Here is a 144,179-nt window from a genome sequence, read left to right as displayed (position 1 = left end):
GGAAGGCCTAGATGTCTTTGAACCAATGGAAGAAAGAATGGAACAACTTGCAAAACTAGATGAAGTAAGACTAGAAGCACAAAAGCAAAATATCAAGGAACAACAAAAGGCAAAATATATGTTTGTTAAAAGAGCCAAGGATAGGAAGTTCCAGGAGGGTGAATTAGCTCTCATGTGGAATGTCAGGGCTTGAGACAAAGGGAAACATGGCAAATTTGAGGCGTTGTGAATCAGTCCTTTTGTCATCACTGGAAGAAATGGAGCAGATCCATATTGTTTACAAAGTATGGATGGGGAAGATATGGAACTGCCAACACATGGATAGTTCTCAAAGAGGTTTTTCTCTTAATCATTTTTTGTGTGCACTAGTTTAGGTTCCATTCCCGTGTATTATATCATTCCTTTTAAATTTTAGTCCCTATCCCAGAGAAAATTGGATTCTTGCTATGCCCACAAGGGGCATACATCCCCAGACAGAGCCACTATTGGAACCCTAAATTTTTGACAAAATTTAGTGTTTCCCAAAATGTAAATTCTTCAAATAGTCACTTTGTGCACATGTCATCACCGAGTTTTTGTATTTGATTAACCAGGGAGAAAATCTCTTTACTGATGATTTCTTTGCTAACGCCAAACTTTTCCAATCTCTGGATACTAGTTTGAAAAGAATGTTTTATTTAGTCACCAGATGAGGTTATTATTGTTACAAGTTCATTAATGAAAGACATAACCAACAAGGAAGTCAAAATGACTTATAGTACTTTGTTGAATCAAACCAATGGATATCTAAAAAATAAGCAACTATTGATAAAATCCCTAAAATTGCATCAAATGTAAAGACATGATTGCATACAGAGGTGAATGTTACATGTGGAATAAATGTGGCTCCCATAAGGGTAAAGACCAGCATATAGTTTCAAAAGAAGCTAATATATGTTATAAGGAGCATTGACATGTGAAGAGAAATAATTAGCATCAAAAGGGATGAGAATTACTTCTAAACAAGATTTTCTATAACATTTCTCCCAGACCTCCCACAAGTCACAACAACAAGAAAAACTATATCGGCAAGAGACTATGATATCTTTGGAGCATGAATGGTGTCTGGCCGAAAATCAAAGTCACGACAAAAACCATGTCATTAGCGGGATAGAGAAGATATCAAGGTGAAACATATTTTGTCGGCAAAACAGGTGGTTGGTCTTGTCGAAGTAATAATTTTGGTACGATGGTAAGAATATACCAAAAGTCAAGGGCCTCTTACCGAAATCCAGTGTCCCACTAAAGAACAACTCATCAGAAGGAGATTTTTTGAGGTCACACCGAAATGATCATTTTCAGTGTGACGATATAGATCTAAGGAAGGAGTGATTAATCTTGACAATAAGCGATGTCACACTAAAACTAAGATATCGTCAAGAGGAAACTTTCAGTATCCCCGAGGCATAAACATTTATGTCATGCTAGATAAGTGTTGTGTCCACATGAATTCAAACTAGGATAATAAATGGTCATTCTATAAAATGGCACAAACTACTTAGTGCAAAATTTAAAGAGCAATATAGTGAAGAATTAATTATGGAAAGCAACTGTTGAAATTGTTGGAGTGAGGATAACAATATTTAGAGGTCAGTAAGAGGCAGTGATTCTGAATTGATCATCAAAGTCCAAGTAAGTGCCATATCCCATTAAATTTTATACAAGTATGGTTTTTTTTCTCAGATTGGAAGGTTCATCTAAAAAACCTAGGGCAAAGAAACGGAAAGAAAAGGATACAGAGGTGGAAATATCACAAGAATCTAAACCAAAAAAACAAAAGAAGGAGTGTTGACATTTAAACCAAGACTTGATTGATCAATTCCCTAAATTTGGCCCAAGATCTAGAAGAGATGCTCAGTTGAAACTCGATGAAGAAAATCTAGGGGATAGATATGAGTGTTTGGGAGATATATGGACTCCACAACAAGGCTATAAGTTATTTTCGTATCATTTCAAGAGGAGAAATAGACTAGAGCCAATTTATAACCCATGGATGTATAATCTAGGAAAATTGGTGGTTCCTAATGTTTTTATCAGTGTGGATTTGATCCTAGTAGTGGTAAAGAACTACAATCCTCAAACAAAAACTATATGTGATGCCTCTGGACAACCCTTGTTACCAGTTCAAGAGATTATGTATCTATAATTTTCAACCTAGACCTCACTTATGATACTTTGATAGATCTTGTTCATATAAACAATGAATACAACAAACTCGAGGATATGTATAGAAGATGGAAACTGCCAATTCATAGGTCGAGGAAAGAAGATAACTTACAAATATTTGATGAAAACCCCCCATTTGACATAGACCAATTTGAGGAGTATTTCAAAAATACGTATTATGCAATATCTCAGGTCTTGGGTATGGAGGCTACGCCCCTCATGGAGATTTCACTAATGGTGCTTGTCATAGACATTCAAACACTTGATTCTCTCCCTTTCAACTTTGTGTCTCAGGTTGTGGATGGGATTAATCACAGTTTGGGAGTCACCAAGAATAACTCCAATGAAATCTACTTAAAACACTACTCTCTGCTCATGCATATGTTGTTACACGTTGATCAAATAATAGGCCTTTGGATTGAAGATTTAAGAGTTCAAGAGTATGATAGGAATGGATTGAGGAATCCCATACAAATGTGGACACTAATCTAGGATTAATAATATCCATGGGCTTCGTACTCATACTTTAAAGAGTTCTTCGTCTAACCCCTACTCAAGCTTTTGGGATATCCCTGCCACAAAACACTCTCTTTAGAAATCAAGAAGTTTCTCTAACTGAAGGATTATGATGAAAGGCAGATTGTCAACCATAACTAGGGTGACTGGTATGCTTTCAAGAATTATACTAAGGTTAGGGTTCATGGATTTGAAGGTGCCCCCCTCTTACTTCCTAGGACAATGCCAAATAGAATTGCCTATCTAGAAATTGTAAGATAATTGGCTACCTCAAATACTATACATTTGGGATCACATGCAAAGAAATATTTCATGACAAGAAATTTGTGCTTTGGAGAATTTATCGTGCATTCTACCAAAGGGTATGCTCTTATTTAATCAAAACTTGCTCATTATGGTTTTCCCCAGGAAGAGCCAAGAAGTAACTTTGACCCTGAGGAGTACATCAGCCAAGCAAGACAATCACAGAAGTGACAATCTATTGAGAATATTTCATTTGAACAAGATGACCTCACTAGGAATATAGACGAAACATCAACCCAAGATAAATTGGAGGCATATAACACGATTATTAGAGCGTTGGAATGGAGAAAAAATCATAATGTGACTAGTTCTTTTTCTTTTTCAGACATTCAAAATCCTATTGAGAGAGTAAGCAAAATAATTGCTCATATAGATGAGTTCATTGAAGGCGCACCATCCAATCTTTTCAAGAAGGGTTTCAAAATACCCCCAAGGAGGCAGTATTAGAGATGTGATACCCATTGCCCAGTTATCACCACAATCAACAATTGATTTGCATAGAGAAGAAGAAGAAATAATAGATATCGATCATACCTCTTAGAACAGGATGATTATAGAGGATCGACCTCTAGAGGGAGAGTGTGATGACATAAGGGAAGTCGTAGGGAAACAGTTTATTGCAGATAATGAATTTATTCATAACCTTGAGTTTAAAACATTCTTGTATAAATATAAAGGAAAATTGATAAGGAATAATGTGGATGAGATTACTGCAGATGATGAAGATAATTTATTGCATAAACTCCAAGAGGATGTGGATAGACAAATGAGAAACATGACCCCTATAAAAGGGAGACATCTTTTATAGAAAGCAGGGATTATGATCATCCCACGATGGGATATGAGTTCTTCAATTGTTTTTCATAGTTTTGCAAAAAATCAAAATGCAAAAAAGAAATTTTTGCCTCAAGATGTGGATAAAATTTACTCCAAGTCGGGATTTGATCCTAATCAAAAGGTCTTGTTGCAGTGGGCCTTGTATCCAAGAGATAAAATTCCCATCCTCATTGATATTGATAAATTTTTTGGTAGTATCCTGGTACAAAGAGTTGGAGAAGAAGATTTTGTGGACACTGCAAATTTGAATGTTAACGTGGATCAGTTCAACGAGGCACAAACAAAGCACTTGGTTAGAGAAAGGGATACTTATAGGGCTAAGTATGCACATTCTGAGGGTCTTAGATTACAACTTGAAGAAAAGTTGAAATCAATCACTGGTACTTTCATCAAGCTTGACCATTGGGCTACCAAACTGTTCAATTTTATTTCTTTCATCTAATGAAGTAGAGTCACAAGCGGTGGTAAGTTGAAATTAAATCATTTGAATATGCATATTATTTTCTTTATGAGAACAATTCCTAAGATCTTTAGAGGGATATATCACCTCTTGTGATGAACCCTTTTTGTCATCACAAAATTTGAATGCCGAAAATTGAGGCCTCATACATGGCCTTGCTTATTTAATTTCCCTCTCTTCTATTATACTCCAAATCTTCATCCCATCTTCATCAAATGTTGGGTGAACATCATCAAAAATAAAAATTGATGTGTCTAGAAAATTATTTAAAAATATTTTTTCGATATTCTCAGGAATACTTTATATTTTTTGCTTCCCAAAACATGCTTCATCAATATCAAAAGTAAAAGATTGGTTCAAAAAAAAACTTTGGGATGCAATACCTTTTGTACTTCAGTGATATGGTTGTCTTGATCCATAACCCCACATAAAAAGTCACCATAGGACTCCTTCAGGCACCAATTTTGAATGAGGACAGCACTTAGCATTTTTTAAAGTACCTCTTCCTCACGGGAAATAAATGGTTGATTGTGTTGCCCTGACTACATGTATGCCACAAAAGTTCTTGATTCTTTGGTTTTAGTTAGGTTCGGGATTTTTTTGTTTTTGGTCGACATTTGGGGTTGTCGAAGACTCATTAGGTTTAGCTCTCATTAGAGTGAAATCTTTCCCACCAAGAATAGAAAAATTATAAGTCCTAATTTTCTTTACCTGGTTCTTCCTTGAGTGACTTCAAGCTTCCTACTGCAACTAGAAACCAATCAAGATCTTTGAGTATATAATACTTGCCATGCAACCTTCTAAGAAATAATGCAGGCTTGTAATCTTTAAATGAATGCAACTTTCCCCTTTTAGCTTCAGAAATACAACCTTTAAGAGCATCCAAGAAAGAATGAAGTGCTTGGTCAACTTCGACTGATATTTCTCTAATCATTGGCACTGGTCAAATTTTATGTTGAAACATTTTCTGAGATCTTTAATTAAACAGAGTTGCCGACATTCATTCTTAGGGAGGCACAATTAAATATCAATGACAAGAAGACATTGGTCTGTTCTTTCCTCAATGGAGTCGCCAAAAATCTATTGGTTAATGGATTTTTCTCTCTAGAAAAACTCAAAGATGGCTCGTAAATGCCCAAGACGAGAGACAAATAGAAACTAACAGTTGGATAAATTGCTATTGAATTTGGAAATTTTCCATTGAATTTTATAGGTATGGCTCCCTCTTATGATGTAATTTGACTCTTTTTATGGTGTGCTTTTTACCAGAAAGCGAGAAAAGCAGAGCTTTTAACCAAAAATGTTTAAGGGTAAAGAAGGCATTTTGAGAGAATGTAGTCAAATAAAATACAAAGATCCTACCCTAAAATATTAAGATTTTTAAAAATAAGGCATTACTACCTCATTCATTCAAAGCTTAATATTCACAATAATGAATACATGCAAATTTGAATTTTCATCCAACAAGTAAAAGAAAGACAACCCAAGTGTGTAGTATTTCAATGTAGTTAGAATAGCATAATTCACCAACCATAACTCAAATTTGATGATCTATGAAATGCATTCAAATTTAAGTTTTATAAAATATCTATTCATAAACTGTAAAAGAAAAAAAACTCTCTTTCCCTTCACTCCTATTTGACATATATATAGATCACAATTGGTAGTCGTCTTTTTAAAATAACAGTCTTTGAAAGTGCGACCATTTCAAGAAAATAACCAAGCAATTATTCAAAAAAAAAAATGGATTATGAGAGCCTAACTCTATATCACCTAGCAACATTGTTAATTAACAAGGGGACTAGTGTTTCTTTCGGCTATGATCGCAAGTTGGAGCTGGGCATCATGCATTTCAGCATTTTCTTCTTCTTCTTCCAACACTAAGTTGATTCTCATATATTCTACAAATTACTTTTACATTTTTTTGGCCAAAGTCGTCAATCTAGACAGAATATCCTCTTGCGGGTCTTTAACTATGTTGGCATTTGATGAACCGGTATGTTGTCATTGATGTCAATAAGTTCAGGTCAACCGATATGAAGATTGGAGAAATTTGTTATTGGAAGCAGTTGAAGAACCGGTATGAAGAGATGTAGTGAACCGGTGTCGGGGTTTCACTAAGTGTGACTACCGGTTGGTAGTCTCAGCTCTAGGGTTTCCGGTTTGGCAATCTAGCTTGTGTGATGCAACCGATGGTATTCTGTGATGAGTTGGCTAAGAGATGAAGATGAGATCAAGATACCACATCAGCTTTGTGCATGTGAAGGATTTCTTTGAAGATCTTTCATATGAAGATCGACTGTATTAAATGTCTACCTCGAGAATGAACATTCTTCTTAGCGGTATGAGAAGAAAGCGTGATGGGTTACTGATTTCTATGTGCGGTGAAGAATGGACGATGCAGAATGACTTGTGATTTGTTTGAGATTGTTTCATTCTATGAGAAGTGTTTGAATGGTCAGGATTGGACTGCTTGTAATTGTAAACCTAAGATGCTTAGGGTTTAGGGTTTATGCTACCGACCTAATTGTTGTCTATAAGGTCGATGATGTTTGTTATTGTAATGTGTTGGCAAATGTTGTGTGTGTATCCGAGTGATGAGATACTTGCCAAACTAGTGAGTGGAAAACTGCAGAGTGTGATTGTAGAGTAGAGGAACTGAAAAGGATCTACCTTAGCATATAGTGTTGTTATCAGATTAGAGTTTTAACTGTTGTCTTCTAACCATTTCAATAGAACGAAAATCCCTTTATCGGGTAGCTTTAACAGGCTTACTACAAATCCTCTAACTAGGTGAATCAAGTTCATTGAGTTATTTAAATCCTCTAGCAAGGTAAACTTTAACAGGGTTTCAACCTCTAACAAGGTATATAGCCATCCCTTAACCGGGTGATCTTTAACAGGATCGGTTCCTAGCAGAACCTTATTGTAAAGTCTTTAACCGGGCTAGGCTCCTAACAGAGTGAGCTTCAAAAGAGTTCAAAACAAGCTTGTGGGTATTCATCCCCACCATGGTTTTTCCCATTTGGGTTTCCACGTGAAAAATTTGTGTGTCATGAGTTGTGCATTTTTCATGTGATGGTTAAGTATTCTTTGTTTAAGTGATTATGCATGCAGAGCTAATGGTTATGGTATTGTTGATATACCACATGCATATGTTTATGGGTGAAGTAGTTATCAAGTGTTGAATGTATATGAAGTATTAAGCTTTACTGCTTTTGACTGTCTGAAGTCTTACTGTGTTTAACCGGTATTGCCATGGTTAAGTTCAGTAATGAAGACAACCGGTTAGTGTTGTTTTAACTTGATAAGTTGTGAAGAAGTTTTTGTATGTACTGGTTCACTCCACCCCCCAGTACCAGTTAGGGTATCTGTTGTTCATCATTATTCATCAAACTAATAATGGGTCGGGTTGAATTACAAGGGTGATGACTTCTCCTGTGAGAACCATTTTGGTCGACATCAACTTGGGTCAATAACTATTTATGCACCTTTTTTGCTATAGGCTTTTGATGTACACTAGATTAATTCGCTTTAGTCTTAGGATTTCTAGTTGCAACGATTTCCCTTTGTAAAAGAAGATTGTGAACTTCAGCTTGTCTCTCCTCTTGCTCCAAAATGGAAGTTATCCTCCTATACTTAACAGTTAGTTTTCTCTCTCCATGCAACTATGTTCAACTAAGCACCTATGTCGTCTTGATCCTTTGAAGCACCATACTATTTTAAAACAAGGAAATCACCCATATTGAGCTTGACCAAAGAAATCCTGAAATGTAAATAATTAAGATTCTTGAGTTCCTACTCCTCCAATAGACATGCTTGTTTGTCAATTTTTGCTTCTCTAGATAATCTCTGAAGAAAAAGTGAATTTGAAATATTGTCACCTTTCATTTATGGACAGGACTGTCAACTCATTAAATTTCGGCACCGAGAAATAATATCATCCTTCTTAAAAAATCGCATCAATAACTTTGCATGATTTAGCTACCTAATCTTTCACTAAGGAGATATACTTCCCAAATCTTCGAATAGATTGCATCAAAAATTCATGCAATCAAGCCAATGCAAAGGCTCTCAAGCTTTCCACAAAGTTGAAAGAGTTGCCAACTTGGGAGATGTTAACTTGAGTGGAGAGACACACTAAATGTGGTCGACCAATTTCAAGGCAACCAATGTAAAGAAGTGAGCTTCGGTAGGTGATCAACTAGTCGGAGATTCCTAAAACTTTAGAGCCAATGCCATTGCTCAGAAATACCCCAACCACCCGACTTTATGGATCTTGATAGTATGATCTTGACACTATTTGCGATTAACAATATTGTTGTTGGATATTGCTAGGATATGTTGTTGTCATTGATATCAACATATTCCTATGTATTGCTCTAGTGATTGCAAATTGGGAAGATCTTATGATCCGGTTTGCAATGTCGTTTTGTTGAAAACTGTTTTACAGAGTTTGATATTTCCTCCGGTATATTCCAGTGTGATCAGATCTTCTGCTGAGATTTTGGGATATTGTTTGGGATAGTCTTGTGGATCTTCATTTAAATGGATCATGATTTGGGGCTTTGCAAGTTATCTTTCTTTGTGACAGTTGTTGATTGGTTGTGATCTTGAGCTTTCAGGCGTTGACAGATGAAGATTTGATAAGTGGTGTTGGTGTAGTTGTTACTAATGATTATAACATGCTTGTTGGTGTTTCCTAGTTGTGTCCTATTTGTTTTGGTGATCTGCATTGATCATTGTGCATTTTTTTATGGTTTCTATGTACCGATGATGATTTTTGTGTTATGTTGTTTTTCCTGATGTTGTAGCATGTTGCAGTTGATCTTGGCATAATTTTCGATGGAGTTGAGCATTTGTGAATTTGATTTAGCTCCATGTTATGTCATATAAATAATTGTATTGGTCTGGTGGTCAATCTTTGTATTGTGTGATGTAATTTTGTAATTGAGATTTGAGGGTTTAGTCAACCTTGTTATCAAGGTTGATGAATTGTATATATAAGTGATATGTTCATGTAATTTAAGTGTCGATGTTGTGTCTACATTATCAGAGAGTGGTTTATGTGTGAACAACTGATTTATCCTTTGGTGTTGTGATTGTGGGGAGATTGGTGTTGCAGAGCATACAATTGTGCTTAACCAGAACTGTGATCAGGCATTTGAAGATTCTAGTCTTTTAATTCATTTCTTCTGGATTGTAGTCTGAATCTTGTTGTGAGTCAGTGAGACTTACCTGAGGGTTGTAGCCTTCTGGGCCATTATATTTAAGCAATGAGCTCTAGGTAGTGTGTCTGAATGCCTATGCATTCCCCATTGTAATATTTTCACATACTACTGTAGAGTATCATCTTACTGTGGGTAGGTTCCCACTATGATTTTTCTCTTAATCGGGTTTTCCACATCAAAATCTTGGTGTTTCATTGTGCTTTCAATTTGCTTATCTGTCTTATTATTGTAGATTATCATATCTATGTTTTGTGGTCAAATTTGTTGATCCGATGCAGACTGATTCACCCCCCTCTCAATCTTCCTTCTTTATTGCTACTAACAATTGGTATCAGAGCTAGATCCTCCGGTAGAAGCTTAAGCGCTTGAGGAAATCCGGGATGGTAGCTCAAAGTGTTATCTTTAAAAAGGACAGTCCGAGATTCGATGGAAGTAACTATGCTATATGGAAGAACCGGATAGTGCACTTGAAATGTCTTGGAGAAGATTACTGGAAGATTATAAAGAATGCATATATTGTTCCTTTGAATGGACCGACTACTCCTAATGAGATCAAGGAAGTTGAACATATTATTAGAGCGAAGGAAGCATTGCTTAGTGCCCTGATTGATTCTGAGATGAAAAATGTAATGGGACTTCAAATCGCACTTGAGATTTGGGAGAAGCTTGAGATCATGTATGAAGGTGATAAACAAGTGAAGGTTGCTAAGCTGTAGATTTTAAAAGGAAAATATGAGATGTTGAAGATGGGAGATGATGAGAACATACACTCTTTCATGACTAAGGTATTAGATGTGTCGGTGGAAACATTAAGGAAGATGAAATTGTTGTTAAAGTGCTAAGATCTTTGCCTCCTACCTATAAACATAAGGTTGTTTCTATTGATGAGATCTGAAGTGTGACTACGGTGACAAGAGATATGTTGGTTGGAAATATTGTTGCATTTGAGCTGAACAAATTTAGAGAATCTCATGGAAAGTCTGAGACAAAATTTAAAGCTGTAAAGCGGAAAAATCGAACCCTAGTTGTTCTCTCCTCCCCAATCTCCAAGGAGAGAGAAGGGAGAGTCACTAAGGTTGATGGTTTTCACTTAGGAGAGACTTTACATTCAAAAGAGGGGTTGAAACCCACAAGATCCAATCCCACACAATGCAAGATTGGATTCTAAATGATTTTCAAGGGTTAAGACATCAAAGATACCCTCTTTTGTAAAGAAATGTAGATAGAAAGATTGAAATAGGAATGCATGTAAAGTAGGAAAGATTCACTTATAAACAGAGATAGGGATATGGGATGAAGCTGCGGACCTGGAATTAGCAGTAAAATGTTGAGACGGTGTTGTTCTGCAAATTTGAGCAAAAGTTGATGGGACGATGGCGCCCGACGTGCACACAGTCCTCCAAAAAATCCGCGAAACGAAGGGGGATCTGTTCGTCTCTACACAAGGATTCCAGATCTTCAATTACAGCCGCGTACCTGCAACCTACACACAGAAAAGAGAGGACGATTGGGGGGTTAGGGATGAGGAGTTTGCCTTTAGGTCAAACCCCGGTTTTGGAATTAACCAAGAAATCAGAACGCTGTAAATGTAAATGTTTGTAATGTAAACAAGTACTGATACCTTGTTGTAAGAATGTTTGTATTCTTACATGCGAAGGTGTAATGTATGTTGTATGTAATGTGTTGTAAGTGATCTCATCTTCAATGGTTGAATCCTTGTCTTGAATGCAACACTTAGCCTTGAATGGAGACTTAGAATGCTCAATTGCTTGAAGGAATGCTTGAATGCTTGAATGTTTGAATATCACTTTCGCGCCTTGCTCACATATGTCCTCCTCTTTCTCTCCCTTTCTAGGAGAGGAAAAGTAGTTTATATACTTGTCAATTAGGGCTGATAGACTGATTTTCCCGACCTTAGGCCGACCAGGAAACATTATTTTTCAATTTGCAAACTTAAAGACCCGAAGCCCCATAAGAGACTGGGCCCAAAATAGGGCCAGGGACCAGGGCGCTAGGCACCATGGTCCCACCTCCAGGGACAGCGGGGTGCAAGGAGAATCAGGCCAGGGTGCTGAAAAATGCAGTTTTTGATGTCATGAACAAGTTTCGGGGTCTCCATTCAGGTTCCGTGTTGCATCGCCATCGTGAAGACCCAAATGCGGTCAAAATTGCAAGTGTCGCAATTTTAGGACGCTACATTTAGCCCCCACTTTAACGGGAGTATAAGCGTACACTCATACTTCCGGTAAAGTACAAGGAAACAACATTGAAAAACTTTCACCACGTCAAGGAGGCAAGATACACCAAGACCCCAGTGGACTAGGGATCTTACGACTTCGATTGACAAAGTAAAAGGGAAGATCACGAGGGAGAACCATGACTGTCAGTAGTAAGGTTCCCTCACTATGAGTCATGCAAGAAAGATATCAAAAATTTTCAAGGCAAAGCTAAATTTGTCAAGAAATTTTCAAGTATCTTGAAAAGATATAGACGGGATGTATGGCCCCCTACGTTAAAGCGATCGCACACGCCTTACCGAGTGTGATTGCTTTAAGGTAGTGATACATATAAGAACTAAGAAAGGAAAGGAGCACGTTATCACAAGGATTTAGCCCCCAAGTGTGAAATAAGCCCAAGGATAATAGACACAAAACACAAAGCACAAGGTGACTTCGCTTTCCTCGGGGTCAGTATGTTGTATGATAATTCATGTATATCATATGTATGTATGCATAATTGTTCTTCATTCCCCAATCAAGGAAGGTCACCTAGAAGAAGGGAACACATGTGTCTTTTGAGTCAACATGAGAGAGACCAAAAGAGATCTCAATGCTTTGCATCATCTTCAAGTAGACAACACTAAGGACAACAAATAGAAGAATGAGAATAACACATAGAAGAAGTAACAAAAGAGATCAAGAGAGGAGGAGAGAATCTGCTATGCTAATGAGCTAGTCTAGCACGTCATCTACCCCCCGATCTTGCTGATCAATATTTCGGGAAGGTAGGAAACACGCTAGAGGAGGAACATCCAACACAACAGATGGAGCTATCACAAGATCAAAACAAGGGCTATGTTCATGTTCCGAGCCACGTTGTTCTTGTCTAGGAGCTAGGATAAGTGCTTTAGAAAATTCGTTAGATAAATGGTTATCAACATCAACATATTCATATTCACTATCAGAATGAACAGGAGTAACATTTTCATCATGAATAACATTTTCATCTATATCATCATCAAGATTTATAAAAATAGGATCTTTAACTCGCACAGGATCAAGACCATCATGCATCTTATGTTTAGGAGATTTCGGCTCAATCGTCGGCTGAGGAGAAAATGGAATAATACTAGCTGAAGGTGTTTTTGGGGATTGCAAAGTTTGAGAAGCAGCTGCCTGAGCTCTAAGACGACGCTTTCGTCGGCGTTCACATGCAGAACGATTTTGTCTAGTCTTAGTAGGAAGTTGAGAAGATTGAGGAGGAGGAATGTTCTCATCCTTTTCACTTGGGTGTTTAGGTTGTGGTCTCTTAGGTTGAATAATAGGAGAAGAGGAAGGTCTCTTCTCTCCATAAGAGGAAGGAGGAGGAACTGCTCCATACAAAGGAGGAATATTTGGTTTAGGAAGGAGACCAAGTCCATCATGACGAGGAGGTATAGGTCTACTTTTAGAAAGTTTATTAGATATAGGCATAATCACATTCATAGGGATGGGTTGGGAATCTTCTTAAGGAAAGACATTAGTTTTATCTTTCAAGGGAAGAACTTCCTTCTCAAGAACGATAGGAATGTCAAGTTTGGGTGTTCTAGGTTCACTTAGAGATAGGATCATATCTTTTTTCCACCTTTGATAAGATTTGAAAAGATGATCACTTCGCGAAGGAAGAGATTGGAATTGTTTAGGCCAAAAGTAATCAATAGGAACGCTAGAAGTTCTTTCAGCTGGTTTAAAGAGGCTATGATTGATAGTAACAACTTCACCATTATGGGGAAATTTCAAACACTTGTGAATAGGAGAAGCAATAGCTTTCATTGAAGATAGCCAAGGATAGCCTAGCTTCACACGAAATTGTTCGGATGATGGAATAATAGCAAAGTCCACATCAAGGGATTTGTTATGGACCTCAATAGGTAATGTAATAAAACCAATTGCAGGAGAAGAAAATGCATCAAATAATTTAACAACCACATTTGTTTCTTCATAGATCACTTGATTCAATTGCAAAGTAAAAAGAAATTCTTCAGTAATGACATTAATCATACAAGAAGGATCAATAAGCACTCCACGGCAAGGTGTATTCTTGACTTTTGCAACTATATATAAAGGACCATCAAGTGCCCTGATAGTTTCACTGGAATCAAATGTGATGGAAGGTTCTTTAGGTATTTTCTGCTGCTCCAAAAAGTTAATCACATTAGGAGTCATAGACACAAGATCATCAGGTGAGATAGAGGAATCAGTAGTATCAATCGCATTAGAGGTATGAGAAGGTAATGGATCAATGAAAATCTTAATATTTTGGTTAGGAGGAGCTACAGATGTGTTGCCTTTATCATTCACACCAGAAACAAAGATAGTATTATTATCAATCAAATCTTGAATTTTACCTTTTAAAGCAAAACATTTTTCAGTATCATGCCCAGGATGACGATGAAATTGACAAAAAGATTTGTTATCAAAATAGGGTGAATTAATCTTTGCAAGATCTATTTGCCTTATAGGAGGAAGAGTAAGCACATTTTGTTCCAATAACTTATTCATAATACTATGCAATGATTCATTCAAAGGAGTAAACTTTCTTTCTTTCTTGAAAAATTTAGAAATAGTAGGCACACCTGATGCTGCATTCACATTGTTGTTGATGATGTTTTCATTGAATTTAATTGACTCTCTATTCGGTTTAAACTTCCCAAATGGTTGTTGACTACTATCACCCTTATCATTCGGAGCCATAGGATTTGCTTGTTCCATTTGACTCACGGTCAGTTGATAATTGTGAAGAGTTGCGCACAACTGTTGGAAAGAAGTAAACTTAGAAAACAGGAGTTTTTCTCTAATATCTTTTTGTAAATTAGAAATAAATATTCTTTGAATATCATTGTCAAGTACTGGAAAAGAAATCTGAGCATACAAATGCTTATATCTACCAATGAAATCAGTCACTTTTTCTTTAACACCTTGTTTACAATGCATTAAATCAATCAAAGTAACTTTAGGACTTATATTGTTTTGAAATTGTTGAATAAAAGCATTTGCAAGTTGTTCGAAAGAAGTAATAGAATAGGAAGGCAACGAGTAATACCATTGTAGGGCTTTATCTCTTAATGTTCTAGTAAACAGTTTTGCAAGCAACCTTTGGTCATAAGCAAAATCGGTACATATTGTTTGAAATGTCTTAACATGTGTTAGAGGATCACCCTTACCATTATAAAGCTCCAAATGCGGAATTTCAACATGTTTAGGGGGAATAGCTCGAACAATGTCAAGAGAAAGTGGGCTCGCAACATCAAATGTTGGCACACTAAACTTAGATTGATTCATAGAGGCAATTTGTTGCTGTAAAGAAGAGACAGCTTGTGCAAGATTGTTAATGGTCGCTTCAGTCGAAGAGTTCATATTAGACGTGTTAGATTGTGATGGAGGTGTTATGTTATTGAAAGAAGGTAGAGAGTAAGGTGGTGGGACACTATGATAGTTAGTCATAGGAGATGATTGGAAAGGAGTAACACTACAAGGAGGAATGGAATGATTAAACGAATTGCCCCCTTGCGTCATGTTCATTTGTGGTGATATAATAGGAACACTCATTGAAGGAATGAATGAAGAAGTTGGATTGATTGAAGAAAGAGGGTTGATTGAAGAAGAGGGATTGCCCCCATGACTAGTGATCATAGGAGGAATGTCTTGTGTTGAAGTAGTCATTATGTTTGATGTAAAAGTAGGTATACTAGCAATAGGAGTTGTCAAAGGAATAGAATGATTAACTTGAGTAGGAGGTTGTGTATAACCTAAGGTTTTGGCACAACTTTTCATAGGCATCACATTCGAATCCACAATGTGTACAATACCACGCAAAATATTGATTCCATTCTTATCACTTTGAACCATACGTTTTAGACTCTCAATTAAGGGAAGAGCTTGACTATCAGGGTATTCTTGAGACATTCATTGTCGAAAATCATCAAATTGGTTATCCAATTTCCAAAGTTGTTCTACAAAAACCTCATGGAGAGCTTCTTCATCATTAAGAGGATTAGAGGAATTACCCATGTCCTCGTTAAAAAGGCCATTCAAATTAGGTTCCATCTCCTCGGTAATTACACCTTGGAAAGACTTAATTATAAGGCTTCGTCTAACAGGAATAGTGTAAGTAGGGCTTATTGTTGTAAAACTCATGCACTGAAGAAAGAGAGAAGATTTTGAATTTTAGAGGTAGCAAATTTCAATAAAATCAGCCAATCTCCTAGATTTAAGCTGTTAAATGCAATCAGGACAATCTCCCAAAATTTCAGAAAAAATGTCCGGGACCGTGGCGAACGGAGTGCACACGGTCCTCGCAACTTTTTTCGAAATTTTCAGGGATGAAAGTTATGATGATTTTAAAGCTAATCTGAAAAAATTGAGTGATTTTACGATATGTAGATAAGCCAAATTAAAGTTGCAATCTCAAAATTGAACCCTACCAAGATTGTTGAAAAATGTAAATTTTGAATTTTGAAAAAGAGAGGGAAACTGAAATTTTGAATTTTATGATTTTAGAAGGAATACTGAAAGCAATGCAGGTTTTGAAATTTAAAAGTTGACTCGATTTCATGCAAAATTCAAATTTGAAAGTGGAAATCAAAGTTGTTACAATTAAACACTTAATTTCAAAAGTCACAAACTGCAAAAATTTGAATAGAACACTGAAATTTCGAATGAATGCTAACACACTTTTCAGATTTAGGACTGTAAGAAACACAATTTTGATATGAATTTTAATTTCAACAATTTTTGAATGATTAGAAGCCTCAATCCAAGCAATCGCTAGACCAACTTTGACTTTAATTTTGAAAGTGTTAAAATTGATAAAATCAGCAAAAATTCTGGATTTTAGCAGAAAAATACAGTAAGATCTAGCTCCCAAAATTTTGGAAAAAATATCGGGGACGATGGCGCTCGGGGTGCACACGGTCCTCGCAACTTTTTTCCAAATTTTCAGGGATGAAAGATATTGTGATTTTATTGCGGAATCCAAAGTTACAACCTATTTGGAGGTGTTTTGATCAGTCAAATTATCAGTCAAAGGTTGAATCAAGAAGGTTTTAAAAATTAGGGTTTTGACACTTAACCACTTAATTTTTAGAATTAAAGCACAAATATGAATTGACAATTTGCAATAGAAGGATAGATCTGAAACAGGCATTAACAATTAAACATTTCACAAGCTTAATTACTAAAAAGAAAATTTTAGGGTTTTTATGCAATTAACCTCTAAAATTTGCAAAAGATAAAACATGGAAATGTAATTAAGGAAACAAATTTTCAGATCTAACCGTGAATAATCAGAATGAAGATGTTCACGTCGGGTTCACCAAAATGTAAAGCGAAAAAATTGAACCCTAGTTGTTCTCTCCTCCCCAATCTCCAAGTAGAGAGAAGGGAGAGTCACTAGGGTTGATGGTTTTCACTTAGGAGAGACTTTACATTCAAAAGAGGGGTTGAAACCCACAAGATCCAATCCCACACAATGCAAGATTGGATTCTAAATGAGTTTCAAGGGTTAAGACATCAAGGATACCCTCTTTTATAAAGAAATGTAGATAGAAAGATTGAACTGGGAATGCATGTAAAGTAGGAAAGATTCACTTATAAACAGAGATAGGGATATGGGATGAAGCTGCGGACCTGGAATTAGCAGTAAAATGTCGAGACGGTGCTGTTCTGCAAATTTGAGCGAAAGTTGATGGGACGATGGCACCCGGTGTGCACACGGTCCTCCAAAAAATTCACGAAACGAAGGGGGATCTCTTCGTCTCTGCACAAGGATTCCAGATCTTCAATTACAGTCGCGTACCTACAACCTACACACAGAAAAGAGAGGACGATTGGGGGGTTAGGGATGAGGGGTTTGCCTTTAAGTCAAACCCCAGTTTTGGAATTAACCAAGAAATGAGAATGTTGTAAATGTAAATGTTTGTAATGTAAACAAGTACTGATACCTTGTTGTAAGAATGTTTGTATTCTTACATGCGAAGGTGTAATGTATGTTGTATGTAATGTGTTGTAAGTGATCTCCTCTTCAATGGTTGAATCCTTGTCTTGAATGCAACACTTAGCCTTGAATGGAGACTTGGAATGCTCAATTGCTTGAAGGAATGCTTGAATGCTTGAATGCTTGAATATCGCTTTCGCGCCTTGCTCACATATGTCCTCCTCTTTCTCTCCCTTTCTAGGAGAGGAAAAGTAGTTTATATACTTGTCAATTAGGGTTGATAGACTGATTTTCCCGACCTTAGGCCGACCAGGAAACATTATTTTCCAATTTGCAAACTTAAAGACCCGAAGCCCCATAAGAGACCGGGCCCAAGTCACGAAGGATGCTAGAGCATTGCGGCTTGAGGAAGGCAAGTTGGCAAGTGACTAAACTGATCTTGCAAGAATTTTTGATCTTCGTACCCGTTTGCTAAAGGAAAAAACTGAGCCATTAATGGCGTATGACAGAGAAAAGCAGAAAAGCATGGTGCAGACCTCCAGATTTAGAAAACGCACATTGGAATGTGAAGCTTTGGTGGTGACGATCGATGTCATGAAGATCATATCCCTGAAAAAGCAGATCGAATCAATCAAATTTGGATCCAGTTGGTGAAGGCAAAACCTAACACGACATTGTTTGAATGAGGTTCTTGGCAGGAATCTTAGATTATAAATATGTGAGCTCGAGACATAGATCCATGATGCTTGATGTGAAGAAGGAGAGTGAAGAGAGCTTGAGCAAAGAGAAGGATCATCTTCCATAGAATTTATTCTAAGAAAGTTGCAAAGTGAGATAGCAAGCAAACCGGCGAGAGGGTTTAACCGGCAGAGATAGAGTACCAGTAAACTATTGCAGGTCTAACAGTTGAGCTAACAAGTTAGGTGTGATTGGTCAAGAAGGCATCCAAGTGTGACTTAGTGTAGTACGAGCCTGAGAGAGAAGAAGATAAATTTCTCAACTGGCAGAAATCTATTTGATTAAGTGTTGTAGAACTCATTTGCAACCAGAAGCTATAATTGTATTAAAATTGTATTTCATTATACTTCACCAAGTTGGAGCTTTGTGTAGGGATTGGTGCTCCTTGGGTTGGTGCCCTAAATCAGTAGGGGTTGGTTCTCCTTGGGTGGGTGCTCTAAATCTTTGCAATTCAGTGTTTCACTTGTGAGGCTGAATTGGAGCAGTAGTCTCTAGCAGCATTTCTCATCGAGGTTTTTCCCATATTGGGTTTTCCTCGTACATCTGATGTTATGGGTTGCATTTGTGTGTTTGTCTCTTTTGGTATCCACATTTTTTCTTGCAGGTTTGACTGTTTAATGCTTAGGATAATAACCGGCATTCTAAGGTTGTAGTAAAAAGGAAAAGAATTTAGGAACCACTAATTCACCCCCCTCTCAGTGGTATATTGTGTTCAACAATTGGTATCAGAGCCTAGGTTCCCAATTGATTAAAGATTAGGTAGATTCTGGACTTAGAACATAATGGCAAGAAATGAGTTTGCCTCCTCAAAATCCCCTGTGTTTGATGGATCTAACTATGCCTTCTGGAGCAGAAGAATGGAGACCTATATTTCCTCCCTTGGTTTTGATATGTGGATATTTGTCAAGAATGGGTATATTGTCCCTAGTGTTCCTTCCACTGATCTAGATGGCAAGAAGGAGTATGAGAACAATGCAAAGGCTAAACATGCTATCTTGAGTGGGTTGTCTGATAATGAGTTTGTTAAGGTCATGCACTATGCATCCGCTAAGGAGACGGGATAAAATGAAAAGGTTATTTGAAGGAGATGCTAAGGGGCCAACTTGAAGGCATCAAGATGAAGGATGAGGAAAAGATTTCAGACTACCTTCACAGATTTGATGAAACTGTGAATACCATCAAAGGACTTGGAGAAGAAATTGCAGATGAGATTCTTGTCAAAAAGGTACTTATATCTCTCACACCTAAGTATGATACTAAGGTTTATGTTATAGAAGAAGCCAAGGATTTGAAGATCTTCACAATGGATGAGATATTTGGCTCACTAACATCCTATGAAATGAGAACAACCGGTGACACATCCTCAAGGAAAGAGGCAACATTCAACTCCATCAAGAAGAGAAAAGAAGTGGTTGCTTATAAAGGATCGAGTGAAGACTCTAATGCAGAGGTAGCAAACTTTGTCAGGAAACTCAAAAGAGGATCCGGCAAGTATAAAGGAAATTTACCACTCAAATGTTTCAACTATGGTAAAGTTGGACACTTTGCTGCAAAATGTCCTTATAATGAAATCGGTGGAGATGAGTCAAGAAGCTTTAGTAGATCTACTGGTAAAGACAAGGAAAAAAATGTCTACCGGCAAGGAAGAAGAGGCTATCGGAAGCAAAACAACCTATATACTATTGAGGATGATGTCACAGATGAAGAAAGTGCATCAGAAGATGACTACCATGAGAATGATAGAGAAGATAATCTCTTTATGGCACTTGATGAACCGGTTGGTAAAGATGAGGAAGAAGAAGACATTGAGGCTGAAGTGGATCTAGAAGGTAAGCTTATAAGTGCTATTGATGAGCTGAGTAAAACAAGAAGAGAACTCAAGAAGTTCAAGCTTGTTGCAGTAGATGAACAAGGTCTCTTGAAGCAATCCCTAGATGAGTCCAATCAAGTTATATCTAGCTTGAAACTACAGTTGGAAGAAGCCAAGAGGATATGTGAAGTTATATCCTCTGATCTAATGAAGAAGTAAAAGGAGCATCAAGATCTGGAAGAAGAAATAGTGAAGCTCAGAAAGAAGCTTGAAGAAAGTAAGGAAGAAATAAAAGTGAGAAGCAAATATGAAGGCAGCACCGAAGCCTTAGATAGGATGTTGAGCAAACAGAAACAATCCAAAGATACCGGTGGCTTAGGATTTGAAGAAGGTCAAAGTTCAAACAACAAAGACACATCCGGTAGGGAGATACAGTTCACTTCTTCAAACGAAGATGAAGAGAAGAAGACATTCACGGTAAGCAAGGATACTGGTAAGAAGACATATGCAGACGTTGTTAGAAACCGCCAGACAAACTGGTATACACAATCAATGAACCGGAGGCCACACTTAATGTACCAACATGCATATCTAAGAATAAATGCAATATTTGACAATGAAGGGTTCACCAAAGTCAGCAGAAGACCCCCGATGAGGCACTCATTTGCAAGACCAAGGCAACCTAACCGGTATGTTTCAAACTTTCATGGTTATTGTTACTGGTGTAACAAATATGGGCATAGAATAGTTGACTGTAGATTAACCAATAAGCCCACAATAAGTTATGAAATTAGTAATCCATTTAATGCATTCTAAGATATGAATGTTATATGTTATCAGTGCAATGGATTTGGTCATAAAAGTTTTGAATGTAAAAAGAATAAACTGGTGTCCTACAATAATTTCAAAGAATCATCTTTAAATGAAAATGTGAAATGCTATAACTGTCAAGAGTTTGGACATATAGAAAGGTTTTGTAAAACCAGGAAGATCGAGCAAAAAAAGACAGATACTGATCAAGAACCGGTAGTTGAACCGGAGCACAAAATAGTGGCTAACAAGAAAAAGGAAACCAAATCGGTATGGGTTGAGAAAGAAAAAAACAAGGTAGAATCAAGTCTGATGGTGCAGACTGCCTTACATGTTGAAAGGAAAAATCTATGGGTTGTAGACAGTGGTTGTTCCAACCACATGACCGGTGATAACAAGAAATTTATCAAGCTTGAAGACTGGAACGATGGTTCAGTAAGATTCAAACATAACTCATCCATCAAAATAAAGGGAAAAGGTACTCTAAATATTGATAGAAAATTGAAGGCACGTGATGTATATTATGTGGAAAGCCATTATAAATTCACCTTCGACTCAACTAGTTGCCAGATAAAGAAAGAGAGTATCGGTCAGGTTGTGGCAGAAGGAAAGAGAACATATGGCAATGTTTACAATCTAAATGTATGCTATGAGTCCCAATGCATGATAGTACAAGTTGATGAAATTTGGTTGTGGCACCGAAGATTAGGCCACATAAACTTTGATAACTTAGTTGCAGTAAGCAAAAAGGGGTGTGTAAGAAATATTCCACCCATCATCAAACCGGTAAGCACATTTTGTGATGAATGTGTGAAAGGGAAGTAGACTAAGGTGAGCTTCAACACCAAAGAACACAACACCTCAAGACCACTTGGAATTGTAAATACAGATCTGTGTGGTCCAACTAGGACAAGAGCTCTTAACGGTGAAAGATATTTTATGCTCTTCATTGATGACTACTCAAGAATGACATGGGTTACTTTCTTGCAAGATAAATCACAAACATTTGACAGATTCAAGATCTTTAGGAAGATGGTGGAAAAGGAAAGTGGGTGCAAGCCGAAATGTCTAAGATCAGACCGAGGTGGAGAGTTCACATCAAATGAATTTGAAGATTACTGTGAAAGACATGGAATTAAAAGGCAATACTCAGCCCCTAGGATTCCACAACAAAATGGTGTGGTAGAAAGGAAGAACAGAACAGTCAAGGAGATGGCAAGAACCATGTTAAATGAGGCTAGTCTTCCAAACACATATTGGAAGGAGGTTGTTCATACCACTGCATATGCTTTGAACCGGGTTCAACTAAGAACAAAGAGCAGAATGACACCTTATGATTTGTGATATGACCGGAAACCATCAGTCAAATACTTCAAGGCATTTGGAAGTAAGTGTTTTATCAAGAGAGATATGGATGGTCTAGGTAGTTTTGATTCCAGGAGTGATGAAGGAATCTTCCTTGGTTACTTATCTAATAGCAAGGCCTATAAATGCTACAACAAGAAACTAAGAAGAGTCATTGAGAGTGTGCATGTAAAAGTTGATAAGGATATACACAAAGGAAGTCAATCACAGGTAAACCAGTATGATGATTCTGGTGATGAAGGTGAGGAAGCTCAGTCAGACAATGAACCGGAAGAAGCATCTAAAAAGGCTCCTAATCAGTATGTGCAGATGAACCACTCGGAAGAGAAGATTCTAGGAACTAAAAGTGATGGTGTGCAGACTAGGAGAAGACTTGCCCGGAATGATGAACAAGTCAACTTCTGCCTCATGACTGAAGTAGAACCTAAAACTTTCAATGAGGCCAACAAAAGACAGGAATGGATGGATACTATGGAAGAAGAACTGTAACAAGTTGAGAAAAACAGAACTTTGGAACTAGTCCCTAGCCCGGAAGACAAGAACATCATTGGCACTAAATGGGTCTACCGGAATAAGATGAATGAAGAAGGTAAAATTGTTAGGCATAAATCTAGACTTGTGTGCAAAGGCTACTCTCAAGTAGAGAGAATTGATTTTGAAGAAACATTTGTACTGGTAGCTAGATTAGAAGCAATTAGAATGTTTCTAGCCTTTTCTGCCTACAAGGGTTATAAATTATATCAAATGGATGTAAAATTTGTCTTCTTAAATGGAAATTTGGAAGAAGTGTACATGGAGAAACCGGAAAGGTTTCTGCTACATGATGATGAAACCTTTGTGTGTCGGTTGAAGAAAGTCTTGTATGGTTTAAAGCAAGCTCCTAGAGTATAGTATTCAAGACTAGATCAGTGCCTGAAGGAGAAAGGATTCAAAAAGGGGAGTGATGACATCAATTTATACATAAACAAAGATGGAAACCACATGATCATTGTGGTTGTGTATGTAGATGACATTATTTTTGGAGGCAATAAGGACACCCTTTGCAAAGAATTTACTGAGCAGATGCAGTCAGAATTTAAGATGTCAATGCTTGGAGAATTGAAATACTTCCTTGGTTTGCAGATATCACAGCAAGATAAGGGAATCTTTATCTCACAAACCAAGTATGTAAAGGATATGTTGAAGAAATTTCAAATGGAAGACTGCAAACCGGTAAGTACCCTCATGGTGACCGGAAGCAAATTAAGAAAGAATGATGAATCACCGGTGATGGATCAGACATTGTATAGATCCATGATAGGTAGCCTATTGTATCTGACTGCTTCTAGACTGGATACAGTACAAGTAGTGTGCATGTTGGACAGATTTCAAGTTGCACCTAAGCAGTCACGTATGAATGTTGTAAGTAGAATTTTTTAGGTACCTACAAGGAACACTTAGTTATGAATTGTGGTACCTTAAACAAGGGGAATTCATCTTGGAAGCATACACTGATGCTAACTAGGCAGGTTGCATTGATGACCGGAAGAGCACAAGTGGTGGTGAATTCTTCCTAGGTGACCGGTGGGTCTCATGGCATAGCAAGAAGCAAGATTTTGTCTCCTTATCAACTGTTGAAACAGAATACATTGTTGCTACTACATGTTGCTCTCAGGTACTTTGGATGAAGAAAACCCTCAAAGACATACAGGTGGACATCAGTGATCCTATTCTTATCTGGTGTGATAATTCAAGTGTCATCAACATATCAAAGAATCTGGTGATGCATTCCAAGACAAAGCATATAGCCATCAAGTATCATTTCCTCAGAGAGAAGGTTGAAGGACAGGAAGTAAAGATGGACTATGTCCCTTCCAGAGAACAAGTAGCAGACATTTTCACCAAACCATTGTCGATAAGCACTTTTGAGTACTTAAGACACAAGTTGGGAGCTGTGTCACCTGCCTTATGCACTTGAGATAGGAAGGATTTATATGGTTCGGGGGGAGTTCATAGCAGCATCTCTAACTCTTGAACCACATCTCCGTACCGGATGTAATCACTGGTATCAGCCTAAGGGGGAGCTAGGTACGGATCAAAGGGGGAGTGTACAGTACCCTTTTGTCATTGTGTCAAAGGGGGGAAAATCTACTGGTATGAAGTGTCTTGCAGTAAGTTGACATCAATGCCAAAGGGGGAGATTGTTGGCATTATTGGCATTAAGTTATCATTGATGTCAACTGGTTTGGCAAGGTCACCAGTAAGTAAGAAGTGGTGACCGGTATAAGAAGAGAAAGATATATGATACCAATCCCCATGTGAGTAAGTAGACAGAAGGAAGGCTATCGGTACACATGAATTTTGTCATCTACCGGTAAAGCAAGCTTACCAGTAAGGCGTAAACCGGGATGAAGGTTGGTTGTTTGTTGGTGATGAAGAGGCGGAATGTTAAAAGAATCACAACACAACCCGGTGAGCGGAATAGAAAGGATGGCATGAAGACATACCAGGAAGACAAGATGAATTGTTAGGAGGATGTGTTGTCGGTAAAGAGGATGTTTGTTGGTTATACCGGTAAGGTGAACTGTGTTGGTAGTCAACCTTGGTCAACAAAGAATGTCAAACCGACATAGCAATCCAAGCAGAGGTGGATGTCGACAAACATAACAGCTGGATGTCAGGTGGTGATATTGCACAGGTCGATGAAGTGTGCATCGATGTAACAAGTCAGCAAGCAGGTCGACTTTTATGAATAACCCGCAAGTCACGGAGGATGCCAGAGGATTGCGGCTCGAGGAAGGCAAGTTGACAAGCAACTGAACTGATCCTGCAAGAAGATTTGATCTTCATATCCATTTGCTGAAGGAAACAGCTGAGCCATTAATGGTGTATGATAGAGAAAAGCATAAAAGCATGGTGCAGACCTCCAGATTTAGAAAACGCACATTGGAATGTGAAGCTTTGGTGGTGCTAATCGATGTCATGAAGATCATATCCCTAGAAAAGTAGATCGAATCAAATCATATTTGGATCGAGTTGGTGAAGGCAAAACCTAACACGACATTGTTTGAATGAGGTTCTTGGCGAGAATATTAGATTATAAATATGTGAGCTTGAGACAGAGATCCATGATACTTGATGTGAAGAAAGAGAGTGAAGAGACCTTCAGAAAAGAGAAGGGTCATCTTCCTTATAATTTATTCTAAGAAAGTTGCAGAGTGAGTTAGCAGGCAAACCGGCAAGAGGGTTTAACCAACAGAGACAGAGTACCAGTAAATTGTTGTAGGTCTAACAGTTGAGCTAACAAGTGAGGTGTGATTGGTCAAGAAGGCATCCAAGTGTAACTAAGTGTAGTGTGAAGTTGAGAGAGAAGAAGAGAAAGCTATTAACCGACAGAAATCTATTTGATTAAGTGTTGTAGAACTCATTTGCAACCAGAAGCTATAACTGTATAAAAATTGTATTTCATTATACTTCACCAAGTTGGAGCTTGGTGCAAGGGTTGGTGCTCCTTGGGTTGGTGCCCTAAATCTTTGTAATTCAGTGTTTCACTTGTGAGGCTGGATTGGAGCAGTAGTCTCTAGCAGCATTTCTCACCGAGGTTTTTCCCATATTGGGTTTTCCTCGTACATCTGGTGTTGTGAGTTGCATTTGTGTGTTTGTCTCTTTTGGTATCCACATTTGTCCTACCGGTTTGACTGTTTAATGCTTAGGATAATAACCGGCATTCTAAGGTTGTAGTAAAAAGGAAAAGAATTTAAGAACCACTGATTCACCCCCCTCTCAGTGGTACATTGTGTTCAGCAAGATTGCATCTAGAACTAAGACTGAAGGTAACATTTTTCATTTGAATGTTGGTGAGAAAAGTTGTTTGATTGCTCAAATTGATGAAAGCTAGTTGTGGCATAGGAGAATGTGTCATGTAAATTTTGATTCAATGATCAAGATATTTTTTGCACAAGTTGTTAGAGATCTGCCTAAGATTGTTAAGTCTACTAATATGGTATGTAAGGAATGTCAGTTGGGTAAGAAAACAAGGATTTCTTTCAAGAGAAAACGGTATACATCAGATGGACTACTAGATCTTTTGCATACTGACCTATGTGGACCTACAAATGTTAGAAGTGTGTAGGCTAATAGATATTTTTATGCTGCTAATTGATGATTATTCCTGGATGATGTGGGTTGTCTTTTTTAAGGAGAAATCATAAGCATTGAAAAAATTCAAGATATTCAAAGCAAAGGTTGAGATTGAGTCTGGATTGAAGGTGAAATGTCTGAGATCTGATAGAGGTGGAGAATTATGTTTTGGTGAGTTCAATTCATTTTGTGAGAAGCATGGGATTAAAAGACAATTATCTACTCCTAAAACCCCTCAACATAATGGAGTTGTTGAAAGGAAGAACAGAACTGTCTTGGATGTTGCAAGGACTATGTTGATTGAAGGGAATGTTCTGAAGATCTACTAGAGAGAAGCCATTAGCACTGTTGTTTACCCATTGAACAGAGTTCATATCAAAGGTGATACCGGTAAGACCCCTTATGAGCTTTGGTTTGGTCATGTTCCTACTGTGAGATATTTCAGAGTATTTGGTAGAAATGTTATATTAAGAAAGATGGAGATATAGGAAAGTTTGATACTAGAAGTGATGAAGGAATTTTCTTGGGATATTCTACAAAGAGCAAAGCCTGTCGGTGCTACAATAAGAGACTGAGAAATATAGTGGAAAGTGCAAATGTGAAGGTGGATTAGAACCTTGGGAAAGAGATCAGAGCATGTGGACATGATGATGGACAGCATATTGTTTTAGCTCCTATTCAAACTTAAGTGCCTAAGCAAAATGATCCGGTAGAGACAGTTAACCTGGATGTTGTTGTTGTTGATGAAGTGTAGGAACCTGATAATCAAAACAATCAAAAGACTCTGAGGTATGTAAGACTGAATCATTCTGGAAATCAGATTATTGGTGATAAGAATAAAGGTGTGATGACTAGAAGAAGGTTAGTTGTTAAAGAAGTATGTTTGATTTCCAAAGTTGAACCTAAAGATGTTGTTAAAGCTTGTTAAGATGAAAGTTGGATGAGAGCAATGGAAGAAGAATTAGATCAGATTGAAAAGAATAATACTTGGGAACTTGTGCCTAGACCTAAGAATAAGAATGTTATTGGTACTAAATGGGTATTTAGAAACAAATTGAATGAAGTCGGTGAAATTGTCAAAAATAAAGCTAGATTGGTTTGCAAAGGATATTCTCATAAAGAAGGAATAGATTATGAGTGGACTTTTGCTCTGATGGCCAAACTTGAAGCTGTTAGACTGTTGCTTACATATGTTGCTTACAAAGATTTCAAGGTATATCAGATGGATGTCAAATCTGTCTTTTTGAATGGTGAGCTAGAAGAAGAAGTCTACATTGAGCAACCTGATGGATTTTTATTGTCAGATGATGGGGACATGGTATGTAAATTGAAGAAAACCCTTTATGGATTGAAGCAAGCCCCTAGAGCCTGGTATATTGGATTAGATAAGTATTTGTTGAAATTGGGATTTACTAAAGGTACTACTGACAGTAATCTGTACTTTAAGATAGAAAATGATAACATCCTGATTGTTGAAGTTTTTGTTGATGATATTATCTTTCGAGGTGATGATGACTTGAGCATGAAGTTTGTTGGTGATATACAGAAAGAATTTGAGATGTCTGTGATTGGTGAGATGAAATGTTTCTTAGGTTTACAGATTTCACATACTGAAAAAAGTATATTTATATCTCAAACTAAGTATGTGAAGGAATTGCTAAAGAAGTTTGGGTTAGATGACTCCAAATTGGTTGGGACTCCTATGGTGACTAGTTGTAAATTGTCTAAAAATGATGAATCTTTGAAAGCTAATCAGAGTTTGTGTAGATCTATGGTTGGAGTGTTATATCTTACTCGGACTAGGTCGGATATTATGCATGTGTGCATGGCTGTCAGATATCAAGTTGATCTGAAAGAGTCATGTCACTGTTGTGAAGAGGATATTCAAATACCTAAAGGGAACCATGGATTATGGTCTGTGATATCCGAGGAATGATGATTTCATGCTATGTGCCTACACTGATGCAAATTGAGTTGGTGATGTTAATGACCGGAAGAGCACTACCGGTGGAGCATTCTTTTCGGGAAAGAAATTGGTTTCATGGGCTAGTAAAAAACAAAATTCAATGTCCTTATCTACAGCTGAAGTTGAGTACATTGGTGTTGCTAGTAACTGCACTCAGATAGTTTGGATGAAGCAAATGTTGAAGGATATCAAAGTTATTTATGATGAGCCTATTGTTATATACTATGATAATTCCAATGATATTAACATGTCAAAGAATCCAGTGCAACATTCAAAGACTAAGCATGTGTCAATCAAATATCATTACTTGAGAGAGCAAGTCAGTGAAGAGAAGGTGAAGTTAAAGTATGTATCTACAAAGGAACAAATAGTTGATATTTTCATTAAGCCTTTGCCTGCAAATACATTTGTCGATTTGAGAGACAAGTTAGGGGTATCCACTCCTCCTGATGAGAATTAGATGCATTGAGTTGCATCAATCTGGTGGACTTCACAGTCTTATCCTTTTATCCGGATTGGTGAGTTGGTGTTGCTCCTCTGGTGGAGTAGTTTGTGTTTAATGGGGAGAGATTCTTGAGATTCATGTTTGGGGAGTGAGAGTTTGGTTTTCTGTTTTGAGATCTTTGGCATTGTTGTCAAAAGGGGAGAGAGATCATATGAAAAACTGCTTTATATGTCCTAATCTTACGGTGAGTTTGCAAGAGATATCTTCTTGCTTTGCATTGATTGTTTTTTACATTCATATGTTGTCATCAATGTCAGAGAGGGAGATTGTTGGATATTGTTGGTCATTGCTACTACTGGAATATGTTGTCATTAATGTCAACATATTCCTGTGTATTGCTCCGGTGATTGCAGATTGGGAAAATCTTATGATTCGGTTTGCAATGTTGTTTTGCTGATCACTGTTTTGTAGAGCTCGATATTTCCTCCAGTATGTTCCGGTGTGATCAGATCTTGCAATGTTGTTGATCACTGTTTTGCAGAGCTCGATATTTCCTCCAATATATTCTGGTGTGATCAGATCTTGTGCTGAGATTTTGGAATATTGTTTGGGATGGTCTTGTGTATCTTTATTTCAAATGGATCATGATTTTGTGCTCTGCAAGTTATCTTTCTTCATGACAGTTGTTGATTGCTTGTGTTCTTGAGCTTTCAAACGTTGACAGATGAAGATTTGATAAGTGGTGTTGGTGTAGTTGTTACTGATGATTCTAACTTGCTTGTTGGTGTTTCTTAGTCGTGTCCTATTTGTTTTAGTGATCTGCATTGATCGTTGTACAAGTTTTTGATGGTTTCTATGAATCGGTGATGATTTTTGTGTTATACGGTTTTTCTTGATGTTGTAGCGTGTTACGGTTGATCTTGGCGTAATTTCCAGTGGAGTTGAGCATTTGGAAATTTGATTTAGGTCCATGTTATGTCATGTAAATCATTGTATTGGTCTGGTGGCCGATCTTTGTATCGTGTGATGTAATTTTGTAATTGAGGGTTGAGGGTTTAGCGGACCTTGTTATCAAGGTTGATGAATTGTATATATAGGTGATATATTCATGTAATTTAGGTGTCGATGTTGTGTCTACATTATTAGAGAGTGGTTTATGTGCAAACAAGTGATTTATCCTTCGGTGTTGTGATTGTGGAGAGATTGGTGTTGCGGAGCAGACTATTGTGCTTAACCGGAACTATGATCAGGCATTTAAAGATGCTATTTTTTTTGTTCATTTCTTCTTGATTGTAGTCTGAATCTTGTTGTAAGTCGGTGAGACTTACCTGAGGGTTGTAGCTTTCCGAGCCATTATATTTGAGCAGTGTGCTTGAATGCCTGTGCATTCCCCATTGTAATATTTTCACATACTACTGCAGAGTATCATTTTACTGTGGGTAGGTTCCCACCGTGGTTTTTCTCTTAACCGGGTTTTTCACGTCAAAATCTTGGTGTTGTGTGTTGTGCTTTCAATTTACTTATCTATCTTATTACTGCAATTTATCATATCTATGTTTTGTGGTCAAATTTGCTTGATTTAGGTCCATGTTATGTCATGTAAATCATTGTATTGTTCCGGTGGTCGATCTTTGTATCGTGTGATGTAATTTTGTAATTGAGGGTTGAGAGTTTAGTGGACTTGTTATCAAGGTTGATGAATTGTATATATAGGTGATATATTCATGTAATTTAGATGTCGATGTTGTGTCTACAACATTAGAGAGTGGTTTATGTGCGAACAAGTGATTTATCTTTCGGTGTTGTGATTGTGGAGAGTTTGGTGTTGCAGAGCAAACTATTGTGCTTAACTAGAACTATGATCAGGCATTTGAAGATGTTATTCTTTTAGTTCATTTCTTCCGGATTGTAATCTGAATCTTGTTGTAAGTCAGTGAGACTTACCTGAGGGTTGTAGCCTTCCAAGCCATTATATTTGAGCAATGAGGTTGTAAGTCAGTGAGACTTACCTGAGGGTTGTAGCCTTCCGAGCCATTATATTTGACCAGTGAGCTCTAGGCAGTGTGCCTGAATGCCTGTGCATTCCCCATTGTAATATTTTCACATACTACTATATTCACATACTACTACGTGGGTAGGTTCCCACCGTGGTTTTTCTCTTAACCGGGTTTTTCACGTCAAAATCTTGTGTTGTGAGTTGTGCTTTCAATATACTTATCTGTCTTGCAATTTATCATATCTATGTTTTGTGGTCAAATTTATCATATCTATAAAACATTGGAATGAGCAACCTCGAGAGAAGTTTCAATGCTTCAATCACCCTTGTAGCATCATTCAAGTGCATGCATTGAGAAAATGGATTTTTGTCAATTGCTGCTGATCAAATATGAATCAATAATTTAACTCAAAAACTACACTCATAAAACATCATAATCATAACACCAAAATTATCTTATTTTTTAATGAACAAATCATGGTTAAATTATTTGTCACTTTAATTTTGTCACTGTAATTGTTGCTTCAACAAGATCTACCACATAACTTTCTCAAACCGTTACCACACTGATAAATTTTCATGCCTACGTGATTAAATTAAAATAAAACATTGGAACGAGTAACCTCAAGAGGAGTTTCAATGCTTCACCCTTGTAGCATCACTCAAGTGACTCTTAATGCTTATATGAGAAAATGGATTTTTGTCAACTGCTCCTCATCAAATATAAACCAATAAATTCAACTCAAAAACTACACATAAAACATCATAATCATAAAACCAAAATTATCATTATGTTTTAATGCACAAAATCATGGCTAAATTATTTAGTGTCACTATAATTGTTGCTTCAACAAGTTCCACCACAAAGCTTTCTCAAACCGCATATAAAATTGGTGATGTTACTAGAATTTTAATATTTGCTCCCTCCAGAATGAGCTTTGCAAACACCATCAAATTCTCGTTCAATTATAGTCTCCGCTGATTTTCACGCTTCTACCCCTACCCCACAGAAATTGGCTAACTTTTTTCCACAAAATCCATTATTTCATCTTCACCTGATTTATTCGAATTTTGAAAATGAACTGCATCGCAAACGATTTGTACATGATACGAGTGAAATTTAATAAATAGCACGCTGAATTTTCCGAACTATATATCGAAACCAAGTGAATTTCCAACTACCTACTTTATGTTATGTGAATTTCCAGCAACCTATCTTACTTTTTGTGGGGGAAAACAGAACCTGAAACAAACCATTCAAAGGCACTATTATTTTCATTTTAATCATCATAAACACCGTCCAAAATTAGTCTGATTCGTCGACAATTAACTGAAACTTATTATTAAGTTTAGAGCCTGTGTTGTCTGTATTTTTTATTACAGAGGTCACAATTTTAGGTGCGTGTTGCCCCTATATTTTGAAAATGTGTTGTCTTGAAACCGCTTTTTAAACTTCTTTGGCGGATATAGGAAGAAAATCTCAGTTTTAATGGAGAGTGCTCCCCATTACTGGGAATGGGTGATTGGCAGCAATGTATTTATCTCATGAGAACGTTTACTTTGTATAATTAACTGGGCACACACCATCGAGTGAGATCTGTTCAAATTATATCCTTAACTAATTTCCACACTTCTACCACAAATAAGATGGCATATTAAATAAACTACGCTTACAATTTTAGTATTTATATAGCAGTTCTAGAAATATTGTAACCACATATTATGAAGTTTCATACAACAAAATCCATTATAGCTGTCATTCATCTTCATTGGATCGCTAGCTATTCGTTGGTCCTTTCCTTAATGGAGAGATTTCAATCCGTGTTTGAGAGAAAAATATGTAATTTCACCAGATGGCAAGAGGAGGCAAAATTATTGTATGCCACTAGCAGAGGGTAGCATATGCAACCCACAAAGGGCGCAGGATGGAAAAAGACCTTTTGATAATAGAATCGACCAGGAAAATCGACGAACCAGAGAAATTCTACTATGGTGTTCACAACAGCAGCTAATGATTAAAATCAATTTAATACAAAGATAAATTTTAATCATCTTATTTCGGACTAGCTAGGAATAGATGAATAGTTATGAGATGGTGAAGATGAAATAGTAGATAGTAAGTAGAATTTTTTGGCTTAAGAGATGGATTTTGTGGCAAAAGAGATGGTCGGTGGGATCCATTGTCAAAGAGTGTCCGGAGTACAGAAGATATCTCACAGGAGAACAGAGGGAAGAAAATTCAATCACACAGCACAGACATCTTCTAAACCCCTCCTGCACAATTCCTATCACAAACGCAGTGCAAAAAACACCAGGCACATCTCCTCTCCTGCAGGTATTTATCAAAACAGGAGCCTTGGTTATCTTTTCCACCTGGGCTTCTCCCTACCCTCCACCATGTTTAGATTTGATGGCTTCTTCAAATCTTACTTATCTACTGAGAAGCACAGCATCATCCGGATGCAACACAGGTGCTCAAACCAAGATCAGACATCCTGGATGAACATCAATCTGAATTGTGCTACAACACAAACAGATGACAAATTGCAACTTTTGGTAAACCCTAAGCATAGGGCAGTCCAACAAAACCTTCAAATTATCACCAAGCAGTCTTCTCGGAGAGGAAAAATTAGAAGAATGGCTTGTCCTTAGTAGATATTTGGAGCTTTCTTTCCATATTATATCGGTTCAGGCGTATCCTTTTTCCACAATTCAATGCATTTTATTTACGTGTAAACCATTTCCAGACCTGTGCATTGCTTCTCGCTTAACAGAAACCCTAAATCTGCAGACTAAAAATTTGGCAAAATTTTACAAGTCTGATCTACGCAGTTGATTTTTATATTCCTGCAGAAGAGATTGCTTCGTAAAAATTATGAACAAAATTGTTTGAATGGTTGTATCCATACAATCTTCACCATCCATTATCTACTCCAGATGTAACTGACCCAAAGCTCAACCTACAATGGGAATACCTATCATCATCTAGGTTATAATATCACTATATAAATGGGTGTCAAGATTAATCTTCAACATATGGGGTAGCAAGCTAAGTGGGAATGCCTAACATCATTAAATTGTGGAGAAATTCCGATTTTATGAACACCCAAGTCAGAGTAGATCTGAACAGGCAAACTCCCAAGATGTCCCAAAGATTCACCTATGAGCATCACCTAGATGTGGTTAGTGCTAAGTGGACCATTTGTACTCATTAGAGATGGGTTTGTATCAACCAACCACTACTCAAAAAATATATCAGTGTATCAGTCAAAACTAGCAGTTGAATGCCTAGATGTGGTATGTATCAACCAACCTGTAAAACTTAGAATGTGCTCAGGTCAGAAAAAGCAGCTTCTCAAATTATTCACATACTTCATATCAAAGGCATCATAAACAGCTCGTGTTTCTATAGTAAACACAACTCAAACACCTTCGAAAGAGTACATGTTATCCTAAAGTATTATATGCCACGGTCAAAAAGCCTGCGTTCAGATCTTACATGCTGTCAGGGACTTCAAATGGATTTATGTTTCTTCCACAGGCATCACCAATAAAATACCTTTAAAAAGAGAACATATAATCCAAAGAAAAAGTTGCAATTAACAAGGGTAAAATACAATATCCTCAAAACAATATTCTCTAAACCTGACAGGATACAACCTAATAGCTAAACAACAACAATTTAGCATCCTCAAGCATTTTTTCCTGAATCTGGTGGAACACAATCTGGCAGCTAAACAAGAGCAAAATATAATCCTCAAGCAATTTTCTAAATATGGAAGAACACAATCTTGCAACTTATCAAGAACAACATAACATCCTTCCGCAATTCTCTCTCTATTAACCATAAAAAAGGAAAAATTAAATTTATACTCTTCAGTACAAAGAAAATTTAATGGGAAACAGTGATCATCAACACGAGATTAAAATTCATAACTCTTTCACCCCTCTAAAACAAATTTGGGATACATGTTCATAAACTATTCAAAATAAGAACCTAAGTCAGCCTTTGTGCTGCCTCCTTGGCCAAAAGTTTTTCCCTGGCCTTCGATTTCGCTTGAGACTTGGAGCCCATAACGCCACCTCCCCATTGTCGTCGGTATTCATCAAACTTATCATTGAAGTTGGCCTGCAAATAAGAATAAATCCAATTGTATACCACTCAGTTACCATTTTTTCCAGCTGCCAGCATTTATTGATAAACAATATGCATCAAAAAAAGCATGCCCTGCTAATTGTATGCACACCTTTATCGCCTCAACAATCCTGCTAAACTCCATCTTGTCTTCATTCTTCACAGATGTCAAGCATAGAGCAGTGGCATTTTTCTTGTGCACAATCTACAAAGAATGAGGAAATTTTGCAAGCTCAGGAAATTAATCTTCTCAGATAAAAACACAAATGAAAAGCCAAACTTTGACCGATATATTTTTCAAAGAGACTGTTAAAGATACATACAGTTCCAAGCCGTGCTTTCCCCTTGACAATGCAGTAAGGAATGTTCATTTTCCTACAAAGTGCAGGGAGCCACACTACAAGCTCTATGGGATCAACATCGTGTGCAATTACAACCAATTGAGCTTTACTCTGAAAGCAGCAAAATTCTTGTTTTCATGACCAAGGGCATTGAAATTGATTGATTTAATTAATAATAGCCACACCACTTCATTGCCAAAACTTAAAATTGATCTTGTACACTTATAAACTAAACTCCAAAATGCTTATAGCATGGTGATGGAACCATGCAATACCTGTTCAATAAGGTACGTTACATGGTTGATACCATATTTCACAACAATGGGCTTCTTGACTTCAATGGGTTTTCCTTCTGCCTCTGACTGTGCCTTCTTCAAAAGTCTTTCCTTTTTTGCAGCTTTGTCTTCTGGCCTGTATTTCAGAAGCATCTTAAATAGGTTTGATGCTGCATTTCCAAACACAGGAATGTAATATCAGTACTACAGAAGTATACAATGCAAACTACAGAGAACAAATATAAATATACAACCCCTAATCAAATATTAAATGCGTTCTTTTAAGAAAGTACTGACAAATACAGTACTATTGCACTATACAGAGCAAGCATAGCCTGGAAATTTTTGTTATGCAACGAGGATTAGGTTACGTTAAATTCCCTTTAGACTCAACTTTGAATACATTTCGTTTAGAAGCTGAATTTTAAGCATAATCAGGGTTTTCCTTTAAATTTATACTCACTAATTCTTGACTTTCCAAGAAAGGTTTCAGAATGGGATTCAACGAGTGCATATGTAGGAAGAAATATTGGGTATAAATTTTTTTAAAACACCCGATTGTAGTTTAAAATTCAGATTTTATAACAATCAAGGTTTTCTTTTAAAATATAATCAGTATTTCTCATCAGTTCCAGGACTAGATTTCAGAGTTAGAATACAGCACTGAGAACACAGCTAACAACTGACATTTGATATTTCAATGTTGATTGCCAAATCATATAAGTTAACGACAATTGAAGTATTAACATGATTTATATGAAAATAATAGTAAAACTATAACGTTTGAGTGTTGTATTAACATGGTTTGAGAATGGGTTTCAAAGACTGCAGATGTGGAAAGAAATATTGAGTGTAAATTAAAAGAAAAGCCCTAATTGTTGTTTAAAATTCAGAATCTACAACAAACGATCTTTTTCTTTTAAAGTATACTGAGTGGTTCTAAATGGTTCCAGGACAGGATTTCAGAGTTAAATACAGCACTGAGAACACAGCTAACAATTGGCATTTGGTATTTCGATGTTGATTGTCAAACCGTAAATGTTAACGACCATTGATGAATTAATATGGCTTATACGAAAATCATAGTAGTGTTATAATGTTTGAATGTTGTATAGCATTCCACTAGCTACCCGCTCCAAAATAAATACATCGTAAATAACAGAATAAAAAGCGTAAAGAAAAAGAAATTTTTGCTCTCTTTACGGGAGCTGTCATACAGAAATTGCATAAAAAATTCGAAACGAAATTGTAAACAACAAAGCGTTTATTTAACAAACGGTAAATCGCAATAAAAACATGGTTGCCCGTGTCCAATAAACAGGAGGCTTAAAATCTGCTTTAACAATCCTAACTAATAAAAATCATGTGCCTAATCCGACTGAAGCGTAGTCTGAGATTTGGGACAAAGAAATCAAACACGATTTGGTGACAGGCGAGTTACATTTTGCATGACCCATGACAGAAAAAAACGTAAGTGAATAGAAAATGTACCCAGATTCTTGTCGAGGGTTTTGGTGAACTGGTTTAGTGCAGGGGGGACCTTGAGGCGCTGCTTCAGAATGCGTCTTTGGCGTTGGATGCGTATAATCTTAGGCCATTTGACGAAGCGATGCAGATCCTTCTTGGGCGGCAAAGCTCCACCAATCCCAAACTGCTTCGGCCGCTTCTCAAACAAAGGATTGACCACCTTGGCCACCTTCTTCTTCGCCGGCGCCGCGGGCTTCACCCCTCTCTTTGGAGCCTGCAATCATCCCCAATAACTCTTCAACCGCAAACTTAAACACATATAATCAGCAAAAATAATCAGATATTTTCATCTCCATACCATTATTCGTTGCAGTGTTGCTCCTCCACTCCTCCTCGTCGTCCGCCTCCCTGGGCAAAATTGATATCAAGGAATATCATTGAATCTCATCTTTGTTTTGTATTGATAAACCCTAATTCAACAAACCCCTAACCCTCCTTGAGTAACTACGAGGTAACTCTGTCAACTCTAGGTTAGAGATCTCCCTTCTCCATCGGAGATTTAAAAATTTCATCGCCATGTTTTCTTACTTTATTTTTTTGGTCTATTTTGTTTTGATTGGTGTTTTAAAAAGTAATAATAATTAATTTACATGTACCTAGCATAATTTTATATGCAATTGGTTTATGAAATTTGTATCTTGAATTTTTTAATTTTAAAAAGTAATAATAATTAATTTACATGTAGCATAATTTTATATGCAATTGGTTTATGAAATTTGTATCTTGAATTTTTTAATTAACAATTTTTAGATTTTTGTTTTTATTTATAGATTACATTTGTAGGTGTATATTTGACACAATTTATTTTAAAAATTATAAATGTAATTCTTGAATTTTTATTTAAATTTTAAAATTTTATTTTATATGTAATTTATGAATTTTTTATTTAAATTTTAAAATTTTATTTTTTGATTAATTTTACTAATAGTTATGAATTAAATTTGTAACACATTACATTATTTTGTTTGTTTGGTTATTGTATTTAAGGACATTCATTCACCAATTTAAAAATAATCTAATAATCAAGAATATTGGAGTTTGAGAAGAATATCTAGATCTAACAAATTAAAGTGGAATTTATTCAATAGTTATTTACTCATACCTTAAGGAAATAAGGAACACTGAGAGGGGGGGTGAGTCAGTGTTCTGCAATTCTTATTTTTTTTAACTTGTTCTTTCCAGCACTTAACAAATTTAATCAAGAGAAGGATGCAAGAGCAACAACCACAAAATGATAACATCATAATTTTGTACGTGGAAACCCTATTAGGGAAAAACCACGATGGGGATGAACCCACAAAATAAGTATATTATGTTAGAAGTATTACAATGGGGAATGCACTTGCATTCAGGCACACAGCTAGTCGGCTCATGAAGACTTAGAACATTATTCAAACATGTATGAACAATTGGCAGAATTTGAGCTCCAATGCTTATTGGGACCAAAAATAATTGTTCACACGTTGTCACAAATGTTGGCCAAACCTCCTAGGGTGAACTCACAAAGCTGGTTCCCAGTTTTTGGTACAACCTGATTTTTGCTGAAATCATTTTTTTTTTAAATATAATAATTTAAGCTTTAAGAGGTCCCATTTGAAGTAATTAATTGAAGAGAGTTAGATCAAAGTCTCTTAGATCAAATTTTCTTGGATAGAACCTCTCTACTTCTAAATCATACTAGTAATGGAGTCTCATTTGCATCTATCAAATGCTGATAAAAAAACAATTTTACATTAGCTTTTGAGGGATCAAACGAATTCATTTATAATTTTCGTTCTCTTAAGGATTTAGTCCTTATTATAATCTTTCCAAATAGTATAATTTTTAATATATTTAATTTCATTAATATATTTTTATTTTATTTTTTATGAATGTGGGTTTTTCACCGAACATGAACTTCTTTGTTCAATGCATTGGGAAAAATAGTAAACTAATTCAAAATAAATCTGAAAAATATATATGCACTAGGTATTGATGTCTTCTTTCTAATAAAAAAAATAAAACTGAATTTTGATATATATAGAACAAGTTATGTGTTCAAACGTACACCTATATCTAAATTATAATTAGTTGGACTTCAAAACTTAATAAAATAAAAAATATTCAACATATCACTATCAAACCCACTGCATGTCCTGGGTATTGATGTTACAAACCAAAATTTAACAGAGATAAGTTTTTATCATATATAGAAAAAAAAGTTATAGGTTTCGGGATGCATATCACTCTTAAAAAATGTTGTTTGCTGTTAAAAACTACTTTTGAGGGAGATGGAAAAATTAATAAAATTTTATTCAAAAAATTTGAAAAAACTAAATTTAGAATCTACAAAAAAGATGTTACAAATCACTAGTTTACATCATCTTCAAATTCTTAATGGTTTAAAAGTTATAGGTGTTGGAAAGTGAAGGTATTTTACAAAGTGTTCATCTAAGTGTCAAAGTTGGTCAAAAAGTGGGAACCAATATTGTGAGTTCACCCCCTAGAGCACAAAACTAAACACCGAAACCGCTCCATCAAATCCACACAAAGATCAACTACACAAGTCGTCTTGTTCTTAACTGGCAGACTAGAACCCGGTACTCAAAAGCTTGTATCTTGCAAATGAATCACCATCGGAGGCCACTATTCTGGAATAAGGTGTTCCAGACATCCATCTACCTTCCCTTAGATCTGCAGCACGAGATGTATAACAAAAAATAAATCCGGACCAAAATACCATATATAGTCAAATGCCCTGTTCCGGCTAACCCAGTACTTAGACAATTTTATAATCTGACTTCTGGTATGAGCAAATCAACAATACAAAAAGGTGAAATGACTTTGTTTGCCATCAATGACAACACCTAACCAGTTGTGCAGTGTCTCTTGCTAGCAATCTCCCCCTTTAGCATTGATCGTAACACTTGGTGAAAAATGCCTAAGTGTTAGGATCAACTCCCAGACCTTATGTACAAACACATGAAAGTTTCAAAACTCCCCCTGAGATAGATATTTCATTTTTCACTACTCTACACTCCCCCTTTAACATCAATGGCAAAGGTGGGGATCTGCATACCAAAATTCATACAAAAATCTTATAAATAGGCCATATATGTACAAACAGACTTTCCTATCTTACATGAACTTAAATACATCTGCAAAAATGTTCTTTAATAGTGCCAGATCACTGTCCCAACCTTTCTTTAGGCCCTTTGAAACTGAGATTTGTCCACAAAAGGGAAATGTCTACACTTTTGTCATCTGAAGATCTGTGGGATCATTGGTGACCATGGCATCTTGAGCTTCTATTAAGGCACTGAACATTATTTTTAATTGGGACCAATTAGACCCCGAAGCTCACACTAGCAACAATTGTGTCTTTTTCTTGCCCCAAACTCTTTATTTTGTCAAGCAAAGCCACAACCTAACTTTCTTGACTGTCTATAGATACAGTCAAGGGATCAAATGATTGAGTAACACATGCCAACTACTTCTCATTCTCCTTTATCTGCTTTCCAATATCTTCAACCAATTGAGAATAAGATAAACAAAATTTATATACTACACCACCTTCAAATTAGCATTCTAAATACTTTTCACCCAACTATCTAGTAACCTCCTATCATTCTCAATCATTTTCTTTAATTTGTAGAATCTTTTATAATCAAACTCATTATGGACCCTAACTTCTACTTGTAATACCCTAAAATTGGTAATCTAAACCATGGGCCCCTAATCTTGACTACATCACCAAGGTCCTAACCAAAGGCAATTAAATCAGTCTTGAGCACCTAATTAATTAATTCCTCAATCATCAATGTCACATAGCAAATAAATCATTTCATATTAATTAAATATTTATTTAATTAATTAATCATTCCAAGTAAATCACTTTAATCAATTATCCTATTTATTTAATTAAATATCCTATCATATTTAATTAATAAATCAATTTGTCATTTAGTCATCAAAAAAAAGAAAAATTACAAAAGGAATTAATTTATAAAAAAAAAAGGAAATAAATTGAGAAAAGAAATCAACTTGAGATATTTCTTTTCCTAAAATTGAGAGTGATGCACGCTAAAAAGGACACAAGACACACAGATTCAAACATTAGTATCGTTAGTGACAATCAAAAATAAAAGACAAACGAACGTATAATCCTAAACATGCATATCAAGAGAGACATAAAACAGATAATAAAAAGCATACAAAAACGAAGGAAGGAAATAAAACCCCCCAAGATGCTCTCCAACATGGTCATAGTTGCTCCTCCCTTGTTCCTCTCCTCTCCAAGTTCCACATGAGTGTAGCCCTCGGCTTTTTGCACTATCTATGGATGTCTTATGGAGATTCAAGATTATGAAAATGAAAACAACTACTTATGCAAGTGTAAACAAGCTAATATGATAAAAGCGCCTTAGTTATTCTATGTTAATTTTAGCCAAAATAACAAAACGAATGCTTCTAAAATGCTATCTCAAAATGACTCTAAATCTGATGCATAAAGATTTGTGGATCTTTTTGAAGAAGGAATGAGCTCTATTTATAGGAAAAACAGGGCAATGGATGGTTGAGATTGAGTAATCTCAACAAGGGCCAGGATTGATGGGTTTGTGATCCATGTGAGGGCTTTAACCCAATCCCAGGATGACAAATGTCAAAATGAGATGGCTTGAGAGGAGAGGGAAGAAGCATTAAATGATTGAAATGACATGAAGGTTACCTTGGGAGGTAAGGTTTAGGATTGAGTTAGTGAATAAAGCCTTTATCCAATGAATAATGTCTTTATCCAATGGACAAACTTTTCTGCAAGAGTTAGTGGGGATAACCATGGTCAGAGCAATGAATGCTTGAAGAGACCCATGAGTTAAATGGGGGTTGAGTTAGAGGGAAAGCCTCTAACCATGTGGGCAAGTTGAATTGACCATTAATGGTTATGTAAGAGCCATAAATGGTTATGTAAGAACCATTAATGGTTTGGAAGACTTTAGGGGTTAACTTGATGGAGAATAAAAGCCTTTAATGCTTTTCAAAGACTTTGGAGGCTTTGAGAAGTGACTTCAAGTTGCTTAGGAATGTGACACTAATTAGGGGATGGGATTAGGCTAATTATAAATGGTTTAGAAGAATCTATAATGGGTTTAGGATGCAAGTGGGTTTGGTGGGTGAGAGAAAATAGTATTTTAATTAAAATAAAATTACTTTATTTCAACTAAATAGGGCAACTTGCATTTGTAGGAGAATGCAAGTTGGGGGGAGTTTAGATATTTAAATAAATATTTATTTATTTATTTAAATGAGGAAAGGGGTTAAATTAAACAAACATGCTTTATTCATTTAATTAATTGTTAGAGTATGGTTTAATGAATTAATTTAAATAAATTGAATAATTTATTTAGTTAATAGGAAAAGAGGTTGAGGATGAATTAATTTAATTAACTGTTGACTGATGGTTAAATAATCAAATACATACTAAATATTCATTCAATTAAGTGGACAAATTTATGTGTCTACATTTGCCCCTCTTTGAGATGGTGTGGTTTATCGTGTCATTTCAAAGAAAGAAAGAAAGGTATGAGAAATATGCCCCATAAATGTTAATTTAGTGGGTGGTATGCCCCCTCAAGAGGGGGGCCGAATTTTTTTGAAAAATCGGGCGATCTCTTGAAAAAGAGAAAAAAAGTTGGGGGGAGGTAGAATAGAAGAAATTAGAAATAATGGCGAAAGAATGGGAGAAAAAGAAGTGAACATGGAGAAAGGGGAAGCCAATGAGTACCCTTAGGTCATGCAAGAGATACAGTGCAAATGTAGTGTTTGTGCTCTTGATTGATACTGTACAATTGATCAAAATTTGGTTGGACAATCTGGTGCAATCGGTTGAATTGCCCCAATTGAGTCAAAGCATGACAGTTGATGTCAGTTGTTCGCTTGGACAGGATAAAGTCTGAGTAAGTGAATCAAAGTGACATGTTGTGACTTAGACAATTGATGTAATTGCCCGATGAAGTCAAGGTATCTAAAGCAAAATACTCGTTGAGACTTAGACAATTGATGTAATTGTCTGTTGGGATTGTGTTTGATTGGTTGATCAATTGATAGTGTTTGCATTGTAGGTTGGTGATGATGAATCATAGCAGCCCCGTTGAGACTAGGTCATTGTGATAAATGCATGTTGTAGTTTAGGCTTTCCATAATCGATTACCTGTTGAGACCCGAAGATACTCGATAAAAAAGTATCTATTGATAGTCTGGGTGTGCATGAGTCGATGTTCCTGTGTAGACAGAGTAACTTGCTTGGCTTATAGGATGACCTAGGATGGGAAGTGCAACCCCTCCTGTTAGAGATGGACGGTGATGAACATGGCTTGATTGGGTTGATGGGAACCGATGAAAGGATTATAATGATGACCTAGATGGCGAGGGTGAGGGGGGATTCAATGTTAGATAGAAGGTACAGAGGACCTAGGATGGGAAATGATGCATGGCATGCATTTATGATGATGACCTAGAGAGGGAGGTTGAGGGGGGGATTCAATGTTAGATAGAAGGTAAGGAGGACCTAGGACTCATTCATGTGGAAGAAGATCGAAAAAAAGAGAGTATCCATTGTCATTACTATGTATGAATGATATGCAGCAATATGGATGTATGGATGGATGGAATGCAATGGAATGCAATATATACAGATGAGATGAAATGGTGATCCATAGATTATTCATAGTGCATTATTTTCATCATCGAGCATGGTAGTATCGTTCTTGGTCGAGGTAGAAGGAACCAAGTTTGAGCATTTTACCTATAAGCAAGCATCACAGACAAGGAAAGTTCCCCTTCATTCTGGTTCATGTGCAAATGGTCGAGGTATACGTTGTAGTCAGTAAGCCATAGCGATCCATGATTGTATTTTTGCATACGATCACGTAGCTTAGTGAACTTCCCACCGAGACACCATTAGTACATGCCCCAGAACTTCATTGGAACAATCCGTAGACAACAAGCAAAAAAAGATATTAGGAACACCATCCCGACTACTCTAATCACTTGTGGATATCCTGTAGTAGCGTAGGAACCTAATATAAATAAACAAATAACAAATTGACCAAGTACTTATCAGCTAAAACAGATTTTTCTTGTCAAAAAAAATGTTATCATGTCTTTGTTTGTGAGGAAGGATGCATCCTTGTGAAGATGGTTGTGTGCAGATGTTTTGATTGGGTGGTTGATTTGATAAGTGATCATCATTTGATTAGCTCAAAATGTTTGTTTGGTGTCTGTTGCGATGTGTATGTACAAAGAATTATATATATATATATATATATTGCAATGTTTTTTTATTGATTTTTGATGTTTTTGTGAATGTTTTTGGTATATTTTTGAGTTTTTAATGAGGAACTCAATGAATCACAAGTAATGTAGAATCCACTTCCATCAATAGGTTAAGAGCATTGCCCCCAGTTAGATGTCACTATGAAAGCAGGATGCAGGACACATGAAGTACTAACCCTAATTGCAGATCAATAACAAGCCATGGTTTGAATGATGGATGAATGGATGTGATCGCAACAAGTCTGAAAGACAATGGAGCCATAGCCTTTACGAATGGCGCTTGTTTACTAGGTTTTCACCATCGTACTTACCCAAGGCTACCAAAGTGGTTTTTACCATTTGGATGCATGATTTTTCTTTACTATTTTCTTGAATTTTTTGGTATTTTTATTTTTTTTAGGACTGTTTTCTGAATGTTTTTGGTATTTTTTGATAATGGAGGAGCTTGATTCTTTGAACAGCTTATGTATGAAACCATTTGAGGTGCATACTATTGATCGGATCTGCCAGTGGTTCTCCTTCTCAAGTTGCCAACTGATATGCCCCAGACCCGAAGACAGTAGTGATGACATATGGACCCAACCAATTGGATTCAAACTTGCCTTGGTGTTCTCTATTTGGTTTGTTGCGAGGATTCTCCCCGAGAACAAGATCACCTACCTCAAATGTGCGAGGTTTGACTCGATGATTGTAGCTTCTGCTCATGTGCTGTTGATAGGCTTTTAGATGGTTGTATGCAGCTTGTCACCTTTCATCAAGTAGTTCCAAGTCTTGAAGACGTGAGACTCGGTATGCTTCATCATCTATTAGATTGTGCAAGGAGATCCGTAGAGATGGTATTTCAACCTCAATAGGCAGGATGGCTTCTACTCCATAAACCAGTGAGTATGGGGTTGCGCCTGTAGGGGTTTGAATGCTAGTTCAATACGCCCATAGTGTTGGATTTAATCAAATGTGCCAATCACGACCAGCTTCATTGACTGTCTTTTTGAGGATCCTCAATATATTCTTGTTTGATGCTTTGGCTTGACCATTGCCTTGTGGGTAATATGGAGTGGAAAAACGGTGTTGGATATTCAAAACTTCTCACAGAGCTCACAGACATCCTGATTTTTGATAGGAAGCCCGTTATCTGTGATGATGGACATGGGTACACCATACCGGCAGATGATGTAATTAAGGATGAATGAGGCGATCTGCTTGCCGGTGACTTGGGTAAGTGGAACAGCTTCGATCCACTTTGTGAAGTATTATGTGGTGGTAATGATAAATTTATGGTCGTTGGATGAAGATGGATGGATTTTACCCACAAGGTCAAGTCCCCATTGACAAAAGGGCCATGGTGTTGTGATTGGTTGTAATTCTTGTGCTGGTGCATGTATTAGATCTTCATGAACTTGGCACTTCTTGCACTTTTTGACAAAGTAGTAGGAGTATTTTTCCATGGAGGGCCAATAGTATCCAGCACGCATGATTTTCTTTGCTGGTGAAGGATCACTTGAGTGAGCCCCACAAATTCCTTCATGTACCTCTTCCAAGGCTTTTGTTATCTCATCTTGTTCCAAACATAGAAGGAGAGTACCATCAAGACTTCATCTGTATAGGGTTTCGACAATGATGGTGTATCGAACGGTTTAGCGGATAAAGGTTTTTCATTGGTTATTTGATTGGTTAGGGGAAAGTGTGTGATCACGTAGGTAAGTGAAAAAATCACCATACCATGGGGAGTCAGAACCGGTAAGGCGACATATCATTTCAGTTTCAGGGATATCATACGCGGGAATCCAAAGTTGTTCTACCTAGAACTCATAGCGTGTCGAGTTTTGTGGAAGATCTAGGAGAGATACAATTGTAGCCATTGCGTCGGCAACTTGATTATGATCTCTTGGTACTTGCTCAAATGTGATAGTTGTAAATGAGTCTTTGAAACTATCCACCATCCTTTTATACGACACGAGCTTATCATCCTTAGTTTGGTATTCATCAGTGAATTGTCGAATGACTAGCTGGGAATCTCCATATACCTGTAGCTCTTTCAGATTCCATTGTATAGCCAATTTGAGTCCTATGATCAAGGCCTCATATTCGGCTATATTATTTGTGCATGGGAAAGTGAGCCCGTAGGACTTCAGGATGCTGTCACCTTGAGGTGTGATAAAAAGAATACCTACCCCTGAGCCATGTCTGGTGTATGACCAATCAAAATATAGCTTCTAGGGTTGTGTAGTTGTGATCATGAAGATCTCTTCATCCGAAAAGTTGGAGATAAGAGGATGGTCACCTTGGAGTGGTGCATCGACCAACTGATCTACAATAACCTGCCCTTTGATAGCCTTGCGGTCCACATACTCTATATCAAATTCACTCAAGATCATAACCCATTTGGCCAAGCAGCCTATTAATGATGCCTTGTTGAGTAGGTACTTGAGTGGATCTATTTTGGCAATGAGTTGTACCTTGTGCGTTAACATGTAGTACCTCAATTTGGTGGCTGCCAAGATAACTGCTAGGCAAGCTTGCTCAATAGGTGTGTAATTGAGTTCATAGCCTACCAGTATTCGAGAGATGTAGTAGACCGCACATTCTTTTCCTTCCGCATTATGTTGTGCCAACAGTACTCCTAATGTTGTATTTGTAGCAGAAATGTATAGCAATAGAGGTCTACTTGGATTTGGGGGAATCAACAACGGTGTATGCATTAGGTAATCTTTAAGCATTTGGAATGCTTGTTGGCATTTTATATCCCATTGAAAGTAGATATTCTTGTGTAACATATGGGTGAAGGGATGGCATTTATCAACCAATTGTGCAATGAATCTCCGAATTGATTGTAGCCACCCTTGTAATGTCCTCAACTGACTGATATTCTTTGTAGGTGGCATGTCCATGATTACCTTAACTTTTGCAGGATCTACCTCAATGCCTTTACTTGAGACAATGTATCCTAAGAGCTTCCTTGAAATTACTCCAAAGACACATTTCTTTGGATTGAGACAGACAAGATATTGTTCTAATCTATCAAAAATTTTACCCAGTATTGCAAGATGACCATCTCTTGTTATTGATTTAGCTAGTAAATCATCAACATAATCTTCCATTATAGTGTGCATCATATCATGAAAGAAGGTAGTCATGGCTCTTTGATATGTTGCCCCTACATTCTTCACACCAAATGGCATCACATTCCAACGGTATGTTCCCCTTGGACATGTGAAAGCAGTTTTTTGTTGATCCTCTGGAGTAATCTTAATCTGGTTGTACCCTGAAAAGACATCCATTAGAGAAAGCATTGCATGATCCATTGTTAAATCGATAATCATGTCAATGTTTGGTAAGGGGAAGTCATCTTTAGGGCATGCCTTGTTCAAATCTCTGAAGTTTGTACAGATACAGATGCCCCCATTAGGTTTACCAACATGTACAATATTGGAGATCCACTCTACATAATCAATTGGTCTAATGAAACCAACATCCAAGAGCTTTTTAAGTTCAACTTTGACAAGAACGACAATCTGTGGGTGCATCTTTCTGAGCTTTTGTTTGGTAGGTTTAGCTCCTACTATAGTTAGGTGATGCATGACCAAATCTGGATCTAAGCCAGGCATGTCTGCATAAGACCATGTGAAGTTGATTTGATGCTTGTGGAAAAATTCCAAAATTTTTGGTTGTTCCTCTAAAGTTAATAGAGATGCCAAATGTATTTGGTGAGGAGTCTCAGGGGTCCCCACATTGAATTCTTTTGTTTCCTCTGTTAGTGATGCAGAGCATCATGAAAACATCAATCAAATAACCATTATCAAATCTTCTTCATATATATAAATCCATAATTATTGTAGATCCATGTATCATGCATCAAACCTGAATCATTTAAACCCTTCATCTATTCATTTCTTGCAAATGAAAACCAAGAATTTGTCCAAACTATGAAATTTACTCTATTCTGGTCATGAAATTATAGTCATGAATAGTATAATAATCACCCAAACAATCTCTCTAGTCAGATTCTATAAATGCTAGTTATAAAAATTTCCTCCAAATTATAGAAATATCCAATGGTGAAATCGAAAGTTATGATGATTGTTCCAAAACTTGTCGTCGTGAATCAGGGTTTTGGGTAATTCCAAACAGTTTTCATCAAAACATTCATAACTTTCTCAAAACTGAATGAAATAAACTCAAACCAAAAGCAATGGAAACATTATTCAATATAATACACTATAATTATGGAAATACACTTTTTTCCAGGTTGTACATGGCCGTATCAGGCCTGGAAACAAGAGGAAAAACTTCCAAGATCACAAAACAAGAGGTTGAAAACAATGAAAACATGATACCAAAATGTTTCCAATGCTTTCCAATTCCTTCTCCAATTTTTACATCCTCTTATGAATGACCATTATAGAGGTTTTATAGCCTTTTAATCTTCACATGGAAGTTACAACTACCCAACTTCCTCTTATGACCATACAACTTCCCATTTTGGTCTTTTTACAACTTTTGAAAAGTTGCATTTTACAACTTTTACAACTTTTGACTCAAATGACTTTAAACCTTCAAAATAACCTTCAAAACATATTGGGATGGAATAATAATGTATTTTTGTCACCATTTTATCCCTCCAAGGATATTTTATACAAATTTTACCAAATGACTAGTTCAAGACCTTATTAGGACAACTTGGACAACTCATTAAAATGGGCTCTTTTAGCCTTACATATTGATTCATATTGACTCAAAATGACATTACAAATGAAAATGTAATTGAATATACTTGTGAATTGATCTTTATCCTCTTATAGACTCCTTTTGTGCTTTTGTGTTAGGTGCTCCTGCACCAATTAGGATGGTTGATCTCTCCTGATTCGTACTAAAGGGGAGGATGTCAAACCTTTCATCCTTAGGCACCTCAGAGAGGTTTTTAGCTTTGGATACGCTCTTTGTTTTTACTTTTTTGTTATCAAATAGTGCCACAGTGTGGTTTTCACTAGAAGATCCATGTTTTATTGTAATATTTTTGCAACTGAAAGGTTTGGCATCTACCTCAAAGTATGTTGCGTTGTTGAGTTCAATGGCGAACCCAACTTTATGATCGCCACTTGGTATGTTATCTCATAATTTTAAAAAGTCTATGAGTGCCTCATCATTTTGGAAATGGTCAAGGCATGGGGGATTTGGCTGGTTTCATTCAATGAGTTTAGGATGGATGATAGGCATTACCTCATTGATTAAGTTGAGTTTGTAGGAGGCATCAGTGAGGGTTAATATAGAGGAGTGAAGTTCATCGATGGTACTCTCCTTGTCAGATTCTGGTGTAGGATTTGATGTAGGGCCTATGGAAGTTGCTTCTTACTCAAGAACCCAAAAAGTTTTAATCCATGCCTCTCCATAAACTGGGATATCCTTATGAGGTGGTGGAGGGGATGTGTCTTCCTCATCTGAAGTATTTAGATTCACTGAATCCCATTCCCACTCATGCGAGTTTGTCTCTGAATCACTCTCTAACATCCGATTATTGTACCAGGTTGGGATGTCTTAGTGCATTAGTTATTGGCTTTTGCACTTTTGGAGGAGGGATTGATGGTGTTGTTGATGGGGTTATCAGTCTTGTTGATGTTGTTGATGGTACTGATGTTGCTGATGAGGTTATTGGTCTTGTTGATGTTGTTGGTGCCTTTGATAGGGTTGTTGGTGATTTTGGTGTTGCTGGTGTTATTGATAGGGTTTTTGGTGCTGCAGATATAGTCAAGGATTACATCCTTGGAGTAACTGGCTGATACACAGGTTTGTTGGGTTTTCCTTTGAATCAAAGCTTAGGAAGAGATTCCTTTTGAAAACCTACTCCAGTTTTATCTTTTGGTTTTAACTCAGGTTGTAAGGTCTCATGTTGTCCTTGTTTGCAATGTCCCAAAGCACTATGACCATCATATCCCATTCTTTGCATTATGGTGAAGCCTTTTCCATATTTGTCAGTGGGGAGCTTAGCCTTCAAGCTTTCTTTATTCATAAGGTCTGTGTAGATCCATTATGTCAGGTCTTCATCCATGGTTTCCTCTTCTTTACTTCTACCAGGGGTGAATGGTGCCAAAGTGCACGTTCTCTTGGCTAGTGGTGTTTAAAGTAAACCTTGGGGTTTTCCATGAGTTCTAGGGGATGTGAGTAATTGCCCAACACAAAAGAGTTGGCTAAGATTATATTCCCCAGGACCTTCCTTAGCCATTTTCATTTTCAACTTCTCTTGCTTTGGTATAGGGTTGTTAAGATGGAAAGATAGGTTGGATTAACATATGTTGAGGAAGGGATATCTTCTTTGTTGTTAGGTACAGTAATCTCTGGTTGATGGTTAATGTTATTACACTGTGCAAATGGATTAGCATCATCAAGGATTGTAATTTCTATACCGTTATGTGGAAACTTGATACATTGGTGATAGGTGGATGGAATGACTTGCATGGCATGTATCCAAGGTCTTCCTAACAAGAGATTATATGGCAAAGGAAGGTCTAGAACTTGGCAAACTATATGCTTCACCACTGGCCCAACCCTGATAAGTAATACAATAGCTCCTCTAGAAGAACGTTCTACATCATCATACGCGTTGATGGTTATCTTTTTGTTGACATCCACTAATTCTACTGCATAACCCAATGTTGTGACTAACTGCAAGGTGCATATATTCAAGTCGGCTCCATTGTCAATCGAGACTCGCTTGATTCTATGTTGGTTTACAAATCCTTCAATATGGAGGGAGGCATTAGTGGTTGTTGGAAGGAAGTGTTGTCACTTTCAATAAAAGTGAGACATGGTGATGACTTTAGATTACCAACCATGGCTTGAAATTGATCTGTGTTGAGGTTGGCGGGGACTGACGCTTCTTGGAGAGATTGATCCAAGATTGTTTTATGTGAGGGGGATAAGCGCAAAAGCTCTAATGTGGAGATGAGGGCTAGCGTCTTATCTAATTACTCTACAAGATTATATTGCTTGGGGAGGGGTGTTGTTCCTTGTGGTGCTGCTCGAATAGTAATCTTGCTACGATGCGTAACAATGTTGCATGTAGGATTTGGATTTTTGATGGTAAGAGTTGCAACTTGTTCATCAGCATCATAAAGGTGATTCACAATATAATTATATGCATCTTGTGTATAATTTGTTGTAGTATCTGTGTTTCTCCCTGAGGTGGAAGGACCCCTTTGATCATGTGATGGAAGTGGATTCTTGAACATTAAATGATCATCATTGGATGTTTTAGGGTTATGTCCTTCTATTTCAATTTCTCCTCTATCAATAAGATCTTGAACAAGATCTTTCAATCGATGGCAATCGCTTGTTTTATGCCCTCTTCCTTGGTCAAATTCACAATGTCCATGATCTCGCCACCATGGAGGTTTGACCTGAGGCTCATAATTAGATGTTTTTGGTAAGGTCACAAGATTGGAGGATACCAATTGACGTAAGATTGTTTCTATAGGTTCCCCTAAGGGTGTATATGTGCGTTTTGGCTTGTAATTTTGTTGCTTTTGTTTTGGTTCCTCTTGTTGCATATTGCAACCTTGATTTTGTGGATTAGTGATGGTGTTGTTTTTAGGAGGGAGACTTTGTCCTGTAAACTTGACCATAGGTTGTGCAATTTTTACTATTCTTGCATCCACTATCTCATCATTGACAATGTTCTTGTTCTTGTTCCAAAACTTTGGTTTATCACTATTATAATGTGGTCAAGGACCATCTTTGGATTCATTGTAAATTTTGATAAGTCCCTTTTTGATGAGGTCTCTTTCACATTTTAGTCCTTGAGTGATCATCTCTTCAAAGGATTTTGTACCCTTCATGTCTAAATGAAATTCCATTTCATCATTTAAGTTGGCAATGAAAATTTCCACGAGTTCTTGCTCGGGTAGATGAACGGATCATCTGCTAGATAGTTGCCTCCACCGTTGTAGGAAAATTGAGAACAACTCTCCTGGTTTTTGTTTGGTGTTGCACAAATATGCCATGGTGACATCCTATTCTCTGTTATGTGCATAATGAGTGATGAATTTTTGTACTAGTTCCTCAAATGTTCTAATGCCACCTAGTAGTCGTGAAAACCATTGTGTGGTTGTACCTCCCAAACTTTGAGGAAAGGGGCACATTAGATATGTGTCCTCATAGGCCACCTCTAAACAAGTTGAGTGAAATTCTCGTACATGGTCCCTAGGATCTCCTTTTCCCCTATACTTTTCAAATTTTGGTGTTTCGAACCCTCGTGGAAAAGGTAGCATAAGCATGTTCCTATAAAAAGGATAGGGACAAATGTCGTTAAGTGAAAACTGAGTAGTCTTCACACCACTATTCAGTTGTTGAGAGAGATTTTCTACTTGTTGCCTCAACATGTCTATTTCTGAAGGAGGGGGAGGTGGAGGATTCCCTTGATGATTAAGGTCATAGCGAATGTAGTTTCTACTTCCTCCACCATCATGACGACTATGTTACTCAGATGTTTGTCGTATCTGTGTTGTGTCAAAGTTGGAGGGTAGTTTGGCACCCTCTTGAGCAAGTCTTAAGAAATGAGCATTTGCATTGTTTCTAAGGATTTCATCAAAAAGTCTATTGAATTTGGGATTATGTTGTGATCTTTCTATATATTATGGAGTTGGAGTGTTGGTATCTTCATCATTAGTGCCTCCTCCAATGGCCTCATGAAAATCATTGAGGTTTTATCCCTCATCTTCAATCTCTGGTTGTTGGTTTCTCATTGATCTTGTTTGAGCCATATTTTTTATGTTTGTGAAAGTGATTTATTAGGTGGTGATGAAGTGTTTGATGGAAGACAAGTTTTGTGAAATATTTTTTGGAAGATAGATCTCTAACACTGAAGGTTGGATGTCAACAAATATCTTTGTGAATTGCTCTTGTGTTTTTCAACAATTTTGATGTGATGAGGTATAGCAAGGTTTGAGATGTGTTACAAACCAAGATACCTAGTTATGAGAGGATGCACTCATAAACTAGGTTTCATCTATATAGAAATGCCTCTTAGGATGATTGATCCTAGATGTAGAGACACCCTAAAAGTGATTTGTTGGTTTGATTTAAGCAATATCTAAAAGTACTAAGGACAAGAACCTTTTTTGCGTTTTGAGAGTTGTATGGTTTTGTGATGTGTGGAAGTAAAAGTGGATAGAATATGTACCTCAATAAAAACTTTATGTTACAAATGGGGTTTCTATTTCTTTCTCTCTCACAGGGGTCGGTGGTTCCCCTCGAGCTTCGTTGTATGTGATACAAATTTGAGGGAAAAAAGCAGGATTGATCTTGCCCCCTTTGTTTTTGTGATAATCAAAAGCTCTATACAGAGTAAAAGCTCTATTGTTCAAAGGCTCTTTGTCAAATTCGTTGGATTTGCCTTGCAGGTACAAGTGCATATGACGTAAGAATACCCTATGTGAGAGAAATAGTTGTCTATTGATATAGAAAAACTTCCTTCTTTTGATAAGAGCTTTTGGACCAAGTTGTCTCTTCATCAACGTGGTCTTTTGATGAAGATTTCATTTTCTCAAGATATGAGTGATGGTCATACAAACTGATACTTTGTTTCACTTGTTGATGTTTTTTTGTTTATCAATGTTTGATGTAGATTCATTGGATGGATACTTGGTTTAAAATTGTTTTGAATTTCTTTGATAAGAAAACACAACAAGCACACAAGCACAATAATCTTGCTCTTTTTCAATAAAAGGCACAATAGGTTTGAGTCTAAACCAACCCAATCATGAAAATTTTGACCCTTTTACACATGTATTTTATGTTCCCAAAGCCCGAAGTCGGCCCAAATTGTTACTAGTCTGAAACAAAATGAAGACAACTCAAACACTTGTTATCCCTAAGGCAATGGCCAATTGGGATATTTTTAGCCCACGTCTTGATATTTCTTAGACTTTGGTACTACATACCTTATGAATCCCACTGTGGCAGGTAAGGATGTGATATACTAAGTCTTGCACGAGCATAACATATAGATGATCCCTATGATGGGGGAGTCACCACTTTCATCAAGCTACAAGTAACCTTTCAAAAAGCCCTGTTTCTACTCAAGGAAATATGTATGGTGGGTATCTTAGGAGCAAAACCATCTATTCTCTTGCACTGAACTTTTCACAAATATCCTCAATCAATAGAATGGGTGGGCTTCTAGAATAAAAGGTGTCTAGTAATGTTCGATGTCTTTGGACGTAAGTTCATTCTGTAGTGATTCACTTAAGAGCCTTGTAACTTGTGGTGGGCCCATATGTCCTTTCGGCAAGTTACACTATAGGAACAACTACACCCAAGGCTACAACTTTCACTCTCACCTGATTTCTATAGCGGCTCAAAGGATTTACCGCGCAAGGTTGTTCCCAAGAGTGATGTGTCTCTTGGCAGACCTCTCTTAAAAATAATTTTATTTTAGAGCATTACTAACACTTTTCTCTTGCACCTAGGACCACGAGAGCCAAGGGAGAGGATAGTGTGTGTTAGAAATGGGACCACTCTACAGTTTTGCACAAGTGTGCCAAACACATAAAACACTTGTTCTTTTTAACTGTTTATCACAATGTGAACTATTTGCTATTTGGAGATGTTGCTCCAATAGACATGATGTTCTTTTTAATTCCACAAAGCAATTTGTTTTCTAACTAGGAAGATGAAAATCCTAGTCAACAAAATTGAAAGCACGTTTGCTTAAGGTAAAATCGCTTTGTAAACAAAAATTGACAAGTTGTTTGTTCTTTTTAACTTGCAAATAAAAGATTGATTGTGAATTTTATCCTTGCAAGAAATGAAAGATTGTTGGTTTGTTTTAAGCCCCAAATTGAAATGTTTGTCCCTATCTTGCAAGAAAGCAAGGTTTGTTTGATTTGTGGTTCTTTTTAACTTTGCAAATGAAATTCTTTTTAAGCCCAAATTGAAGATTTTGTTGATTTTTAACCCAAAATGAAAGATGAGATTCTTTTTAAAACAAAGAAAAGTGAATTCTTTTTATATAACTAAAAAAAAAGCTAGAAAGAAAATAAATTCCTAATTCTAACTCCGCGAATCCTGCAAGAAAACGTTAGTACCCTACAAAAAAAAGAAAAATTAGTAAAAAAAACTTTTTGGTGGGCTTCTACAAGCCTAAATTTTTAATTTTTCAGTTACAATTTTTTTTTCGAACTCTCTGTTACAAAAGCGCTACTCTATGAGAACACAGAAGCGTTGCTTTAGACAAACGCACTGAAGTACATACAAAAGCACCAAATAAACACCAACAATGCTAAAAGATGAACAAAAGCACTAATTTAAACTGTTCAACAAAATTAAAATACTGACAGACAGAGAGCACAAAGGTGCTAGAATATTACAATAGCGCTATTTAATAAACAAAAGCGCTAAAACTTATATCAAAAGCGTCAGAACTCAAACAAAAGCGCTTAAACGCGTGCCAAAAGCGCTAAAGTGCAACCTGTGTGTGGAAATTTAGGAAAAATCACAAAAAGTTAGTTTGAATCAATCAGAAGGTTGCATGTTTGATTCACGTCAGGTTCACCGAATGATGTACGCTAAAAAGGACAGAAGAGACACATAGATTCAAACGTTAGTATCGTTAGTGACAATAAAAAATGAAAGACAAACGAACCTATAATCTTAAACATGCATATCAAGAGAGATATAAAATAGATAATGAAAAGCATACAAAAATGAAGGAAGGAAATAAAACCCCCCAAGATGCTCTCCAACATGCTCCTAGTTGCTCCTCCCTTGTTCCTTTCCTCTCCCAGTTCCACATGAGTGTAGCCCTTAGCTTTTTGCACTATCTATGGATGTCTTATGGAGATTCAAGATTATGAAAAATGAAAATAACTACTTATGCAAGTGTAAACAAGCTAATATGAGAAAAGCACCTTAATTATGTTGGCATTTTGGGTTTGTTGGTATTTTGCATCAAGATTGCATTAATGATATGTTGTCATTGATGTCAATTGAACCAATAAATGGTATTCATGTTATTACTAATATTGTTGATTTTGATATTGGCTAGTAACCGGTAAGAAGAGATTTATGGAACATGTTGTAAACCAGTGAACCAGTATAAAGGGTTAAACCTTTCTATGTAATGTAACCGGTAAAACCCTATCAGCTGTGAAACCCTAACCGACCAAGTTTGATGGTGTATTATCTGATAAGCAGTAATGATGGAGACACGTGTGATCATTTGATTAAGGAGATATTGAAATTATTTTGGCGCGTTTGTTCTTGTCTAGGGAAGCATTCAAAGTGCAGATCCATCCATTGGTTTGGCAACAACACACTCAATAGGTTTTCTACCAACCTTGCCAACAACCTTAACAAACAACTTCATCGACCTTAAATAGAAATCAATTAGGTCAGTTCCTCTCAAAATCAAATTGTAGTTTGATGTCAACATCATAGTAAGCATTGAACCTCTTGCAATTGTTGGATGGAGGGAATAGCACAACTGGAGGGAAATTTGAATTCTGCGAATGGAGGGAACAACGCGGCTGGTTCCTCTGGTTCTATTGCCTCTGTAGCTCAAGGACAACTTGTCTCTTTGGGATCTGTGGTGGAAGATAAGGACGGTCAAAAGGATGGGGACCCACGGAATCGGGACCCTCCTCTAGATTCTTCAAATTTGGGTCCCGAGAACTTGAACGCTGAGTTGGAAAAGACGACTGAAGTCAAGGTGTTTAAACCCTGGAATAGTTTATTTGCAAACAAGCCTACTGGTAAATCGACCTTTCCCTCTGTGGAAGATATTTCTGATAGAAAGGTAGGCAGATTAGCTATTGCAGTACCAGATGTGGTCATAGATCACAGTATTTCTCTAATGGCATTTTCTCTGGTGGGGAAATTTGTTGTACCCAGACCTAATATTGAAGTTGTTAGGTCTTTTGTGAAGAGAAAATGGAGGGTGAAAGGACAGGTTGATATCTCAGCCCTGTCAAGGGTTTTTTTTTGTCTTTTTCTTCTCCTATGGTGAAGATTTGGAAATGGCTCTGAGTGGAGGACCCTGGATGCTTGGGAAGTCTTCTTTATCCTTAAGAAAATGGTCTCCAAAAATGGAGCTCAATGATTCCTTTTTTGAATCTGCTCCGGTCTGGATGCGGTTGCCTGGTTTGCCACTTGAATTTTGTTTGGAGGATGTGTTCTCAGGCATTGCTAATTCCTTCGGGGAGCTTGTGGCTATAGACTCTATGACAATAGCATGAAAGAGACTGGTGTATGCAAGGATATGTGTTAATATCTCACAGAACATGGACCTTCCTATCTCTATCGAAATAAACTCTAAGCTAGGTAAGTGGGAACAAGTTATAAAGTTTGAATCCCTCCCTTTTGTGTGCTTCTCTTGTAAGAAAGCTGGACATTGGTTAAAGGCTTGTCCTAGTAGCCCAAATAATGCTCAGAAGCACAATAATCATGTCAAACAGATCTGAAAAGAGAAGATGAACAAAAATGAGGAGGGTAGATCGAAAGGAGGAATTGGACTTCCTAGTAACTCAAAAGATATAACAAGGGATGAAAGGAAAGATAGTCCATCCAAGGATACTCCTTAGAAGGGAATCAGAAAGGATGAAGAGAATGTATTTGAAGTTAAAATAATCAATGGATTTGAAGCTTTACGGATTCAAGAGGAAGAAAATGTAATTATAGAAGAAATTCTTGAAGACGGAAAGATTGGCGACATAAATGAATCACATTATGAGTCTCCAAAATATACAAAACATGAAAGTAATAAAGTGTGTTCAAAGGACTTTAAAGGTCCAGATGTTATCATTAAAAAAAAGACCCAGTTCAGATCACCCCAAGTTAACCTTAACTCTCTATTCCAGAACTTTGGAACTAATTCATCCAACTCTTCTAAGAGAAAAGGAGAACTTTAGAATAGTAAGCAGTCTACATATAAAGATGAAGAAGATGAAGAGTTAATAGGAGTGGGAAAAAGAAAAACAAGAAAACAGGCTATACTAATGGGGTTAAAACTAGAACCAGGTCTAAGGAGGATATTGGTCTTTCCAAATCCCCACAGGGACGTAAAACTATGAAGTGGCATAGGGACCAGGAGAGCAAACAAAATGTAGCTGATGGAAGGCAATGAACCATTCAAGAATCCTGCTCCCAAGTTTCCAAATGAAGGTAATCTCTTGGAACATACAAGGCCTAAATGGTCTCCATAAACAGGATGTGCTCAGGAATTTTATTAGAGATCATAAGCCGAACATTATCCTAGTTCAGGAAACTAAAATGAGTAAGGAAAAAGTTGAAAAAATAAAATTCTTTAAATAGGGAGGTGTATGTGGTAGTAGATCTAATGGAGCGTCTGGTGGGGTTGCCATATTTTGGAATAAGAAAACTATTGATGGAGATCTGATTGATGAAGATGGTAACATCATTTCTATGAGAGTGAAATGCATTGCTGAAGGACATGAATGGGTGGTCACCAACATTTATGCTCCCAACTCTAAAGCTGCTAGGAGTAAGTTTTGGGACAAAATCCAGCATAAAAGAGGGATTTTCTCCCAAGATAGTTGGGTTTTGATGGGAGATTTCAATACCCCTCTGTAGGAGATTGACAAATTTGGAGAAACCCAAGCTCAACTGGATAGCAAGACTGATCTTATGGACTTCATCAATGCCAATGCCCTCATTGATGTTGACCTTTTTGGAACCTCCTACACTTGGTCTAATCAAAGGGATGGAGGAGATCTTATTCAAGTAAGGCTTGATCGATCCCTTATCACTCCTGACTGGGTCCTTGAGTATAAATGTTCTCTGTCTGTTATTAACAGAATAGGATCAGACCATTATCCCATTTCTTTTGTTGCTGATTCTATTAAGGGCAAACACTGCTTTCCATTCCGGTTTGAAAAAATATGGATTTCACACCCTTCTTTGGAAGCTTCCATTGCCAAATGGTGGAATATAATAGTGGATGGTTCTGCCATGTTCAAAGTTGCTAAAAAATTTAAGAAATATCAAGGTTTGGAATAAAAAGGTTTTTGGAGATATTTTTGAATCCAAGAGGAAGCTTAAGGAGGAGTTAGAACGGATTCAAAATTCTATTCAGGAATATGGTTATAAGAATTTCCCCAAGGCTAAAGAAGATGAGGTTCTAGCCAAATTACACAACACTATTTCAAGAGAAGAAATTTACTGGAGGCAGAGATCCAGGGCTATTTGGTTAGAAGCTAGTGATAGAAATACTAAATTCTTTCATATGACATCAATGAAGCATAAAGCAGCAAGAAAAATTTCCAGATTAATTGTTGATGAAAAAATTCTTGTCAAAGATGATGACATAGGTGATGAAGCTGTAAGATTCTTCTCTAACCTCTTGACAAGTAGCAAGGAAATTGACATTGTTAAGCAGCAAGATCTGGTTGATAATATTCCTAAGATTATTGGACCTGATCAGAATAATATATTATCTGCCATCCCCTCAGTTGATGAAATTAAAAGAGATATTTTCTCCTTTCAAAGAGATAAGGCACCGGACCCGGATGACTGCCCCATGTTTTTCTTTCAGGAATATTGGCACATTGTTGGGGTTGATATGGCCAATGTCGTCAAAGAATTCTTTGGATCCAGAAGAATTCTTAAAGAAATCAACTCTACATTCATTTCTCTAATTCCTAAGGTGGCTGGAGCTGATTCCATGGGTAAGTTTAGGCTAATAAGTCTATGTAATTCTTTTTACAATATAATTTCAAAAGTCCTGACTTCTAGATTGGTGGTTGTTCTTCCCCTTGTTATCTCTAAGGAGCAAAAAGGATTTGTCCCAGGTAGGTAGATTTTGGATTGTATAATTCTTGTGCATGAGAATATCCATTCTCTTAATGTTGCAAATAAAGAGGGATTTCTCATAAAACTGGATTTGGCAAAATCCTATGATAGGGTTGAATGGCAGGTTCTTTTTAGGATCATGGAGGCCTTTGGATTTGATGAGAAGGTTATCCAAATCACTAGAGAGCTGATATCTACACCAAATTTTTCTATTCTTATTAATGGATCTCCTTCCAGATTTTTTAAATCTTCAAGGGGTCTCAGGCAAGGAGATCCTATCTCGCCTATTCTTTTCACTATTTTGGTAGAATGTTTGAGCAGATTGATTCAAAAGTTGAAAGAGAATAGGACCATCAAAGGGTTGCAACCCTCTTCTGCTAATTTATTCTGCACTCATCAATAGTTTGTTGATGATACTATATTATTGGGATAATCTTCTGTTAGCGAAGCTTCTGCCTTCAAAGGTGCTCTCAGATCTTATTCTCTTGCTACTGGCTAATAGATTAATTGGGAGAAATCTGCTATTTACTTCATCAGTACCCCCTTGTTGAGGCAACAGAGGATTGCTAACATAATTGGCTATAAGGTTGAGCTGATCCCCTCTACTTATTTGGGTCTCCCTCTTGGTTTGCCTCCTCCAAACTCTTTCTCGAATTCTTTGATTGATAAGTTCAACAAAAAATTGGCTGGTTGGAAAGGCTCCATGTTATCGCAGGCTGGTAAGCTTCAACTTCTTCAAGCTACTCTTCAGAATTTGCCCATTTATGCTCTTAGTTTGTTTAGTATATCGGTCAAATTTGCAGAAGCTCTAGAAAGAATTCAGAAAATATTTCTTTGGTCTGGTGTGGAAGATAAGAAAAGGATTGCTTTGGTTGCTTGGGATAAAGTCTATGGTCCCAAAAGTAATGGGGGTTAGGTATTAAATCTCTTAAACCTTTCAACAAAGCTTTGTTAGCCAAACAGATTTGGGGGGCATATGGTATTAAGAGAGATTGGAGTAGGGTGTGGTTTGACAAATACATCCATAATCAACCCATTCATTCCCTTCTCTATTCTGAAGATATCCCTGCTGAATCTTTTATATGGAATAGTATGATAAAATCTATTAAAGTTTCTAAAGATGGAGTTGGATGGGTCCTTGGCAAAGGTAACAAAATCAGATTTTGGGAGGATGTCTGGATCAAAGATGAGCCTCTTTTTAATTAGGATTGCAGCCATTTCATTGAAGATTGTAAAAAGAGGTTTGGTTCTATGGTCTGTAATTATTGGGAGGAGAATAAATGGGTTAGACTTGATACGGTTTATGTTGGATTTTCTTCGCTCCAGCATGATTTGTTGTCTTTTTCTGTCAACAAAGATTCAGATGATGTCTTCTTATGGAAGAGTAATCCTAGGGGTAATTTTACTGTTGCCCCTGCTTACAAAAAAATAGCTACTCAGGCCTGCAACCCTTTATGGACTAAAGTTTGGAATAGATTCCTCATTCCTAAAGTTAATATGTTTTTTTGGCTTGCAACTCACAACAAGATACTTACTATGGATAACCTGGTTCGAAGAGGATTCATGATTCCTAATAGGTGTGAGTTATGTTAGCAAGAGGCCGAGTCTGTGGATCATTTATTCATTCACTGTTCTTTTACCTGGGAAATCTAGGGTAAAGTGTGGACGCAATGGAAAGTTGATTGGGTTATGCAGAATAGTTTTAAGGAAGTCCTTTGGCACTGGATTTTCCCTACCAAGCTTCCCAGAATTAAGACCCTCTGGTCCTTTGTTTTTGATTAAGGTAAAAACGGATTTTGAAGGGACCCCAAAACTCTTTACAAAAGAACCTTCCAAGATAAAAGCATTAAGCAACCAGGAGGAACAAACCCAAGAAAAGCCAGCGAAAAAAACTAGTGACAACCAGCTAAAGCCCCAAAAAACCAGCAAAATCCGGCTAGACCCGACAAAAGAAACTAATTAATATTTTTCAGGGCATTAGCGAAGTTATTGCTAATACCATACAGGTCTTTGATATTTTCCCTAAGATTAGGGATCTCCTTAGCAGACGCAACAACAACTTTCTTAACACTCGCTCTGGTTCTCTTTCCAGCTCCACCTGGAGTAGCTTCACCACTTCCAATCTCGATGGCATCTTCATCCATGTCAAGGTCCACCACCGGTTTGGGAGAATTGGAATTATCAATGACCTTCAAGATATCCTCAAGGTTTTTAGTGACAACAGACAAGATATTCGAGATAATACCCAATAGTTTTTTCATCGCCACTTTCCCTTCTTCCAACAAGTTAATCTGAGCAACCATTTTATTAACTTTCTCCTCCATTTCCTTCTTCCACTGCTTCTAATCCCTGTCATCTTCCTTCCTTTTGTCATCCATTTGTTTCCCATTTTTCTCTAGGTTCTTCAATAGTTCATAAGTCCATCTGTCATAACCCAATATGGCCTCAGTAAGTTTTTTAAGGTTATCCAAGAATAACCCTTCTCCAGCGCTTTCCTTTTCCTCACTCAAACTATCCTTTGCCATATCCTTCTTAGGTTCCTTGTTCTTCTCCCTCGTAGAATTTAAATCTTTTTCCTCATTATCCTTGTCATCCACATCCACCATGGGTTGGCTGTTGTCGTTGCCAACGCTAGCACTATGAATAGGGTTGTCATTGTCGGACTCATTCTCACCTTCTTCATGCTCAGCTCCAGTTTCCTCATCCTTCCAGCTGTCCTCACTCTCTGACTTGTCCATTTCCATTTCACTGCCCTCTTTTCCAATTTCCTCTTTGTCATTCTTATCTTCATGGGCTTTCATCCCAATGGCATATTTGGAAGGAGAGAAATAATAGAATTTTTAGGGAGACTAAGTGTTCTTCTCAGGTTGTTTTTGAAAAGATTTGTAGGGCTATTAAAGAAAACATCAATACCATTCACAAAAGTAACAAGCAGTGTAGTTATATTGACATGACTGATAATGAGAAAAGCATTCTAACTGAATGGAATTTGATACACAAGGTCTAGAAGTCTGATATGAAGAGTAAAAGAGATAATGTGGTGTGGAGGTTCTCTCCTCATGATTGGGTTAAGGTGAAATTCGATGGTGCAGCTAAAGGAAATCCAGGGAATGTTGGAGGGGGAGGGGTCATCAGAAACTCTTATGGCTTTTGTGTTGCTGCGATTGCCTCTCCCTTTGGAGTTCAAAACAACCATGTGGTAGAAGCTCTGGCAATGTTAAAATGTCTTCAGCTTGTTCAGAGATTCAATTTTAAAAGAATTTGGCTAGAGGGGGATTCCCCCAATATAATTCAGGCTATTAAAGGTATTAGTTCCCCTTCTTGGAATATCCAAAATATCATTGATAATGCTAAAAAATTGTTAGATGCCTATGATAGTGTGATTATTACCCATACCTTTAGGGAAGGTAATAAGGTAGCCGATTTGTTAGCCAATGAGGGGGTCATTTTAGTGGAAGATGCTAATTATATCGGAGAGTCATCATGTAAGAATAGAGTCCGAGAGAAATTATTTTATGACAAAATCCATGGTACATATTAATTTCATTATTACCTTTCTGGGTTTGGACTTCAATGATAGATTTTGGAGTGAGGCGGATTGTCAGATGATTACCTGTCTCAAGCATCGCGATAATGAGTATAGGTGTGAAGGGCCTTATCATATTAAGTACTGGGTTAATTTAAAAGGCTACTTGAAAAACAAGAAAATTACCTTGGTTTTCGATTCCAATGTCTTTGTTCTTCAACATTTGGTTAGTTTGCGCTCCTTTGAGGGTTTCAACTTGAACAACTATCACATTATGGGAGGAAATCTCAACCGTAATGAGCCCACCAGTTGTGATAGCTGGAAGGGTGAAAGGAAAATTTGGAGAAGGTTGCATAGATATGGCTTCACCAATTATATGGAGAAATTGCATGGGAGCAAGAAGTATGTTTCCCATGGTTTTGCCAAGGGTTGGAAAAATAACAGAGTTACTCTGTTTGGTCAAACCTGGAAAGTGGATGAAGATTTGGTGGCTGAGGTGACTGGTTTGCAGAAGGATGACATCAAGTTTTACAAAGACCGCAAGTTCTCGGTGGAAGCCATCAATAATTTCCCCAAAAATGAAGAAGAAAGGGCTCGGATCACCAAAAAGGATAATGCTTCCTATTATCTCCCCAACTAGGTAAAATCATTCTGGCAGAAAATGTTGAAAGTGTTAATGGAGTATCTTACGGTTGATGGTAGGTTTTTGAAAGTCTACAATTATCACTTTGTTATCCTTAACCACTTTCTCCATGGCTCTAAGATATCTTTGCCCTACTACTTGGCCTCCTCCCTTAATGATAGTTTGGCTGACCATGCTAAGAAACCTAATTCCTACCCAATTGCTCACCAAGGTCTTATTTTGTTAATATATGAGCATCTTAAGGGTAAAGTTAAGGCTAATAAGGATGATCCCTTTGTGGAGAATGCCCATATTTCTTAGGATTATGATAGTTCTGACTCTGATGAGGATTCTTCTAATCTTCCACCTATAAAAAAATTGAGGGTTAGTGAAAAAGCTAAAGAAGACACTGAAGAGAAGGTTGTTTCTGAGCAGGAGCAGGAGAAGGAGGTGGAAGAAGAGGTAGAGAATGAGCAGGAGAAGGAGGTTGAGGGTGAGGAAGGGGACAAGGTTAATGAGCAGAGAGAAGAGGATGTTGAAGAGTCAGAGGCGAAGGAGAATCCCTATGATTTGGATAACAGGGATGATGCTCAACGTAATATGGAGGAGGGAAACCCTAGGTCTGAGGATTCTGCCCAAGATATGGAGAATGTGGATTCCATTATGAATGCTTCTATAAACAACACTCTGGAAATGTTCAATTTCCAGAAGTGGGTGGTTGATAACATCACTAGCATTCAGGAAAAACAGAGAGAGCTGGATTTCAAAATTGATAATTTGGTTAAGGATATCAACATTAAAGGTAAAGAGGATAATGCAGAGGGTACTAGTGCAGCAGAGGATGAAAAAGAAATTTCAGACTGGCCGGAAAGTGAGATTATAAAGGGAGATTTGAAGCACCTGGAGGATGTGGTGAGGACTCTCAAAGAAAAGGGTGAGTCTAATAATGATTTGATAAACAATCAGATTCAAAAAACTGAGAGTGCTCTGAGGAAATTCATGGAGCATAGTTTGGCTATGTTGAAGGTGTCCTCTCAAAACATGAATGCGCTAGTTGCTTGCCTTGAGAAGGATAAGTAGAATAAAGACACTATGATTATTAATGATGAGCCAAACGTAGAACTAGGCAAAATGCAAGTGAGCTGGAGCTGAAGACCAAAGGCAATCAATAGGTGTAGGAAAATAAAGTTCTGAAAGAGGCAGCAAATGCGATGATGATGCTAGTCAAGGATGTGGAAGAGACTATAAAGATTTTCACCTGAAATGTAATTTTGTTTTAGCTGTGCCAGTCTCTCGCTGGCCTTTTGCTGTTCTTTACTTTGGCTGTTGTCTTTTGTGTTGTTCTTTTGCAGCCTTTCTCTCTTTGTTCTGTCTTCTCTAGTTTCTCTATTGCTTTTCTTTTCGTTATGTAAGTGGGTTTTGGGTCCCTTAAAACCTTATTTTCCTTAATAAAAAACACAACAAAAACCTAATTCTCATCATTGAGATTACAAACAAGTTGGTACAATCTTGACCGTTAGAAATTATGACAATCTCTTCACATTCTTCAAGACAATTTCAACCGCTCCATGACCACCACTCTAGTGTAGGCTTATAGATACAACATATGAAGAATGGTATTTTCATTACTCAATCCAAGTATGTGAAAGAGGTTTTGAAGACTTTCGGTATGAGTGACTATAAACCAGTTGGAACCCCAATGGTTACAGGTTGTAAATTGTCCAAGGAAGATGCATCTAAGTCTGTAGATGAAAAGGAATACAAGTCAATGATTGACAAACTACACTATGTTGTTCACAGTCAACCGAATATTGCCCATGCAGTTGGTATTGTTGCTAGATTTCAGAAGAATCCAAAGGAGGCTAATCTGATGGAAACTAAGAGAATTTTTAGATATCTGAAAGGTACTATTGACTATGGGTTATGTTATCCATATGGTGGAAATTCTGATCTAAAAGTATACACAGATGTTGATTGGGCAGGAAACATTGATGACCAGAAAAGTACTATCGGTGGAGCATTCTTTTTAGGAGGAAGGCTAGTCTCTTGGAGTAGTAAAAAAAAGAGTTGTACTTCACGATCTATTGTTGAAGCTGAATATGTAGTAGCTTACATGAATTGCAATAAACATTTCAAAAAATCATGTTTTGCATGCAAGGACTAAGCACATTGAATTGAAATATCACTTCTTGAGGGAAAAAGTTCACAGTAAAGATGTTATCTTGGAGCATGTTTCTACCAAGGAGCAGCTTGCAGATATCTTTACCAAACCTCTGCCTAAGACCACTTTCGAGTATCTTAGAAGTCAATTAGGGGTTGTCCCTCTTCATGAAGTTAGTTGAGCATGATGCTGATTGCATCAGTCTCTGCATTACTTGTAGAATCTTATATGAACTGATGAAGGAGTGGATGTATTCCATAGGGGGAGCATCAACATTACAGTGAGAACAAAATTACATGTTTTACTTTCACTTTGGCATTGTTGTCAAAGGGGGAGAAGAATAATGTGATTGGGAGAAGAATTATGTGTTTGATTAGGTGAATAATTGGTAATGTAAACCAAGATTCCTATTCACCAGCGGCAAGATGAAGACAGACAGAGCAAGGTGAATACTTGGTAGTGTAAACCAGGTTTCCTATTCACCAATCTCAACAGTAATCAGAGGCGTTGATATTTGTATTGTCATCAATGACAAAGGGGGAGATTGTTGGCATTTTGAGTTTGTTGGTATTTTGCATCAAGATTGCATTAATGATACATTGTCATTGATGTCAATTGAACCGGTAAATGGTATTCATGTTATTGCTGATATTGTTGATTTTGATATTGGCTAGTTACTGGTAAGAAGAGATTTGTGGAACATGTTGTAAACCGGTGAACCGGTATAAAGGGTTAAACCTTTCTATGTAATGTAACTGGTAAAACCCTATCAGTTGTTAAACCCTAAATGACCAAGTTTGATGGTTTATTATTTGATAAGCGGTAATGATGGAGACACGTGTGATCTTGGCACGTTTGTTCTTGTCTAGGGAAGGAGCAAAGTGGATTGCATCTAATGCACAACATAAAATGAGTTACAAAGTCCAATAGAGCGGTGATCATGGAGCGGTTGAAATTGTCTTGAAGAATGTGAAGAGATTGTCATAATTTCTAACGGTCAAGATTGTACCTACTTGTTTGTAATCTCGATGATGAGAATTAGGTTTTTGTTGTCTTACCGACCTAATTGATTTCTATTTAAGGTCGATGAAGTTGTTTGTTAAGGTTGTTGGCAAAAACCTATTGAGTGTGTTGTTGCCAAACCAGTGGATAGATCTGCACTTTGACTATAGGGAGACTGAAGGTTATAGAAGGATTTGATCAAGCAAATGTAGTGCTATTCAAACAGATCAAGAAAACCTGTTGTTTTCTAACAATTACAGTAGAAGTTAAATCCCTTAACCGGGTAAGCTCTAACAAGCTTGGTTACTCATTAAATCCTCTAACAAGGTGGTCCATTATCTTGGATTCTTAAATCCTCTAGCGAGGTTACTCCTAAGAGGGTATTGTGCTTCTAACAAGGCATATTTGTAAATCCCTTAACCGGGTGATTCCTAATTGGAATTAGTTCTTAACAGGATTTATTGTAAAGCTCTAACAGGCTTTGGCTCCTAATAGGGCGAACTTCAAAAGAGTTCAGATAGCTATCCTTGTGAGTCTCATCTCACCGTGGTTTTTACCTATTTGAGTTTTCCATGTATAAATATTTGTGTCAAGTGGTGAATGCTTTTGTGGTTGTGATCTTATTTGTTGATTTGGTTAATCTCTGATAAGGCATGTTAAGTAGAAGCGTTGAGAGATGATTATGTTGAGTTATGGTTAAGCATTGTTGATATTCACAAGATTGAAGTTATTTACTGTTAAAGTTGTCATAACAGTTAAACCGGTTAATGTCAAGTATTCTTATGAATATTGATCTTGACTGAGATATGTTTACTTTGTTTGACTGAGTTTGAGTTTGGGAACTTTGTATCAGTTTTTCAGTATACTAATTCACCCCCCCTCTCTCAGTATTCTACCAGATACTTATTCTTTCATCATACCATAAAATTATTCTATGCTAATTTTAGCCAAAATAACAAAACAAATGCTTCTAAAATGCTCTCTCAAAATGACTATAAATCTCATGCATAAAGATTTTTGGATCCTTTTGAAGGAATGAGCTCTATTTATAGAAAAAACAGGGCAATGGATGGTTGAGATTGAGTAATCTCAATAAGGGTTAGGATTGATGGGTTTGTGATCCATGTGAGAGCTTTCAACCCAATCCCAGGATGACAAATGTCAACATGAGATGGCTTGAGAGGAGAGGGAAGAAGCATTAAATGCTTGAGATGACATGAAGGTTATCTTGGGGGGTAAGGTTTAGGCTTGAGTTAGTGAATAAAACTCTTGTGAAAGAGTTAGTGGGGATAACCATGGTCAAAGCAATGAATGCTTGAAGAGACCCATGAGTTAAATGGGGGTTGAGTTAGAGGGAAAGCCTCTAACCATGTGGGCAAGTTGAATTAACTATTATTGGTTATGTAAGAGCCATAAATGGTTATGTAAGAACCATTAATGGTTTGGAAGACTTTAGGGGTTAACTTGTTGGAGAATGAAAGCCTTTAATGTTTTTCAAAGACTTTGGAGGCTTCGAGAAGTGACTTCAAGTTTCTTAGGAATGTGACAATAATTAGGGGATCGGATTAGGCTAATTAGAAATGGTTTAGAAGAATCTAGAATGGGTTTAGGATGCAAGTGGGTTTGGTGGGTGAGAGAAAATAGGATTTTAATTAAAATAAAATTACTTTATTTCAACCAAATAGTGCAACTTGCATTTGTAGGAGAATGCAAGTGGGGGGGAGTTTAGAGATTTAAATAAATATTTATTTATTTATTTAAATGAGGAAAGGGGTTAAATTAAACAAATGTGCTTTATTCATTTAATCAATTGTTAGAGTATGGTTTATTGAATTAATTTAAATAAATTAAATAATTTATTTAGTTAATAGGAGAAGAGGTTGAGGATGAATTAATTAAATATTAATTTAATTAATTGTTGACTAATGGTTAAATAATAAAATAAATACTAAATATTTATTTAATTAAGTGGACAGATTTATGTGTCTACAGAGACAACTTGAGAAATCTCAGAAAAGCAATAAAAGCAATTAAATCGAATAAATCATTTTCTCTAAAAGTAAAAATCAAAGTAAATCTTGAGGAAAGAAGTTTAGTTGCATTGAAGAAGCTTTTTCTAATAAAAATCTTGAGCAAATAAGAGGAATGTGCATGGAATCAACTAATTTTATCTCCAATGCAAACTAAGACTTATAATCTCAATGCATTCAATCAAGCTTTAATTGGAATTTATCTCAAGATTAACATGTCGTGTCTGTGATGTGTGATACCTGTAGCCGCAACACAAACACTCAATAGATCATTACAAGCATGGTTAGCAAATAATAAGAAAATGAAGATGAACCATGACAAAGCGACCTATTGCCTCCTAAGAGATGCGAGTATGGATTTGCTCTCAGATCTGGATAAGCAATCCCAGTGACTTGACTACACCTAGATGGAGGATTTGAAATGATAATGATATGCAAAGATGAGATTGATTATGCTAGATTGATCCAAGAGAATAATTAAGCTAATGATATGCATGATTAAGCTATGATGATGATGCAATTAAGTTAGAAAAGAGATTGATTAAGCTACATGATTCAACAATTATGCTAGAAAATGATCAAATTAAGCTAATGCAATTGCCTATAATAATGATGCTCAAATGATATGCTTATAGTAACAATGCCTAAATTGATAATGAGATGGGATCCTTTGTGCTCCAAAATGGGGGATATTTATAGGATTTCCAAGGCCAGGTTGAGGTGGCAAGAATCAACGGTCAAGATTGAGTCTGAAGATATCAAGGGTGAAATTGGAGGAGGTTGGAGAAGAGGTTGGGGGAAGAGACACTTTTCATCTCTGTGGTGACAAGTGTCAAGGAGTCTTGCTCATAAAAGGGCAAGTGTCCAAGAGAGGAGACATGTGTCCAAAGTGCCACGTGTCTTAAGAAGAAAATATCCACACCATAGGAGGTTAGGATAAGGAGGTTAGAATATTAGGAGGCACGTGGGTAATTTGAATTTAAAAATTCAAATAATAGGAAAAGACCAATTAATTCTCAACAACTCATAAATTGATTTGTTTTAATTAATTAGTGGATTAGAAGAATTGATTTAAATGGAGGGGGGGAGGATTAATTAATTTGAATTAATTAATCAAAGGGGACTATGGAAATGAACCTATTAAATAAATCCTTATATTTATTAATAAGTAGATGAAAGGGAGAATTTAATCAAATTGCCTAATGAATTCAATTAAATTAGGAAGGGGGATTTAATTAAATAATTGCTTATTTAATTAAATATCTTCAGACCATTTTTAGGTGTATACATTTTGCCCCTCTTTGAAGCGAGGTGTGATGACACGTTGATTCAAAGAATAATATCATTTTGATGATGATATTGGTTCGACAAGATGCCCCAACTATTGATTGACAAATTGTGATACGATGATGCCCTCTCGGGAGATCAATTGAGATAATTGACCTTTGGAGTGTTTGAATTTTTGTGAAATTGATGTCCCGATTATAAATGATTCGATGTTTGCAACTGTGGTTGATGAAAATGCGAGTTCTACGATCACGGTGATGTGGTTTTTGATTATTGATAAAGCTTGATTGATTAGATTGATAAGATTGAGATTCAGTCTAGTTTCAGGAATGAAACCTCCTGTATAAGACAAAGATTATCAAAGCGCTTGGTTTTAGGAATGATATATCCTGTATAAGACTTGATCAGAATGTCTGGTTCCAAGAAAGATACATCCTGTATAAGACATGATAGAATAGATGAGATGTGATCGATTGATAGAATTGATAAGGTTGATTGGATAAAGAACTAACAGTTTGTTGATATCAAGTTACAGGAAGATTTAGATATGTTGATGTTGGTTTTGTTGGGGGGGAGTATAAGATTTCTGCTGAGTCGATAATATCTGAATAGAGATGAGTCATCAGTTTGATTGCATATACACCTATGATGATACCTTGACGATTCTTGCGATAGTTATAACCTTGGATAAAATGAGCACGTGGGATCCCATGCAAGAATAAAATGCAAGCTAAATGCAAATGAAAATGCAAAGCTACGACTAGACTAGTCACTAGGTTATTGCATTTTGTCATAATTGAGCTTTTTTAAAATGTGGGAAGTGAGTGCAAACATCAATGGTATAATTAAACCATGACGACTTGAGCATGACTTTCCTGGATTTTGATATTGCAAGTTAACAAAAGCATCGAGGTATAATTGAACCGGGATGACTTGAGTGTTGCTTGTGTAAAACAGGCAATATTAACCATTTCAATACACAAATCGGAAATGTCTTCGATGATACTCTGATGATCATGTCCCGAGACAAATTTATACATATTAATGATTAATTTACAGACATCAGAGAAGAAAAATATCATGTTCCTTCCTTGTTCCTCTAGTCAAAGACATCCTGGAATCACTCAGAAATCATAATAGCGAAAATCAAGATAGAAAAGTTGAACAATCATGCTAAAATCATTATCCAAAAGATATCATCCATGTGCTTAGATTGACTTTGTGATAGTTTGATGGTTGACAATTTGATCTCGTGTTCAATGTTGGACATGTCTCAATTTTTGCTTGATAAGGGTTGCCTAACTGTTGTTCTTCCTGTTTGATTAAGCTTAAAATGATCATAAAATTTGCCCCCAGCTAGGTGCAGGATCTTGCCCCAAGCCTAGAAACAAATTCAATATGATATATCCAATTATCCAAACCATGGCGAGAAGCCACTCGGGATGCTAGCGTATGTACAAAGGCTTTATTATGCATATGAACAACGCTAATGGAAAAGAAAGCAAGTAGAAGGATGCATGAACTAATAGATGAAAGAGCTAGCTGACAGATAGCGCCTATTTGGCTAGGTTTTCACCATTTGTTTTTATTGCACTTTTTCTCATAGTTGATTTTTTTTTTTTTTGCTTTTTAACTTTTTTTTTGGATTTTCTGCTTTTTCACTGTTTTTGGATTTTTCTGCTTTTTCACTTTTTTTTGGATTTTTTCTACTTTTTCAGACATAAAACTTCTTCAGATGCATGCTATTGATGGGTTCCTCGAGCTGATCCCTATCTTGTGTTGATAGTTGATATGCTTTTGACCCAAATACTACTGTGACTACAAATGAACCTAACCAGTTTGGTTCAAACTTTCCTTTATTTTCTCGATCTGACTGGTTGCGTGGATTTTCTTTTAGTACTAGTTTCCCAACTTGAAAGACTTGTGGTTTGACCCTATGATTATAACTTAGACACATTCTTTGTTGATATACCTTTAAATGATCAAAGACATTTTGTCTTCGTTCATGGATCAATTCTAACTCCTGCAATCTAGAGCCTCGTTGTTCTTCATCTAGGATAAGACCTTTTAATGATACTCATAAAGAAGGTATCTCTACTTCTATTGGCAGTATTGCTTCTGATCCATGGACAAGAGAGAAAGGTATGGCACTTGTTTGCATGCAGATACTAGTATAGTAGGCCCATAGAGCAGGGTTCAATTGAATATGCCAATCTCTTCCAGCATCATTCACTGTCTTTTTGAGGATTTTTAGAATAGTTTTGTTTGATGCTTTTGCTTGCCCATTCCCTTGTGGATAGTAGTGTGTGGAAAATCTGTGTTGGATCTTGAATTTCTCACATAGTTCTTATACATCTTGATTCTTGAATGGTCGCCCATTATTAGTGATAATGGTCATGGGTATTCCATAGCGACAGATGATGTAGTTCAAGATAAATGCAGCAATTTGTTTTCCTGTGATATTTGTGAGAGGTACTGCCTCAATCCATTTTGTGAAATATTCCGTAGTTACAAGGATGAATTTGTGACCATTAGATGAAGAAGGATTTATATTTCCTACTAAATCAAGACCCCATTGACAAAAAGGCCAAGATGTTGCCAAAGCATGAAGTTCTTTGGTTGGTGCATGAATCAAATTCCCATGGATCTGACATTGTTTGCATGTTCTAGCTATCTGAAAAGAATCTCGTTCCATAGTTGACCAATAATAGCCCAAGCGTATGAGTTTTTTTGAAAGGGTAAGACCACTTGAATGAGTGCCACAAATGTCGTTATGGACTTCATTGAAGGCCTTCTCAGATTCTTCTTGTTTGAGACATCTTAAAAGAGTACCGTCTAGACCTCGTTTAAACAGGGTATCCGTGACAAGAGTATAATGGGAGGATTGGTGAATAAAGTTTCTCTTTTGGTTTTTTGATAAGTCAGGAGGGAGGATGTTATCTTTCAGGTATGTGTACATTTGGCCATAACGGGAGGAATCATGCCCAACAAGTTGACAGATAGTTTGGGAATCAGGACAATTATGAGCAGGGCAAAACAAATCTTCTACTAGGAATTCATAACAATATTGATTTTCCCTTGTCTGAAGTAGAGAAGCAAGTGTATCCATGGAATCTGCTGCTTTGTTGTCATTCCTTGGAATTTTCTAAAAAGTTATTTCTACAAAGTATTTCTTGATATCATCAACCATCTTTTATAAGGCATCAAGTTTTCGTCCTTTATTTGATAACCGTCACTAATTTGATTGATGACAAGCTGAGAGTCTCCATAGACTTGAAGTTGTGTAGTGTTCCATTCTATAGCCATTTTGATTCTTCATATTCTGCTATATTATTGGTGCATAGAAAGCTTAATTTGTATTCTTTTGGAATTGTATGACCTTGTGGTGTGATGAATAGAATACCTGCTCCTGATCCATGTTGTGTATATGAACCATCAAAGTATAATTGCCATGTTTTTGCTATGACTGTTAGGATATCAGCATTGGGAAATTCAATTTGCAAGGGATGATTATCTTGAAGCGATGCCTCGGCTAGTTGGTCTACAATGACTTGTCCCTTTATAGCTTTTATGTCAACATACTCAATATCAAACTCACTCAGGATCATGATCCATTTTGCTAGTCGACCTGTTAATGTTGCCTTGTTGAGTAAATACTTTAATGGATCAATTTTAGCTATCAACTTGATGGAGTGAGATAGTAGATAGTGTCTTAATTTTTGAGAAGCAAAAACTACCACCAAGCATGCTTTTTTGTTGGTGAATAGTTGATCTTGTATCCCACTAATGTTCTGCTGATGTAGCAGATGGCTCATTCTTTTTCTTCATTGTCCTATTGTGCAAGCAGAACTCCTAATGATACTTCAGTGGTCGATACATAGAGTAATAATGAATTTCTTGGAATTGGTGACATTAGGATGGGTGGTTGCATGAGATATGCCTTGATCTTGTTGAACGCGTCCTCACATTAATGGTTCCACTTGAAATGAACTTTTTTGTGTAATAGATGAGTAAATGGTTGACATTTATCTGCCAGTTGAGCAACAAATCTTCTGATTGACTGGAGTCTTCCTTGGAATGATCTTAGTTGACTTATATTCTTGGGACATGCCATTTCCATGATTGCTTTGACCTTAGCTGGATCTACTTCGATACCTCTAGCTGAAACAATGTATCCCAATAGCTTGCCTGAGGTGACACCAAAGGCACATTTCTTAGGATTTAGTCATAGCTTATACTATTCTAACATGTCAAAGATCTTTTCTAGTATTCCTATATGGTCTTCTCTGTTGTATGATTTGGCCAAGATGTCATCCACATAGTCTTCCATGAATGTATGCATCATGTCATGGAATATTGTTATCATAGCTCTCTGATATGTAGCACCTACGTTCTTTAGTCCAAAAGGCATGACGTTCCAACAGAAAGTACCCCATGAGCATGTGAAAGCTGTTTTTTGTTGATCTTCAGGTGCTATTTTAATCTGATTGTATCTAGAGAAACCATCCATTAGAGAGAACATGGAGTGTCTAGCAATTAAATCTACAATGATTTCAATGTTAGGCAAAGGAAAGTCATCGTTGGGACATGCATTATTAAGATCTCTGAAGTCTGTGCATATTCTGATACTTTTATCTGGCAATGAAATAGGAATGATGTTGGATACCCATTGAGGATATGCTACAGGTCTGATGAATCCTACATCCAATAATTTCTTTAGATCTGCTTTGACCAGGAGAGTGATATGTAGATGCATTTTCCTTAATTTTTGTTTAACTAGTTTGGCTCCTAGATTGACATTTAAGTGATGCATAATAAGCTCTGGATCCAACCCTGGCATGTCTGCATATGACTAGGTGAAATTGATTTGCCGTCTTTTGAAGAATTCCATATATTGTTGCATTTCTTCTTCTGATAGAGAAGTCGCTGGATGTAGGATCTTTGGTTTCTCTATTGTCCCAATGTTAACTGCCTCTGTTGGTTCGATCAAAATTGATGACCTTTCTTGATAGTGCATAGGTAAAGTGTCAAATCTTCCATCTTCTGACACCTCGAGAAAGTTTTCACTGTTAGATGCGTCCTTTCTTTTTACTTTTTCTTGATCTAATGTTGCCAAGAAATAGTTTTCAGTATTAGACCTCATATTGTTTTCTTTATTTTCCTTTTTGTGACTAGGAGATTTGGCAACCACTTGATAAGAAGATGCGTTGCTGAAATTCTTGGTGAGAGTTGTTGCGGGTTTGAATGTATTAAGGTATACGGATATGGCATGGTCATTTGGAAAGGTATCAATGGCAGCATGTCCTTCATTTTCCCAATCAATAAGTTCAGGGTGGATTAGAGGTAAGGGGTCATTAGGTTGAGATGTTTCGAGAGTATCAAGGGTCATGATGGATGTATCAAAGTTTTCGATATGTATGTCAATGTCTAGAATGGTACTCTCATCAGAATGACCTCACATAAGGAGCTCTTGATCATCCTTGATTAAGTCCAAGTCAGTTGAATGTGATTCTAATTCAAGTGAACTACTTCCTAACATTTTCCCTACATACGTGTGAACTACATCGACTACTACATCTTCTTCAAAGCAATTTTCTTTAGCTGATTCTTCAGAGTGATAGGAATCCCATTCCCATTCGTTAGAATCTGTATCACTTGCAACCTGCAATCTACAGATTTGTTCATATAGTGTTTGATTTGTTTCTTCAGCTTTTCTTGCTATATCTTTTCTTCTTTCATATCCAGCTTCTTCTAGACCGAGATTGAGTTCTGTCAACTTTTCTATCAGCTCTCTGTGACTTGTATTAGCTTCTTTCTTGTTTTGATTAAGAGTTAATACTGTTTGGGAGGTGCTTTTAGTTTGTTTTTGTTGTTGATTTGAAGCTTTCTTCTTTTCCCATTTCATGTTTGCTTGTGATTGTTTTTTAGCTGATGTTTCTTCTCTTTCAATTGCCAGTTGTTCTTGTCTGTTTTCATATTCTTCTTGTTGTTGGCTAAAAGATGTGTCTTATGGTAGAGTAACTTTTCCATACCCTAAGCCTGTTTTGTCTATAGCCTGCTGAGTGTAAGGTTGGATAGGTTCTGATATACCTTCTTTTCTTTTCCCTATAGGACCTGTTCCAGTGTATCCCATCTTTCTGAGAATGTTGAATCCTTTTCCATACTTTTCTGTAGGTATGCAGACATTGTTGATCTTTTGTTGAACTTCTTCATCCTTGTATAGCCATTGTAGCACATCTTTGTCTTTTGTTTCCTCTGATAAGGTTCCAGCACTAACAAATGCTCCATCAAATATTAGAAGATGTTTTACAATTGGTTGTTGTTTAGAGTTTGATGGTTTTCCAAAGGATTTAGGAGAAAGTGGTAACTGTGATATTGAATATTCTCTATTCCCTTGATCTCTTAGCTGCATTTGTGTTTCCATACTTGACAAAATTAAGGCAAAAGATTTTTCTTTGGATTGTGTGTTTGAAGATGATGCCTCCCTATTATGAGGAACAATCACTTCTTGAGCTGGTTTGAGATTACTACAATATTGAAATGGATTTGAATTTGCTGAGATCATGATTTCCTGCCCATTGTAAGGAAACTTTAAGTACCGATGATATGTTGATGGAACAACTTGTATGTCATGTATCTAGGGTCTTCCCAAGAGTATGTTGTATGATAAGTCCAAGTCTAGAACTTGGCATACTGTGTCTTTCTGTAAAGGTCCCACTCTAATGGGTAACATCACAATTCCTTTAGAGGAATGCTCTTCTTCATCATAGGCTTTTATGGTGATCTTTCCGGGGATCAACTCCATCTTTTGAATAACCTAGAGCATGGACTAGACTCAAAGAGAAAATGTTTAAGCCAACTCCTCCATCTATTAGGACACATTTAACTTGCATCTTATGAATAATGACTTCAATATGCAAGGGAGAGTTATGGGGATGTTGCAAGGACATGTCATCTTCCTCAGTGAATGATAAGCAGTGAGGGGTTGTGAGGTGTCCCACTATGGTTTGGAATTGATCCATATCTAGATCTTTAGACACTATTGTATCTACTAATGCTCTTTCTAGAATTTCTTTGTGTGCAGGTGAAAGCTTTAAAAGTTCCAAGATGGATATTTGGGTGGGTGTTTTTGTAATTGATCCACTAGATTGTATTGTTTGGTAGTGGATGACGTGTTTGTTGTAGGAATCGACAAAACAACTTTAGCTTTGCTTCTTGTGATAGCATGAGTAAGTTCTTGATTTTGCTTTTCTTTAACTACAATCACATTTACCAGATTATCATATGTATAAGCATAGTTTACCTTCGCTTTAACCTTACCATTATTTGTTGTTGATGATTCACCCTTCTCATAGTTTGAAAGTGGAGTTTTAAAAGTTATATGAGACTTGTTTGTTGTATGTCCATTCACAATTATTACTCCATTATCAATCAAATCTTGGATGACATGTTTCAACCACTGACAATTATCTGTGTGATGTCCCTTGTTTTGATGGAAATCACAACAATGGTTATCATTCCACCAAGGGGGTTTTACTTGAGGTTCATAGTTCCTTTCTTCTGGTAAAGTAATCAATTTGTTTGTGAGAAGTGTCTTTAGTGCTAACCGAAGGGGTTCACCAATGTTTGTAAATTGCCTTCGAAAGAAATTTTTGATAGTTGCTTTTTGGTGATTGTTGTTTTGTTGAGCCGCTGCTGAGTGATTGGATAAATTAAAAACTGGTTGCTTTGGTTTCACATTGTTGTTATCTACTACTCCATCATTGATGACATTACGATTTTTATTCCAAAATTTTGGCTTATCATTGTGATTTTTGTTATTAGTATTGTTAGGAGGATGAACTCCTTCTTTGTATGTTTTCAACTCACCTTTCTTTATCATGGATTCCTCCACTCTGATTCCATTATCAATCATATTTCCAAAACTTTGATTTCCTTGCATTTTTAGATGATAACTCATTTGATCATTTAGGTTGTGGATGAATATGTCCATTTTTTCATACTCTAGCAACTGTATGAGGATATCGTGAAGCTAACCGTCTCCATCTTTGTAAAAATGTCATGAAAGGTTCTCCACTCTTTTGTTTGGCATTACATAGGTCTAGCATTGTTGCTTCATGTTGTATGTTGTAAGATTATTATGAAACAAACTTATCCACCAATTCTGAGAATGATTTGATTACAGGTGGAAGTTTGGAGAACCATTCCATAGCTAGTCTAGTTAAGCTTTTTCAGAAATAATCTCATTAAGTAGGTATCCTCATGTGCAAACTCCATACTCATTGTGAGAAATTATCGTATATGATCTTGAGGGTTAGTGCTTCCATCATATTTTTCGTATCTAGGAGTTTCACACCCTATAGGAAATGGTATCATGTTTAGATTTATGTCGAATGGATAAGGACAAATTTCTTGAAGTGAGTATCTTCTAACATTTCCTCTCTGCATATCTTGAATTTGTGTTTGCAGTGTTTATATTTGCTGTGTGAGAGTTGTGATAGGATTATCAACATGATTTGTTCTTGCATAACCATGATTTTGCATTCTAAGAGGATCTTGATCTCTTCTTGTATCATCTCTACCCCTTCATGTATCTTCATTGGATGGAACATTATTAAGAATTTCTAAGTCATCTCTATTGGGAATGTAAGTTTCCTCATTAGTTCTGGTGTTGCTAGGAATTGACATGTCATTCATTTTGATACCAAAAATATCCTCATATTGTTCATTATTAGGGGGAGGGTCACTTTTCTTTTGTGTCAATTTGTTCACATCAAAATCTTGGGGGAGTGTAGCACCAATTCTTGCTAACATTAGGAAATATTTTTCTTTGTCTCCCTCCAATATTTTCTCCATAAATTTATCGAATTGAGGATCTTTTTTCATGTCTCTGACATGTTGTTATGTTATTTATTCTTCAACTTGTATTTCATCTTCGTGTTCCATGGTTCTATAATCTTCAGTTATTTCCAATGTTTTGATTTCTGTCTCTGCAATCTTTCATCTCTGAGCTCTAGTTAAAACGGGCATACACGTGTCTTAGATATTGTGCTAGGATTCGATTGTCCAAAAGTTGTTTTGATAAGTGATCAACTGTCAATGTAAATGTGATAGAGTGATATGACACAAAAAGATGATTCAAGTGTTTAAAAGTTTGCAAGTTTTTCGATCTTCGGTTTTGGAGTGCAATCATGATGACTTTGATAAAAACCAAGTCCAATAGGAACAATATATCCTACGATGTGGGACAAGGTTATCCTGACCAAATGTTGTAGTTTCATGAGAAAGGATGATAGATTCTGATGAGAAACTATGTTTTGGGTGATCAGTTTATCAAAGAGGGTGATGATTCACTTTGAGATGTTTAGATCTTGAACTTGTTGAATGTGAATACTTGAAAATCTTGAGGTGTCTATTTCTAGAGTCTGATTTGACAGGTGATAACTTGACGAAGTGAACCAAGAAGACAATCTAAGCACATAATGATAGATGACATGTGTTTATGCTCACTGTAAACTGACCAAGCACATATGACAGATCAGAAAAAGACATGCAAGAAGACAGTTTTGGACAGACAGAAACATAAATTCGTATGACAGATTACATAGCCTAGAATGACAATTTAGACAGGCTCATAGGACAAACTAGAAATCTCGCACGACAGAAGACATAAGCTCATATGAGCTTTCTCACAGAACCAGATGTGTTACCGCGTCATTTATTCCTCATGGCAAGAGTGGGTCATCTTTTCCTTTTTATGTTGGAGTCCTAGTTCATGCCATATTACCTTGTTTCAAGTCTTTAATGCGTCCTCAAATCCTTTTTCTAGTCATTTAAGTCAGGTTTAGACAATTGATTGAACTCCTTGAACACGTCGAACCATTCTAAACTAGGTTCAATAGGTTCATTTAGGTTCAATAGGTTCCAAGGTGTTCAAAAAAAGTTTTTTTTTGTACTAACATTTCCTCTAAGTGTTTTGCAGCGGCTCTTCCAAAAAGTTTTTCCTGTTCGGTGATATAACATTTGTGTTGAACTTATTGAACTGAGTTCAAAGGGTTCAAATATGTTCAACGTGTTCGACACAGTAAGTGGTCAGCAGTTTGACACGGCGTACATCTTGAACTACTTGAACACTCAAGAAGTAGGTTCAAGATGTTCATCTGGGTTCAATGTTGGCGGGTCCCGTAGTTTCTAATGTTTTTGGAAGTGCATTCATTGCTAAATACGGAGAGGCAGAACCATATCTTAAAGTGATGTCATTCTTTGGCTTTTTTGAAGTAAGTGAACGTTTCGAGAACTGGCAGTTTCTTAAAGCACGCCACCATGCATTCAATGCATGCGTGCAAGGGTCTAATCTACCAACTTGCCGTGTCCAGACTGAAATTGTGAAATCATTGCATTTAATGTATCTATATCATTACCTTTCTCAATAAGGTATGAAAATCATTTGTGTTCTGCATTTGTTACTTGCTGCTGGACTTTTGTTTATGTTATCCCTGGATAGGAGTCTTTCTTGCTGCTAGTCGTCGTCCGATTATGCAACTGTGAAGGTGAGTCTTTCCTTATTTTCTCTAGTGTTTTCCCTTGCATTTTCTCTCATATAGAAGGTTTCACTGCAATCAAATTTAGGTTTCTTGTTTTGAAGTTATGAAGTCCACTCTGCAGTTGTTTGGAAACGTCTTTAGCTTGGCATCCATAGAAGCCATAGTTAGTGATACTGACCCAAAAGGAGAGAACCTTGAAGATTTGAAAGAAAGGGTGTTCAAGGGTATTGATAAGTCTTTTTGTATAGAGATTTTGAGTAGTGGACTTTTAGAAGCCGTAGCCTTTCCTCCAACAATTCCTTGTCCAGAGTTGGTTCGGGAGTGTATTGTTAGATATGACCCAGTATCTGAAACTATTAAGAGAGATAATGGTGAAACCCTTCTTGCCATTAACCGTGAGGTGATTGCTTTAGTTTTCAAGATACCGGATTACCAATTTTCTAATTTCTCTCCTGCCCAGTCAATTAGTGAGTTCAATGCAGACAAAGCCGGACACCGAAACAATGTGGCAAAATTCTGGTTGAAGGTCCCTCAGAGAGGTGGTTCTAGGTTACCCAAAAATCCTAACAAGAACCACATGTTGCCACATATCCATGATGTGATGCTTCTGTTGCATCGAGCCAGAGGTTCTGCCGAAGATTATAGCTTTGATGATTGGATTTATTGCTATGTGCAATTAGTTCTAGAAGGAAAACAATATTTGGGTTGGGCAGAGTTAATTGTTGATTCAATGAGAGAGCAGTTGAGTCTAGTCAAGCAGTTTCAACAAAACTTCTTTATGTCCTCATATCTGTTGTATTGTCTAGCTTGTGTTAAGGAGTTAACGGGTGTACCAAAGCAGCTCACTGAGGAAGATGTTTTGGTGTATGAGTTCTATCCTATGCTGCAAAAAGATAATGCCCTACAAGATTTTAGAAGGATACACAATGCATTCCTGGGTGATATGTGTCATGAACTGAAGGGTACAAAGGCTAAACGGATTTCAGATGATGCACAGACCTTGATTAAGAAGTTCGGTAGTTTTTACATCCAGTTCCCATGCTTTTGCTATATACGGGTAGGAGGCTTTGAAGAGGAACCCTTCAAGCTCCCCCACTTATGTTCTGATTGTTTTGTTCTAGCAGAAGTATGCAGGCAACTGACCTCTGTGATCAAGAAGGCACAACCTAAGGACAAGTGGGAAGGTCATTTTCCAATACGATTGGGAGTGTTGTCTTGTAATTCAATGTCTGATGCACTAAGTATAGGAGCAGATCTTAGGAATTTTAATTTCTCTCTGTATTCTTAAAGAAAAGGGTTTGACAATAAGGGATTTTCTCAGAGCCTTGGCCTAATACCGTATCTTCCCATGCCACAGTTAGAAGATTTCTAGGAAGACTGTACAGATGAACTTGAAGTTTTCAAAAGGGAAAACATGAGATTGGTGCTAGAACAGGTTGTCTCTTTGCAAATAAAGTTAGACATTAAAGGGCTTGAAGAGGATTATCTAGAATTGTTTGAACCAGGATATTTAGCTCATGTAGAGACTGAAATGCTCCCAATTAATTGGGATGAGGAGGAAAATGATGACATACAATTGAGGACCGAACGAGTTCTAGAAAGAACCGTGGCATGGGTGGCTAAAAAGAAAGCAATAAAGTCAAGCGCCAAGTCCCTTTCTGCAAGAAATAATAAGGATCCTCTATCTTCACCAAAATGTCCTTCTAACAGTGCTCCTATTCATGCAGGTAAGGATACCAAGTCATCTCAGCCTAGACGCAGGTCTAGCCCAACTTTGGATTTCAGTACCCCTCGGCATACTCGATCACGTAGTGTCGCCCAGAGGAAGATGGACCAGGTCAAGGATATGGGAGTAAAAGATGCCGTGCTTGAGGCTCAGATTTTTGAAATTGAAGATTTGGATGGTGAAGTTGCTTGTGCTCTAGACTCCCAAACAGTGATTGTGGCAATGACGCCACCACCAAAAATGATTGAAGGAACTACTCATTCCGTTGTGACCCCTAAATGATTAACAACCTCAGTGAACAAGAAAAGGAGCTTTCTTCCTGTGACCATTCCGATTCAGGAAATGGTTGCTAAGTACTCTGAGAAGAATCCAAAGCTGAAAAGGTTCAAGACCACCTCTCACCTAAACAATGACGAAGAAACTGGAAAATGGATGGCCGAAATTGCCACATACAAGCCGAAAGATGAAAACAGAGAGGCTGGTCCTGATGATTTTGAGATCACAAAAGTAGAGTTGGGAAAGATGAGCAGAGATACAGATAACCATTTTTTCCAAGTGTCAGCAAAGAAAATGCTTACCCGCTCGGAGAAGGATGGACGGGAGAAAAGAGAACTTAAAAGACACATAAATGTTTTGGCTCAGTTCATCGATAGTATTGGTTGCCTTGGAGCAATTCCAATATCCCATGCCACTGAGAATTTCGACCCAACTTCTCCAGAAAACAAGAAGTTGATGAACCAAGTTCAACGGGCTAAGAGCATCGCTGAAGCGGTTGAGAAGTGGATTGAACAAATAATCAAAGATGGTGAAAGGTACATTACTGACTCCCGGAAATTGTGTGATGAAGTATAGAGCCTGATTTCTAAAATCCAAAACTAGCTTGTATCGTGGGAGAAAGAAGAGCACAAATGGCAAAATGTCTTGCCTCTGTTTGCCAAAATCGAAGAATATGGGACTACCAGGTTTCTAACAGAACATTCAATTAAGCTGGTGGCCGATGAATGCCAACTTTTCATGCTGAAGAAAACTATCATGTGGCAAGTGCTTACCTTTCAGTCGGTGATTACAGATGCAAGAACCTCTGTCTATGAACTCCAGGATTTGCAAAGTAGTATAGTCAAGGATAATAAAGTGGTTAATCCCGATCATGACTAGGAGTTAGGAATCTGCAGTTCAAACACACAGGAAGTAATCAAATCTTTCTGGTTGAACATGGAGAAGATCAGAGTCAAGAGTAGCTTCATGCTGGAGGATATAACCAAGGTGGCTAGGATCGAATCTATGGTTTTCATTGGGAATGATCAACTGCTGAAACACTCAGAGAAGATGGTGCAACATAAGTGGAATAAAGAGGTGGCAAAGGCGAAACTCAATGGAATGAAAGTCCTGAGCCAATCCATGGTTCAAGAACTCACAACTGCTCATGACGCCCGTGAAGACGGAGAAGATGACAATGATGGAATATGACATAATGCATCAATTTAGGACTAGTTTCCTTTATTTTTAAAACATTTTTCATAGTCATGCAAAAACTTTGGGACATCTGTCCCAAAATACTTTTTGTTGGTTTCGTAATTGTTTTATTAGGGAGTGGTTGAGTTTTCAGGGAGACCTCCCCTGTTTAGACTATAAATTAAGTAAAATAGATGGTAGAAGGGTTAGATTTTAGTAACTAATTTTGTGAACTTCGACTAAAGTTTTTATTTTGGTATTTTCTATTCTTAATCAAAGGAAGAATCAGATGATTGAGATCTGTTATGGAAAAAGATTGGCAGATGTATTTTTGTGCCTTTGTTGCATAAGGATATATATATGAAATCTAATCATATTGTTTTTGGGGAAAAGAAAGATCTGTGTATTTTGAATCCGAATAGATAACATGTCTTTGCATATGTTCATCCGATCAAGTAACAGTAATTGATCATTTCATTGCAACATTTCATTATTCCTCTGATGTTCTTTCCTTTGAATGTGTTGTTTACTCTAGAAAAGATTCATGATTGAGGGTGGATTTATTTTCCTTGAATCTGTTCGTCTTTTAATAATTTAGATGGAAGAAGTATATTGAACTTTGTTTCAGTTGCTGTAGTTATATGCATTGAAAATTAAGGAGATAGCTTTCATTGTTTACGAGACATGAGAAAAGTTGCAGCCTTTCATCCAAGAATGAAATAGGCGGCCTTACATGCTTTCTGGTTAAAAGCTTTCATTCAGATATAAATAAAAATAAAACACATTTCATGAAAAACCAAGATAGGGAGCTGTATCTACGCAAAAATTCAGAGGGAAGTGATTTGATAAAACACTTACCCAACTGTTCAGTGAATCATTTGTTCTTAGAATAAGGTAACAGAGTTTAAGATTAATCATTTAAAAACAAAGAGCAAATCTGTTCTCTAACAAGATGAAAAATGATGGCATAAAATTCCCTGCTAAATTGGCTTGTATGACAATTCCCACTGGACAGGACGATAAAAGATAACACAATTTTTTCTGCTAAACTAGCTGGTATGACAATTCCCACTAGATAGGACGATAAAAGATAACACAATTTTTTTTGCTAAACTGGCTCTTATGACAATTCCCACTGGATAGGATGATAAACTAGATACCTCGTACGACAAACTAACAAGCTCGTATGATAGAGGACAAAATAGAGACAAAAACTTTGTTTGGACAAATTTTTGATCATTGAAGTTTGATGTTTTGCTTTTGTTTTCCAGATTCTTAGATGTCCGATTTTATGTTTTAGGGACGAAGACACAGTAAACATGTGATATGTTAAGTGAACTCAAGCACAATATGCTACCTAAGAAAGTTGGCTGAGAGAGAAAACCTTTGCTTGCAAACTTAGGTACACACCCAATAGCTAATCATAATATGGCCACTGAGTCTCACACAATAGATTCTCAACGTCGTATTATCCGAATCCAAATGCTAATGGGGGCATGATATGGCAAGTGTCTTGGGAGAGTTACTATCTCTCTTGCACAAAGATTATCCCCCTTTCGGAGTTGAATCAGGTAGCTTCTAATTTAATTGGAATTAGTAAGGGATCCGTTCGGGGCGTCGGGTATAAACTCAATTAAGAGGTCTCCCAGCCTTGAAAACCAAGGTTTGATACACCTGAAGGTACGAAGGAGAGCTATTCCCAAGCAATGCCGTTTAATTGATTTTAATCAAATCACATTTATTTTATAGTGGGTTGGAATACTTGGCATTAGCCGTTCCCACTTGGGTCATTCCCCTATCACTGACCTTAATGGCTCTGGCCTTATAGGCTCCTCGGGAGGGTAGGCCCGCTAAAGATATGCACTAATGAAAGCAAAGGATGAGTTTGGCTTTCTGATCTCCTAAGAAAGGTGAGAGAATACTCGCCTATCATCAAAACACATAACACATGATTGTTCATTTCCTTTAGCAAAAACAAGTGTGCCTAGAAAACTTAAAGAAGACATAAAGTTTGGTTGAGTCCTCCTAGGCAACCTGCAAAATAGACACATTAGTAGTCATGATGTTTGGATGAAATGAAGCTTTGACAAGCGTAATCTTCAATAATCATCCTGCAAAAATCAGTTAGGCTGCCGAAAAACTCACAAACAGACTAAGGTTAGCATTAGTAATAACCAAATTGAATCATGAAAACGCTAAAATGCAATCTGCTTTGAAAACATAGAAATAGAATTTCGTACAACAATTCTGACCTGATCATACGACAATTCTCCCTGCTCGTACGAGGACATAAAGGAACTTGTAGGAGGCAAAAAGGGAACTCGTACAAAATTCCGAGTTAGGCCTGGCCAAAAACTTGCTAAATTGGAAATTTGATGATGCTAAGAGGCCAAAAATGAGATTTTTGGCCCCATGGTGGGTGCCAAAATGTCGTGCCTGTGATGTGTGATACCTGCAACTGCAACACAAACACTCAATAGATCATTACAAGCATGGTTAGTAAATAATAAGAAAAAGAAGATGAACCATGACAAAGTGACCTATCACCTCCTAAGAGATGCGAGTATGGATTTTCTCTCAGATCTGGATAAGCAATCCCATTGACTTGACTACACCTAGATGGAGGATTTGAAATGATAATGATATGTAAAGATGAGATTGATTATGCTAGATTTATCCAAGAGACTAATTAAGCTAATGATATGCATGATTAAGCTATGATTATGATGCAATTAAGCTAGAAAAGAGATTGATTAAGCTACATGATTCAACAATTATGCTAGAAAATGATGAAATTAAGCTAATGCAATTGCCTATAATAATGATGCTCAAATGATATGCCTATAGTAACAATGCCTAAATTGATAATGAGTTGGATCCTTTGTGCTCCAAAATGGGGGATATTTATAGGATTTCCAAGGCCAAGGTTGAGGTGGCAGGAATCAACGATCAAGATTGAGTCTGAAGATATCAAAGGTGAAATTGGAGGAGGTTGGAGAAGAGGTTGGGGGAAGAGACACTTTTCATCTCTGTGGTGACAAGTGTCAAGGAGCCTTGCTCATAAAAGGGCAAGTGTCCAAGAGAGGAGACATGTGGCCAAAGTGCCACGTGTCTTAAGAAGAAAATATCCACACCATAGGAGGTTAGGATAAGTAGGTTAGAATGTTAGGAGGCATGTGGGTAATTTGAATTTAAAAATTCAAATAATAGGAAAAGACCAATTAATTTCAACAACTCATAAATTGATTTGTTTAAATTAATTAATGGATTAGAAGAATTGATTTAAATGGGGGGGATTAATTAATTTAATTAATTATTCAAAGGGGACTATGGAAATGAACCTATTAAATAAATCCTTAGATTTATTAATAAGTAGATGAAAGGGAGAATTTAATCAAATTGCCTAACGAATTCAATTAAATTAGGAAGGGGGATTTAATTAAATAATTGCTTATTTAATTAAATATCTTCAGACCATTTTTAGGTGCATACATAACTCAATCTAATCTTCTCTAAAACTGAATCAAAGCATCCAATTATTTCAATTCACCTGGATTGAGCTTTTTCTTGAGGAATCTCAACCGCTCATCTTTAATCAATCTTAACCATTGGTCTCTCTTTGGATTCTCTATAAATTCAGTCTTTCATCTCTCATTCAAGACACCCTAGAGATATATTGTTATTATGTTGTTTTTACTCTAGGTTCATTAAGAATATTGTGCTTTGAGATTATTGCATTTTAGCTTTTTGCATATTAGTTTAATCATTCATAGCTTAATCTTACATATCTAGCTTAATATTGCATCCATTTAGCTTAATTTTATCCTCATATAGATTAATCCTTCATCTTGGTGTAGTCTAGTCACTGGTATTGCTTAAATAAATCTGAGAGAAAATCTATACTCGCATCTTTTAAAAGGCAATAGGTCGATTTGTTATGGTTTTTACATTCATTGATTATATCTGTCTAACCATGCATGCAATGACTTATTGAAGTGTTTGTGTCTTACAACTTACAGATTACCACTTTTCACACACACACACACACACACACACACACACAGAGTTGATTTTTCTAAAGACTCAAAGCGAGTACTTATAGAATTGTGTAGGGGAAAAAGTGAGACTATGTATGGAAACCCTAATCCCACTCTCATACACACTCATGGAATATGAAAGAGCCTAGGGAGGTAATGCAAGTCGGCTACTTCTTATGAGAAAGAGAGAACCATGGATTACCTCTTAGGTTTTCTATTCCTTTGTTGTAAATGAGAGAGAGGAATGATGCAAAATGCAATCTAACCTAGAATGCAAGTAAGCAAGCAAACCCTAACCTGAGAATGCAGATCAAATAACAACTGATACACTGATAAAAAGTATAGATCATAAGGCAAAATCAAAGGTGCACTTGTGTCTAAAATCTGAGTAGAAATGTCCGGGACCAGGGTGCCATGTCACTATCTCGATTCTGCAATTCTGGAGCTGCAACTGACAGGAGGGATTCTGGAGCCTGCAAAGTGTTGTTTTGCCAAGTCTTGTTGTTAGAGGGCAAGACCATGGTACCACACCACTATCCTAGGTAGCACTAGGGCACCACACCCCTGTCCTTGGAGATTTTGCCAAGATCTGCAACCCAGAACTGTCCCTGTGTGCTCTTCCGATCTCGAAACTTCTAGCGACGCTCGGATCCGAACCTGTACCTAAAGTTGAAAAAGAGGGTTTGGGGTGGCTATATAGGGTTTTGCCTTATTCAAACCCCTATGTTGGTGATTTAAACCTCCATGAATAACTGATAATGTACTAAAAATATGTGTGCAAGAACCTTGTGTGTGTGCAAGATCCTAAGAATGAAAGTAAACAACCTAGAGTAACCCTAAAGAGTAAACCCTAATTGATTATAATTGACAAAGTAAATGCTCTAAATCCACAATGCAAAGTGATCTAAAGCGTGAATGTGAATCAAAATGAAGCTTATGCAAAGACATGAAAACAACATGAAGCCATACCCAACCCCAAGGGAAAGGTACAAGCCAATCATCAATCGGTGATCTCCTATTGTTCTTCTACATCTTCAAAAGCCCCCAATTGATAAAATGATGCTTGATGAATGTTTGATGGATGAATGTTGAATGTTGTTGAAGACTTCAAAGATCTACTCTTTTGCTGCAAAGAAGTCTCTAATGCTCCAAAAACATGTTATTAGATTCTTAGAAGAAGACCCTTTCAAATGAAGAAAGAAAGCTCTTAAGTATGAAACTCTAGATCTTAATTTCATGTTTAGGCCGACCTAGGATTTGAATTTTCTGCTGATATTTTGGGGTTAAGCATTATTATATCATAGGATTGTGCTCCCAAAATTTTGGGGAAAAAGTCGTGGACCATGTACATTCTTGCCACGGGCCGACCAACTTTTCAGCAAATTTTTGGGGCCATTAGATATGATGATATTAGAGCGCATCCCAAAGTTACAATTTATTTTGAGATGTTTTGATATGTGAAATCGGGCCTAAACGGTCAAAATAAGACATAATTAGGGTTTATGATTAAATGATTCATTGGAGGAATAAGATGAAAATGGGTACACTTAGGGTAAAGGGCCTAACTTTAAAATATGTAAAGTGATGAAACATGACCTTAGATTTAATTAAATTAATTAATTGCTTAAGGGGGAATTAGAAATGCAAGATGCAAGACACACTAAGGCGGGTGCTAACCTAAGTGTGAAATTGTAGCACCCTAGAAAGGGTGTACAATTTATGACACTACATTTAGCCCCCACTTTAGTAGTCATATGACACTACATGCATATGCAAGCTAAAGTACAAAAAAGTAAACATCATTTGAAAAAGGATATATCCATAAGTTGTCGAACGAAGCCCCCAATGGTATCTGCAGTACACAGTTAGGAACCACACCCTACAAAACCACATGTTAGATCACCAAATCACCTAATTCTTACTAAGGAAGGTGATAAAACTCATGGGTAGCTATATGCCCCCCAATTTCGACTTTCTTATTAGTGAGGCGAAATAGGGTATCATGTTTTCCATAGCGAATTGTGATAAAGATTTTAATGAAGGAAGTTCACAACAAGGCTTGATTGCTCATCCAAGTATGTTATGGAACTGATGCAGAGCGAGAGGGCAAACTCATGATTCCAATACCACCGATGGTGTGAGAATCAGAGCTTCCTAGCTCAAAATATGATAGATTGAAGAAAAAGTGCAGAAATTAGGGTTTTAACATAAAAACATAAAGTCAAAAAGTGCATAACACATAAATATGAAAGTGACACCTTCATTTGTCACTTTCTAATTTTTTGGCACTATTCATTACAGAGGAGACCACATTCAAGCCATCATGCCGCGATGCTGACCTGAGCGACCTATGAGGATGGAGATCCTATGCCAGTCTGTACTCGCTGACTGACCACTCGACGAGGTGAGTTGACCTTCTATTGACTGCATTTGAATTTGCATGCTTTGATAGTTTTTTAGGAATGATGATGTCATCACCAAGTTTGGGCCCAGGCCCCCTCTTTAGACACCTAGGGGTCCTAGGGTACCCTGGTCCTCCTAGGGTGCCATGGTCCCAAGGGGGCGCTCTGGTCCCAGTAGGGCACCTTGGTCCCTGTTCAGGGTGACATACGACGACACGGGATTAGGCAATGAATGTTAGAATTGATAGAATGATTGCATTGACTAGATGATAATGATGATTGATCGATTACTGATGATAGATTGTTTTGCATTTTGCAGACACTGCCATACATTCATGAGCATATCGCTAGTCTCATCTTCTGGAGCCTACAGGAGAAGATCCCAAGGCTGATAGCGGGAGAGAGGGATTTGCTACATGCAGTGGGCTTATGGGGTGCAATGACCATGCCAGCCATTAGATTCCATTCTATAATGCTGATGGCACTGAGGGAGAGATGGGATGCAGACACCTCGATGTTCTCATTACCTGTGGGGGAGATGACGGTCACCCTTGAGGATGTATACTGCATTTTGCGCCTTCCCATTAGGGGAGAGACCGTGAGATATCATTTCGACCAGATAGAGGAGGATTACAGGAGAGAGAAGGTATATGTTGTGGGGAGAGTGATACTCAGTGAGAGGAGGGGCCATATCATGGTCAGCTTGCTCCTACACCTGACCAACAATCTTCCATTAGTGAGGCAACTCATGATTGCAACCCTTGCATTAGTCGTGTGCCCTAATGGGTGTGACACACATATGCATGGAGGACTCATCTACTTTATCCGAGCGATGGAGAGACATCGGAGGGTATACCCTTGGGATCAGAGCATGCTTGCACATCTCTATCACGACCTTGGGGAGTATGTGTTTGGACAAGGATGCAGCCTGATGACATGCACACTACTACAAGTGTTGATGTTTGAGCATATTACCTGCACTAGGCCTGGTGGAGCCCCCATAGAGCTAGTCCCAGAGCAACCTATATGCTTATCCTCTTACCCGCGAGTGGCGATTCAATGATATCATGTATTGGAGATTGAGCTTAGATAGATTGACAACGGGCAAAGTCATATGGAGACCCTACCTCTGAATGTACATGTGGGTAGGGATACACGGGAAGATGTTCAACATGTAGAGGAACCATCTACTAGAGAGGTGGTACAGCCACATAGTCATTCCCTTCTACTTCAATTGAGTTCAACGGTAATTCAGGTTCGAGCAGTGTGTTCCTACTGATGTGCCCGTGTACATCTGACACTCACACGTAATGTCGAGGCTAGGAGCCATTCCTAGGCCTACCAGTGATGAGATCGACATGACATATTCAAACGGGTTGGATCAAGACATAGCGATGGACTATAGAGATGATTTAGGCATGCACCGACAGTACATCACATGGTGGGGGAGGACATACCCTGGAGCCATTTTCCCCATGGATTTCCTTGGTGGGAACCCCAGACCATGGAGACAGTCAGGCGATGGGGAGGGATCCGATACATCCAAGGAGGGCTTAGATGGTTAGGCTAATGACATAGGAGAGTAGGAGGCAAGCAAAGATGGGGACGATCCTGACACCAAAGAGGGAGATCAGGATGGAGATGATGAGGAGGATGAAGAGGAGGAGGAGGATGAGGAAAATGAGGAGGACGAGAATGGAGAGGAGGACAAGTCAGATGCAGTTCCTCATCATTCCGGGGAGGATACCATAGCTCTAGATCCATCAAGTCTCCCACTACAGGCGGAGAAGAACCCTATAAGGGGTCCTGATCCTAGTCCCCATTGGCCCACACCTACTATATAAAGACAAGACTAGTGTGGAGAGACTAGCAGGTCCCAGTCTCAGGCGATCGTTGTCTAGGATCCCTACTAGCGAGAGGGAGATCCAGGTAAGGTGTCTTGTTGTTGATTAACTTATGTATATCAGTTGTTTAGATTTGATGATATAGAATGTTACTGATGAGAAATTTCTCTCTTCCTTGCAGCTACCATCCAAGAGTGGCATTCTCTGATTTAGAATACAATGACAAAACTCATTGGGATTGTGCACATTCCTAGTTCCTCATAGATATTGTACAGATTCCAGAGGATTATAGGATGACACGAGGACCTTTTCTCCCCTATTCGGACAACGATGGATGTCCTATGAGAGAGATTATGACAGACAAAGCGTGACCTAGCTATGTCACAGATAGAGGCAACCACATACCATGGGATCATGATGGAGAGGGATTGTAGGAGCTCCTCACAGAGTCACTCGAGGTCTGTATCATGATACACCCCCATGGGGCCACCCTCGTGGCCAGATCAGGAGGGGGCATCTAGCCACCATCCTCAAGCTACTAGTCCTAGGGATATGAAATGATCTTGATGTTTTGATGTATATATGATGATACTCATGGATATGTTATTTTAATGCTTAAACAATATATTAATTGCTTAGATTAGAAGTAACATATTGAGTGATGAACATGTATGTCGAATTTTAATTTCCATGTGATTGATTTCTCAATGCTTCATGATTAAATTGATACATGTGTGATTCAATTAAATAACTAAGTATATAATCAAATGCTACTTTGGTGATGTAAAAGAAGAATGTATTAAGCCTGAGAACTATATAATTAATGTGATTTAATTAACTCTAGTTAAACACAACATGATATAATTCTACTTAACACATAAGAAATTGTATAACATGCTAGCACATATGAAATGTAAATCTATTCAATAGACATAAAAAAATCCAAGACAAACAATAAAGTAATGAAACATGCTTGTCAAGAATGAAGTAATGTAGATCAAATAATATAACATTATTTAATCCTACATACTTTAATGAAGACATGCTAACATATTACCCAATTTTGAAGAAAAAGATATAGAGAGAGAACATAAAGTAGGCTAGAAAGAGGGAAAGAGAGGGAGAAAAAGAGAACTAGGCATAGTATCTACAAAGGTGCACAACATTTATGGATTCCTTGAGGGGCGTACCTTCCACATCTGCTATCCTGTAAGCACCCGATCCATAGACCTCGACAACAATATATGGTCCAAGCCAATTAGGGCTGAATTTTCCTTTCTCCTCAGGTAAGGCATTCACGTTGCCCTGATTCTCATAAAGGAGTAAATCCCCAACTTGTTGACGGGTGTTTTGACACACTCACCAATAGTCAGGTAGTCTATGCAAACACTCACCACCTCTCCTGAAAAGTAACGAGTCCAGAAGAACTAACTACTCCAAGGTCTCTATAATCGGGTCTCGACGGTGATGGGTAGCTCAATCGTTGATGTGGTTATACCTGTAAAGGGGCCTGCTGGTTAGAACTAAATCTCACTGGTTATGGATAATTGCATTTCCTCTCTTTTTGTATTTTTATGGCTTAAGATTCTCTGGGAAATAAAATGCGAAGCGTAAAGGGAAACAAGAAAATAACAATAAAGACCAATATCATGACAACTTAATGAACTACTCAATTAGTTCCCTGCAATCCAAGCAATTATCAAATATTATCCAAGTTAGCATTCAAAAACGGACATCCAGAAAACCTGCAAAATCATCAATTTCACAAATCTATGGAAATAAAATCATCAACAATATGGCCTATCACAATAGTTCTCATACACCACTCACGTGCACAATATGATTCATAGAGTGATAGACAAAAAGATTAAACCACGTTGCTCACTCAAAATAATAGACGTTACCAGATTACACAAAACAATTTGGTAGAATATAAACATAGATCAGGTAATCTACAAGCTGCTTTTCATATTAATCTCCATGAATGTATAAAAAATAACTCAAACTTCTTAATCAATCTGCAAAATATTCTAAAATCTCTAAGTAGGCCACAAATCATCAATTTGGGACCCTTAAAAATGAATCTAACTTCTCAATTTATAGAAGTTCTTTACCCTACTATCTAAGAAATAACTCTATTGTAAATTAAGAACTGACCCTAGGAGTCGCAGTTAACTTGCAAGTTTCTGCCTTGACACTCCACTTAACAATTACAAAATAGGGATTGCATGAGCATTACGAAGACCCTGCTAGGTGAGCCACGTTTTTGTAATCATGCAAAATTTCTCTCAAAATTGGAACTCGAGTAGGAGCTGCAGCTAAAAAATACAAAATTAAAGCTTTGCCTTATTTCTTGGTAAAAGCTTTATAATTTTCAATTATACATGCAATTGCTCGGACTGGAGGATTGGCTACATGCTTAATTCTAAATTTATAATTCTTCAAACCTCATCCACATGTGTCCCCTGTTCCTCTAACTCCTTCACCGTGTCCGCCACCTCTTGACACTGAGTAATTAGATGTGTGTATCTGTCCATAAGGGAGACATCAAACTGGGCCACAGGTCCTAGGTGTTGTGCCTCATATGCATCCCACTAATTCAAAACTTGCTGCTGGTCCATTATTCCCGTATCAGCTATTCTGAGGCCAAAAGGTCCTAGCATATTCATTCAAAAATTCTCGCATGACAAAATTTCCCTGAGGAGAGGGTCCTGGATCTCAGTCATATCCCTGATATACTTCTGAAACATTTCAATTTTCAGCTCCAAAATGAATACATAGGACTGTAAGTTTTTATAGTTGTCACCTCCTAAGAGGTCTTCTTTTATTACCATCTCTTCTCCCAGCCGCAATATCTTTTTCAAAACTCAGAACTATTTATTGAAAGTGTTTGCCTTCCGCTCCCATTGTGTGGAATAAGTTGCCAAAGCTCCACCTGCCTGTACCACCTTATGGTATATTTCTACTGTATTTTGCAAGAACAACCTAATCTTAGCCGCATTTACCTGGGTCCAAGATTTGGTGGCAATGAGCACTCATCTCACCTCTACTAGTGCCTTTACTTCTCCCTCTGGCAATGAAGAGGTTGAAGGTAGGTCATCAACTCTATAAGAGTCTAGAGGTTTACTCATTTCGATTAGGAGTTGTTTATATTGCCCAAGTTGTGCCTTAAGCTCCATATTTGAGGTGTGCTCCTTTTCAACGCGCCCTCTGACAACACTTGTGGCTAGTTCCAAAGTATCTAGCTCTCCCCACTTGGTTTGCTTACCCAAATTTACCTAGGATATTTGATACTTGGGAGAAACATGTCCTTCAACTTTGTGTGGAACTGCCACATCTGCAATCACCTCACTGGAATCTATTTTTGACAAATGATGGATGGTTTTTAATTTTTTATCCTTTGGTGTTTCCTTAGTGATTACTTGATGTAGAGTGACATTTGGGAGTTCTATTTTTCTATTTTTCTTCTCGAAGGTAAAATCTAGCCATTGTGGTATATCTACATCTTTATCACCTTGATATGACACCATATCTGGCTTGGAGAGCTTGTTGTTTGTGCAACTCTCCTAGTTTGCTACTGAGCTCCTCATTGAATGCCATTTCTTCCTTGCTTGCCTCTATTTCTCCTTGCCTAGCGGCTATATCTTTGAAGAGCTCTTCTTAATCTTGAGGGGTTAGGATCAGTCTTTCATTCAATATATCTTCGGTCTCATCCCCCTCTTACTCGCCTTCCAAGGACCATTGTTGCTCAAGATCCTCTTCTTCCTGATCGGAATCAGACTTGATATTTCTAACTTTCATTCCTTCAGTGCTAGATGTGAAGCATTGCACTCCGGGCTGCCCTACAGATATATTGACTAATGGTGGTATAGGGGTAGTGGTGCCTGTTGCATTTGTGGCATCTATTGAAGGTGGCTGAGCGAGTATCTCCTCAGTAGCTTCTACATTCTCTTCTTGTACTTGGGTACCCTCTCCTTCAGTGATCCCTATAGCCATCCTAGGTGGAAGAACTTTGGGCAGTGGTACCACTCCTAATCTGTCGATCACTCCCAGGTGTGCAGCCTTTTTCAACAGTTCAGACTCCCTCATCTTCTCTTGGAGTTTCTTTAGTAAATCCTCAGTGCTTTCTTGAGGCTTGTCTTCTTCACCTGGGTCGGTGGATATGTTTTGCATCAAGGCTGATCTTTTCTTTCAAGTGTACTACTTATGGCCCCTTGACTGAGGTACCTTTAAGGTGGATTCCTTTTCTTTTGTCTTTGAGACACTGGGCCTTACCCTTTGGCGTAACCATTGTTTGGTCTTGTCAATGACTACTTGGGAGACCTTTTCCATATTAGTGTCTTCACTTGCAGAGCATTTTACTGGGGAAAGGGGTCTCTTATCTATCCCTGATTCCCTATAAAACTGGATCAAGTAACTCTCCATCATCCCTCAGGTCTTTAGGGAGGTTAGTCTCGATACCAAAATCTCTCACCTATGGGACATATAACCTATTATAGTTCTTATCCATGACCTCAAAACTATCTTGAAAGTTGGCCCAAAACTCTTCCAAGTTGGGCCTGTGCCCCTCGTATGCCTTAGGCATAGCCTGCTTAAGTTTCTCGTAGGGATCATAGAACTCCCTAGCATGGTCATACTCCTTTAAGTTCAAATCTTGGAGCTCTTGTTCTGCTAACTTTTCCACTTGTATTTTAGAGCATGCAAAGTATCCAATAGATATTGGGAAATTGATACCTGTTTTATGTTTTGAGGACAATAGTGACTGGAGGCCCACCAGCTGCCTCACATACTCTAGCAAGATTATCCTATCATTAAAGTACCGGGGCATGAGCATTGGGTTACTTGTGAGTCTACTAACTCGAATGTAAGTAGAGCATGGGTTTTGGATAAACCAACATGCCCACTCTCGGATGATAGCCATGGCCTCCAGGCTAATCCGATATCCTGCATCTCCTATCAATTTGATTATTATCAAAAAAATGAAAGCATCATTCACTCTCTTGAAGTGAGTCTTAGCATTGGCTAGAGTGAGTTGAGGATAATACCCCCATATCTTCTTATGTCCTTCCTCTTCTCCCAATTGACCTTCTACTTGCAACCCTGGAAATTTTCCACCCCTAGCAGCTACCCAGATGACATATGAAGTGAAAAAGAACTTTTGGGTATGTTGGACTTCCTTCATCTGTTTGTAGATATTGTCGGAGAGGATCCGCGGCCAGTCAAAGTATTGTTTCCCTATTAAAATGGTGGTCATGAATTGGAACAACCACAGATGAAAATGCTTGCAATCCAGCTTGCCAAAGGCCCTGCTAAGAATAATGATTAAATCTCTTTGAGGCTCTTCGAAGTTTTTCCTCAGGATCTCCGTGGCCTTGAGACCTATCTTTCCTTCTTCTTCTAACCAGTTTGTATTCATGTGCGTCTTACTAGCCGATGTCTTGTCATTCTATGCCTTCAAGGCCTCTTCTTTGGTCAACATAAATACTTCCTCTCTAGTTGGGATTCCAAAGACAAATCCAAGTATATCTGAAGAGACAAATCTATGATTGTCTTTCCCTGTGCATCTGTGCACTTTCTAGTTTCTGGGTTATAGAATAGGGCAATGGCCATCATGAACTCTATTGCTTGTACTGACTGTGGGAAAATAACGGCTTCAACTAGGTCAGACCTCTTGATTCTTTGATGGAGGGCCTCCAAACTAGGTTTGTCCAACTGAGTCTTAATATCCTCAATTTCTATGTGGCCTATTTCAGTAGCTGTGACCCATCTGACTTGATCTTCCAGCTTTGAAACATATACCTATCCCTGATAATGATACTTCATGGTGGCTGGGTGTCTATCAATTTCTTTTCCTCTTTTGCTAGAGGATGAGTCCATCTAACCACTCGAACCTGCAAGCAAAACACAAACCTTTAGTCTTCAATATTAGGCATAAACTTTGATTTATTTGGGACTTCGGGGTCCCAGGCTAGGCACAAGTGGAGAAGGCTCAGAACTCCGGAGTTCCGCGGTTCTGAGGTTAGGTGTATGCAAAAGGTAATCCTGGAACTACGGGGATCTGAGGTTCTAGGCTCATAGAATGTGGCCACCTGGAACTCTGGGGATCCAGGGTTCCGAGCTCAAAACCAGGGCACGCAACATAAATGAAGGCACACAAAAACGAAAAAAAAACAAACAAAAAAGAAAGGAAAGGAAATCTAACCTAGAAATCACAACAATGGCAAGAAAATTCACCAACTTAGTGAATCGAAATGCCCGAAAACGCCAAGGAAAATGTGCAGAAGTTGACAACTTGGAGCTAGGGAGGAGGAGCTCTGAATGCACAAAATGAATTTTTAAAAGTCCATCATCTTATTTATAGCTCCCCGAACCCATCCGTACGAAAGCCCTAAACACAACCTTGAGACTCCGAGGTCCCGAGATTTCGAGCTCAAAAGAAAACACCCTACCATGGCACTCTGGGGGTTCGGGGTTCCGAATCAGGCAAGCAAAAGACAACCTTGGGACTACGGGACTCCAGAATACCGAGGTCAAAAACAAAATGACCTTGGGACTCCGAAACACCGAGGTCAAAAACGAAAGGACCTCGGGATTCTGGGGTTCCGGAGTTCCGAGGTAAAAACCAAAAAAGGGACCTCGGGACTCCAGGACTCCAGAGTTTCGAGGTAAAAACCAAAAGGACCCGAAAAAAAGAAAAAGGGGGGGCCCACATTTCGACTCAAGGAGACTAATGGGGAAATAGATATGCTAGGCATAACAAATGGCGACTATCTGGGAAAAATGACTATAGGCAATTTAGAACTTCAGAACCTCTGGTTAACCTGACACCTAAGGCTATTATCATTCAAAAGGATGTATAAGAGCAAAAGATGAGTGAAGCAATGAATCAAACAACCAAGAAGAGAAATAGACATGATTAACTCTTAAGTGTGTGCGTATGATTTGTTACTCCATCATTTCAATAATGCAGATAATCAGAGGAAACTAGGCGCAAGCTACATAGGTGAAGTCATTAACTGTGTTTTGTGCAAGGTTAGCCTGGGAATAGCTTTGCTTCCAGTCAGGCATCTATAGCCTCGACAGAGATACCTCTAGTTCCCGTCAAACAATGCTCCATTGCCAGCCATGCGTCCATAGCCCCGGTGGAGATTACTTGAAACACCCACTTGAGTTGCTTAAGAGGATCATTTCTTCTATTTTTTTTTTCTCTCTCTTTTGAACACAACATTACAGGATATAAAGAATGACTTCTTTCTTCAATAATCTTTTAAGTAACTTTCAAACATTGAAGTTCGGTAACTGGGTTGGGAGCCATGATGGATAACATGAAATGCCTTGACTTCAGATTTTTCACTTGAAAACCATTTTATCTGATATCATATAAAGATTTCTGATGTATCTTAATGTGATGTTAGTGCTGAGTTTATCAAGCTAGCCTTTTCCAATTGAAGGTCAAAACTCACATCATATTTAAACGATTATATACCACTTTGAACGAGTATAGACAAAAGTGTCAAACTTAACCAAATGACGATGAAGTCGTAAATAGCTGAGAGTCGAAGTCTCTCAGAATTTGGCAAGATGTCATGCAAAGGATACCTATTTCCTTTTAGAATCTTTGAGAAAAAAACATGCATACCCCGACTCAACAAACAAAAGAACAAACAAGCAAAAACAAAAACAAACGGGAAAACACACAACAAGGCCCAAAAACATGAAACACCACCAAAAAGAAAACAACTAACTACTATATACAATAAGTCAATCTTCATTTAAGATTTAATCAAAGCAGTGCTTGAGGAACTGACCATTGATAGGCAATGGTACCAGTTCTCCAGTGAAAGAGATCAACCTAAAAGTGTTCTTGCCTAGAATTTCAGCTATTTGGTAAGGACCTAACCACAACCTTTCAAACTTGTGATGATCACCTTTCTTTTCCTTGGCCTTTTCCCATAAGAGGACTAGGTCAGAGATCCAAAAAGCTTTCACCTTGGCCCTTTTATCAAACCATTGCTTAACAACGGCTTGGTGCTTGGCAAATTGTTGTAGCGTATTAAAACTTTTTTCATCAAGTCTTAATAAATTTAAGACACAAACGTCTACCTGATCCTCAATATCAAGTTCTTTCATTAATTGGAGGACTGATATTTGCAAGTTGATTAGGAAAATAGGGGTGTGACCATAGAGAAGGTAATATGGAGAAGTTCCCAAGGCAGCCTTTACTCTGGTTTGATCAGCCCATAAGGCGTATCTTAGTTGATTATGCCAATCCCTGGGGTTTTTCTCAAGTAGCTTCTTGATGACATCTAGGATGTTCTTGTTCGTGGATTCAGCTACCCCATTACCTTGTGGGTAGTAGTTGGATGAAAATTTTAATATCACTTTATATTCGTATGAGCATTGCATCAACTGTGCAGAAGTAAAAGAATGACGTTTGTCACATACCAGAGCGAATGACATACCAAACCTGGTGATGATATTTACTTCAATAAATTTCAAGACCACCTCAGCAGTAGCATTTCAGCATGCAATGGCTTCTATCCACCATGTAAAATAATCTATTGCTATAAGAATAAACTTATGTCCTACAGATGAGTTAGGGTTAATAACACCTACGAAATTTAGTGCCCATTGAGCAAAAGGTCTTACCTTGAACACCAATTGGAGAGGCATAGCGAGATTTATTTCTATGGAGGCTGTAGTTTGGCATGTATGGCAATGTCGAACATGCTCATGAGTATCCTTAAATATGCTAGGCCAATAATATCTAGCCTCTAAGATTTGATGTGCAGTGGCATCTGCTGATCCATGACTTGTACCATTTTCCCATGAAATTCCTCGCTCATATTATGGGCTTCTTGATGATCAAGACACCGAAGGTAGATACCCTCATAATTTCTCCTATAGAGTGTCGAATCCTTGATCATATAATTAGCACTTTTGAGCCTTAATTCTCATCTTTGCGTGGTTGTCAATCCCTCAGGACACCTATTATTCAGCAATATAAATACCAAGTCCATGTACAAAGGGTCTTGAGTGAATGACTTCAATGCATACTGTTGGCATTGGATTTGAGGGATGTTGGTCACCATGGCCTGAGACAATCCTTGGCCTCAGACCAACTTCATTGCATGCATCTCTAAGTCAAATTCTTGCAATATTTCCATCCATTTCCCTCGACGTTCTCCCAGTTCGGACTGCATGAGTAGTGACTTCATTGCTTGGTCAGGGACAATCGCATAAATTTTACTTCTCAGGATGTAATGCCTAAACTTTTTGACTGCTCTTACCAATGCAAAGGCCCGTTTTTCAAGAGCAGAATATCTAACCTCCGCACTTTTGAAAGGGGAGCTCATAAATGCAATAGGCTTCTCATCTCCTGCTTGCCTCTGCATCAAAACAATGGCTCTTGAGTGTAGTGAAGCAAAAGAATATATGTAAAATGACAGTTTGTAATTAGGGCTAGTTAGTACAGGAGCTTCGACGATGGATTTCTTGATCTGGGCGAAAGCCTCTTTTGCTTTAGTTGTCCATTCGACCTTAGCATCCTTCTTCATCATTTCATTTAATGGCTTAACTATTTTTGCAAACCCAGTAATAAACTTTCTAACAAAATTGATCTTCCCAAAGAAAGATCTCATCTCCTTTTTACTGCTGGGGATTTGTAACTTCAATAATGCTTCTACCCGATCTGGGTCTATAGATATCCCCCTCTCAGAGATTACGTGGCCAACTAGCTTTCCTTCAACCACTCCAAACACACATTTCTTGGGGTTAAGGGAAATCCCATAGCTCCGACATCTCTCCAATACCTTTTGGAGGTGGTTTGGGTGATCTTCTTTGACCTTGGAAAATATCATGAAATCGTCCATATAAATAATAATGCATTTTCCAATCAGATCTTTGAAGCTATATCCATCGCTCGCTGGAAGGTTTCCCTAGCATTAATCAACCCGAATGGCATTCTTTTGTACGTATACGTTCCCCACTTTGTCGTAAACATGGTTTTCATACGATCTTCATAGTTTACCAATACTTGGTTATATCCTGAATAACTATCTAAAAATGACATCATTTGCGAACCATTCACTATTTGTAGTACTTCATCCAAAGAACAGAGCGGGTAATTATCTTTCTTGGAGACTTTTTTGAGATTGCGAATGTCAATGCAAAGCCGTATTTCACCATTCTTTTTCCCCACTGGTACCAAATTAGCAACCCAAGTAGAATGTATCAGTTTTTCTCTTTCATTTTGAGTGCAAATCTTCCCAATATAGACAATTCTCTCTTGTCCTTCTAGACCAATATTATGGGGCTCGTATTTTCCGGCATCTGAATTTGTTGTTAGTCTCTCTTTTACTCTAGGGGTTGAATCAAAAAGTCTCTCCAGGGTGACCATCCCTTTAGAAATAACGTTAGTTGGTAAATCCAAAATATCCATATTACCTTCATTGTTAAGATCATCCGATTTGTCTTCCTCATCAATAATTTGATCTTCAAAAGCCCCTAAATTGGAGAGAAAGGCTAGAGTGTGGGAATCATCCTGGAAGACTTGGAAATGTTTGATATTGTTAGGTACAATAGGTACATAGATTAATTCCACTGAGAACTTCTTTAAAGGGGATTGGCTTACTGGTTCTAATGTACTGGTAGCTACGGCTAGCGCATCAGGTATTTCGTTGATTTTCCTAGATACTAGTTGAATATCAAAAGTATAAAAATCCTCAATCAGGTCGCACACTCTATTCCGATATGTTGCTAACCTTTTATCGTGGCACACATATTGGCTTCACACTTGTTTAACCACTAACTCAGAATCTCCTTGCACTTTCAAATATTTTGCCCCCTTCTTATGAGCAAAAAGTAATCCTCTAATTAAGGCCTCATACTCTGTCATGTTATTAGTATAGGGGAATTGGAGTCGGTAAGAAGCTAAAAGGGTTTTCCCTTTTGGGTTGGTTAACTCTATGCCGGCTCCACTGCCTTGCTTGGATCTTGACCCATCAAAATTTAAAAACCATATTTCATCTTTTGGTCTCTTCATATTTTTCACCTTTGGGTCAATGATCAGGTTAGCATTCGGAGAGGATTGTTGCTTCTCAAGCTCGAGACCTTGTGATAACTGAGGTTGTTTAATTTCTGGTTGCATAAACACTTTTGGAGTATTAGGAACAACCATTTCCGATTGAGGTTGAAGTTTGGATTGTGTTTCTTCCTTCTTAGGCTCCAGAGGAATATCTTCCTCTTCGTTTTTAAGAATCTCGACTGCAAGAATCTCCTGGCTGTATTCTTTAGGTGAGGTAGTCTTGTTTATAGGGTCAAGTGTCCGGGGCTCTAATTTTTCACATGTTAAACCTTCAACTTCCTCCATATTGATGGTATGATCATTCTCTTCGTATGGAACTTGACTCATAAATTTCGTAATCTCATTCTGACATGGGATACATGAAACTTCTGAGTGCTCCTCATGGTGTATCTGACACCACTTCAGAAGCAACAACTCTTGTATCTTCATAGTGTTTCCCAATAAACACATCCCTTGTTGTACTACTGTAGTGAACTCTTTGACCCGCCTTCTATATGCGGTCTTGTCGGCTTGAAATAGATGAAGAGGAGCTGATGCGAAGAAAGTAAGAATCTCATTGACCCTGTAAACTCCTAGGCTCAATTCAGTAAATGCCACTTCATTGAGAGCAACATAATCCTTACTAAGGAGCATCCCATATACTTCTGGAATATCCACTACCTGAATGTCAATATAACGAGATATTCGGGGATCAACACCTAATTGGATGTATACATCTTTCAATTCTTCGATGACGTTAACCTTTGTTTTGTCCAGTTGCACTACTTTACTATTTGCATGTATTGGTTGAAGTCCGAGCTACTGATATATAGAGTAGGGCATTACATTTCTTGAAGCTCCTGAATCTACCAAACAGTTATGTAAATTCTTCCCACATATCTTCAAACTCAGTAAAAATGGTGGATTTTCTATTGCATCACTTATGATGATGGCATTGACTTCATTAAAATCTGCCATCTTAACCTCATTGCTTTGTCATTCTAATAATTCTAGTTTCCTAAGGAGAGCCCTCTTCTATTCAGAGCAATATCTCAATACTTCCATTAAGGACATAGTGGTGGTAGTCCTTTCCATCTCTTTAGTAATGTCAAATGATCCTTTCAGAACATAATCTTGCCCCTAAGCTTGTCTAGGGTGTGTTCCTTGGAAAGCCTGAGGAGGATGAGGGTTGTTGCTTGCAATAGCATCAAGAGGTACAAACCCGCCCATCGGGGGAGGTGGCTCTGTTAATGGAGCCTTGCCTTGAATCCTAAGATTGTAATTGTTCCTGGTCTGAAAGGCCTTAGCATCGTATACACATGGTTCACCTTAAGCTTCAGTCTGAAATTCTTTACACAGGAAAGTCTCGACCAACATGGCAGTATTATTTTTATCAGGTTCATCATTGGAAAAATCTTTGGGCTGAGAGTCAGCTTGAGCAATTCTTATGATTTTCTTGAATTGAGCACAATTAACCTCAGAATGGGCAGCTGTGTCATGCAACTTTGTGTGTGGTTTAGGTTATCTCGTGCATCCAAGTGATCATGGTTCACCCCACTGTTATTCAGACCTGTATTCCACTGCCTATTATAAGGTTTGTTATTTTACCTTTGATTTTGGTTCTGGTTATTGTAGTTGCACTGATTATTATATGGTTGGTATTGATTATACCCTCTTGGAGGATTCATCTTTAGCTACCTCAAGTCTGAAGTAACTTGTGAGATCATTTTCTTTAAGGCTTCTACTTCAGTGGATATATGGGATCCTTGATTCTTAGGTGCCGTAGTTGGAGGTTGGTTTGCTGGATTAGTGTTGTCAAATTGTGGATTTCTGACTTGCACTTGACCGACATATTGTGTTTGAGTGGGGGTGGTATTGGTACCATTTTGCCAAGTCGACACTTGAGTAGCAAACTACTGATTCGCCTCAGGTTGGGGTGCATAAATTGGCACGGGGTTCATCGTTGGGGGACCTATAGGTAGAGACCAGGGTACACCTGGGAGTTGATTGTAGTTTCCTTGATTCACCCCTATAGGTAAATTATATCCGATCCCTCCCGAGGTTTGATTCAGCTCATGATTCATGTTAATTGCTAATGTGAAGACTTTCGCCAAGGTATCCCTTTGATCTTGAGGAATACTCTTCTTAATAAACATAGCAGTCCAAGGGTCAATAGCTCTTAGATATGAGTTGATGGCTATGTTAGGCGCTACCTGGTAAGGGGATTGTACCCTCTTGAATGCCATTTGGAAGCTAGTATTAAAAGTATTTAATGGCTCATTTGGCAATTTCTTAAGAGAAGCGAACTGATGGTATAGTGTCCTAGGGTCTATATACACTCGAAATTGATCAATGAAGGCCTTCTCCAAGAGGTCCCAACCTATGATGGAGTTAGCAGGTAAGGTTAAGTACCAATTGTCTTCATCCTCCCCAAGTGAATATGGGAAGAGTATACATAATACATCTTGGTGTTCAATATGAATACAAACAGCCGCATCTTTCAATGCTTCAATATGTTCATCAGCCGTTCCTCCCCCTAAATAATAAAATTTTCTGCAAAATTTATCCGGGTTTCTAGGTAGATCATGTATCCCTCCTGGTATGGTTCCTAATGGGGTGGTGTCTTGGTTGAAGTAGACCATCGAAGGTGGTGACTATGGACGTTGAGTCACAAAAGGTGCAGCGATAGGCTGAGGACTAGGAACTAGTTGATCTCCTATGTTGGTTATGGATGACTGTACTGGTGAGGATGTTGAGGGTTGTTTCTTAGCTTTGTTCTTCTTCCTCCTAGTGGTAGTCCCTAATTCAAATAAGTCAGATGGTGACGAACCACTCATAAGGACTCGGTGGAATCTCTCGGGAGAGAAAGATGATATATGATCCAACTTAGTACCTCAATTTTTTGGTTGAGGACGTGGTTGTGGATTTTCTTGTGGGTTCACCTAAGGATTGAGTTGTCTTTGTGCCTCTACTTCTATACGTATAGCCTTTTGTCTCTTGTTGTCTAAGACTTTTCGTGTTTGTAACCAATCATTCTAATTCCTTGTATTGTCCCAAGCAAAGTCGTATAGTTGGGTAAGAATGTCGTCTTGCTCATTGTTGAGGTTAGGTTGCGTAAAGGGCATCAATCCATCTCCTGGGAGTACCATATGTGGTTCACCAATGAGGGGATTAGTCTTGGCCCTCCTTTTAGTGCCAGTTTCTATTGATGGGTGTTTTGACACACTCACCAACAGTCAGGTAGTCTATGCAAACACTCACCACCTCTCTAGAAAAGTAACGAGTCCAGAAGAAATCACTACTCCAAGGTCTCTATAGTCAGGTCTCGATGGTGATGGGTAGTTCAATGGTTGATGTGGTGATACCTGTAAAGGGGCCTTCTAGTTAGAACTAAATCTTGTTGGTTATGGATAACTGCAATTCCTCTCATTTTGTATTTTTATGGTTGAAGATTCTCTGGGAAACAAGAAAATAACAATAAAGACCAATATCATGACAACTTAATGAACTACTCAATTAGTTCCCTGCTATCCAAGCAATTATCAAATATTATCCAAGTTAGCATTCAACAACTGACCTCCAGAAAACCAACAAAATCATCAATTTCACAAATCTATGGAAATAAAATCATCAATAATATGGCCTATCACAATAGTTCTCATACACCACTGACATGTGCAATATGATTCATAGTGTGATAGATAAAAAGATTAAACCACGTTGCTAACTCAAAATAATAGATGTTACCAGAATACACAGAACAATTTGGTAGAATATAAACGTAGATCAGGCAATCTACAAGCTGCTTTTCATATTAATCTCCATGAATGTATAAAAAATAACTCAAACTTCTTAATCAATCTGCAAAATATTCTAAAATCTCTAAGTAGGCCACAAATCATCAATTTGGGACCCTTACAAATGAATCTAACTTCTCAATTTATAGAAGTTCTTTACCATACTATCTAGGAAATAACTCTATTCTAAAATAAGAACTGACCCTAGGAGTAGCAGTTAACTTGCAAATTTCTGCCTTGACACTCCACTGAACAATTACAAAATGGGGATTGCATGAGCACTACGTAGATCCTGCTAGGTGAGCCACATTTTCGTAATCATGCAAAATTTCTCTGAAAATTGGAACTCAAGTAGGAGCTGCAGCTAAAAAATATAAAATTAAAGCTTTGCCTTATTTCTTGGTAAAAGCTTTATAATTTTCAATTATACATGCAACTGCTTGGATTGGAGGATTAGCTACATGCTTAATTCTAAATTTATAATTCTTCAAAACCTCATCCGCATGTGTCCCCTGGTCCTCTAACTCCTTCACCGTGTCCGCCACCTCTTGACACTGAGTAATTAGATGTGTGTATGTGTCCATTAGGGCGACATCAAACTGGGCCGCAGGTCCTAGGTGTTGTGCCTCATATGCATCCCACTGATTCAAAACTTGCTGTTGGTCCATTATTCCTGTATCACCTATTCTGAGGCCAAAAGGTCCTAGTATATTCGTTATAAAATTCTCGTATGACAAAATTTACCTAAGGAGAGGGTCCCAGATCTCAGTCATATCCTTGATATACTGCTGAAACATTTCAATTTTCAGCTCCAAAATGTATACATAGGACTGTATATTTTTATAGCTATCACCTCCTAAGAGGTCTTCTTTTATTACCATCTCTTCTCCCAGCCGCAATATCTTTTTCAAAACTCAGAACTATTTATTGAAAGTGTTTGCCTTTCCCTCCCATTGTATGGAATAGGTTGCCAAAGCTCCACCTGCCTGTACCACCTTATGGTATATATCTACTGTATTTTGCAAGAACAACCTAATCTTAGCCGCATTTACTTGGGTCCAACATTTGGCGACAGCAGCCACTCGTCTCACCTCTGCTAGTGCCTTTACTTCTCCCTCTGGCAGTGATGAGGTTGAAGGTTGGTCATCAGCTCTATAAGAGTCTAGAGGTTTACTCATTTCAATTAGGAGCTATTTATATTGTCCAAGTTGCACCTTAAGCTCCATATTTGAGGTGTGCTCCTTTTCAACGCGCCCTCTGACAACACTTGTGGCTAATTCCAAAGTATCTAGCTCTCCCCACTTGGTTTGCTTACCCAAATTTACTTGGGATATTTGATAGTTGGGAGAAACCTATCCTTCAACTTCATGTGGAATTGCCACATCTGCAATCACCTCACTAGAATATGTTTTTGACAAATGATGGATGGTTTTTAGCTTTTTATCCTTTGGTGGTTCCTTAGTGATTACTTGCTATAGAGTGACCTTTGGGAGTTCTGCTTTTGTCTTTTTCTTCCTGAACGTAAACTCTAGCCATTGTGGTATATCTATATCTTTATCACCCTGATGTGACACTATATCTATAGTTATGACATGAACCCCTGCCTGCTCTTCTATTTCCATTTTCCCAAGGTCTTGAGGTGGTATAACTTGACGAACTAAATTGGCTTGGAGAACTTATTGTTTGTGCCACTCTCCTAGTTTGCTACTGACCTCCTCATTGAACACCATTTCTTCCTTGCCTGCCTCTGTTTCTCCTTGCCTAGTAGCTATAGCTTTAAAGAGGTCTTCTTGATCTTGAGGGGTTAGGATCAGTCTTTCATTCAATATATCTTCGGTCTCATCCCCCTCTTGCTCGCCTTCCAACGACCCTTGTTGCTCAAGATCCTCTTCTTCTTGATCAGAATCAGACTCGATGTTTCTAACTTTCTTTCCTTTAGTGGTAGATGTGAAGCATTGCACTCCGGGCTGCCCTATAGATATATTGACTAATGGTGGTGTAGGAGTAGTGGTGCCTGGAGCATTTGTGGCATCTGTTGAAGGTGGCTGATTGGGTATCTCCTCAGTAGCTTCTACATTCTCTTCTTGTTCTTGGGTACCCTCTCCTTCAGTGCTCCCTATAGCCATCCTAGGTGCAAGATCTTTGGCCAGTGGTACCGCTCCTAATCCGTCAGTCACTCCCAGGTCTGCAGCCTTTTTCAACAGTTCAGACTCCCTCATCTTATCTTGGAGTTTCTTTAGTAAATCCTTAGTTCTTTCTTGAGGCCTGTCTTCGTCACTCGGGTCGGTGGATGTGTTTTTCCTTGAGGCTGATCTTGTGTTTCGAGCGTACTCCTTATGGCCCCTTGACTGAGGTACCCCTGGGGTGGATTCATTTTGTTTTATCTTTGAGACGCTGGGCCTTACCCTCTAGCATAACCATTGCTTGGTCTTGTTGATGACTACTTCTGAGACCTTTTCCATATTAGTGTCTTCACTTGCAGACCATTTTATTGGGGAAAGTGGTCTCTTATCTGTGCCTGATTCCCTATAAACTAGATCAAGTAACTCTCCATCATCTCTCAATTCTTTAGGGAGGTTAGTAACGATACCAAAATCTCTCACCTGTGGGACAGATAACCTGTTTTAGTTCTTTTCCTTGACCTCAAAAGTATCTTGCAAGTTGGCCCAAAAGTCTTCCAAGCTGGGCTTGTGCCCCTCGTATGCATTAGGCATAGCCTGCTTAAGTTTCCCATAGGGATCATAGAACTCCCTAACATGGTCATACTACTTTAAGTTCAAATCTTGGAGCTCTTGTTCTACTAACTTTGCCACTTGTATTTTAGAGCATGCAAAATATCCAATAGATACCGAGAAATCGATACCTGTTTTATGTTTTGAGGACAACAGTGACTGGAGGCCCACTAGCTGCCTCACATAGTCCAACAAGATTATCCTATCATTACAGTACCAGGGCAGGAGCATTGGGTTACCTATGAATCCACTAACCTAGATGTAAGTGGAGCGTGGGTTTTGGATAAACCAACATGCCCACTCTTGGATGATAGCCATGGCCTCCGGGCTAATCCGATATCCCGCATCTCCTATCAATTTGATTATTATCAGAAAAATGAAAGCATATCTGGTTCTATCCTTCCTCCTCTCCCAATTGACCTTCTACCTGCAACCCTGTAAATTTTCCAACCCTAGCAGCTACCCAGATGATATATGAAGTGAAAAAGAACTTTTGCGTATGCCTGACTTCCTTCATCTGTTTGCAGATATTGTCGAAGAGGATCTGCGACCAGTCAAATTATTGTTTCCCTATTAAAATGGTGGTAATGAATTGGAACATCCACGAATGAAAATGCTTGCAATCTGGCTTCCCAAATGCCCTGCTAAGCATAATGATTAAATCTCTTTGAGGCTCTTTGAAGTCTGCCCTCAGGATCTCTGTGGCCTTGAGACCTATCTTTATTTCTTCTTCTAGCCAGTTTGTATTCATGTGCCTCTTACTAGCTGATGTCTTGTCATTCCATGCCTTCAAGGCCTCTTCTTCAATGAACATAAATACTTCCTCTCTGGTTGGGATTCCAAAGATGAATCCAAGCATATCTGGAGACAAGTCTATGACTGTCTTTCCTCGTGCATTTGTGCACTTTCTAGTTTTTGGGTTATAGAATGGGGGAATGGCCATCATGAACTCTAGTGCCTATATTGACTGTGGGAAAACAATGGCTTCAACTAGGCCGAACCTCTTGATTCTTCGATGGAGGGCCTCCAGAATAGGTTTGTCCAACCGAGTCTTAATATCCTCAATTTTTATGTGGCCTATTTCAGTATCTGTGACCCATCTGACTTGATCTTCCAGCTTTGAAATGTATACCTGTCCCTGATAATGATACTTCATGGTGGCTGGGAGTCTATCAATTTCTTTTCCTCTTTTGCTGGAGGATAAGGCCATCTAACCACTCGAACCTGCAAGCAAAACACAAATATTTAGTCTTCAATATTAGGCATAAACTTTTATTTATTTCGGGACTTCGGGGTCCCAGGGTACTGGGATAGGCACTAGTGGAGAAGACTCGAAACTCTGGGGTTTCGGGGTTCTGAGGTTAGGTGTATGCAAAAGGTAATCCAGGAACTCCAGGGATCCGGGGTTCCGGGCTCAAAACCAGGGCACGCAACAAAAATGAAGGCACACGAAAATGAAAGAAAAACAAACAAAAAAGAAAGGAAAGGAAATCTAACCTAGAAATCACAACAAGGGAAAGAAAATTCACCAACTTGGTGAATCGAAACGCCTGAAAATGCCAAGGAAAGCTCGGAGGTCCGAAAGTTTGCAACTTGGAGCTAGGGAGGAGGAGCTATGAATGCACAAAATGATTTTTTTAAATGTCCATCATCTTATTTATAGCTCCCCAAACCCATCCTTACGAAAGCCCTAAACACAACCTTGGGACTCCGGGGTCCTGAGATTCCGAGCTCAAAAGAAAACACCCTACCCCAGAACTCCAGGAGTCTGGGGTTTCGAAGCAGACAAGCAAAAGATGACCTCGGGACTCCAGAATACCGAGGTAAAAAACAAAATGACCTCGGGACTTCGAGACTCCGAAACACCGAGGTCAAAACAAAAAGGACCTCGGGACTTCAGAGTTTCGAGGTAAAAACAAAAAGAGACCTCAGGACTCCGGGGTTCCGAAGTTTCAAGGTAAAAACCAAAAAAGGGACCTCGGGACTCCGTAGTTCTGAGGTAAAAACCAAAAGGACGCAAAAAAAATGAAAAAGGGGGGGGGGCCCACATTTTGAATCAAGGAGACTAATGGGGAAATAGATATGCTAGGCATAAGGAATGGCGACTATCTGGGAAAAATGATTATAGGCAATTTAGAACTTCAGAACCTCTAGTTAACCCAACACCTAAGGCTATTATCATTCAAAAGGATGTATAAGAGAAAAAGATGAGTGAAGCAATGAATGAAACATCCAAGAAGAGAAATAGACATGATTAACTCTTAAGTGTGTGCGTGATTTGTTACTCCATCATTTCAATAATGCAGATTATCAGAGGAAACTAGGCGCAAGCTACATAGGTGAAGTCATTAACCGTGTTTCATGCAAGGTTAGCCTGGGAATAGCTTTGCTTCCAGTCAGGTGCCTATAGCCTTGACAGAGATACCTCTAGTTCCCATCAAACAATGCTCCATTGCCAGCCAGGCGTCCATAGCCCTGGTGGAGATTACTTGAAACACCCACTTGAGTTGCTTAAGAGGATCATTTCTTCTATTTTTTTTCTCTCTCTCTTTTGAATATAACATTACATGATATAAAGAATGACTTCTTTCTTCAATAATCTTTTAAGCAACTTTCAAACATTGAAGTTCGATAACTGGGTTGGGAGCCATGATGGATAACATGAAACGCCTTGACTTCGGATTTTTCATTTGAAAACTAGTTTATCTAATATCGCATAAAACTTTCTGATGTATCTTAATGTGATGTTAGTGCTGAGTTTATCAAGCTAACCTTTTCCAATTGAAGGTCAAAACTTACATCATATTTAAACGATTATATACCACTTTGAACGAGTATAGACAAAAGTTTCAAACTTAACCGAATGACAATGAAGTCGTAAATAGCAGAGAGTCGAAGTCTCTAAGAATTTGGCAAGATGTCATGCAAAGGATACCTATTTCCTTTTAGAATCTTTCAGAATAAAACATGCATACCCTAACTCAACAAACAAAATAACAAACAAGAAAAAACAAAAACAAATGGGAAAACACACAACAAGGCCCCAAAACACGAAACACCACCACAAAGAAAACAACTAACTACTATATACAACAAGTCAAGCTTCATTGAAGATTTAATCAAAGTAGTGCTTGAGGAACTGACCATTGACAAGCAATGGTACCAGTTCTCTAGTCAAAGAGATCAACCTAAAAGTGTTCTCACCTAGAATTTCAGCTATTTGGTAAGGACCTAACCACAACCTTTCAAACTTGTGATGATCACCTTTCTTTTCCTTGGCCTTTTCCCATAAGAGGACTAGGTCAGAGATCTGAAAAGCTTTCACCTTGGCCTTTTTATCAAACCACCGCTTAACAATGGCTTGGTGCTTGGCAAAGTGTTGTAGCGTATTAATCCTTTTTTCATCAAGTCTTAATAAATTTAAGACGCGAACCTCTACCTGATCCTCTATGTCAAGTTCTTTCATTAATTGGAGGATTGGTATTTGCAAGTTGATTGGGAAAACAAGGGTTTGGCCATAGACAAGGTAATATGGAGAAGTTCGCAAGGCGGCCTTTACTCTGGTTCAATTAGCCCATAAGGCGTATCTCAATTGATTATGCCAATCCTTGGGGTTTTTCTCAAGTAGCTTCTTGATGACATCTAAGATGTTCTTGTTTGTGGAATCAACAACCCCATTACCTTGTGGGTAATAGTTGGATGAAAATTTTAATATCACTTTATATTCATATGACCATCGCATCAACTGTGCAGAAGTAAAAGTAGGACCATTGTCACATACCAGAGTGAATGACATACCAAACTTGGGGATGATATGTTCTTCAATAAATTTCAAGACCACCTCAGTAGTAGCATTTTGGCATGCAATGACTTTTGTCCACCGTGTACAATAATCTATTGCTGTATGAATAAACTTATGTCCTCTAGATGAGTTAGGGTTAATAACACCTACGAAATCTAGTGCCCATTGAGCAAAAGGTCTTACCTTGAACACCGGTTGGAGAGGCATAGCGAGATTTATTTTTGTGGAGGCTATAGTTTGGCACGTATGGCAATGTCAAACATGCTCATATGTATCCTTAAATATGCTAGGCCAATAATATCCAGCCTTTAAGATTTGATGTGCAATGGCATCTGCTGATCCGTGACCTATACCATATTTCTCATGAAATTCTTCAATCATATTATGGGCTTCTTGATGATCAAGACACCGAAGGTAGATACCCTCATAATTTTTCCTATAGAATGCCAAATCCTTGATCATATAATTAGCACTTTTGAGCCTTAATGCTCATCTATGTGTGGTTGTGAATCCCTCAGGACACCTATTATTTAGCAATATAAATACCAAGTCCATGTACCAAGGGTCCTGAGTGAATGACTTCGATGTATATTGTTGGCACTGGATTTGAGGGATGTCGGTCACCATGGCCTGAGACAATCCTTGGCCTCGGACCAACTTCATTGGATGCATCTCTAAGCCAAATTCTTGCAATATTGCCATCCATTTCCCTCGATGTTCTCCCAGTTCAGACTGCATGAGTAGTGACTTCACTGCTTGGTCAGGGACAATCGCATAAATTTTACTCCTCAGGATGTAATTCCTAAACTTTTTGATTGCTCTTACCAATGCAAAGACCTATTTTTCAAGAGTAGAATATCTAACCTCCACACTTTTGAAAGGGGAGCTCATAAATGCAATAGGCTTCTCATCTCCTACTTGCCTCTGCGTCAAAATAGCTGCTCCTGAGTGTAGCAAAGCAAAAGAATATATGTAAAATGATAGTGTGTAATCAGGGCTAGTTAGTACAGGAGCTTTGACAATGGATTTCTTGATCTGGGTGAAAGCCTCTTTTGCTTTAGTTGTTCGTTCGACCTTAGTATCCTTCTTCATCATTTCATTTAATGGCTTAACTATTTCTGCAAACCCAGTAATAAACTTTCTAACAAAATTGATCTTCCCAAAGAAAGATCTCATCTCCTTTTTACTGCAGGGCATTTGTAACTTCAATAATGCTTCTACTCGATCTGGGTGTATAGATATCCCCCTCTTAGAGATTACGTGGCCAAGTAGCTTTCCTTCAGCCACTCCAAACACACATTTCTTGGGGTTAAGGGAAATCCCATATCTTTGACATCTCTCCAATACCTTTTGGAGGTGGTCTGGGTGATCTTCTCTGACCTTGGAAAATATCGTCAAATCGTACATATAAATAATAATGCATTTTCCAATCAGTTCTTTGAAGGCTGTATCCATCACTCGCTGGAAGGTTGCCCCAACATTAATCAACCCGAATGGTGTTCTTTTGTACGTATACGTTCCCCACTTCATCGTAAACGCAGTCTTCATTCGATCTTCATAGTTTACCAATACCTGGTTATATCTCGAATAACCATCTAAAAATGACATCATTTGCGAACCATTCACTATTTGTAGTACTTCATCGAAAGAAGGGAGTGGGTAATAATCTTTCTCAGAGGCTTTTTTGAGATTGCGAAAGTCCACGCAAAGCCGTATTTCACCATCCTTTTTCCACACATGTACAAAATTAGCAACCCAAGTAGAATGTCGTATTGGAAAAATAATCTTAGCGAAAAGTAACTTTTGTACTTCTTTGAAAATCAAGGGTTCTATTAGTGCATTGATCAGATGTTGCTTTTGTCAGACTGACTTTATGTTAGGTTTTAGGGGAATCAAATGGGTGATAATCATTGTATCAAATGTCTTTAAATATTCATACCCCCATGCTATCACATCGATGAACTCTTTCAAGATCTGTATCAATTTTTCTCTTTCATTTTGAGTGCAAATCTTCCCAATATAGAAAATTCCCTTTTGTCCTTCCGGACCAATATTGTGGGGCTCGTATTTTCTGGCATCTGAATCTATTGTTAGTCTCTCAATTACTCTAGGGTCTGAATCAAAAAGTCTCTCCAAGGTGACCATCCCTTTAGGAATAATGTAAGTCGGTAAATCCAAAATATCCACATTACCTTCATTGTTAAGATCATCCGATTTGTCTTCCTCATCAATAATTTGATCTTCAAAAGCCCTTGAATTGGCGAGAAAGGCTAGAATGTGGGCATCATCCTAGAAGACTTGGAAATGTTTGATATTGTCAGGTACAATAGGTACAGAGATTAATTCCACTGAGAACTTCTTTAAAGGGGATTGGCTTACTGGTTCTAATGTACTGGTAGCTACGGCCAACGCATCAAGTATTTTGTTGATTTTCCTAGATACCAGTTGAATATCAAAAGTATAAAAATCCTCAATCAGGTCGCACACTCTATTTCGATATGTTGCTAACCTTTTATCGTGGCACACATATTGGCTTCACACTTGTTTAACCACTAACTCAGAATCTCCTTGCACTTTCAAATATTTTGCCCCCTTCTTATGAGCAAAAAGTAATCCTCTAATTAAGGCCTCATACTCTGTCATGTTATTAGTATAGGGGAATTGGAGTCGGTAAGAAGCTAAAAGGGTTTTCCCTTTTGGGTTGGTTAACTCTATGCCGGCTCCACTGTCTTGCTTGGATCTTGACCCATCAAACTTTAAAAACCATATTTCATCTTTTGGTCTCTTCATATTTTTCACCTTTGGGTCAATGATCAAGTTAGCGTTCGGAGAGGATTGCTACTTCTCAAGCTCAAGACCCTGTGATAACCGAGGTTCTTCAATTTCCGGTTGTGTAAACACTTCATGAGTATTAGGAACAACCTCTTCCGATTGAGGTTGAAGTTTGGATTGTGTTTCTTCCTTCTTAGGCTCCAAAGGAATATCTTCCTCTTCGTTTTTAAGAATCTCGACTGCAAGAATCTCCTGGATGTATTCTTTAGGTGAGGTAGTCTTGTTTACAGGGTCAACTATCTAGGGCTCTAATTTTTCACAAGTTAAACCTTGAAATTGCTCCATATTGATGGTATGATCATCCTCTTCATATGGAACTGGACTCATCAATTTCATAATCTCATTTTGACATGGGATACATGCAACTTTTGAGTGCTCCTTATGGTGTATCCGACACCACTTCAGAAGCAGTAACTCTTGTATCTTCATAGTGTTTCCCAATAAACAAATTTGTTGTTGTACTGCTGTAGCGAACTCTTTGACCTGCCTTCTATATGCGGTCTTGTTGGCTTTAAATAGTTGAAGAGTAGCTGGTGTAGAGAAAGTAAGAATCTCATTGACCCTGTAAACTCCTGGGCTCACTTCAGCAAATGCCACTTCATTGAGAGTACCATAATCTGTGACTAATTTCTTCAATTTAGGCTCACTATCAATTCAGATCTGGTTGCTTACCCCCTTCCATTGAAGCCATAAGTACATACAACAAGTTGAGAAATATCCTCCCAATGTCTTGGACCAATCCCTGCTAAGGAGCATCCCATATACTTCTGGAATATCCACTACTTGAATGTCAATATAATGAGATATTTGGGGATCAACACCTAACTGGATGTATACATCTTTCAATTCTCTGATGACGTTAACCTCTGTTTTGTCCAATTGCACCACCTTACTATTTGCACGTATTGGTTGAAGTCTGAGCTGCTGACATATAGAGTAGGGAATTGCGTTTCCTGAAGCTCCTGAATCTACCAAACAGTTATGTAAATTCTTCCCACATATCTTCAATCTCAGTAAAAATGGTGGATTTTCTATTGCATCACTATTGATGTTGGCGTTGACTTCATTAAAATCTGCCATCTTAACCTCATTGCTCTGTGATTCTAATAATTCCAATTTCCTAAGGAGAGCCCTCTTCTGTTTAGGGCAACATCTCACTACTTCCATTAAGGACATAATGGTGGCAGTCCTTTCCATCTCTTTAGTAATGTCAAATGATGCTTTCAAAACATAATCTTGCCCCTGAGCTTGTCTAGGGTGTGTTCCTTGGAAAGCTTGAGGAGGATGAGGGTTGTTGCTTGCATTAGCATCAGGGGGTACAAACCCGCCCATCGGAGGAGGAGGCTCTGTTAATGGAGCCTTGCCTTGACTCCTAAGATTGTAATTATTCCTGGTCTGAAAGGCCTGAGCATCGTATACACATGGTTCACCTTTAGCTTTAGCCTGAAATTATTTACACAGGAAAGTATCGACCAACATGGCAGTATTAACTTTATTAGGTTCATCATTGGAACAATCTTTGGGCTGAGAGTCAACTTGAGCAATTCTTATGATTTTCTCGAACTGAGCACAATTAACCTTAGAATGGGTAGCTGTGTCATGCAACCTGCACCAATTTGTTAGCAAATTCATATGAGCAAGGTTAACACTTTGTGTGTGGTTTGGGTTATCTCATGCGTTCGAGTGATCATGGTTTACCCCACCATTATTCAGACCCGTATTCCACTGCCTATTATAAGGTTTGTTATTGTACCTTTGATTTTGGTTCTGGTTATTGTAGTTCCACTGATTATTATATGGTTGGTATTGATTATAGCCTCCTAGAGGATTCATCTTTAGCTGGCTCAAGTCTAAAATAACCTGTGAGATCATTTTCTTTAAGGCTTCTACTTCAATGGATATATGGGATCCTTGATTCTCAGGTGTCGTAGTTGGAGGTTGGTTCGCTGGATTAATGTTGTCAAATTGTTGATTTCTGACTTGTGCTTGACCAACATATTGTGTTTGAGTGGGGGCAGTATTGGTACCTTTTTTCCAATTCTTGAGCAGCAAATTGCTGACTCGCCTGAGGTTGGGGTGCATAGATTGGCACGGGGTTAAATGTTGGGGCACCTATAGGTAGAGACAAGGGTACACTTGGGAGTTGATTGTAGTTTCCTTGATTCAGCCCTATAGGTATATCCGATCCCTCTTGAGGTTTGATTCAGTTCATGATTCATGCTAATTGCTAATGTGAAGACTTTCGCCAAGGTGTCCCTTTGATATTGAGGAACACTCTTCTTAATAAACATAGCAGTCCAAGGGTCAATAGCTCTTAGATATGAGTCGATGGCTATGTTAGGTGCTACCTGGTAAGGGGATTGTACCCTCTTGAATGGCTATGTTATAAAATTATCGTATGACAAAATTTCCCTGAGGAGAGAGTCTCAGATCTTAGTCATATCCTTGATATACTGCTGAAACATTTCAATTTTCAGCTCCAAAATGTATACATAGGACTGTAAGTTTTTATAGCTGTCACCTCCTAAGAGGTATTCTTTTATTACCATCTCTTTTACAACCTAATCTTATTCGCATTTACCTGGGTCCAAGATTTGGCGGCAAGAGCCACTCATCTCTCCTCTACTAGTGCCTTTACTTCTCCCTCTGGCACTGATGAGGTTGAAGGTAGGTCATCAACTCTATAAGAGTCTAGAGGTTTACTCATTTCGATCAGGAGCTATTTATATTGCCCAAGTTGCACCTTAAGCTCCATATTTGAGGTGTGCTCCTTTTCAATGCGCTCTCTGACAACACTTGTGGCTAGTTCCAAAGTATCTAGCTCTCCCAAGTTGGTTTGCTTACCCAAATTTACCTGGGATATTTGATACTTGGGAGAAACCTATCCTTCAACTTCGTGTGGAACTGCCACATCTGTAATCACCTCACCGTAATCTATTTTTGACAAATGATGGATGGTTTTTAGCTTTTTATCCTTTGGTTGTTCCTCAGTGATTACTTGCTATAGAGTGACCTTTGGGAGTTTTGCTTTTCTCTTTTTCTTCCCGAAGGTAAACTCTAGCCATTGTGGTATATCTACATCTTTATCACCCTGATATGACACTATATCTGTAGTTATGACATGAGCCCCTACTTGCTCTTCTGCTTCTGTTTGCCTAGGGTCTTGAGGTGGTATAACTTGACGAGCTAAATTATCTTGGAGAGCTTGTTGTTTGTGCAACTCTCCTAGTTTGCTACTGACCTTCTCGTTGAACGCCATTTCTTCCTCGCTTGCCTCTATTTCTCCTTGCCTAGAGGCTATTGTTAGGTCCCAGAGACAACTGAGAGGGGGGGGGGGGTGAATTAGTTGTCAAATAAATTCAAAGCAAAATGACTTAACCAACTTAATGCTTAATACCGGTGAACTAGTTTAATAAGCCGGTAGACAGTTTTAATAGTTAATTGCTATACCGGTAAGGATTAGTGCATGAAACATAAAGACAAAGTCATCCACAACACATAACACCAATATTTGTACGTGGAAACCCTGTAAGGGGAAAAACCATGGTGGGAAACCTTACCCACAATCAGATGATACTACTGTAGATAGTAAGTGTACACAAATGGGGTCTGCACATGCAGAAAGGCCAAGTTCCTAGAGCTCACTGCTCAATCACAAAATGGGAATCACACTGACTACAGTTGGATGGTTAAATCCAATAAGAATGTACTGCTCAAAATAGCATCTTCATATGGTAGATTCAGTACCGGTGTAGTTCTGATTGTCTTCACAAAAACCCTCCTTCAATCTTCAAATGATGTCTACGTGTATAGCTTTGCTTATTCTCGCATATATCTTCACACAATCCTTTTTCGCATTCCACTTTTGATCTTACAAATAAGATCTTACATTTATTCCATAACCTAAGGCCAATTTTAGCAAGTTGACTCTACAAGATATTACAATAAAAACATTTTACAAATAATACAATGTCCGATGCAATAACCGATTCAACATGTAAGCTTAATGCATTTACAACAATAATTAATCATCTCCATAGCATGCCGTGCTGATCTGGAAAAGATAAACCTGCCGGTGTAACACTGGACCTATTTGCCGGTAACAACAAATATGCAAATGCTAATGTACCAATAAACAAAACTCCAAAACAAAGTGTCCACACGATGTCTTCGACATAATTAAGTGTTTTCCATATCATTCCAAGTGCCGGTGATCATTATATCTTGCTGGTGTACCATATACTGATGACTGTGCATGAGTCACTTGCTTGTTGGTGAATGTTGCTGATTCTCCAAAGTGCCAGAGTTGATAAGTGTTTAGTAGGTGTTGACATCAATGACAAAACCATACCAAAATATCAACAATCTCCCCCTTTGGCATTGATGGCAACACAAGATGGAAAAACCATCAAAGTGCCAAAATAGAAATGCCAAATACCAAAAACCAACAAAGAGATCATAACCAGAAATCAAAATACATATACAAAGAGTAATAATCTCTCCCAAACAACAATCTCTCCCCCTAGGAGCAACATGTGTTTTCCTTGTGTTTTTCCATACCAATCTCTCCACCTTTGACATCAAATGCCAAAGTTTCAAAAAAACCAAGTTCATATACAAAATACCAATCAATTTAGTAGACCGACTACTCCCCTTGAGAGGTAGCTTCCCATCAAAGCCGAAAAAAAAGATTTCTTTGTTAATTCTGCCAGTTGATGATTATCATCAACTTCGTAAGTCTCTACCGGTGGGGGTATGACCCCAAGCTGATCTCTGAGATATTCAAAAATTTCCTTAGGCAGAGGTTTAGTAAAGATATCTGCAATCTACTCTTTAGTATTCACATAAACCAGTTTTATTTCCTTTGCTTCAACATTTTCTCTTAAGAAATTTAGTTTGATAGAAACATGTTTGGTTTTAGAATGTGATACCGGATTCTTAGATATATCAATTGCTGCAGTGTTATCACAATAGATAGTAATAGGTTCCTTGCATTTTACTTTTATGTCTTGAAACATTTGCTTAAGCCATAGTACCTATGTATAGTTAGTTGCTGTTGCAACATATTCTGATTCTGTTGTTGATAAAGATGTACAACTTTGTTTCTTACTCAACCAAGAAACTAGTCTGTTTCCAAGAAAGAATGCTCCGCCGGTGGTGCTTTTTCTATCATCCACATCTCCTGCCCAATTTGCATCTATGTATGCACATAATTCAAAGTTTTCATCTCTAGGATACCATAATCCAAGATTTATAGTGCCTTGTAAGTACCGAAAAATCCTTTTTACTGCTGATTCATGATTTTCTCTAGGATTACTTTGAAATCTTGAAACAATACATACTGCATTCATAATATCAGGTTTGGTTTGTGTCAAGTATAGTAAACCTCCTATCATATATTTGTATCTAGTTGGATTAACAGGTGTAGATTCCATTCACTTCACAGAATGTATTAAAGTCCTTAGATGTGAACTCTCCTCCTTGATCTGATCTTAGACATTTGATTTTCTTACCGGTTTCATTCTCAACCATTGCTTTGAACAGTTTGAACTTTCCAAGTGCTTCTGATTTTTCTCTAAGAAAAGTAACCAACACATTCTAGAATAGTCATCAATAATTAGCATGAAATATCTATCACCTTGTAACCTTTTAGTTCTAGCTGGACCACATAAATCAATGTGAATCAAATCAAGAGCATTATTGGATTTTTCTGGAATACTTTTGAAACTAGCTCTAACTTGTTTTCCAAATTGACATTCCTTACATACTGTATTATGAGGTTTGACAATCTTAGGTAAATCTCCAATTGCCTTAGTAGTACTGATTTTCACCATGCAATCAAAGTTTACATGACACAGTCTCTTATGCCATAACCAACTTTCATCAATATGTGCAATTAAGCATGTCTTTTCACTGTTATTCAAATGAAAGATATTACCTCTAATCTGATTACCGGTTGCAATTTCCAAACCAGTTCTATTCATGATTTTGCATTTTCCATTTTTGAATTGTAACTGAAATCCTTTCTCAACTAATTGACCAACACTCAAAATATTATGCTTGAATCCTTCAACATAGTAAACATTGTCAGTGTTATGCTTACCATCAAGAGATATTGTACCCTTACCTTTGATCAAAAAAGCTTTGTCATCTCCAAATCTCACTAAGCCTCCATTGTATTCTTGAAAGTTCAAGAATTTACCTTTGTCTCCTGTCATATGATGTGAGCATCCTGAATCAATGATCCATTCATCCTTTACTTCAACTTTAGCTGCCAAGGCCTGTTCTACTAGTTGAGCAGTAGGTGCCGGTTGATCTTCTGTTATAGCAACAAAAACCCATCCATTGTCTACCGGATCCTCATCAGAATCATCAGTCACGCCTTCATCAACAATGTAACAAGATTTGTCTTTATTCTTCTTAAATCTGTATCTCTGATATTCAGGGTTAGGCTTGTATGTTCTTCTAGCTTCTTCTCTTAGTCTAGCATGTCTATCAGGGCATCTTGAAGCCATATGACCAATCTTATTGCAGTTAAAACATTTAAAGGGTGCTTTACCTTCATACTTACTTCCAACTGGACCTTTAGGCATTTTCCTTGCAAATAGTGATTCAAGTTCTTCAAGTTCTTCATTTTCTTTCCTACTTTCTTCAAGTTCTCTTGCATAAAAGGCTTTCCAATCAGATTTGTCAAATGATGGAGCAGATGATGTTGATGCTTTAAAGGCCAAATCTGTCTTTATAGTAGCAACAGGACCAAATTTTTCAATTTCAAAAGCTAAAAGTTTCCCAATGAATGTATTTCTAGTTACTGATGTATTAGGCATTGTTCTTAACTCATTTATAGCAGTGACTTTCATTTTATATGCTGGTGGCAATCCTCTTAAAACTTTTGAAATAATTTCATCCTCACTTAAGGTTCCTCCACAACATTTAATACCCAAAACAATCTCATTTACTCTTTCCATAAAAGCAGAAATCCTTTAATCTTCTTCCATTTTCAGATGTTCATACCTGACCCAGAAGCTTTCAAGTTTTGCAATTTTGACTGTGGAATCTCCTTCATTCAGTGTTTCCAAATGATTCCAAATAGCTTTAGCAGTAGACCTATCTGATAGTCCCATGATTTGGTGATCTGATAATGCGCTGAAAAGTGCTTCTCTTTCTTTGCAATCATTTTCCTCATCTTTAGTCAAGTTGGGTGGAGTGGGCTGGCTCTGAGTAGGAGCAGTATAACCATTCTTTGTAACATCCCAGATGTCTTTTCCAATGCAATTTAGATGTGTCTCCATTCTGATATTCCATATGCCATAGTTGATAAGTTTTTAGTAGGTGTTGACATCAATGATAAAACCATACGAAAATACCAACAACTATATCTTTGAAGAGGTCTTCTTGATCTTGAGGGGTTAGGATCAGTCTTTCATTCAATATATCTTTGGTCTCATCCCTCTCTTGCTCACCTTCCAATGACCGTTGTTGCTCAAGATCCTCTTCTTCCTGATCGAAATCAGACTCGATGTTTCTAACTTTCCTTCCTTTAGTGGTAGATGTGAAGCATTGCACTCCAGGGTGCCCTATAGATATATTGACTAATGGTGGTGTAGGAGCAGTGGTGCTTGGAGCATTTGTGGCATCTGTTGAAGGTGGCTGAGCGGGTATCTCCTCAGTAGCTTATACATTCTCTTCTTGTTCTTGGGTACCCTCTCCTTCAATGCTCCCTATAGCCATTCTAGGTGGAAGAACTTTGGCCAGTGGTACTGCTCCTAATCCGTCGGTCACTCCCAGGTCTGCAGCCTTTTTCAACAGTTCAGACTCCCTCATCTTCTCTTGGAGTTTCTTTAGTAAATCCTCAGTGCTTTCTTGAGGCTTGTCTTCTTCACTCGGGTCAGTGGACGTGTTTTGCCTTGAGGCTGATCTTGTCTTTCGAGCGTACTCCTTATGGCTCCTTGAGTGAGGTACCCCTGAGGTGGATTCCTTTTGTTTTGTCTTTGAGACACTGGGCCTTACCCTCTAGCGTAACCATTGCTTGGTCCTGTTGATGACTACTTGGGAGACCTTTTCCATATTAGTGTCTTTGCTTGCAGACCATTTTACTGGGGAAAGGGGTCTCTTATCTATCCCCGATTCCCTATAAACTGGATCAAGTAACTCTCCATCATCCCTCAGGTCTTTAGGGAGGTTAATATCGATACCAAAATCTCTCACTTGTGGGGTAGATAACCTGTTATAGTTCGTTTCCCCGACCTCAAAACTATCTTGCAAGTTGGCCCAAAAGTCTTCCAAGCTGGGCCTGTGCCCCTCATAAGCCTTAGGCATAGCCTGCTTAAGTTTCCCATAGGGATCATAGAACTCCCTAGCATGGTCATACTCCTTTAAGTTCAAATCTTGGAGCTCTTGTTTTGCTAACTTTTCCACTTGTATTTTGGAGTATGCAAAGCATCCAATAGATACCGAGAAATCAATACCTGTTTTATGTTTTGAGGACAACAATGACTGGAGGCCCACCAACTGCCTCACATACTCCAGCAAGATTATCCTATCATTATAGTACTGGGGTAGGAGCATTGGGTTACTTGTGAATCCGCTAACTCGGATGTAAGTAGAGCGTGGGTTTTAAATAAACCAACATGCCCACTCTCGGATGATAGCCATGGCCTCCGGGCTAATCCGATATCCTGCATCTCCTGTCAATTTGATTATTATCAGAAAAATGAAAGCATCATTCACTCTCTTGAAGTGAGTCTTAGCATTGGCTAGAGTGAGTTGAGGATAATACCCCCATATCTTCTTATGTCCTTCCTCCTCTCCCAATTGACCTTCTACCTGCAACCCTAGAAATTTTCCAGCCCTAGTAGCTACCCAGATGACATATGAAGTGAAAAAGAACTTTTGGGTATGCTAGACTTCCTTCATCTGTTTGCTTTTATATTGTTGTAGAGGATCTGCGACCAGTCAAAGTATTGTTTCCCTATTAAAATGGTGGTCATGAATTGGAACATCTACAAATTAAAATTCTTGCAATCTGGCTTGCCAAAGCCCTTGCTAAGCATAGTGATTAAATCTGTTTGAGGCTCTTTGAAGTCTACCCTCAGGATCTCCATTGCCTTGAGACCTGTGTTTCTTTCTTCTTCTAGCCAGTTTGTATTCATGTGCCTCTTACTAGTTGATGTCTTGTCATTCCATGCCTTCAAGGCCTCTTCTTTGGTCAACAGAAATACTTCCTCTCTGGTTGGGATTCCAAAGATGAATCCAAGCATATCTAGAGACAAGTCTATGACTATCTTTCCTTTTGCATTAGTGCACTTTCTAGTTTCCGGGTTATAGAATGGGGCAATGGCCATCATGAACTCTAGTGCTCGTACTGACTATGGGAAAACAGTGGCTTCAACTAGGCCGGATCTCTTGATTCTTCGATGGAGGGCCTCCAGACTAGGTTTGTCCAACTGAGTCTTAATATCCTCAATTTCTATGTGGCCTATTTCAATATCTATGACCCATTTGACTTGATCTTCTAGCTTTGAAACGTATACCTGTCCCTGATAATGATACTTCATGGTGGCTAGGAGTCTATCAATTTCTTTGCCTCTTTTGCTGGAGGATGAGTCCATCTAACCACTTGAACTTGCAAGCAAAACACAAATCTTTAGTCTTCAATATTAGGCATAAAATTTGATTTATTTCGGGACTTTAGGGTCCTGGGGTCCCGAGCTAGGCACAAGTTGAAAAGGCTCGGAACTCTAGGGTTTCAAGGTTAGGTGTATGCAAAAGGTAATCCCAGAACTCTAGGGATCTGAGGTTCCTGGCTCATGGAATGCGACCTCCCGGATCTCCGGGGATCCGGGGTTCCAGGCTCATGGAATGGGGCCACCCGGATCTCCGGGGATCTGGGGTTCTGGGCTCAAAATGAGGGCACACAAAAAAAATGAAGGCACGTGAAAATGAAAGAAAATCAAACAAAAAAGAAAGGAAAGGAAATCTAACCTAGAAATTACAACAAGGGCAAGAAAATTCACCCACCTGGTGAATCGAAATGCCCAAAAAATGTCAAGCAAAGCTCGGAGGTCCGAAAGTTCAAAACTTGGAGCTAGGGAGGAGGAGCTCTAAATGCACAAAATGAATTTTTTATAAGTCCATCATCTTATTTATAGCTCCTCGAACCCGTCCGTATGAAAGCCCTAAACCCAACCTCAGGACACTAGGGTCCCGAGATTCTGAGCTCAAAAGAAAACACCCTACCCTGGAACTCCGGGGGTCTGGGGTTCCGATGCAGGCAAGCAAAAGATGACCTCGGGACTTTGGGACTCTAGAATACTGAGGTAAAAAACAAAACAACCTTGGGACTCTATGACTTCGGAACACCGAGGTCAAAAACAAAAGGACCTCAGGACTCTGGTACTCCGGGTCTCTGGAGTTCTGAGGTAAAAACAAGAAAAGACCTTGGGACTCCGGGGTTCCGGAGTTCCGAGGTAAAAACCAAAAGGACCCAAAAAAAGAAAAAGGGGGGGCCCACATTTCAACTCAAGGAGACTAATGGGGAAATAGATATGCTAGGCATAACGAATGGCGACTATCTGGGAAAAATGACTATAGGCAATTTAGAACTTCAGAACCTCTGGTTAACCCGACACCTAAGGCTATTATCTTTCAAAAGGATGTATAAGAGCAAAAGATGAGTGAAGAAATGAATCAAACAACCAAGAAGAGAAATAGACATGATTAACTCTTACGTGTGTGCATATGATTTGTTATTCCAGCATTTCAATAATGCAGATAATCAGAGGAAACTAGGCGCAAGGTACATAGGAGAAGTCATTAACCGTGTTTCGTGCAAGGTTATCCTTGGCATAGCTTTGCTGCCAGTTAGGCATCTATAGCCCCGACAAAGATACCTCTGGTTCCCGTCAAATAGTGCTCCACTGCCAGCCAGGCGTCCATAGCCCCGGTGGAGATTACTTGAAACACCCACTTGAGTTGCTTAAGAGGATCATTTCTTCTCTTTTTTTTTTTCTCTCTCTTTTGAATATAACATTACAGGATATAAAGAATGACTTCTTTCTTCAATAATCTTGTAAGCAACTTTCAAACATTGAAGTTCGATAACTGGGTTGGGAGCCATGATGGATAACATGAAACGCCTTGACTTCGGATTTTTCACTTGAAAACCAGTTTATCTAATATCGCATAAAACTTTCTGATGTATCTTAATGTGATGTTAGTTCTAATTTTATCAAGCTATCCTTTTCCAATTGAAGGTCAAAACTCACATCATATTTAAATGATTATATACCACTTTGAATGAGTATAGACAAAAGTTTCAAACTTAACCAAATGACAATGAAGTCGTAAATGGAAGAGAGTCAAAGTCTCTAAGAATTTGGCAAGATGTCATGCAAAGGATACCTATTTCCTTTTAGAATCTTTCAGAATAAAACATGCATACCCCAACTCAACAAACAAAAGAACAAACAAGCAAAAACAAAAACAAACGGGAAAATACACAACAAGGCCCAAAAACACGAAACACCACCAAAAAGAAAACAAATAACTACTATATACAACAAGTCAAGCTTCATTGAAGATTTAATCAAAGTAGTGCTTGAGGAACTGACCATTGACAGGCAATGGTACCAATTCTCTAGTCAAAGAGGTCAACCTAAAAGTGTTCTCTCCTAGAATTTCAGCTATTTGGTAATGACCTAACCACAACCTTTCAAACTTGTGATGATCACCTTTCTTTTCCTTGGCCTTGTCCCATAACATGACTAGATCAGAGATCCAAAAAGCTTTCACCTTGGCCCTGTTATCAAACCATCGCTTAACAATGACTTGGTGCTTGGCAAAGTGTTGTAGCGTATTAATCCTTTTTTCATCAAGTCTTAATAAATTTAAGACACGAACCTCTACCTGATCTTCAATGTCATTTTCTTTCATTAATTGGAGGACCAGTATTTGCAAGTTGATTGGGAAAACAGGGGTCTGATCATAGACAAGGTAATATGGAGAAGTTCCCAAGGTAGCCTTTACTCTGGTTCGATCAGCCCATAAGGCGTATCTTATTTGATTATGCCAATACTGGGGTTTTTCTCAAGTAGCTTCTTGATGACATCTAGAATGTTCTTGTTCGTGGATTCAACTACCCCATTAACTTGTGGGTAATAGTTGGATGAAAATTTTAATATCACTTTATATTCATATGACCATTGCATCAACTGTGCAGAAGTAAAAGCACGATCATTGTCACATACCAGAGGGAATGGCATACCAAACCTGGTGACGATATGTTCTTCAATAAATTTCAAGACCACCTCAGCAGTAGCATTTTGACATGCAATGGCTTTTGTCCATCGGGTACAATAATCTGTTGCTGTAAGAATAAACTTATGTCCTGTAGATGAGTTAGGGTTAATAACACCTATGAAATCCAGTGCCCTTTGAGAAAAATGTCTTACCTGAAACACTGGTTGGAGAGGCATAGCGAGATTTCTTTCTCTGGAGGCTGCAGTTTGGCACATATGGCAATGTCAAACATGCTCATGAGTATCCTTAAATATGCTAGGCCAATAATATCCAACCTTTAAGATTTTATGTGCAGTGGCATCTGTTGATCCATGACCTGTACCATATTTCCCTTGAAATTCCTCAATCATTTTATGGGTTTCTTGATGATCAAGACAACAAAGGTAGATACCCTCATAATTTTTCCTATAGACTGTCGAATCCTTGATCATATAATTAGCACTTTTGAGCCTTAATGCTCATCTTTGCATGGTTGTCAATCCCTCAAGACACCTATTATTCAGCAATATAAATACCAAGTCCGTGTACCTAGGTTCCTGAGTGAATGACTTCAATGTATACTGTTGGCATTGGATTTGAGGGATGTCGGTCACCATGGCCTGAGACAATCCTTGGCCTCGAACCAACTTCATTGGATGCAACTCTAAGTCAAATTCTTGCAATATTGCCATCCATTTCCCTCGACATTCTCCTAGTTCTGACTGCATGAGTATTGACTTCACTTCTTGGTCAGGGACAATCGCATAAATTTTACTCCTCAGGATGTAATGCCTAAAATTTTTGACTGCTCTTACTAATGCAAAGGCCTATTTTTCTAGAGCAGAATATCTAACCTTCACACTTTTGAAAGGGGAGCTCATAAATGCAATAGGCTTCTCATCTCCTGCTTTCCTCTAGGTCAAAACAATCGCTCCTGAGTGTGGCGAAGCAAAAGAATATATGTAAAACGATAGTGTGTAATCAGGGCTAGTTAGTAGAGGAGCTTCAGCGATGGATTTCTTGATCTGGGCGAAAGCCTCTTTTGCTTCAGTTGTCCATTCGACCTTAGAATCCTTCTTCATCATTTCATTTAATGGCTTAACTATTTCTGCAAACCCAGTAATAATCTTTCTAACAAAATTGATCTTCCCAAAGAAATATCTCATCTCCTTTTTACTGTAGGGCATTTGTAACTTCAATAATGCTTCTACCCGATCTGGGTCTATAGATATCCCCCTCTTAGAGATTATTTGGCCAAGTAGCTTTCCTTTAGCCACTCCAAACACACATTTCTTGGGGTTAAGGGAAATCCCATATCTCCGACTTCTCTCCAATACCTTTTGGAGGTGGTTTGGGTGATCTTCTCTGACCTTAGAAAATATCACCAAATCGTCCATATAAATAATAATGCATTTTCCAATCAGTTCTTTGAAGGCTGTATCCATCACTCGCTGGAAGGTTTCCCCAACATTAATCAACCCTAATGGCATTCTTTTGTACGCATACGTTCTCCACTTCATCGTAAACGCATAATGGCATTCTTTTGTACACATACGTTTCCCACTATACCCCTAAGAGAAACTCTCAAAGAAGGAATTTATAACTCCAAAGGTATAATGGCATCAATACCATAAACAAGATTATAAGAAGTACAATCCATAGCAAAATGTACACTCATGCGATAAGCCCACAAAGCATAGGTTAATTGAGTATGCCAATCCTTACCATGCTTGTTTACAGTTTTTCAAAGAAACTATTCAATTATTCTGTTAGAAGACTCAACTTGACCATTTGATTGAGGATAATAAGGTGTAGAAAATTTATGTTGATTATGATATTTCTTGAGAAAATTCTTCACATCCTTATTTTTGAATGACGTCTCATTATCTGAAACTAAGGCGAAAGGTATCCCAAATCAAGAAATAATGTTTTCCAAAACAAATTGACAAATTACTTCAGTGGTAGTGGATCGAAGAGGAATGACTTCCACCCATTTCATAAAGTAATTAGTGGCAGTTATGATGAAAGTATGTCCTTGAGATGAAGGAGGAGATATTTTACCAACAAGATCCAAACGCCATGTAGAAAAGGGCCAAGATGCTACCTGTGATCGAAGTTCTTGGGTAGGGGCATGGATCAAATTGCTATGTTGCTGACATTGATGACACCATTTAACAAACACAGAGGAATCCTTCTCCATGGTTTGCCAATAATATCCCATTTGGAGCAATCTCCGAACTAAGGATCTACCCCCAAAATGCCCCCCATAAGAACCTGAATGTGCTTTCTCAAGAGCAATAAGGATTTCAGTCTTGTTTAAGCATCGAAGGAGAAGACCATTATAACCCCTCCTATAAAGAAATTTAGAAAGGATAATGTATCTAGTAGCCAATTTGCGAATCCTAGCCCTAGTATTCTTATTCGCAAAGTCAGGACCATCACTCAAATATCTCACGATATGCAAGTACCATTCATCAGAATCTATAATACAACAATATGCCACATCACTAGGATTATCAACAATAGTCGAGGTAGTGAGGTTGTGAATAGTGAATTTAAAATCTACCAAGGGGTCCTATAGAGACACAACAGAGGCAACACATGCCATCGCATTAGCATGTCGATTATCTTTTCGAGGAACAGGCTCCATGGTATAAGAATATTTGTTTTGCAACAAGGATAAAGCTAGATCTCTATATTGTGATAATTTGTCTTGCTTAGCTTGATAAACTCCTGTCACTTGTCTTATGATTAGTTGAGAATCTCCTTAAATATGTAGATGTTTCACATTCAATGCCAAGGCTACTTTAATTCCAGCTATAAGAGCCTCATAATCAGCAATGTTGTTGGTACATAAGAAATTGAGATGATATGATAAAGGAATAGGCTTATTTTTAGGATAAATTAAGACCACCCCTGCCCCCCATCCTGTACGACACTTAGAGCCATCAAATTACAGTTCCCAAGTCTCATCAACCTTAGTGTAAAAAATGTATTCATCAAGAAAGGACTCTGGATTAGGTAGGGAGAAGGGTGAAGGAGCATCAACTAAGTGGTCAGTCAACGCTTGACCCTTTATTACCTTTTGTGAGACAAAATTAAGGTCAAACTCGATCAATGTCATAACCCACTTAGCTAAGCGTCAGGAAAGGTCAATTTTGGAGAAAAGATGTTTAAGAGGATCAAATTTAATGATAACATGGATCTCAACATTCAAGAGATAATGCCTCAACATTTGGGTTGCAAAGACTAAAGCAAGGCACTGTCTTTCTATTGCGGAATATTAGACTTCATAATCAAGTATAGTGCAGCTTATGTAATAAACTGGGTATTCTCTACCCTCCTTATCACATTGTGCCAATAAGGTTGCAAGAGCTTGAGAGGAAGTATCAATGTAAAAAAGAAAAGGCTTAGTAGGATCAATAGGTTGAAGAATAGGAGGATTGGCCAAATAGGTCTTTAGGTCTTCAAATGCTTGACAACAATCCTCATTCCATTGGAAAGTGATGTTCTTTTTGAGAAATTATGTGAAGGGAAAGGTACGATCCGCAAGTTGAGAGATGAACTTATGAATAGCTTGGATCTTTCCTTGCAAAATTTTTAGTTGGGAAACATTTTTAGGAGGTGGCATGTTAACAATAGCATCTATCTTCTTCGTATCCACCTCAACACCACGATGTGAAACTATGAATCCTAATAGTTTTCCACTATCCACACCAAAAACACATTTTCGGGGATTCAAATGCATGTTATACTTATGAAATCTTTCAAAGATTTGATGAAGGATCTTAATGTGATCTGTATGAAGAATGGATTTGGCTAAGATGTCATCAATGTAATCTTCTAATGTTTTATGCATATAGTCATGGAAGATGAGAGTCATAGCACACTGATAGGTTGCGCCTGCATTTTTCAATCCAAAAGCCATCACAATCCAACAAAATGTACCCCAAGGGGTGGTAAAAGCAGTTTTATATTGATCTTGAGGACTAATAAAGATTTGATTATATCCTGAGAAACCATCCATAAAGGATAATAAAGCATGCCCTGCTACCGAATCCACTATCATATCGATATTTGGGAGAGGAAAGTCATCCTTTAAAGAGTCCTTGTTTAAATCATGAAAATCCGTACACATCCTAATCTTATTTTCAGCTTTAGCCACAACCACAATGTTTGAAATACATGGAGAATAATCGATAGGATGAATGAATCCAACATCCAACAGTTTTTCAATTTCAGCTTTAACAAGTAATGCAACTTTAGGGTGAATCTTGTGAATCTTTTTCTTCACAGGTTTAGCACCAGGAATTAGGACAATGTTATGAGTGACAATCTTAGGATCTACGCTAGGCATGTTAGAATATATCTAAGTAAGGATCTTAGGGAATTCATGTAACAACTCAACATACTATTTTTGCTCTTCTTCATCAAGACATTTCCCTATCTTGATGATTTTATCTTCAACACAAGGATCCATCTTGATATCAATGGTGTCATTTATTAGGAGATTGACTTGTTGAGGAGCATCTTTTAATTGAGGAAATTATTTAACTATCTCATCGTTATTTCTTTCTTTCCTAAAGTAAGCTTTCACATTTAGATAATAGGGAAAACTGCGGTTATAATGATAATGAGGAAGGTTGTCATAAGCTCCCAAGAATTCAACTAAGGAATCATTGATAGAAAAAACATCCAAAGCAAAGACACAAGAAGGGTCATAGTCAATATATTTTGGATATTTTAGTGAAAGAGAAGCAGAAATGACATTAACACTAATAGATGGTCTCTTAGAGGCTTTAGTATGCATGAAAGGATCATAACCAAGCCCAAATGTCATATCATGAAAGTTGTTTTCCAAGGGAACCTTAATCCCTTGTTCTTGAGCACCACATCCATTTTCATTATATCCACACCTAGCTAGGATGAGAAAACTAGGACCATAAAGGTTAGTCATTTTCGAAGAAGAAGGAGGATTTTCAAAAAGTGAGGGATAAAAATCCTGTAGACCAGAAACAAAGCGAGATGAAGTCTGAGAAGCTGCCACAAAGTTATTACTCAACGACCCAGATAAAGTAGATTGCTTTTTAGGTTCTTCTTCTTCTTTCTTTTTCGAGCTTAGGTTCTCTAGGGGGAATTCTGTATTCCCCTATGAAGGTATGATTGAAATCAAGGGATCCCCAATCATCTTAGAAAAGAATCCTTTTAGGAGAGAAAGTGTTGTCAATCATAGAGTCAGGATGAGAAGACTCTTCCTCAAGAACCTTAGGTCCACTTGAGGAAGTATTGGGAATCGATTTAGATATAAGAGATAGGTTTGATGAACTAGCCACACTAATCAGAGTAGAAGCTTTAGAGGAATTATCTAAGATAGTTGGGGAAGAATTGATTGAAGAGTATTTAGAACTTGATATTTGTAAACAAGCTTGGATTCTTGTGTCACCTAACAAGGTATATGTTGTATTTTTGTGAATGAACTTGATTTGCCTATGCAATGTAGAGGGAACAACTTGCATGCTATGAATCCAAGGTCTCCCTAGCAATAAGCTGTATGTCAAATCTCTAGACATAACATGGATAGGTGTAGGTAAAGTAAAAGGACCTACCTTAACAGGCAAGGTGATGATACCTAGTGAGGATTTAGCAACATTATCGAAGCCATGGATGGTGAGAGAATCAAGCTTAATAAGAGATGCATCAACATTGATCTTATGCAACAAGTTAGTGCTACAAACATTAAGGCCAAAATAATTGTCCACTGTTATTTGTCTTATCTCATTATCATTTATGATAACCACAATCATTAAAGATCATATTGTTGTTGAACTTTACTAGAGGGCAGCTCATCTTGTGTAAACACAATCTGAGCCTTACGTGTTGTAATATTGTGAATCAAGGAAGCCATATTATTGGATATCACTATGGATGGGATATTTAATGTTTTCAAGGCATCTTGTAGCATTCCATGATGAGTCGAGCAAGTTTGACACAAATCCCAAAGGGATATCTTGGCAGGAGTAGCTTTAAGTTGTTCGACAAGATCATATTCCCTACCAAGGGTTTGTGAAATGCGAGGTGCTTGAGAAAGAATGGGTTGAGGATTAGGTAGAGGAGTTAGAACAAGCGAAGGAGGGTTAGGTTTCCTATTGTTTCTCATGTTATAGGTATGGGCAACTGCATTATAACTCTCCTTAGTTAGTTGTCTAGCATAGATATAAGGACCCTAAGTGGGATTCCTTCCTTGAACCATAATGATAGGTTGGTTTGGAGTGCTAAAGGAATCATGACTATATCAACCTTGAACCATGAAAAGAGGTTGATTAGGAAGAGGTGAAGTTGGAGAAGGACAAGTACCTTGGACAAAAAAAAGTGGTTTCCTATGTTCATTCACATTGATCATATTGATTAACCTTTTAGGTACATTATTCTTGTTTGAAAGTTTAGGCAAAGACATAAAGTCATCAAGAGCATCATCTAATAAAGCATGATCATAGTGATTGAAAGGCTTATCTTTGGACTCAAAAGGAGACATAACATCATAGAGGGAATCATGGGAGTCAAATATGTTGCTAGATATAGTGGAGGAGTTGATAGGAATGTACCCATGAGAGGGATCAATTGACTTATCTTTATCATCACCACGAAATGGCATAGTAACAAGGTTGATTAATTTTTGACAAAATGAGGGTTTAGAAGGCTTAGGGTTCAAAAAGTCATCTAGAGCTTCATCTAATTCATCCTTACTAAACTAATAATCAACAAAATTACATACATCATCAAAAGAATGAACATCTTGCAAATAGAAATATGACATTTTGAAATGAAAATTGCATGAAACTTAAACACACAATGCAAGGAAAATGGAAGAAACCTATCTCTTTTTTTTTTCCTTTTCTTTTGGAAAGCAAATGAAATAAACTAGATCTAGATCTAACAATGCAATGAAATGAAAATGAAATGGGATTCACGTCAAGTTCACCAAAGATGTGTAGGGGAAAAATTGAGACTAAGTATGGAAACCCTAATCCCACTTTCATACACACTCATGGAATACGAAAGAACTTAGGGAGGTAACGCACATCGGCTACTTCTTATGAGAAAGAGTGAGTTGTGGATTAACTCTTAGGTTTTATATTCCTTTTTTGTAAATGAGAGAGAGGAATGATGCAAAATGCAATCTAACCTAGAATGCAAGTAAGCAAGCAAACCCTAACCTTAGAATGTAGATCAAAGAACAACTGATACACTACTGAAAAGTATAGATCAGAAGAAAAAATAAGAGGTGCACCTATGTATGAAGTCTGAGCTGAAATGTCTGGGATCAGGGTGCCACACCACTATCCTGATTCTACAATTCTGGAGCTGCAACTGATAGGAGGGATTCTAGAGCCTGCAAAGTGTTGTTCTGCCATGTCCTGCTGACAGAGGGCAGGACCATGGTGCCACGACATTGTCCTAGGCAGAACCAGGGTGCCACACCCCTATCCTTGGGGCTTTTTCCAAGATCTGCAACCCAAAACTATCCCTGTGTGCTCTTCCGGTCCCGAAACTTCTAGCGACACTCGAATCTGAACTTGTACTTGAAGCTGAAAAAGAGGGTTTGGGGTGGCTATATAGGGTTTTGACTTAGTCAAACCCCTATGTTGGTGATTTCCACCTCCATGAATTGCTGATAATGTACTAAAAATGTGTGTGCAAGAACCTTGTGTGTGTGCAAGATCCTAAGAATGAAAGTAAACAACCTAGAGAAAACCTAAAGAGTAAACCCTAATTGCTTATAATTGACAATGTAAATGCTCTAAATCCATAATGTAAAGTGATCTAAAGCATGGATGTTAATCAAAATGAAGCTTATGCAAAGACATGAAAACAACAAGAAACCATACCAAACCCCAAGGGAAAGGTACAAGCCAATCATCAGTCAGTGATCTCCTATTGTTCTTCTACATCTTAAAAATCCCCCAATTGATAAAATGATGCTTGATGAATGTTTGATGGATGAATGTTGAATGTTCGTAAAGACTTCAAAGATCTACTCTTTTGCTGCAAAGAAGGCTCTAATGCTCCAAAAATTTGTTCTTAGATTCTTAGAAGAAGACCCTTTCAAATAAAGAAAGAGAGCTCAAACCCTAGATCTTAATTTCATGTTTAGGCCAACCTAGGATTTGAATTTCCCATCGATATTTTGGGGTTAAGTATTATTATATCATAGGATTGTGCTCCCAAAATCTTGGAGAAAATGTCGCAGACCATGTGCATTCCCGCCACGGTCCGTCCAACTTTTCACCAAATTTTGGGGGTAGTTAGATATGATGATATTAGAGCGCATCCCAAAGTTACAGCTGATTTCAAGATGTTTTGATATGCGAAATCGGGCCTAAATGGTCAAAATAAGACATAATTAGGGTTTATGATTAAATGATTCATTGGAGGAATAAGATGAAAAGGGGCACACTTAGGGTAAAGGGCCCAACTTTATAATATGTAAAGTGATGAAACATGACCTTAGATTTAATTAAACCAATTAATTAAATGCTTAAGGGGGAATTAGAAATGCAAGATACAAGACACACTAAGGCAGATGCTAACCTAAGTGTGAAATAGTACCACCCTAGAAAGGGTGTACAATTTATGACACTAGAAGAATTAATTAAGCTCTTTATCTGTCCGAAAGGGGGAATCAGATGTGTCCTTCTGAAATGTAGGCATTATCTTCTCTAGGAAATCGGATGCAAGACCTAGCAGCTCTTTGTCCTCCATGTGAGATTTCATAATGTCCTCTCTTGCCTTGGCCTATGCAAATGATGCTAGCTTAAATTTCTAGATGGGAGAGAGAGTGGCCAAATTGATAGGCCCTTGAGTCAAATCTGGATCATCCAATTCCTATTTGTCCTCCTCTAAAAATTCCTTTCACTGCCCTTGCAGTGTCTCTTGCTTCAATGATAGTTTCTATGGTCTCAGTCTTCACAAATGTCTTTGTTTCTACATTTGATTGATCTAGAGTATTCTGATTATCCCCAACTTTATCTGGTTTCACTAACTCTTCACCACCTTTATTGAACTCTTCCTTCTGAAATAGTAGAAGCATTCACTTCAACGTGTTCAACTTTTGAGTGCAATTCTTATACATCCAGAATAGATGAATCATCACCACCATGGGCTTCTTCTGTGACAACATGAAATTTATTCTTATCCAGAACTGACTTCAATATTTTCTCTGTTTCTTTAACAACTTCCTCAGTTTGCCCAATCATTAGCTTATTTATTGTGGTTTTGCTCCTTAACTCCTTTTTAGTTTCTTTGACTATTTGATTCATTTCCTCTACATATATCTCAAGGCATAGACTGATCAATACATGCTCTCTTAGTCTTTCATCCCCAGCCTTAGCATTAACTCTTCTCATTTCTAAAAGGTCATATAGAATTTTAGGTATCTCAGACATTATTTCAACCAGAGCCGTATTGAATGTATTCAAATACTTAATAATGGCTTCTTCAAGTATTCTTTTACTGACATCATCAAACTTATCATAAAATTCAGAAGGTGGCTTCAAATTACCTTGCATAGTTATAGATTTTTCAAAATCATTGACTGACATACCAAAAGCCTTAGCTCATGATTATAATAATTTTCTCAATTAAATAAATTTGAAATCCTTATTTTATCTAGAATCTAGATTATATTGATCCAAAATTAACAATTAACAATTTATTATGTAAATCGAATTTAATGCTTAGAATATAGCTCAAAATAACTAAATTAATTTCTTTGAAGTGGCTATTACTTTCTGCCAATACCACATTTATTTGTTTCTAAGTGAAACTCTTTTTTCTACCTTTGAAACTGTCTGATAGCTGCCCCCTAGAAAGTCATAATTTGTTGCCAGTTAAGGATATTCTCATAATAACTCAGATTTGCACAATGGTGATCTCCATATGAAATCATTCTTGGGACTTGTGAATTTTTGTCCTCCAATTCCAGACTATAGTGGTTTCATTCTTAGGTTGGTTGAACCATAGTTCTTGCTCCACAAGTAGTACTGATTATATAAAAATGTATTCTCAATGATGTCTTGGATCCTTGCTTAGCGTCTATTAAATAGGTTGTTTTTTGCAAGAATCACCGCTCCTCAAATGTCTTTTGATCAAAACACTTAATTATGACTTCATTTTGAAACATAATTAATTCTTCCTTCGGTTCTCCACAACTCTCTTCATTTTTTTAATCAATGGCTTCTTTTTAATATTAATTAATCCTTGGAAATTTCATATTGCTAAGAGTTTCATAGGCTACATAGGTGATAGTGCAAAAACATTATCCCATCGACCATAAGCTAGTAATCATGGGCCAAAACTATGATGTGGATGTCACTGATATTAATGGCAGCCTGTAGAATTTATCCTACAGAGAAAACATAGTATTTGGGTTGCTTATGACTGTAGTTTAAGTATTGGTTGATACAAAAAATGTAATCAAAAGATTTCTTTCTTTCTCGAGTTAATTCTAAAATAGATCATCAACTTTTTGAATCAAAGTCCATTCCCTTCATATAGGATTTCCAAAACCCATGGGAAAAGATGAGTGTTTGGTTTAAATTGGGTTTTATTTTCAAAGTGGGGACATGATAGAATATGGCATTTTTTTTTTCAAAATTTTCACCTTTTAAAAATAATTTCTGAATTTTCCACTTGTAAACCTGAGTATTGAAAAATACTTATACACCGGACCCATTGTGTGCTTGCCATGTGATGCTACCATGTTAGATATTATTAATGCTTCTCTCCTGCTTTATCTTCCATTATTTATATTGCCCACCCTGACCTTGGACTGTTTATTCTGGTCTTAATCCTCTGGTTAGTACCAGTTATTCGGGTAGTACACTAAAAATAAAGAGATCAAATTCGCTACTCCCCTTGATTAGGGAACACATGAGATGAGGATGTAGACTACAAGGATGGGAATGGGGAAGAATGTTTCCAGTTCCAAGGTTGAGGGGCAGAGCCCCTGCCACAAATCCCAAATCAAGGCTTTTGGAACTATTGATGTGTGTTTTATGCACATACGAACACTAAATAAAATACCAAAGAATTTTACCCTCTTGAACAAAATAACTGAATATACTATGATTGCAAAAATATCATATTGTGATTCCAAGGTTTCTATGGCTAGTTCTTGACATGTGGGTAACTCAATGGCTTGATGTGATAATGTTGTTTTCACTCAGGGATTTATGTAATTGTTAAGTATGGAGACTTCTCATAGATTTGGATTTGGAATAGGAATGTCGGTGACTTAAGATTTTGTAATTAAGCTCTTGGTCTATTCTAACAAGGATTTCTAAAAAAATGGTAAAAGGAATAGGGTTTAGGAATTATATTCTAAAGCCTAGAATGCAAGAAAAGGGTGAATGATTCACTAGAATCCCACTAGGCAAGGTCTCACCATCAAATCGAACAATTTGACACAAGCTCAGTGCAATCATCTAAGGTATAATTCAAAGATGTTCAAATCATTACTATATACAGTGAAAAATATGATGATGGAAACCTATTGTAAATTCATAAAGATCCAATCACAAACAATCTAAGTCCTACAACCAAACATTCACCATACACCAATAGGGATACCTAAGATCATCCAAATTCACAAAATAAAATAATATTACCATTCACATGTCAATTAGGGTTTCAATCTCAATTGTCTCCTATCTCCATTGATCTTGTTTAATATATTTGCTCTCAGATTTTATGTGTGCACAAGAGCTCAATAAAAAATGGATTGTGGTTGATAGTTTGATCACAAGAAGGCTTGATTTACACAGTCGTTAGGGTTGATAATGAAGGAGAGCATCCTCTTATATAGAAGACACTTTAGGAAATGGAAGGATAAGATTGAAAGATGAAGAAGATAAATGGTTGGCTAAGATTAAAGGGTAGGTAGAAGAAATAATAAAATAATGAGAGGGTAGGTGGTGTAGGAATTAAGAGATGAATGACATGTGTCATAGAGGAAAAACCTAATGAATTAATTAAATAAATAAAGATCTATTTAATTAATAGAGGAAGGTTGATAATTAAATAAATAAAAGTATTTCTTTAATTTAGGAGGACAATTTAAATAAATAATTTTTTTTATTTAAATAAGAAAATGGCTAGAAGAGGCTAAATGAATTAATTAAATAAATAAATATTTATTTAATTATTAGAAGACTTAAGGTAAAATAATTAAATAAATAAAAATATTTATTTAATTAGTCAAGACAATTTTAGGTGTCTACATTTTGCCCCTCTTTGAGACAATGTAGCTTGTCGCGTTGGCTCAAAGAAGAAAAACTAATACAAAGTTGCCCCAAGATGGGAATGATATGCCACCTCGAGAGATTGGATGGAAAGACTGAAAGGGGTTGCAGACAATCTCTCGAAAAGAGTAAAAGACTAGAAAAGACTGACGGGAGAAATTAGGGTGAAGCAACCTATATGTACAAGCCACAAGAAAAACATCCTCATTTGCATTTACACACTTAAGAGATCAGAGTGCATAGAGAGCTTAGAGAGCAGTCATTACAGAAAGAGAGATGGTAGATAGGCTACATAGGTTCGATTGCGTCTGCAGAGGCCAGATGACATGGGTGATCTAGTAAGTACCTTGAGTTCACTTTGTACGATTTTGCATTTATTGCTACATTTAATGCATTTTAGGTAGTTGTGCAAAAACATGGAATCGGTAAAAATTTGTTTGAACACATCCAGGTTACGTTTGCACATGTCTATGGAGGACAAGCATGTTTAGGTAGGTTTAGGTAGCGTCTAGGAATGTAATTGCGTCTGGGTACAAATATAGGTGCGTTTGCATCAGAAAAATGCGTATAGGTGGAATAGTCCCATGCCTGTGATGAACAAGCGCGTCTAGGTTGCAAAAGCGTGTTTAGGTTAAACTGTCCCATGTCTGTGATGAACAAATACATCTAGGTTGCAAAAGTGCATTTAGGGTAGCTGAAACCATGTTTTCATAGCAAAAATGCATCTGTGTTTGATTAGGCAGGAATCGACAATTATGTGATGAACATACGTTGTCGATTGGATAATCTGTCAAGAGGATACACTCAAATAGGTGCCCTAGGGAGACAAACTGAAGGATAGGTGAAAATTAGCAATTCTATGATAAACACATGTTTCCAATTGGATAAACTGTTGAGAGGATTCACTCAAACAAGTGCCCTAAAATATGTAGGTTTGCTAAGCTGAGTATAGGATAAGCCGTCGAATTGATAAAATCCGGTGAGTGCTCTAGCAAGATAGGATATAGTGTAATGTGAGCAACATATACACTAGGATGCAACACCATGTGATAAACATAAGCACTAGGATAGAAGTAGCACTATGTGATAAATATGAGTATTGTATGCTGGAAATGTGGTCTTCCACCTGCAAGAGGAAAAACACTTCAAACACACCAATGAAGCATTGCATTAGATGTTATAAATCAAAACACATTAATAGATTAAAAAATCTAAAATCACCTCATTGTCCTTTATATCTAAAGATCTTTAAGATTCAAGGTGGCCCTCACTTGGAAGAGCACTTGATCCTCAAGATGACAACCTACAGAATGAGTTATATGAAAAATGCTACTAGAATCGAAATGGATGCAACTAGGATTCTAGTGAGTGCTAAGAGATGAAGATGAAGGTGAAGGATGCAAGCTAGCATGCAAGATGCAAGACTAAATTCTCAAGATGATGAAAATGATATGAAATTATGTTGATTCCAAATTGAAAGTTAAGATGATGTATTTAAGCTAGATGAAGATAAGATGCTATACAAAGATATACAATTAAGCTAAATGAAGTCCTAAAATATGCTAAATAAAGCTAAAATTCTATGATGCTAATGATTGGATGCTTGAAGATGACTTGATTGAGCTCCTTAACCTGCAAAATGACTATAATTTGGATGCACAAGAGGATTGAATGATTTGAAGAAATGGGCTCTATTTATAGGGAAAATGGAGAAATGGATGGTTGAGATTGAGTAATCTAAACAAGGGATAGGATTGAAAGTTATCAATCCATGGGAGAGATTCAATCCAATCCCAAGTTGACAAATGTCACCTTGAGAGGGCTTGAGGGGATACTAATAAAGCAATTAGGGATAACCTCAAGGAGTGACATCATGGATAATGTCATTAACTAGGGAGGCATGCTATTATCCAAAAGGTAAACTCTTGTGGAACATGGGAAAATGGTTAAAGGGACAACCATCATGGCTAACAGGTATGGGCTCGTAAGAGGCATTAAATGTCTTTTGAAGACTTTGGAGGCTAACTTGCCCAAAGAGGAAAACCACTAGTGGTTTATTTAAGAGTCTTACATGTTTGGAAGACTCAACACGTTAACTTGTTGAAATAGATAAAGTCTTAAATGCATTTTGAAGACTTTCTTCCAAATTTGGAGAAGTGACTCCCCCAATTTTAGGGATGGGACATGAATAGGAGAATAAGACATGATTAGGATAGGATTAGAAGGCTTCTAGAATAATTATTAGGGGAATGTAGGATTTTGTAAGTGGGTGAGGGAAAATAGGTAATTTTGGTAAATTAAAATGATTTAATTTAGCCAAAAAGGGGATGCAACTTGCATTGTAGGATTTGGCGAGTGG

General features: G+C 37.7%; 1 protein-coding gene across 1 annotated transcript; it reads right to left on the bottom strand.

Annotated features, from left to right (window-relative positions):
• Window positions 1–34,834: 34,834 nt before the first annotated feature.
• On the bottom strand, window positions 34,835–37,751 carry LOC131065729 (large ribosomal subunit protein eL8y). Its single transcript, XM_058000342.2, has 6 exons — window positions 37,571–37,751; window positions 37,237–37,486; window positions 35,746–35,915; window positions 35,453–35,581; window positions 35,242–35,334; window positions 34,835–35,123 (listed from the first exon to the last, which is right to left on the bottom strand). Exons 1-6 carry the CDS (start codon window positions 37,571–37,573, stop codon window positions 34,992–34,994), a joined length of 777 nt encoding a protein of 258 aa, XP_057856325.2. The 5' UTR covers window positions 37,574–37,751; the 3' UTR covers window positions 34,835–34,991.
• Between the last annotated feature and the right edge of the window lie 106,428 nt (window positions 37,752–144,179).

The sequence above is a fragment of the Cryptomeria japonica genome, chromosome 7 (assembly GCF_030272615.1).
Source record: "Cryptomeria japonica chromosome 7, Sugi_1.0, whole genome shotgun sequence".
Lineage (NCBI taxonomy): Eukaryota > Viridiplantae > Streptophyta > Pinopsida > Cupressales > Cupressaceae > Cryptomeria > Cryptomeria japonica.
The sequence above is the reverse complement of the archived record's forward strand: the minus strand, read 5'-3'. Positions and strand labels throughout refer to the sequence as shown.

Excerpts from the sequence above, each read along its gene's own strand:
- LOC131065729 (XM_058000342.2), bottom strand. Across the intron at positions 35,916-37,236 it reads AACCCTCGACAAGAATCTGG|CATCAAACCTATTTAAGATG; the intron begins GTACATTTTCTA and ends TTGGAAATGCAG. Across the intron at positions 35,335-35,452 it reads GGAAAGCACGGCTTGGAACT|ATTGTGCACAAGAAAAATGC; the intron begins GTATGTATCTTT and ends CATTCTTTGTAG.